Source organism: Numida meleagris, chromosome 3 (genome assembly GCF_002078875.1).
Source record: "Numida meleagris isolate 19003 breed g44 Domestic line chromosome 3, NumMel1.0, whole genome shotgun sequence".
Taxonomy (NCBI): domain Eukaryota; kingdom Metazoa; phylum Chordata; class Aves; order Galliformes; family Numididae; genus Numida; species Numida meleagris.
Window position 1 is genome coordinate 82,827,283 of NC_034411.1, and position 108,821 is coordinate 82,936,103.

General features: G+C 39.5%; 3 protein-coding genes across 5 annotated transcripts in view; all 3 read right to left on the reverse strand.

Annotated features, from left to right (window-relative positions):
• The window catches only part of SMAP1 (small ArfGAP 1), a 97,648-nt gene extending 97,370 nt beyond the window's left edge, over positions 1-278 (reverse strand). For both annotated transcript variants that reach the window (XR_002436458.1, XM_021390152.1), the window contains exon 1: positions 25-278. Coding sequence is in view for 1 of the 2 variants with exons in the window: in XM_021390152.1 (XP_021245827.1) it covers positions 25-142 (118 nt within the window). In the remaining variant the exon portion in view is untranslated. The remainder of the gene's footprint in view (positions 1-24) is intronic.
• SDHAF4 (succinate dehydrogenase complex assembly factor 4) lies at positions 17,168-25,947 on the reverse strand. The gene is made up of 3 exons (XM_021393272.1): positions 25,839-25,947; positions 23,274-23,426; positions 17,168-20,742 (listed from the first exon to the last, which is right to left on the reverse strand). Exons 1-3 carry the CDS (start codon positions 25,867-25,869, stop codon positions 20,633-20,635), a joined length of 294 nt encoding a protein of 97 aa, XP_021248947.1. The 5' UTR covers positions 25,870-25,947; the 3' UTR covers positions 17,168-20,632.
• Positions 28,923-98,666, reverse strand: FAM135A (family with sequence similarity 135 member A). Of its 2 annotated transcripts, XM_021393269.1 has the most exons (22): positions 98,556-98,666; positions 96,611-96,696; positions 91,681-91,801; positions 73,075-73,154; positions 68,493-68,632; positions 68,308-68,378; positions 67,805-67,978; positions 64,773-64,899; positions 64,248-64,401; positions 62,657-62,734; positions 60,385-60,434; positions 58,459-58,614; positions 53,255-53,328; positions 52,794-52,948; positions 50,239-52,549; positions 48,142-48,302; positions 45,983-46,074; positions 43,915-44,012; positions 38,708-38,859; positions 37,212-37,322; positions 31,270-31,383; positions 29,053-30,509 (listed from the first exon to the last, which is right to left on the reverse strand). In XM_021393269.1, exons 3-22 carry the CDS (start codon positions 91,755-91,757, stop codon positions 30,304-30,306), a joined length of 4,581 nt encoding a protein of 1,526 aa, XP_021248944.1. In that variant the 5' UTR covers positions 91,758-91,801; positions 96,611-96,696; positions 98,556-98,666; the 3' UTR covers positions 29,053-30,303. The 2 variants fall into 2 exon arrangements, with proteins under 2 accessions (XP_021248945.1, XP_021248944.1); XM_021393270.1 differs by lacking the exons at positions 62,657-62,734; positions 98,556-98,666 and having other exon boundaries at positions 28,923-30,509; positions 96,611-97,480.

Genomic DNA, 108,821 nt, shown 5'->3' on the forward strand with positions numbered 1-108,821 from the left:
CCCCGCGCCCGCCCGCCGGCGTACCCTTGGCCTCGCAGTCGGCGCAGTACTTGTTGTCCTCCTCGCGCAGCAGCTTGGCCAGGATGGCCTGGTGCTGCTCGTTCTGTTTCTGCGCCTTCTCGCGGCACGAGCGGGTGGCCATGGCGGCGGGCTACTCCCCGCGGGCGAGGCGGCGGCGGCTCGAGGCTGGGCCGGGCACCGCCGGAGTCGCGGCGCTGCTGCCCTGGCGCGGAACCGGCTGCCGCCAGCACCCACTTCCTCGACCGGAACTACTTGCGGACGCGTCCGCCCGCGCAGCCCGCCTCAGCGCCGCGACAAATAGTCCGCCGGGTCCTAGCGCCGCCCCAAGCAGGGGAGAGGGCGCCCCGGGGCTGCGGCGGGGCGCGGGAAGGGCGCGGGGCTCAGCCCACGAGCCACGGCTGCTCGGCGGTCTTCACCCGCCGCGTGGCACCCGGGCCGGGGCCCCTCCCGGATTCCCTGAGGGCCGCGCGGTGCCGGCGGGGCGCGGGCAGCGAGGGTCTGTGAGGGCTGAGCTGTCCCCGCAGCCGGGTGGCCGCGCCTGGACGGGGCTCCCGCAGAACAGAGCCTGGGCCCGCCCTCAGCGTCCTAGTTGGATCTGCTGCTCAGGAAGATTTTCTCCGTCCGTTTATTCCAAGCATTTTTAAATTTTTTTTTCATGTAACCCTTCTGGAAAGAGCCTATATATAGTCTATAAAATACTGGAGTGAGGCAGATGGAAATTCAGGTCTCTTCTGCTGCCATTAAATTACTGAATCGTGCTGTATTTCTTTCTTTTGCTCATATCCAATGGTTAACTAATTATCCCTTAAATTTGGAAGAGTTACAAGAGAAAGAAATGAGAAAACTACATATTAGAATAATCAGTAAAGTTTTCCCTAACATAGGAGAATGCACTTAGATCTTCTTCAGGTAAAGATGGAGTTCAGGTCTACCCATGTGCTGTGCAGGTGCCCTGGCTGAGGGGCATAACTTCAAAACAGGGATGTGGTATTGAGGCATGATCCCGAGAGGTGGGTCAGCAGCCTATAGCTGCCTTTCTGTGGTGCCAAAATCTGAAGATAACTGCACCAGAGAAAGTGTAAAAACAAACAAAAAAACCACATGCTTTGCTAGGGACTTGTTTATTGGGGTTCAATAGTGCTGGCTATTTAAACATGACATTAAGCAGGGATGAATGTCCAGGGATGAACGTCCACGTCCAGGCTGGACGTGGCTGTGGGCAGCCTGGTCTAGTGGTTGGCGACCCTGCACTCAGCGGGGGGGTTGAAACTCTATGATCTTTGAGGTCCTTTTCAACCCAGGCCATTCTATGATTCTATAATTCTATGATTCTATGAATGCTTCCAGCTGAATATTTTACCTACTAGCATACAGTTCTTTTCCTTTTCTAGTCCAAAGTATCTTTAATTATTGTGTCTTTTGTAGAGAAAAACCACTTCAGCCAAAAGGGTAGAGAGTATCTCTGCCCCTCACCTCATCCCAGGGCTCAGAGGAACACAACGATTTCAGAAAGGCAAGGACTGTGGGCATGAATTCCCTGAGGGAGAAGAGGAAATGAGCTTGTGTCTTAGATGCTGGGTAAGTTCCTCTTGGGTTCTTATACCAAAGGACTGTGGCAGCAGCACTGAAGGAGAAGATAATTCTTGCTTTCATATCTTGTGTCAAACTCAACCTCCACATTATATACACTATGAAAGCATCTCCTGCAATGCCAGAAGGTATTGAGTTAAGCAGTCAGCTTAAACTAATGTGCATCAGTTTCTCTGATCCTAAAATGAATGTAGTGACACTTAACCGTGAAAAGTGGCTATTGATTCAGTGTCTGTGTTTGAAAACCCTACAGAAGTAAAGAGTAAGTGTATTTGTTTGCTGTGTGCTTTGGCCCCAGTGCCTTAAAACATGTCCTGATTGTTTGTTTCCTGGGTCTAACTCACAGAATCACAGAATCGCAGGGACTGAAAGGGACCTCAAGAGATCATGGAGTCCAACCCTCCTGCTAAAGCAGGTGCCCTACCCTACAGTAGGTCACACAGGTAGACATACAGGCGGGTCTTCAGTACCTCCGTAGAAGGAGACTTCACAGTATGTCTGGGCAACCTGTTCCAGTGCTCTGTCACCCTTCCCATAAAGATGTTCTTCTGCATGTTTGTATGGAACTTCCTATGTTCAAGTCTCAGGCCATTGCTCCTTGTCCTGTTGCTACACACCAAGAAGAGCCTGGCCTCATCCACTTGCCTCCCACCTCTCTGCAGATATTTATAAATATTTATCGGATCCCCCCTCAGTCTTCTTTTCCCCAGGCTGAACAGTCCCAGGTCTCTCAAAACTCCCACTCTTCGTGCATGTTTGGGTGGATGGGTGTGAAGTATCCTCTTCAACTGTCGAGCATTAAGGTCTGCCTCTTATGTTCAACTCCTAAAATTATTCTTTCCTTCAGAGTACTTATCCATGCTTCTATAAAGCAGTGGAAATACGAAATTACCTGCTTCACTAAGGGACTGAGAGGAATAAGTTATTAATATTTTAATAGATAGTGCATTGAAAACAGTGTGCTGTAAATGCATTAATAGGTATTTCCCGGAGAGCTTAAATGAATGTAAAGATAACAAAAGTATATCCCCTCTGTGCCTTTGCTGCTTTTTCTAGACCCTAAGCGAAGCAGAGTATTTTATATATGCTGTTATAGGCAGAAGCATTTTTCGGAGGGAAAATAAAAGGAAGGAAATGATGTCTTTAGGATATGGTGTGCTTTTTAGAAAAATTTAAGTTCTGCCCACACCAGGCAGTGAAATGCAGTGCACAGAGGCCAGAGATGTCACCACCTAATGCTCCTTCAGAAGGAGGAGATACACGATTGACTTGCTGAGCCTGTCAGCTTGGTGCCCTTTGCTTCACCTTACCTAAAGCCCTGCCGAGCCCAGCCTATACAGTCCAGTCTGGGAATCGTTTCAGTACATACCTGTGTGTTTCAAGGCCCATATCTCCAGAATTGAGTGAGTTTGACGTGGCTGAGTTTTCCATGAAGTAACAAACACTGGAGTTCTGCAGTGCCCAATGCTAGAGACTGTGATGTGTTCAGTAGAAGCACAGATTTACCTTGCACTGAAAAGCCTTCTCCCTTCTTGTCATCCTGAAGGCAGCTCCACTGTTCTGTAGAGATACTTATTAATAACTTTTGAAGCTTATGTTGTCCTATCATCTGAGAGCTGAAGTTCACTGAGTATAATCTTCCTGGCTAAAATTCACTAAATCTACATACATACCTACCTCATTCTGAAATCTCCCTAAAAACCAACTTGAAATAGTATTTGCTAATCAGGACAGTATTAGCATAAATTTGATTTAATGGGGGGAGCATGCATCAGATGCAAAGTTATTAACTGAAATGAAACCAGGTGTTAAAATAGCTGTGTTTTCCTAATGCCTCATCCTCAAACATCAGAGTCCAGAAGTAAACAGGGTTCCAGTTACAGAGTTTTTGAATTTGGGAATTTCTGATTAATAAGAAACCTTACCGCTTCAGACATTTTCCTGCTCTGATGGGGAAGAAAAATATGTACATATAACTTCCTGGGAAATGGACACTTCAATAATGTTTCTGAAACTCAGCTCTCTGAAGAGAGCTCCTCAGGCTGCAGAGCTTGGGATGCTCGCAGACACAGATGATGTAGTAGCTACAGCCCTTGGCTGTCAGAGAAAGGCACGACCTGGAAAGTGAATCTTAAGCACTCTGTTTCAGAAGGCACTTTAGATAGAATTTGTATCACAAACTTGAGATACTTAAGAAAATGCTTGGCTTATGAGGTAGCCATCTTTTATCTCCATTGGAGGGTAACAGATATTCCAGAAGGTGACTTGTGTTGTTCTGAGACAGGTGTGTATCTTCAGTGAAGCTGCATTACCGTCTGGAGAAGCCTGTCTTAGGAGGAGGTAAATCACTTTCTGTATCATTTGTGTCTCCACGTTGACTGTAAAAAGCAGGGAGAGCGATCGTCTTCATCACCAAGTTCCAACCTCCCTGCCACAGGCAGGGTTGCCAGCCACCAGATCATGAACTAGATCAGAGAGTAACTTCATGTTAAATGAAATAACTGCTGTACCCTGGATTCTACAGCTATACCAGGGGATTTTATTGCTTTTCTTCTTTGCTTATAAAGAAGAACACAACCCACAAAAAATTCAGCCAAGTGTTAAAAGTTACAGTCTTGTTACAAAACTAACAAACAAACAAACAAACAGAAAAACAACCAACCAACCAAAAAAGCTTTTGATAATCAGGAAGTTTAGATTTTATTTTTGAATCAAAATGTTAATTCTGCTTCAGTACACCTTTCTGATATTAATATTAGAATTTTAACTCTATTTATGTTTCAACTTAATACTTGCATTAAGTTATGGTTTACAAAATTTTAACAGTACAGATGTATTGATATAGAAATAAATTAGTTACGCAATGCAAAAATTACTATAGCTAAACTATAGCTGAACATACTAAGTACATAGGAGCAACCAGTTGCTCTCTCTTCTTCCCCCAAATGGGTATGAAATATTTGTCAGCCTTGCATGGGCACTGTAGTTGGAAGTCAGATCCACAGCCTTTATACGCTTGCCCCAGAAGTGGCATGAGTGCCATATTCCCTCAGTTTCAGCACTTAACATCTGCCCCGTGAAGCAAATGGTAATGGTGTCACACCTAAGTTGGTTAAAAAACATGAAAGAAGCAGGATTTCTAGGCGGGGCAGTGTTTTCAATGGCCTCTTGTTTCTGTACGGCTTCTTGACTGGACAGATGAGATAGTAGAGGTAATACATTTTTCTTCCAGTTTCTTGGCTCTTCATTTACTTCTACACACAGAGACTGAGCTCTTGGTGCTAAATGGACATTGTGGTATCGCACGCGGTGCAGTCTAAATTCTGTAGGTGTTGAGCATTTGAAATACACTGAAATATAAAGGCTGTGGGTTGTTTGCACTTCTGGAGATTAAGACAACAATTCTTAAAGCTAGAAAGGGATCTCCATCTTTTATTAAGTGGCATCGTTTAGTGGCATCCCAGCACACGGTGACGCATCGCAGTGTTGTGTTCTTGGGAGTTATTAGTAAATTTGCATTGTAATTGCAAATACAAATGAGTACCTGGCAGGTAACTATAAATTAAATAGATGGATGCAAATGACCGAACACATTTTAATGAGCTTAGCTGTCAATCATAAGTTGTGTAAGCACAGAAAAAAAAATCATGCTGTGCAGCTAATAGGCACAGATGCAATTATGATTTAAACCACTGCATATATTTGGCCATGGTATTCTAATGTGGAATGTAGTGCAGAAAAGCGTAGGTGTTGAATAGAAGGAAACGGAAGCTCCATTCGGTTCCAGTACAAGCGCAGAAGAGATCTTAAAAATGAAATGCTTTGTGCTTCCCAAGCTCTCTGTGTATTTTCAGCTATTCAAAGTTATATGTATGTTTCAGCCTGAGTCTTTTCATTTCGATTTATCTCATTCTAAGATGAGGATTTTTGAACGGAAACTCAAAAAGAGAGACTACTCGAAGCTGTGTGAGTCATGCATTTGGCTCACTCAGGCTTTGAGGATAAGAATACCAGCCTTAGGTAGCAGCCGTTCTTGATATCTAGCCAAGAAGAGCAATAATCAGACGTAAAATCTGTTGCAAAATCCTAAATGTGAAAGATTAGGGAGAACGATGAAAAGCAAATATGAAATGGGATGGCTGAGCTCTGTTGTCCCTGCTGCACGCGCTACTGTGCAAAGGTATCTCAGCGCTTAAAATCATTGGGCTGACTGAGGAAACTACAGACCCTGAAGCTACGAACGTTTTGGATTTGGCGTCACGTGGAACAAAGCTCAGTTTTAGCTCTTTAGCAAGAGGAGCTATGGTTCACGCAGCCTTTTTTTTCAGCCCTTTGAGGTCTTGAACTTGCGAGGAGCGCAGAATGAAGAACTGCTGAGGAACAGTGAGCTTTGGAGTGCTGCAAACAAAGGGATCTGTGCCTGGTTTTTGAGATGGATTCCCCTTTGTAGAGAAGTTTTCTCTGCTCTTTTCCACAGCACCATTTAAATATTAGCGTAAATATATGTGTTTATCTTTTCAGTGCCCTTTTTAAGGAGAAGCAATTAGTAATTGCATGTTACCTGCTTGAAAGTCTGCAGTGCACCTGCCAATGCTACCTGTTTTATCTTAGTGTAAGAGTATAATTCTCCTCAAAGAAGTGGAAATGCTAGGGAGAAACATTTTAAGTACGTTCACTTCACTTTCTCCTTCAAAATAATTTCTTGCTGGGAGAGACTGAAGTGGTGGGGTCACAGCCTTGGCTAAGCAAATTATATGGGCTTCTGGGTTTCTCTGAAGTCCCGAGATGCTGAAGAAGTATCATTCCTACTTCAAAAGTTGGTTATTTTTAGTGAGCAGTGAGTCTTTTATCAACAAAAGAATGTCCGTAGCACTCACAGGCTGAGCTCCTATCTGCAGGAAAACATGTTTTTCTTCAGTCATTGGATACTCAAGAAATGAGAAAAGTGATTTGCTGTAAGAAAAACAGTCTCTTCCTCCAGCCCTCTGTGATGGATCACTTGAGAACCACACTTGGATGAGTTCACAGTGTTGTGTCTGTATCTGGCAGCTAAAAAAATCAGCTGGGTGACAGCCTCTCAAAGCATGCACAAGTCAGTGGCAGTTGCTGCATTGTTTCGTATACAGTGTAACACCGAGTTATGCTGTACAGAGAGTCAGGAGAAAGTCTGAGTCCAAGAATGTGCAACTGTTGAAGGAGTGCGTGGCCCTCAGAGATGTGCAAGAGAACAGGATCTCTCTGGAACCAGCTGGGATTCCTCCCACCTCGCTCAGTTTGCATCAGAGTTTGTGCTGCCCCAAAACGCGGTGATTCTGGAACTCCCTCGAGATCACGTTTCCACCGAATAGGGACATTTTTGTGGAAAGCCCCCTTCTAATGGCTTTTCAGCAGCAGTTTTTCTCTCCATACAGAACCTATGCTACTCTTTGCCTCGCGGTGCTTTGGTGCCTGGCACTGGTTACCTGGCTCCTTCATCTTTACTGATGCGGGGCCACATAGATATGTCATATAATAAGACAGTAAAATTACCATCGCAATGTCTGTATTTTTATTACAGCACTCTTGACATCAAAGTCCTGCTCAAAATATTAATACAGTAAAGCAACAAGGATTTTCTAAAACCAATATTACTTTGATTTTTTAAAGATAGACTTCTAGCTCTATAAAGTATATTGGATTTTCTCCTTTATGGGTTAATGATTTGCTGTTATGACAGACTTAATCAATCCGATGAGTCCATGTTCAATGTTCTGGCAAACATAATCAGCTCTGGGGTGTTTTCTTACTCCCCAGAGGCACATTGCTTCTGTGTTTATTTCATTCTGATGTTTTATCTGGAACACATACTTCTTTTTCTTGAAGAAAAGTGCACAGTTCTGAGGCATGCAGGGAAAGCCATGTGTTTAATTTACCGAGTATGAAATGATTTACTTAGGAACCAAATGGAAAAGGTTATAGAACAAAAGGTTCAGCCAGCAATTGGGTGCACAAGTTAAAGGGAGGAAGAGAGAAACACTGATCATATAAAAGTCACGGGGCAGATTTAAAGGCAGTTTGTAGCAATAAGAGAGACTGTTACAGATTCCGAGACAAGTCCTATGTCTCATTTCTAAAAATGCTCTACACAGTGTCCATTTGTTTGAGTCCAAGATTAAGATCTACTTTCCATAACTCATTTCGTGCTTCTGAATCTTCATTTTGTGTTCTTTAATGTCACTTTCCTGCCAGATTATTGTGGAGCCTTTGAAGTTCAGGAATATGGTCTATTTCAAGCATTACTCCCATGCAGAGTTCCAGGATGCACTGCAGGTCTTTGGGGGAGGCAGCTTTTGATACTGTGAAAACAGAAGTAAGCACATGGAGCAGTAGAATTGCTGCTTCTGTTCCTCAGGAAGTGCAGTTTAGAGCCTGTTGTATGGAGTGGTGTGGCAGCAAGAAAACCTTGAAGTGATGCTGTAACAACTGCTGCTTTGTGCCAATAGCTTCGCTACATTGCCAGCCCCTGCTCATGCATGCTGTGCAAAAGGGACTGGTCTTAAATGGACCAGCTGCAGCAACGACCTGGAACGTTCAGGTTATTGAAATAAGGTATCCAGTGTAACACTGAATACTTTCTGCATCAGCATAGTTTAGACTGAGAGCTCCGTTTAAATGTTTTGCTTTTACAGCACACTTTAGTGCTAGGTGGGACATAATTATTTGTTCTGTAAAGGATTAAGTGATGTTAATTAAGTTAAAATATATGGTTTTAACAAACCTTATATCTTACCTAACTACAACAGGTCTTAAATTCTGATAATCTTGCAAGTATGCAAATAGGGACATGGCTTATTTGCATCCTTTTGACAGACTGCTCAGCAGAAATCTGAAGTGGAGTGGTTAGGATGTCCTTCTGGAGTTCTGTAGCCTTTCATCTCAGTTGGTGCAGACTGGTTAGGATTGTATGACTTTTATTTTACATCCTTCCATTGGTTAAAAATGGAGTAAACTGTAGCTGGTGGAAATGTGTTGCTGGACATGGGAGAGGGTGTTTCTTAGTTTAGACTTGGATGTTAGTTCTCTGTTTCATTTCTTGTATTGGGCAGTTTTCTGTGAAATCTCTCAAGATTAGCAGTGGGTTTTTCTGTCTCCCTGATGATTCTGAAGTCCCCTGTGAGGAGACAGTGCGAGCAATCCACAGCTTCCTCTGCTGACAGATGAATCTCCCTGGGTGTGCCCCATATAACCAAGGAGGAAATTTCTTCGGATGCCACATTAGTATTGAAATCAATCATGTCCGTGTTATACAGGTTCCTTGTATTTTTTGTGACTTTCTCACCTTGCATAAAGACTAAGCTTCACGTCCTTTGTGCTGTAGCTTTCAGAGACATGACACATTAACTGAGCTCTGTAACTGGTTCTCCACTTTCAGGGTGGTTTGCATGACATTGATGGTGTAATTTTAAACTACAATACCTACCTTGTTCATCTTTGTTGCAGCACACATTTCCATTACTTATTTGTATTGGATAAAAGAAAAGAAAAATTAATTTCCCGTTGCTTTGTTTTTTTTTGTACTGGGGATTTAACTTACTGGTACCAATTGCATCGTCCTTGTTTCTGCACCACGTAATGTTGTAAACAGGGAAATTCCTAAACACATGTAGTGTGGGTTTTGTACTTTCCTTTGCCATATCTAGCGGCTGTAGTCATGGATAGCATTTTTGCCTGGATGAAATGTGTCTGATCCAACACAGACAGACCCAGGTCTCATTTTGGCCAAGTTACTCCACCTTCAATGGCTTTGTTTCTCTGTCTGTAAGATGAGGATAATGTACTGGCCTGCTTCTAAAAGTTATTTCATATTTATAGAAGTGAACAATATGTTCTTTACTAGTAGCATTTATTAAGTCTTGCATCTCTGGAGCTTGGATTAAGGTGAAAGTGTTTTCCCTGTGCTCATTTGTTCTTCTAAAGTATCTATCTGCTTTGTATTTATTTTTAGAAAGGGCATGGATTTTGAGGTTCAACAAAGCACTTCTGCACTTGAGAACAGCTGTCTGATTTCAATGACCCTTTCAGGCACTAACTTGTCCCAAATATCAGAGAGTTTCTTGCATGACTCATACTGGAATCACAGCTCCCAGGAATATGCACAGGGGAGAGAACTGTAAGGTAAGAACGTTTTTCCACTTCTGACCTCATTTCTGGCTGGGACTGAAGACACATCTTAGATTCTACCTCTCTCATGCTGAAGGCCAGTACTCTTCATGTGCCTCATTCACAGACCAGTTTGGGAGAATTAGAAAGCGGCCTGCTGCACATGCCTAGATTACTTTGTGAGAAATACCTGTGTCCAGCTGAGTGAAGCAGTTAGGCTTGAAAATAGGTGCATTGGGTGCTATGTGCCTTGCCTTAGCTGTGGGGAGGCACAGCCTTCTGGTTTAGCCCTAAAGCTGACCTCTTTCAGTTGTGGTCAGAATGAAAAGGGCAAGTTTTCTGACGTGGAAAAGCCCTTTCTTAGTAAAATAAAAGTAGAGAAAAAAAATTGTTAAGTATATTAATACAAATGTGGATGAAGGAAAATATTTAAAAATATATCAGAGGAAATCAATGTAGTTGGTAGAATCTGAAAACTTATTATTGCTGTGAGGGGTCTTTTCCTGTAAATTTTCAAAGACAAACAACTTTTACAGAGGCAATTTGTTTGAATAAAAACATTTTTTAGAATAAATGCTATGACAAATATTGGCTATTACTACAGAAACAAAGAACTTGGTAGTAAACTGAAATTAAGAAGAAATTGAGTTTCTCCTCCATCGAGTAACCTGACTTTAACGTTAATGAAACCCTGACACAAAAAGCAATCTACAGGAAGGATAAAAACTTAGAAAAAAATATTGAGTGTTCAAGAAAATAAATGACTGAAGTGGCTAAAAGAGCCCAAGCAAAAGCACTGTTGAGGTTGTTCCTTCTGAGACTAAGCTGTGTTCCAGTCGAACGCAGAGATGCTTGGCCTGAGAAGAACACGTAAGGACTGGCAAAGCACCTCCACTCTGTGGACAGTCTGAATGTGACATACGTGATTTGGAGTGGCTTTATCTGATGTTTCCAGGAGGTCAATTGCTGGAGGACAGCACGTGCTTGTTTTCACCACAGTGTAACTGATGCAGAGATGCAGCTTATCGATGTCCACCCAAGTTTCTCTCTGTGTGGCCTCTGGTGTAGCCCAGTTACACAGCAGCCGCGTGCCCTGGTGCTGTATTGAAGTAGCCAGCGGGTGCTGACTGCTCGGGAGGCTGTGAAACAGACTTCCACAGGCTCCTTCACAAAGGGCTGACCTTCACCTGGCTGAACGACACTATCTCAGGTTTTGTTTGGATGTCTCCAGCAGTTGTGGAAACTGTTGTTGACTTTGTGTGTCATCACAGCCAGGATGTTTGCTTTCATCATTGATTCTCTTCATGTATTTCAGCATGCATTGTCTTGTACACACAATGGAAACTATCCTTTCTTCTTACTGTAACAACAATTTCTCCAAAATTCTGCTGGTACCTATTTTATCCTTGAGGAAGAGGGCAGACTCACGTTAGTGTAACAACAGACAAACAGCAAAAGAAGAATGGGACTTCATCACTTAGTGTTTGCTCTGATACTCTTTCAGTCTACCTCACAGAATACATGTGTATTTGACTTTAAAGATATCTCACATCGGTGTCTGAGAGTATCAACACCCGTACAGCCCTTTGGAGATGTAAATATGTGAATAGGTTGCATTTGAGTTGTGACTCTTCAACAGACTATTAACTAGAGAGCATCTGTAGGAAGAAGTGGTATGCGTACAAACATATTTCCAAAGAATTTCTTCCATTTACACATACATTATTCATTCTTGTGAACTCTTCTTTGCTCTTCTTGTTCTTAACTGCCCCTCAGCCACAACTGGCACGCAGTTTTGTTCACAGGACAGAGTGCACAGAGCCACTGTTGTCATTTGGTTCTACACGTTTTCCAAATTCTTCCCGCTGTTTAGTGATGATGCAAAGGGAGCGTTCTGTGCCAATTCTGTGACGACTGCAGAACAGTAACAGCCTACAAGTAGATGAGCAAACAACACGAGGTGCAGGAGCTGTACAAGCCTCAGCTGGATAAGAGGATAAGTATGAGTTATATTTGGCCAGGAATTGGTTTTTAATGTCAGGGGATACAGAGAACTTTGCGTACCCGAGGAGAAATCAAGAACAACTTCTTGTTTTGGCACACACGATTGGAGGGCGGGATCCAGGTCATGGAAATCAGATGCTGTTTGTGTTAGAATTTCAGGTAGAAAGAGAAGCTGGAAAAATTACATATAAACAGGACTGAACATATTTTGCTGTAAGACCAAAAGGGAAAAGCATTCCAACTGTGAGTGTGAATTTTGAAAGCAAAACTAAGCAATAGACTGATACACCCAGAGAGGTTTCTCCACTGAGAAATATAACCGCATCTGACAGGTTTCAGATTTTGTTCTCATTACTCTGGAAGCATAATGACAATACTGTTACAAATGAGAAATTCCAACGTGCCTTCTCACAGCTTCATTTGAGTATCTGCAGAGAAAAAGTATATCTTTATTCACAATGAATTCAGTCTCACATCCACTAAAGTCGGTATGAACGTGACAGTCAGTCAGGTCTCTAGTATCTTAAATGTATTCTCAATATTTCTTTTATGATCTTTATCTTTTTATGGGACATTTTACTTATGAAACACTGGAAGTCTTCTTCACTGATCAGAACATTACAAGATAAGCAGTAAGAAACAATCCCAAAGAAGCTGATCAAATGGCTCCTTAAATTTTGATTCATTGTGGTTTCATGAAGTGACAACCTCCCATACAGGCATGAAATCTGGAAGCATGTCTGTATTATGCTATGGGAATGTATGTAGATCACAGTCTAGAAATGGTTATAGCCTTCAATTGCAGCTCCGTGTGGGAAGCTGTTATTAAAAGAATTTCCTTCCACAGAGAGGAACAACATATGTATTTTGTCTTGCCAAGAAGACCAGACAGGAGAACTGCACATCGGCCGCTGAGCATGAAATGACAAGAGCCCAGATTGCTACCTGCACCATGTCTGAGAGCACTCAGGTAGCTCAGAGAACAACCGGAGCTTCACAGCCCACAGGTCACGTCTGCTGCGTTGGGATGCTACGCACTGTAGGTTAAACTGCATCTGCGTGGGGTAGTGGGGAAGCACAGTGACTCACTCCTCCTGCAGCTGATACACTTGGGTTTGCTTATTCCTCTGCTCAGGGATAAAAAAGCCCTCAACTTCATGTTTTCCAGGGCCAGTCAAATAATGCAAGCACCATCACCAGTGCTCCTCTGCTATCAGTGCCCTGCTTCATTCAGCATGCTCTGAAATGACAGAAGCCTTTTTTTGTTTCCATAAATGGAGAGAAAAAAGCATACACACTGTTGTGACAGTGAAAATCCTGGCATTGTGTCAAAGTAAAGACAGAAGAGCATAAAAAGGTAAGTATTGCATTTTTTTTTTTATGATATAAAATAATAAGTTATCTGGGGACTCAACATGATGGGTCCCTAGCACTGTATTTTAAGGCCATAATTAGTGAGGCCAAGCACTCCCTCCCACATGCTGCCAGTTTGAGGACTCAACATTTCAGGCTAAAGGAAATGAGAAGGGATCTGCTGACAGGTATGCTCAGAGACTTCCTTGGGCAGCCTGAGCTTTCTCTGAGGTATAGGGGTCCCTGCCCAACCAGGAGCATATGACTTGCTGCAACAAGAAAAAGGCTCAGAGAAAAGGTCACTTTGACTTTACAGGGACCTTGGCATTCAGGAATGGAGAGAAGGACCCTGGAAACACAAATGCTGGTCTGGGCGGTACGTTCCCTTGCATCCTTGTAGTGCTGTGCTTTTTGGCTTCCCATACAGCACCACAATCACTGTGCAAATCCAGCTTAGAGTACTCCACTCTCTCCTTACACACAGTCTGGGGAGCACAGCAGGCCTCCGTGATGCTGGTGGTATTATCCACACTTTACTACAAATGGTTTTATAGGAAGGACCATCTGGTCTTCAGCTGTCCAAATGCGTGTTTGCCTGCCCTGCACCTGTTCAGTAATTCAGCCTCTCCCTGCCAGGTGGTCTCACACCAGAACTCTTCCTAAGCAAAGGTACCACAGGACAGAGCACATCTCTCAGAGCAACACTGGGTACAAGCATGTCTTATGAATGTATAAATCCCAGTTTATCTTCAAAACAGAAACTATGTCTAAGACCAGAAGCGAACTGCCTGGCTCAGAGATCAGCCTTGTGGTATTCCAAGTAAACGCATCAGTGCTCAGATGGAAAGGTCAGGTCCAGCATATGAGCTGACATCATGCCCAGCAGGCACGCACGTCACTGGGAAAACCATTCTTGGCCATTTCAAGGGATGTTTCTATCCCTAACCATTCTCAGGTCACCTGCCAGTTAAATCTGTATTACCTTAGCATTGGATTTCTCTACACAAACTAAGCCATCAACCTGCAAAAATCACTTAAATGAGTTATTTCTGGACTGCCTTGACATACTTGAACTGGACAGACTGGACCAGAACCACGTGATCTAAAAAAAAGTTCAGTAACATTAAATAGAACGGCTTAGTCAGCTTCATCGATGCCCTATTAAGGAAGGAGGCTTTAAAAATGGATTTAGTTTTATCTTTAGAACTTCTAGAGAGATCAGTCTTCCTTGTTTATAGAATTACAAAATCAAAGAATGGTTTGGGCTGGAAGGGCCCTTTACAAATCCAGTCCAACACCCAGCCATGGGCAGGGCACCTCCCACTAGACCAAGATGCCCAAAGCCCCATCCAACCTGGCCTCGAACGATTCCAAGGATGGATTTTTTTAATCTCTCTGCATCCCCCTCTTCACACAAGAGCTACATTTTGCTAGAAGAATGAACCTGAGTATTATAGTCAACACAACTCGGTGATGGTGGAGTCCACAGGGTTTATCTTTTCTATTTGGTCTGTCAACAACATATTCACATACCAAATACAAATGATAAAGATTTCCTTCAGAGAAAGAAGAGGGAGAAATAGCTGCAATTTGTGATCATGTTTGGTGAAGTATACTGCTACCATGACTCTAAAATGAACTAAAGGCAACTATCAAAAAAATGACCTCAATGGCAAAAATTAAAAGCAAGGTTAAACAACATGTAATTACCAATAAAAGCATTGAAGCTGACATTACTAAGCAGAAAAAAAATGACATCACCATATATAGGGAGGATGAGGCAATAACGCCTGCCAGACCAAGCAGTTACCTGTTATTACACTGCATTCCTGTCTCAAGAGTAACAAAGGAAAAAAATCTGTGTAACTATCACACAGATATACTGTAGAATTTGAAAGTGAAAGCCCTGGGAGAAAAAAAGTAGGCTGAAGGCACGATGTTCCCTGAGCTATGCAACATTTGCTCATGTATGTTCTAGGAGATGGTGACATTTTCCCTGGCTTTCAAGTGGAACCTGGAAACACACAGTCCTTTGTTCTTTACCATCTCATGTGGAAGCCATGCAGATGAATGTTTTGCTAAGCAAATACATTCATTCTTTCTAGTCTGAGTTTCATCTCCAATGGAGTTCCCCCACTTTTAACAGCACATCTGATAAAAACATTGTAGTTGTTAGCTGTTAGAATATTTCACCCTTGCCTTGTTGGGGAATAAAATCACAGGTCCCTAGGTCTGAGATATGGGCTGTAATCCAGATATGAATACATCCTGTTACCCTCTTGGCTGTATGATGCAGTAGGTATTTGGGAGGTAAAGGGGCATAGGGAATTTAAAAAAAAAAAAAAAAAAAGTAAGTCTCAGCACCGGACTTCTTGCTCTCATTTTAAGGAAGCAAATTCCTGTTCACAAGGTGCCTAAGAGTTGGTTCTCCATGTCCCTCCTCAATGGAAGCATTCCTGCAGGTCCTATTGCCTCCTTGCAGAGGTCACACCTCATACGGTCAGTGGCCCTCTGGCTTCTCACCACCAAGCTGACACATTCAGTTCTATTCATCTCATGGTCGATAAGCTCTTGCTATCTTAAGATAAGTGAGAGCTTAAGACAGCTATTTTGTCAGCCTTTGAAGCTAATGGAGAAGACATGCTTAAGACCCCCTCCCATTCATCATCTGTAAAGAATTAATCTCCTGATACTAAGATGGACTTCTGTTTGGAGGCTTCTCCCTCCATTGCAACTAATTAGGAAGTGAGCACAGATGGCTACATAAGTCACTTTGCTTTTAAACAGCTGATTAGGTGAGAGTCCCCGTGTTAACAATAGTACAATATCTGCCCTCTAGAACTAACCTGACTAGTTCACTTCACAGCACACTTGATTTTGACAGTGACTCACATTTGAAAATAACAGCCGTGTTTTGACGGGAGGTATATCAACTTTATTATAAATGAATTTGTTAAGTAGGTACCTTAAAGAGCTGTGAACACTCTCATCCTAAAAAATATACAATTAAAATGCGTGATTTTTTTTTAAAGGATCCAGACTATAGTTAATTGGGAGAGTTAATGTCTGGAAAATGCCTGTCAAAGTCCTACTGCCATAAGCTTTAATTGGCACTTTTAATGTTCAGGGAAAAACAAAATAATCATCCTTTCACAGAGTAGAAAAATGGAGAGATGAAGAATATTTACAAAGAAAATATGTATGGTAAAAGTTATTAATTAGCTCGCCTTCAAAAGGATGGGAGGCTAATGGCTGTGCTGCCCTGTGGCTGAACATGCCAGCAAGCAACTCCAACCTGTTCTGAAACGGCGTCAAAGACAGAAAAGTTTCCAAGGTAATTAAGTTCCTAAAAGCTCTGGGAAAGTCAGCGCAAGGGAGGGGGAAACAGAAGAAAGAGTCCAAATACGGTCCCCAGGGAGATGAGCAGAAAGATGTCCTGTCTCTTGCCTGGTGGAGATATCGTCAATCACAAGGAATATGGGGGAGGAAACTGGATTTATAGGCGGCTTCAGAACTGTGTAAGAAATTAGACTTCCTTTACTTGTTTTAAATACAGCTCTCTTCTCAGAATTTGCCAAAACCGAGTTTTATAATTATGTTTCTATTTCTACTGTGCCACCCTTTCCGCAACAAAAATCCTTCAGAAGATTACACAAGCCTATGCCCTGCCAGCCCTTTACCAAGATGTAAGAGGGAGCACTCGCATAGCGATATTCGAATGCAGACTGCACAGCCCAGCTGGTGTGACACGAAGCACCACCAGCCAAGCAAAGGAGTTCTCATATCACACATTATGAAAGCTATCACCAACTGAAACATTCTTCTGATCAGTGTCAGCGCACTGAAATACATCTCAAACTATTTACTTAGCTTTGACAATACGCTTCATGCTTTTCGTGACTGATGAACAATCACAACTACCACAGAATTTCCAAATGCTCCTCTTGCAAATTATTGCGTTGCTTTTTGTCTGTTTTCCTGATACTTCAGAACAATGTGTTGTGGTCGTTTTTAAACTACAAAACCAAAAGAGGTATGATAAAAAGACAGGCAACGTATCTGCCACCACAGGCTGCTGGAATCATTTATTGCAGTCAACTGAAAAAGCAGTCCAGTTTTACAATGATACTCCACAGTTCTTCAAAAACATCTGCTATGACACAGGGTAATTTCACTCTGATTCAACAATACGACAAAACCGTGCATTTTAACTTAGTAAAATCAGCACTGAAATAGATATTTTGCAAACATGGCAATATATAGCAAATGTTTTCACTGTAGCGTGCAACTTTATATATTTTGCAATAAAGTAATTACAGAGCAAGTCCTTCAAACAATGAGGCTTCGTAATTTTAGTGTACTGAATGTAAACAACTAGCAAAAACAAGTTTAATATGAAAACCTCCTGCAGAGAAGCAACATACAGCTTTTTAGTAAAGACAAAGCCGAGCAACAAGCATCCTCCAGAATTACAAGATTTTGCTTACATGGGCAGAACAATTCTGTCTCACGGAAATGCAAGACAACAGAAAATGAATAGAGCTCCCTGATGCTTTCCACCCTGTTATACTAACAGAAAGAGCTACAAAAATAGATGAATCAGTATTTATGATAAAAGCATACCTATGTGGCTAATTCAGTGGCTAGTCATAGCTCTACTCTAATGCTCCATCAGTGAATCACTAATATTCATCATTTGGAAAGAGCAGGAAGACACCACTGAAAAAGTGCTGAAGTGCTTCTTTTGTGACTGCAGACACTGCGAGAAAACAAAACAGGAACGATCACCTGCACCTTACACTGTCATTGTGTTGGTTACCGCATTGAAACCATGACTGGTTTTGACAAACACCACCAGCGATCCTGCAGCACCACAAAAAAAGGTATTTTGGACTTGTCAGTATTTCTCTTCTTGCTAAATGCCACATTGCCAGGCCAGACAGAAATGCTCCTTGGCGTTTTTTTTTTTTTTTTTTTTTTGCCCCCAAGCATTCAGTCTCTCCTCTCTTATTGACACATTCCCTACTCAAATTACGTAAAACACTTGGCGGTTACTGGCACTGACCTGGGAGGTGGGGACAAAGGCCTGCTTCCTAAGATGGAAGAGGTATCCTCTATTTCCTGAGCGCCTACCTGCTGACAACCAGTATTTACAGTACGGGTTAGCAGGAGACTGTTTAGTTTGCAGAAGAAAGAACAATCCCTGCCTTTGTGAGGCACTCCCTTGTTGGTAGGACAGCACTCGCAGAGGCAGCTCTCAAACGGGAGCTCAGTGGGTGCAGCAGAGAGGGCCTGGGACCTGCTGGGCTCCATGGACAGCAGCCTCCATCAGAGGGCAAGGAGGTGCCTGCAGAGCGCTCGGCTCAGAAAGGAAACAGCGCTTTTATTCTCTCTGAGGACAGCAACAGAAGGGATGGGTCACAAGTTCTCACACGGGGATTTTCATTTTTCAGAAAACATAGGTAGATTTAGCTCTTAATTGCAAAGGTAACAACTGAAAAAAACCAAAGAAAACCACAGGTAAATGCAAACAGTTCTTTATATGGTTGCCAAAAGGTGCAGTTCTGTAACCAGGGAGAACTGCAGCCACAGCTAGAAGGCAGTCTGTGATGAATGCAGCAATTAGGACTGAGCACCAAGAATGCCAAGTGGAACTAGACAAACATTCATGGAGCTTGTGCTGGGAAAGGCAAAATCTGGCAAAAGAAGATAACAAAATCATGCAACAACCTGTGGATAAGGTTAAGGTTTATAATGCAAAAATAACTGCAGTGGCATTACTGCCTCTTCATTAATTAAGATGGGAAGCCTAATAATAATGATGCAGGAAAGACAGAAGTTTTCAATTAACATTTCTGCTTTGAACTTGAAAAGTAGTTGTACTGTATGACACAGTATTTTCCCCTCTGCTGGGGACTGAAGAGGCAAAGCAGCACTAGAAATAGACGTTTTAAGAAACAGCACATATTACAGACCCAGAGCATTTTTATGTAACTAAGCAATTCAACAGATCTTGGGAAAAACTGTTAAACTAGAATCAATCAGGTAAACGCAGACTCATTTTCCAATATCCAGAATTTATAGAAGATTAAGGGTTCAAAATCTAATTAACAGTTATAATTACTAGTTAATAACTTTTAAGAAAATAGGCTTTAACACATCTGATTTTGTTCTTTGGTGAGGTATGTGCTGATAAACCTAAGTGAACAGACTTAATACTTATTTAGGGCATCACGGCAGTGAGATGAATCTCCTCATTCACAAGTGGCCCAATACTACACCAATCAAACATACACAAGGTATGCAAAGGGCAGACTGCAAGAAGAGCTTCCCTGCTGGCCACAAGTCAGGTGGGTTTGGGGGAGGTTTTTAAGATCTGTAACAGGGCTCAGATGCTTTGCAGCTTTAATAAAATCAGGCAAAAGTGGACCAAGTGGTACATCCTCACAGAGCCACAGTAATGCAGAACAACAGAAATTGTGATTAAAGCTGACTTCCATTCAAGCAAAACTTGCTTTGGCAGAGCAAACAGCAAACAAATACATACAGGAAAAAGAAATGTAGGCCATAAAACGGAAGACCGCACAGTACTGGGCTCTCCAAACGCCCTTCATTCAGTTTGAATGCCCACTGTGATGCTACAGCAGAAGCAGCTAATGGGAATTGTGAATATATAAGACAGCATAGAGGAAAAGCAAAGAGGTTGGAAAACCAGCAAAACACCAGGCAAGAAGCACAAATGAATGGTGGGGAAAAAAAACCCCAAACATTTACAGTTGAAGATAGAGAAGATCAGTTTTTTCCATCTATCAAAAAGAAGTTGCACAGCAAATACCTAGAGCATTAATATGCTAGAGGTTTTAATAATGTCAGCTTATTCTCCTATTAAGTACCCACAGAAGCGGTGGGCTTGTGCTCTACTGCAGTATTTCCAGCTAGGCAAATTCTTGAACGATGAACTGAGCTGGTCTGACAGAAAGGTCTTCAGCTCAAAGACCTGCAATATTAAGCTCATCTCATCCAACCGTCACTTTTGACCATAAGTTATCAGAAAATAATGTTACTTTTTCTCAAGCAGCATTTAGCCAGTTTTCAAGCAGACGCAGAATGCTTGGGATGGAAGGGCCCTTAACCATCCAGTTCCAGCCCCCCTGCCATTAGCGGGGCTGCCACCCACCCACTAGATCAGGCTGCCTAGGGCGCCAGCCAACCTGGCCTTTATGGATAGATAGATAAAAATGTTCACTTACATAACGAAATACAAGCCATTTATACGTCTCAGCAAGATCCTGCTACGAACTCCACACTCACTGTACTTGCATTTGTTTAGTATAAATACCACTGATGACCAGGTGCACATAAAGTAACAGCTTCAAAAACTGAGTTGTAGTATCGTGTTTATTTACATAAAGTATCCCAGCATGATAGAAACAAGAACATCCGCAACAAATCTAGCTGAGATTATTCTATACATACTCTTCAACAACTAGAAATATATCATCAGCAATATGGATTCATTTACACATTAGAAGTCTATACAACGTCCCTTCCTCTCCCAGTCTCCGAAACGTGTCGGTTCAGGGCCTTTCGGTCCACCTCTCTCTTTTGTAGCAGGATTGATTCCATCAGGGAATTCTACAACGACAGGGAAAATTCATTAACACGCCTACAATGCTGACAAATACAGACAAATTGAACCAGATCCATCAACATCAGGAATGTATATCCTTTTCTACAAGTCAGAGATACTCTGGGGTCTCCTCCTTGGAGATCTTCAGAAGCCGCCTGGACGTGGTCCTGGGCCACTGCTCAGGGTGTCCCTGCTGGAGCAGGGGTTGGGCCAGATGGACACAGAGGACCCTGCCAGCCCCAACCATTCTGTGACTGCCAAGTATAAAGGTCTGACCATTTATGATGTTCGTCTCTCAATCCCTACTTCAATATAAAATCAACCGTCTTTTGGGAGGCAACCCAGAGGAGTATTTCCCAGAGCAGTAAGACAACAATTTCAGAGAGTTTCGTGACAAGTCAGGAATATATTACCATATTTAGTAATGCAAATGAAAAAACAACTCAGTGTCCCAAGGCACTAAAGCACCAGAGTTTCCAGTGAATTCACAGTAAGAACTTTCATCATGAAGGTAAACTGCATGTTCACTTTGTCTAAAGTACCATGTCACTGTCTGTGTTTGTTTAGGTTTTTAATTTCAGACACTCAGGTATAAGAATTTTAGTTTTGATTTCATAATTATTACCATTTTTTCACGGGTGCTATTTTTTCAACAAATGTCATGTTGATTTTTATCAACATCACACTAAATACCACTATCACAGGAGGCACTATAAAGCCTAATCAGACTTACCACCTTTTAAAATGAAGCATAAGCCTGCTGAGTCATGCTGATACCCTTCCAGGAGAGGGATACTCTTCCTTAGAGGGGTATGAACGGGACTCCCAAATCTCCCCAGTGAGCCACATGAGCAGAGCTCATCAGCAGAGCTTCTTCCAGTCCCAACGCTCTATCTAGTTATGCCACCTGCTCTTAACACCATGTAGCTTTGCTCCTTTCCTCTGTCCAAATCTTCATGCTGCTCAGTGCTCCCTCAGCAGGGCCCTCTGCATGGGCATCCCTGAGCCGCAGTGTGCTCACTTTCTGGCACAGCACCATCCTAGGCTGAGTATTTTTTCATCCTGCCCTGGCCCCCAGAGCTCCCTGAAGCTCAGGGTACACCATGCACCTCTGCCACGCTGATTCCAGAGCCTCCCTTAAGTCCACGTGACTAGGGGCTCCCTCAGCTCTATGCACTGGTGGGAAATACATGTAATACGAAGCAGGACTGAACATGAGAAAAGAGAACTGAAATTCTGGGGAGCAGTGAAAGCAAAGGACAATGATGGAGGAAGACTCATATAGCTACATGCCATACAGAATGACATATTGGGACACCTGCTGAAAAATTCATGCAGATCACAATAGGAAATATCAGCACTTCAGCACCTCCGACAGTACATGGAGCACAAATGCATCCAGCATCACTCTTATATCTAAGCACCACTGATGTGCTGACGGTGGATACAGAAGCTCAAAAGCTTTTTCTATGATAGCTACGCTGCAGTGGGAATTTCCAATGGCCACCTAAACCCCTACATTTTTCCTAATGAACATCAAGGATACGGGGAGCAGTCAGCACTCCAGCAAACTACTGCCAGCGTTGTATGTAAAAACACGCAAGTACAACTAAATCTAAATACAAAAGAAACCTTGAATTTTGCTCGAAAAACCTAAGCAAAAAGCAAAATAACTTTGTTTTAAATGAAGCACTGATGGTATTTCTTGGGAATAAAAGGAATTTAGAATTAACTGCTTACATGGTAACCCCAACTCTGAGTCAGTGCTCAAGTGAGTCACAATCTGAAACTGCCAGCAGCCGTTCTGGAGATGATACTGTAATTTTTCAGTCATTCTGTCATCTAGAAATTCATAGTGATCTATTGATATGCTGAAAAAGTTTGTCCTAGACAGCTCAAGATGGATAAACACAGGTTATTGCCACTGGTAAACAAGCAGTAACAGAACAGCACAGTGGTGAATGAGGTTAAATCTGACTGGTTAAAGAAAGACAACTAAACAAAGAGAAGGAAAACTCAATCCTTTCATTCTCCTGTCTGATAAAAGCATACGTTTCCAGTGACTTGCAACAGCGATATATTTGGTACCTCAGGCTCTGTGCATCCCCACCAAGTCACTGGAACGCAACACGAACAGCAGACAGAGCTCTTCAGGACTCCCTGACCCCGCTGAGTGGCTCAGGAAGCTCTGCACATGGTGCTGCTTTTCAAAACACAACACACAAAGCTAAGAGCGACCACGAAATACAGCATGGATCGGAAACCTTTTGTGGACTAAAAATGGAACAGGATTTTTGCATCATAAAAAGTAGCTGAGACCAACATTTATAGCTGCACTATAGCAGACCAATATTGCTGTATCAGTTCCATTTAGCAGAAGCGTGGAATAGTTGATGCTGGAAGGCACCTTTGCCAGGCAGCAGGCCCCACAGGAAGACTGACACTAGGTTACGACGTTCAGGCTAATTTGAGTGTCTCCAAGAAGAGACATCTTGCCTTTAAAATACAGCTTTCAATTTCATAAAGCATGACTTACTTTCCAGAGGTTCCCTCTCTATACTGGACTCCTCCGGTTCATCAAATCGGCCTACTGGTAACTTCGGTTTCTTAAGTGTCTGCTTAGCAGGCTCAGGTCTTCCCTCTGATTTACAGCTGGTGCTCCTCAGCGAGCTGCAGGGCAGTGATGACCCTACAAACAAATGGACACGCATCATCTACACGTCACGCCTTGATAGTGAACAGCTCTACCGCTGTTTTGAAAACTTCTGAGAACAAACCAAACCGCCTCACTTCCTAAACCAGGGAGTGGAGGGGGGGAAAAAAACCTCCCAATATTACAGAATCATGGGGGTTGGAAAGGACCTCAAGAGATCATCGAGTCCAACCCCCCTGCTAAAGCAGGTACCCCACAGTAGGTCACACAGGTAGGCATCCTCACAGGCCTTGAATATCTCCATAGTAGGAGAAGACTCCACAACCTCTCTGGGCAACCTGTTCCAGTGCTCTGTCACCCTTACTATGAATTAGTTCTTCCGCAAGTTAGTACAGAACTTCCTACGTTCAAGTTCAAAACTCAACTCACAAAAACCTAAGAAATTAGCACAGATTCTTATTTTTGGTCCTAGAAACCAAAACTGTGTTAGTTGTATAACTCTGTTCACATCAACAGCGTATTTTAAACTGTTTGAAATTATCTTCACTGTTACTGTCTTGCATTTTAGGCTCTAAATAGTAATTATGCTAGCACAGAGGAATACGTTCTGTTTCCCTGGAAAAGTCTGAACCTCCCCCAGGAAGCCTGGATATTTCCAGGGCTTGGCTCATTTCCAGCAGCTTTTTAGTCAGAAAGAGCCTCTACTTTCCCAAAGGAAAGTACCCCAAAAACTAAAAAAAAAAAATCATTGTTCCCTTGGTAACATCTTCTAGGATGCTGGTAGAGAACAGAGGGGTTTCACTTATGACAGTAAAATAATTAAGCTGGTAGTCGAAAGCAGGACAAACTTTAAGCACATTTAAGTTCAATTATATAACCCTATACATATGCTTTAATTAGAAGAAAATGTTTTCCTCTCATAAAGCCTTACTAATAGCTTTTAAACACAAATTAGGAGAGAACTTATTACCATCCCCACCTCAATGTTCTGCTAAGTATTCTAACGACACCAAGGTGCACAGATATTCTAAGTAATTGAATAGTCATTACCAAATCAGAAATCACTCAGAAAAGCCTCTCAAAAAGACAGATACTTCTGCATTTAATTAAAAAGCCAAATGCTCACCATGAACAACACTGAAAAAAATTTAGCTATGGACATGGCCCGGACTTTTCCTTAGGAGATTCAAACTTAAACCCTGCCTGCACCACGCTGAGCTCCAAGCAGTTCAGAGAGCTATGGCTTCAGCTTAGCCTCCTCCAGCAGCACAGCTGTCACTCACTCATACTAAAGAGCAACCTGCTGCATGCCCCAAATCAGCGTATCCAGTCATCTTAAAATACCATGGCCTGAGCAAGCTTACACCCTATAGTCACATAATCCACGCCATGCCTGCCAAATGCAGCCAATGCCCCAAAGGAACACTTTTTTTTTTTTTTTTTCCATTTTAGCTATGACAAAGGGGTTTAAGAACAGCAAGGAATCTAACTCTTCTGCATCCGTTAGATCCTTCTCCTACCAAGCACCCTGCTTTTCTGCAGGCTGGAACAGATGCTAGCTAGGAAATTAAATGATAGCTGATGTTCTAGACCAAGTTCAAATACAAGTCAGGTTGAAGTACCAGTGTGAAATTTTCTGATCCTGAGGAGGGAAGAACCAAAAACCATTTTTCCTAACTGTAGTATGTGAAGTTGCTGACCAAAACATGCTCTTCTTGACACAAGGCTGACAGCAGCTCAACGCTAAGTACCTCAGAGAAGGACAAGATGAAAACCCAACTCCATCAGCAGGGTATGTTCTGCAAGCTGGTCTCAGACCGCTCATTCTTTACGGGCAGTCTCAAAGCCATGCAGTGTATTAATCACAGAGCTGAGCTTGGAAAGAAGTTGAAAATCCCAAGTCTTCACAGCTGGTGCATAGCTCAAGTGCTCACCATCACCCACCCCAGCAGGGCCGCTCAGGCTGCGGGCTCGGGGCATCACCGAAACCTCGCCATGAGTCCAGCCGAGCCCAGAAGGGCCCACGAGCATCCACCGACACCGGTCCTCCTGCTCGCACAGCGTCCCTGCCCGCCGTCATCCCGCAGCACGCAGCTATGTGCCCACCGCTCAGCCGCTGCGCGGGCTTGCTTCCCGCCCGGCGCTGCCCGCAGCCCACAGCCACCTCGTCAGCTGCACACACACAGGTGAGCTCCCAGGGCCGGGTGCCCTCCAGCTGCTCCGCGAGCACTAACGCACAGCGCACTGTCTCACTATCGTTCCAACCCACGCGGCGCTAACAAAACTCCCAGAACGGGTACTGAGGCCTGGCAGCTGCAGGCCCGCGCTGGGCGGGCGCGCATACACACACATACAGCCTGGCAGGAGCTTCGGCACCCTCCCATCCCCTCCCCTCCCTTCCCTTCCCTTCCCCGTGCCCCCTCGCCCTGCTCCCCACCCGCCCCTTACTCGCCGCGGCCCGCAGCAGCCGCAGGGCCATGGCCGCACCCGCCCCGGCTCAGGACGCGCTGCCGCGCATGCGCCTCGCGCGTGCGCAAGGGCCACGGGCGCGCGGGGCGAGCGGCGGGAAGGGCGGCCGGAGGCAGGCGGGAGCGGCAGGGCCTCGTCCCGGCTCTCCAGCTGCCGCCGTGGACTCTTGACGACGCGCGCAGGCGGCTGGTTTGTGCCGTGCGATGAACGCTTAACCGCTCAAAAGACCCGTTCCTACCCCTCCACCGTTTTCAAAAACAAATTAACATAAAAGCAATTGAAGTACATTGTTGAAATAACACCCAAAGTAAGACATGAGTTACGGACAAAGGATGTGAAATGATTCAGGCTGACGTCACAGCGCTGATTTACAGACCCAGCGTTCATAAAGGCTGCAGAACTTTAACCTCAGTTACCATTTTTTTTAACCTTGCATAATTGTTTTATTAACGAAACAGCAAACTCTCTTGCCCTGCGGGTGCCCTTCCCGCACTCGAGAAGGGGCTCCTGCTCCTCCTCCTCCTCCTCCTCCCAGGAAGAAGGCAGCCAGGCAACGTGCAGCACAACCCACTGCTGGCCCCCACCTCAACGCTCTTCCCATCTGCCCGCTGCGGGAGCGCAGGGAACACACTGTGCACTCAGCAGGAACCCTGGGACAGGTGGGGCAGTTAGTCTCTGGGCCCCATAACCTTGCTGTTCCACAAAGCAATTCTAAACCATACCCATGGATACTAAGCCACAGAAAGTAACTCACTCTGCTTCACGGCGACTGGAGTCTAAAATAGCATTTTATGCTCGTCTAAAGAGTTTAAGAAAGTAAAACTACTTGCTACATTAAAAGCAGCGCTCTACTGAGTTTATTGCGCGGCATCTGGCCGTGCCTACACACTGAAAGCGATTACATTTAACCGACTGCCTTCTGTGTGACATTTTCTCAATCAGCTTTTTATAACGTGGTTAATTGGGCATAAGAGACTGAAAATAATGGGAAAGCCTTTCCGTTATTTTAACAGACTAGAGAAAACAGTGCAATATTGGTGGATCCTGCGGGAAAAATGTTCTTTAGCCCAAAAACAGCAAGAAAAAAAAACACGGATGTATGCCAAGTTCAGCAGCTCGTTGTGCTTCCATGAAATCCTCACCTTGACAACATTCATACTGAGCTGCCTGCCAGCACCGTGTAGGGGGAAGCTCTGTTCCCTGAGAGATTAAAGTAAACCCATGAAAAACCAGGCTTGCACGCATTCCCAAATGGTAAGGGTGAAACAACTACATTAGAATAATTAGGTATTATTCTCCCACCCACAAATAAGGATGTCTTCAGAGCATTTTTTCCTCTATTCTTCATTTCCAACATATTCCTGTAAAAATGCAAACCCCACTTTTTGCTCCTGAATTATGTATCTCTAGATCTTGTCGTTGAAGAGGTTGTGAACCTGAACATACGTAAGAAAATACATTAGCACGTGCCAGAGGAACTTGCCACTTTGTGATTAAAATCAATGTTTGTTGTTTTTTGGTTTTGTTTTCCTTCCTGTGCTTGCCAATCATTTATTTTTTACTCTCCAGCTTGCCCTGCAAGGAGTTGAAAGATTTGTATTATTCTTTATTTTGCTGTTCTGAAAAGCAGGGAGTAGAAGACCTAGAGCCAACACGTACTACGCAGCAGGTCAGTTCAGATGAGCCAGAACATAAGCTGCAAGGCGCCTAGTGATTTCCAAAACAATCTTTTTTTTTTTCCAAGTAGTTTCCATATCTCTAGGATCAGAAAGTTTAATTTTGACAGAAGACTCTAATACAAACCAAGATATTAATTTATACACATTATATGGGAACAAAACCTCAGATTTAGTCTTCTGATTTCATGCAGCTATCTCCTGAGGATACCACTGGGAGCTTTGTGAAATAACAGGAGCAGCATAATGCCTTCAGGGAGCAAGAGACTGGCAGCTTTCTAAAGGAATGTCAGACCTTCATGGTTAAATCCCTTTCTATAAGCAGCACCTGATGCAGCCTCATCTTCTTCCAAGTGGTTGCAAGATACCCACGCAAAGGAGAGGCTGCTGACACTGCAGAGAGATGAAGCCCTGCCTCAAACAGAAGAGGAGAGATGTAGCACTTCATGGCTGTTCTAGATCACATGGCGCTGAATTACGTATGTGAGTCCATATTTCTATCTAAAAAATAGAAAGAAATACGCAGGAGCAGCAGGAGTATGCTGTGCACAGATGTTCCAAACATGGACAAGTGCATGTGTTGTTCAACTACAAGTTGATAACACAGTTAATGAGTGCAAATATGAACTTCACGCGCTTCAGGAGCACACTGGGGTCATCACAGCACTCAGCACAGCAAACAAGTACTGGCCTCTCCTTTGGGTTTCGAGGTGTCAAACGGCCCCCACAACATCTACAACACTGAAAGGGCCACCGGACCATGGATGGATTGCACTGAGGAATATACAGGAGAGGAGAGAAGTTCTCTTCATTTACCCTGTTCCATGGGAAATTTACATGCAAACATCAGATCATTTCCTACACCATCCGTTATCCTCAAAGAACAAACTGGATTCAAGTCTGCTTAAGTGGATGGGCTCAAGTATTTTCAAAAGTGGCTATAGTGTAGGATATTTCTGCTTTGCTAATCACAAAGGCACACTTTTCTTTTTCAGTTCCAGAAAGGCACAGCAAGACAAACATTTTTCAACAGTGACAGAGAAGTCCAAACACTTATGTATTCTAGCTCTCTAAACTGATATTAACAGCTTACCTACTAGTCAGCTACTAGAACACTGTTAAACAAAAGACAGTTGAGATGTCAGAATGTATTTTAAATATTTACAGCATAGCAGCACCACCATAATATAAAAAATCTTAGTAAAAGTAGATATTGTTAGAATGGGAATGTATTTAAGATATCTTTCTGCAATAAGCACTTGCCTAAACAAGTCTGTAAGAAAGCACTCTGAAGCGTACACATTGCCAAACTGCAGGTGCTCATCTGAAATTTGTAAGCTGCAGAGAGGAAAGTGTGTTGTTACAAAGACTGCATTAACAAACCATATAAAATGTAAAATTACTTCATTACAAACTATTATTGCTACATTCATTTCAAATAATACAAAATTATTAATTATATATAAAGTTGCCTCTGCAGGATTTTGGTAATTAGCAGAAGATTTCAGTTCCTTTAATTGCTTCCATTAGAGTCATTTGTTCATTTTATTAACACCAGATGCAATAACACAATGCTAAAAATAAACATGCATTATACAACAAATTTATGTTTCTCAAAAAAAGTTCATTACAGTTAGTGAATGCACGTGTAACCCTTCCCCCCCCCGCCTTTAGTGAATTCTTGTTTGAAATGGAGAAAAGGGAAGGAAGGAGAAACCGAACTTAATGCTATTCAGCACCAGTAGAAAGTCAATAGACCTTGAACATTCCTGTATATCAAAAACATTTTATCTGCATCACTGAACAGGTAAAGTTTACAATATCGTCCCATGTGAAGATGTATCGATTTATATTTACAATACTTTGTAGTCAATAAAACATCTGAACAATATTTAAAAATTGAATAAATTCATAAAAGTATTGCAGAAATTTATAACATTTACTTCTTTCACGTACATACAAGGAAGTCCATGTAAAACAGTCCGCGTTCATCTGAGGAACTGACAGAGTAAGGAGCAACTTTAATACAGTTTGCAAAACCCCAATTATTTGAAGGCAGCTATCAATAAACATTCAAAAACCCTTAGTTGCCATTTGCTTCTGAAAACTAAAGTTCCAGTAATAAAATTTAATATGTAAACTAACGTGTTTTTGAGATCAGTAGAAAATATATTCCCACAGGCGTAACGTATTTACTAATGCTGATAATGACTTTGTAGAAAGTTGTTAAGATGTTGTGACGTCAGAACAGACAACTCAGTAATGGTCTTTGTGAGACTCACAGATAGAGTTTTTTCCAAATATCCAGTATTTTAGCAGCTTGCTTTGCTTCCAGTTCAACTTCCTACAGTGCTAAAATACAACAATTGCATGTGTGAAACCTTATCAGAATTTTAAAATCCAATTAATTCTGGCATCTAAAGCCTCTTGTAGGTGTAGCCAAGTAACATTGACTTCTGTAGTCTAAGAGCCAATAAGAAACCACACAGAGTACACACTGCGCTTTAATCTCCAAATAATTAGGTACCCCAAATTAAGAAAAAGTAATAGAAAAGTAAAAAGAACAAAATAAAAAAATATTGCACAGCCACATTACCTAGAAAGTAAAGTTGATGTTAAAAAGCCCTAAGTGTGGATGATATAAATTATCTTCCATATAAAAAGTATAAATATCTCTTAAAATACAGCTGCAGCTATACTTTAATATCACACATTATTTGATTCATCTGTTAATGAGGTAATAGCCAAGTCTCTTACAATGCTCTTCTCTACTGAAAGTACTTCAGGGCAGCAACAAGAAAGAATTTTTCTAAAAATATTTCTGAATCAAGAACAGCAATGTGTGCAGCTCTCCCTATGAGAGAATCCGCTGTATTGGGCAATGCGTTAATTACATTGTAACGAACCAAATTACATTCCTTATTTTGAAGAACAGGCAGAAGCAGGTTCTGGATCATTTCAGCATAAATTGGTCCTGTGGAGGAAAATAAAAATTGTTCTGTATGAATCACCAGGAATACAGTTCTATGACCTTGAACTGAAAATGAATGTGTTCCAGCACAAAAACACTGAGTGTATAATGCTGTTTTTCTGTTAAGGCTGAATACAGGAAGTTTAATGCCCTCAGATACCATGGAAAAAAGTAACTTTACTCACAATGTATTTATTCATTATACACTGATAGTGAAAAAGCGCTCATCAGTATTAGTTTATTATGCTGGCTGTGTAAATGGTATTTATTTGTTAATATATAATGTTAGAATATGACTGTGCTAGGATATCCCAACAGTAAATACAACAACGGATCAGCACTCAAAATGGAAAAGAGCATTTTCATTCATTGCTACTATTAAGCCTCAACTAAATAAAGTCCATGTGCTTGAAGCTACAACTTGGCTCCCTCAAAAAAAAAAAAAAAAAAAAAAAAAAAAAATCAAAGATATTTGCCCTCCCCATTCACAGATTACCACATCAGGGGCTGTGTTCATCCCACCTAACTTTCAGCCAAGTTCATAAGCTGTAAATTGAGTCTCAGTCTCATCTACTGCAAAGAGAACAGGATGGAATCAGAAAGCAATTCAGCTCTTCATTTTCCCTCTCTGTTACTACAGAGTGAGCCCAAGGTGTCTAAGGACATAGCTGAGGTGTCTCAGTTAAGCACCCAAAATCATATAGGATGAATCTGAGATCTATAAGCTTGCATTTCAGTAATCTGTTTATTTTACATTTATTACCTGATTGTTTATCCTTTAAAGCTGTTTTACACATCTCAATGCGAGCAGAGTGATAAGGAACATAACGATCCTGCAGAGATCCAACTAATATAATGTTTTTGAAGTAATGAAGACCTACAAGAAAAGCAAAAAAGGAAATAATGAATCACCTGACAATTACTAAAGAATGATTAAATATTTTTGCAGCTGAAATTTGGCACGATTTTTTCATAAGAGCTTGCACAAAAATGCCGAAAAATTAAATTATAATAGAGCCACAGAATGACTGTTGGCTACTGACCTTTTCTCTGCATGTATTCTAATACATACAGGTGAGCCCCACGTGTAATCTTTCTAAACTAAAACCAGTATGCTTTACAACTTCAGCTTCTTAGGATGGAAGGGATGTATGAATCAAGTGCTCAGTTTCTGGCTGACAGAAGGGAGAAAAGCCTCTGCATTGCTTAAAAAAACTAAAGATGAATGGTGCCTTTTCTTCGCTGATATTCCGATCAATAGTGTAGTTGGGCCAGGCCTAATGCCTAACATAAACATGGATGCAATACAGCCCACCTAATGTAAGTGGCTCTTTTAGCCACCTCCTCACTCTATGGTTTGGCCAGCTTGGGTCCAGCTGTGAAGTCCATCCAACACAAGATCCTTCCTTTCTAGCAGAGGTTGTCCCCCAGGTTTCTAGTATTTTATAGACTGTATGATAAAGGCTACATTTCCAAACCAAGTCAATTAAAAAAAAAACCACCAATGCTGAGCAACTTCAGCATATGAGAAAGTATTGGAGATTCCCAGATTTCAAAGAAAATTGATAAATAAAAATTATGCTAATCTATAAAAACATAAAAAATGCATCAAAACTAAATCCTTGTTCTTATCCTCTTCAAATAGGAAATCTGTGTTGTTGGTTTTTTTGTGTTTGTGTGTGTGTTTTTCATTGGTTTTATTTTTTGGTCTGGGCCCACTGAAAAACAATGTTGTCTCAGCAGATCAGCTAAATCACTGGAATCTTTCATGTGACATCTGATTAAAAATGACTGCAGCAAATCCTACACAGAGATTCAGCTGCCAGTTCCAAAACTTTTAACTGAGATGAAAATAATGCATTTGGAAGAAATCAAGGATAGGAATTCTATGCAGGCTAATCTGTAATAGTTTTGTAAATTCTTTGGAAATCTACATTTATCTTGTATTAAGTATGTTTTTATATAAGTTTTCCCTAGAGAAATATCCAGTAGCATTTATGAAAGAGGTATAAAGAAATCACAGAATCACAGGGGTTGGAAGGGACCTCAAGAGGTCATCGAGTCCAACCCTCCTGCTAAAACAGGTACACTACTGGTCACACAGGTAGATGTGCAGATGAGTCTTGAATATCTCCATAGAAGAAGATTTCACAACATCTCTGGGCAACCTGTTCCACTGCTCTGCCACCCTTACCGTAAAGAAGTTCTTCCACATGTCAGTACGGAATTTCCTATGTTCAAGTTTTAGACCATTACACCTTGTCCTACAGACCACTGAGAAAAGCCTGCCCTCATTCATTTGCCCCCCGCTTCCTCGTAGATATTTATAAACATTTATCAGATTCCCCCTCAGTCTTCTTTTCTGTAGGCTGAACAGACCGAGGTTCCTCAGCCTTTCCTCATATGGGAAAAGCTCCAGGCCCTTTATCCTCTTTGTGACCCTCCGATGGACTCCTTCTAGGAGATCCCTGTCTTTTTTGAACTGGACACAGTCCTGTACATGTGGCCTCAACAGGGCAGAGTAGAGGGGGAGGATCACCTCCCTTGACCTGCTGGCCATGCTCTTTTTAATGCACCCCAGAATGCCACTGGCCTTCCTGGCTACAGGGGCACAGTGCTGGCTCAGGCCTAGATCTTTTAATCAACCTGAGGAGAGAAGAAACATCCTGCGGAATCTTTAGAAGAACAACAGTCTGCATCGAGCAGCATTTAAGCAGACTGTCTTCAGTATCACATGTAATGGAATACAAATAAAAGCAACATTAAAAAAGCGGGCTTAGAACATGATGATTTAAGAAATTAGGCATTCCCCTTTTAGTCACAGTGACTCATTTTTACGCTTTATTCTTCCTCATAAAAATATCTTGGGCTTGCTTTTACTTCTGGTATGACAAACATCAGGATTCTTTCATTATGAGAAAGTGCTTGAAGGAATTCTTCATTGGGAACAAAAAAAGGCACATAGGCTATTTTATACACACTAATTTTATTGTTTTAACTATTCAAGGATGCTTTTTCTTTGGATGTCTCTGTGCTTATTTTGAAGAAAAATGTCTAAGTCTTATGTTTTGAAGTTATTTATTCTGACATGGTTCATGTGACACCACATGACTACAGATGGGCATTCCAAGAAAGAGTCAAAATGGTGTATACAATCATACAGAGCCTGGCAATCCCTTGGATTCCTACAGTGTGAGGTAACTCAAACCATTTGTCAATGAGAAGAATCAATTCAGGTGCATGACAGCTAAAACTCTGCCTTGAATATTTTACTTTATAGAACTTTTCTAAAGCCTTCACCTTTAGAACCTTCCAGATTCTTCCATCATCACTGAGACAGTGACACTGAGGGTGAGGAAGTCCCTCCTCTTAGCAGAAGTGATTAAGTTACTCGCCGTGCCTCACTACCACCTGCCATGCTATTGCAGTTCTAGTCTCATTATAAACAGGTGCTTCCTCAAGCTTTTTCCCTCCACAAAGCCAAAGAGCACCAAGTATGCTAAGCTGACATCCTCTACATAATAAACATCTCAAAGCAGAAGACATGTCAACCGTGCTTACTCATGGTTTATCTCATACAATCACAGAATATCCCAAGTTGGAAGGAACCCACAAGGATCACTGAGTTCAACTCCTGGCTCTACACAGGACCACTCAAGATTCAAACTGTATTTCTGAGTGTTGTCCAAAGGCTTCTTGAACTCTGGCAAGCTTGCACTCTACCTGTGCTGACATGGACATAAACTGAAACCCAAACAAGCTTCCTTTCCTCCTTTCAGAGATTAGGAAAATGCATTATTTTTAAAGAGGGGAGATTATGCGATAAACAAGCACATAAGAATTCTACTAATCAAGTCCTGTGGAAGAGCTAGGACATATGAATCTGAGCCTCGCTACGTAAATACAAAAATATCCTGGAAGAGACCACAGCTATGCAATTCACATTTCTGAATCCTGTGGCATAAAAAGAACAGAACTGTTGAAAAACCCTGTCAGTATTAGGAATCTCTCATCCATCATAACACCCATTTCCAGGAGAGTTTACTTTGGACCAGCTCTGTCTGATCCCGTGGATGAAATATGCATTGACTGCTGAAGCTCACTCATTGTGTTCAGAAGTAAACAGGGATGATGAAGAGATTTGCTTCCAAATGAGTTTCTCAGCCAAAACAAAGTGCAAATGTGAGCATATTTTATGACTAACAAAGTGAATTAGAGAACATCAAGAAGTGCCTGCCTCACATCACACCTGAAAGCATCTCTCTTTTACTGGAGCTACTGCCTTTCCACTTCCTCACACCAAAATTACAATGTGCTCCAACTGGAAACAACTATGTATTTGAATACTGGGATCAAACGCACATCCTTCTTCGATCTTTTTTTTTTTTTTTTTAAAAAAGCAACCGACCATCCCAAACCCTTCTCATTATTACTCTAGTGATATAGCAGTAAACATCTACAATTACCTAAGCTAGATAATGTTACCATTTCATATTAGAAAGTAAAAATGAAAACGCAATTATCCCTTGTGGAAAATAGTTGAGCATAATCCACAGATTAAGTGGAAGCAAAAATCAGAAGCTGTGTAAATTCCTGAAGTTCGCACTGAATCACAACATGGTGCTATACTAAGCAAGTCATTAATGCACTGGTTTCAAGTAATATTAATACTAATTGCCAGTTATCCTTTTGAGGACAGGTCTACATTCCTACAATTTTGTAACTTTTACAGAAAATGTCAACTGTTCAGCTATGAGAGGTATTCATTTTCACCAACGTACTCATGTCTAAAAGCCATGCAATTAGAAAGTAGATGACCATATCTATTTTGTTTTTGTGTCTAAAAATCTTATCAAGTTCATTTCAAATAATTCAATTCTATTTTTTTGGTCGAATAATCAATACTGCAACATGAAATTCTGTTTACAGAGAACAGACGTTTTGTGTGGTTTTTTGTCTGTGCTGCTGCAAATGTTTCTGTATTAAACAGCTTGCATGTCATTAAAGCTGGCAACCTGCTGCAATTTCTTGTCACAGTATGAAATTAACAATCATTTGCAAGACCCCAGAAACTTCCGGACAGATTGTGGCTGCTGAAGACATGACGTGCAAACTTCAAGAAAATTTTTGTCAAAGAACATACTTCTAAAAAATACTGTTATGTAGAAGTAACATCAGAAAACTAAATTTTCCTCTGGTTAAAGCTGGTAGAAATTGTCCTCCAACATAAAGTGACCAGTGCTTAAGGCAACTTTATATTCAGGAATTAGCATAAACTCAGACACTCTTCATTTAGAATTATCCTACCACTTCTTGGTTTTTATGAGCAGATAAGGTTACATTTTGCACCTTATTAGCAATTACCAGTTATGGTAATAGTAAAATAGCTTTAACTTAATAGAATTTTGAATGGTCACAGCCAGAAGGGAAATCTGTTACACATTCCTGTGTGTATTAGATGTGTAAACCTGTTACACAAGTTTTCAGAATTCTCAAAGATAATCTCAAAGTAGGCTTTTTAAGGTTGTTAGAGGCTGTTAACAAGTTAACATTTTAAGGTCATTCTTTCTTTTCTAACAAAAAGAATGAATTACAAAGCACCAATATCAGGCACTGTAACAACTGCAACTGTTAGGAAAACTTGTTAGTTTTTTACTAGTTGCTTTAAAAAACTCCTACCAAAAGATTTTTACATTGAAGGAAAATGGAGGTAGAAAACCCAAAGAACTAGAGAGGAGTAAGTTCTGTGTGACTATTCATTTAGCAAATAATGTCAGACAGACTGATGCTGTACAAAGGAACAGTTACATGATACAGATGGGGGGAATTTATTCATAATATATTTATCATTTTATTCTTTTCTGTCTCTTGTCATACAAGTTGTGGATTCAAACATCACAGGAACGAGATGTCAGTCTTTTCCTGCCCAAAGCTCTCAAGCAGATTTCAGCTGCGACAACCTACAAACCTTTTGACAGAGAAATGTGCCCAGATTTCCCCAAAACATGAGCATCTTGGGCTCCACAACCGCTTGGCTGATACACGTTTAAAAATACCTCTCAAATGAATACTCAGTAAACCTTATAATGTTTAATGGAAACTAACCCCAAATTGGAACATTATTCACAGCCAAAGCTGACTCTCAGCCAACATCTGACATAAGAATACTCAAACCAGAGAAAATGGTATTAATGATATATTATGAATAAGCTAATTTTGGGGTGGAGGTTAGCTTTTATACTAAGAACAACTTGTCCTTCCTTTATCAAAAGAAGGTTTTATTTTCTCTGTCCACCCTAACGAGGAAAGAAAAGATCAGTCATCAGAAACTTTAAAGCAGAATTTTATATTTATAGAATAGATAAGCAAAGAGATACATAAACAGGTAATCTTAAATAAGCGTGGCTGTACTTGACTCATCGCACTGCAGTAACTAACTTCAGTAACTCAAGAGGGAGCTGACATATATAGCATAGTGGTTGCACTTAGAACTTAGGCTCATTAGTGAGGAAGGAAAGTCTCAATCTGACGGTCCACCTCTAAAAAAAAAAAAGGACGATTTACTGTTTACTTGAAAAATATGAAACTAAACCCAATATAACTTAAACTAAAAAAATGAACTTGGTGGAAACATGTTTTCTAGGTTTCCTATTCACATTTATGCATAATTGTCTTTAAAATATAACAAACATTAACAAAGCTTACCTGCTTTTTTACTAAGCTTGTATAAGAATGTTTGTCGCGGATCCGAATGGTCTCGACACGTCAGCTGCAACAGAGACCCAGACTTCTTCCATTTCTGCATAAACCACAGTCCTATATTGTAAGGCAAAACATGAATATAATCCATAATAATATATTAAAAGTAATTAGACATATATAAAATATGTAGCATCTATGTATTTAGCCCCTCATATGTTGCTATTTTATTTTTCATGTCAGCACTGCCACACCCAAAGACGTTTTAAATTTTTCTTCATTAGATTTATTGTCTATGCATATAATAAAGCATGAAGACCATTACTTCTAGTAAAGTAAATACCCTCTTACAAAAATGAGTATACTTTTAAAAAGTGAAAATTTATCAATGTTAGCCATAAGGCGATATTCAAACTCTATTTTAATAATTTACAGATTATATTATGTTATGTTTATTAGAACATTCTGATGTTGAAATACGTAAACTGATCAACAAGCACTCTCAGCTTTCTGAAAACAACTTTTTAAAATAATTGAAATAATAAAAAATAATTAGGAGATATAAAAAAGAAAGCAGAATTTTCTGGGGCAAAAATAATAATATTACATTTTCTATGATTTTGTACCCTCTTTATTAGACAATGAGGAAAGCCCACTGGCTACCTGGCTTTTATGTGCTGATTCAACTCTTAGGGAAATAGTTATTTTTCAGTAGTGATTCCCTGAAGACCAGTACTATATACATTTGATATAGTACTTTAGATTAGTATACCATTACTTGTTATTATCTTGGTATTTTCCAAAATCCTTAAGGGTATGCTCTGATAGTCTCCAACACGCACTCCAATTGGCCAACAATTCCTGTCAACTTTTTTTAACCTCAACGTATGTGAGCCGAAAGTTATTTCTCATAATTTTTGTATGAAACAATAAAACAATAAATGAGCTGCCATTAAATAAGTACATTTTCTTCATGATTTAGAGTGTACTCTTAACAGTTTAACGAATATATTTATGCTTAGTGAAAATAAGGGCTACTCAGCTTGGTTTCGTGCCCTTCAAGGCAAGTGGTAAACTCAGAAACAAGTTTTCATCCTTAATTTATTTACAAAATGTGCACTATCTAAAAAGACTTTCTAGAATTTATTTGCAAAGCAGTTTCTGCTAGAGTTCTGCTAGAGCTACAGTTAAGTCTTCAGAAAAAACATACATAGTTTTAGTGCATTTACCTGGTTGTTTTGCAGATTAAAGATATTAAAATTCAGTTTATAATAAATTGAATTCAGTACGTTAAAGCAAGAGTTTCTGTAAGGTGTAGCAAAAAACAAACAAACAAAAAAAAAACCTGAATCAAAACATACTGGAAAACTCACACCAACCATCTTAGGCACATCCTTCTATCGATACTTTATTTTTATAACCCTACTCCCCACTTGTAAACTCTAAACGCATTTGAAGACAAAACTTCCCCTGAATTTATACTATCAATAATAATATTTTACCTGTATTAACAAGAGCACTGCTGTTGTAGAGAGTACCAAGATGTGGTCCAGACAGTGACAAGAAGGTATGAAGTTTGTTGAGGTAATATTTAAATCGAGGTCTTGTGAGCACTGAACGAATTATTAAATTGCCCAGTGAATGGCCAATAAAGCTGTTCAAAAATAAAAACAGAATTTGATGGTAATCTCTTTTTTTTTTTCTTTTACAGAGAAAAAAATAAAACTGCTGTCATAAAATGCTGAAGGAGCACAGGAAAAAAAAATAATGAAAAGCTTCCATTGAAAAGCCTTTATTTTAGGCAATTATAGAAACACAGCTTGCCTGTATCTCCCAGGCTACACAAATTCATTAAAAACATGTTCTCTACAGTCATTTTACAAATTGTTTTTGAAGGCTGCTGAAAACAAACTATCCTCCCACTCAAACCCGGGATTATTGCTGGGTGTATTTCCCCTAGCACTAAGTATTCAGAAAATATTTTGAGTTGTGCGTAATTGAATAAATCACAACTTAAACATCTGATGGCATTCAGTATAATATATACATACTGAATGAACTTGTTGGAGGATTTCAAAACTGGATCCCTATAAATGGGAAAAACATTACTTAACTAAATCCGAACATTTTAAAATAGAAGGAACATCTCACATCTGCTTAGCTGACCAAAAGAAATGATTATCAGGTTGAGGTAGACAACTGAAGACACCCGTCTACCAGGAGAACATTATATTTAGTTGTCTGCCTGGTTAATCAAGTTAGAGTGAAGACTGATGGGACTCTCTAACTTGACGTAGCTCTAAGAATAATTATTACTCGATCTGAGTTGCCTCCTGTCATACCTGGAAAACAGTACAAAGCATTTCTTTAGCAGGAACATTATAAAATAAAGCAATTCTAGTTATTATGCAGTTATGATTGCAGACCCCTGCAGAGGTAAGGACCACCCTATCTTAGGTACCAAGTTACAGAGGATATGGTACAGATGAGATCGACAAAATTAGATGAAAAAAAAGCTGTCTTTCTGTCTTACAAAGGTAATCTCAGGACTTGGAGAAAACAGGCAACCATCCAAAAATATCTGGGAAATCTATGGTAGAACTACCATGGCTAGGTCACTTCATTGCCCCAACATTATACTCATACTATCACTATTCCAATGTTCCTTTTATCACTTCATTCAAAATAGCTAAAGTTACAAATATGTATAAAATATATTGCTAAAAAGTTACTTGACTATCCTTTTTTTTTCTGACCAAGAATTATTAACTATGAAAATTCCAATTTAAAGCGAAGTGAAAAAATTCAAACATTAGGCTACAGAATGGCTGGGTCACTCCTATACTCTGACAGAACTGTACATTTCTATGACAGAATGGGCTATTTGTTCCTTACTAAGACACAGTTTAACAGTATGTGTATATTCTTTCTGGCCACTTTCACAACTAGATTTTTGAAATTGCTGCAATATCAGAAACTCTTTGCCACAGCTTGCTGTGTTTATCTAGCTGACTGAAAATACTGAGTTGCTGATTCCCTTGAATGCTAAAATTTGAAACTATTCTCTTGTAAATCTATGTAAATGTAAATCTCTTGTAAATTCTATGTAAATCATGGCATCCATGCAAGAAAACCAAAACCACAGATATTTTGGGGGGAACAAATGGTGTCTGCAGAAATTGACTAAGTTCATTTTGTAGATGATCTGCATCACAGTTACTGCTCTTGTAAAGAAGTTATTTTCTAAAGAAGATCGGAACCTCAGCAGAGATATTCTCTTGACAGTTTGCTGACAGTTCAGCCACTATTTACTAAATGGCATAAAGGGATGAAAAACTCTTGTACTGTACCATAAGAAAGGTCAATTTCATAACGGGAGAAAAAAGCGGTACACCACTCAATCCTATGATCCTCAAGAATATAGGCATATCTGAATCAAAATTTTAGAAACATGAAACACTCATCTGAGAAGAAAACACATGCTTGCAATTAGCTACGGGAACAAATCTCAAAGACTGAACTCTTCTTAATTTGTACAGATTTAGAAAGTTACTGTAACACACTGTACTGAAATCACAAGTTATAGGTGAACATACAATAAACCTTTAATATTATTTTCTAACAGAGAAAGGCTTAAGGATTTCTTCAAATCTAGTGTGAGGAAAAAAGCTTTGGAAAGTGTAAGATGAAAATGTAAGCCATCCTACTCGTTGTTTCAGATACCTGCAACTGTGGGATGCCCTGCAATACCAATGCATTTCTGAACAGCAGGTGGCAACATTACTGTCTTTTGAAGACAAGATAACGCTAAAGTAATACAATTACACTGCAGTATTTATATTTGCTTTATGTCCCAAGTTTCCAAATTCAGATAGTACTGAAAAACTACACAGAGTAAAACCTCTTTATGCTGTATTAATAAATGAAAGATCGTGTTTAAGTATGAAAATTTACAAAAAGAAAAAAATGTCCATCAAAAGCCAAAACTAAAAATATACTGAAACAATCTCAAGCTTAGGAACTTTCTAAAGTGCCAAATGGTATAACCACAATAGGGTACATCTGTTGTATGTCCTCTGCTTGTACTCTTTCCCTAAACAGCACCACGAGAGATAGTTGACTGGGCTAGACAAAGCCCAGAGTCTGACTAGAGAGTAGGTGTTCTAATGCATGCATAGCATGAAAAATTATGTGGGTTTTTTTTTTTTTGGTCATTCTTTATTCACTAGATTTTTTATGAAATAAATTGCTGCTAGTTTGAATGGAAGTTCTAGTTCATGCTTCCTAGTCACAGTCTGAGTACAATTTTGTTCAAAGAAAACTAATGCATATATTGGATGGTGTACTGGTGTAGTAACAAGTATTAGCTTTAGCAGTACCAAATATTCATTAAGTTGACAATACAGTATGGCTCTGGGTTCCGATGGCACAAGGAGTACCTTTTCTTATCTCAGTACAAAGATGTAGAGCACTGAGAACGATTTTGCTATTACTTGAAGCCATGATGCTTTGCATTGACTGGTTTCTCTTGACTTGTCTTGGCCTGAGCTAATCTGAGTTTATTTTAGCTGAGACAACCATTGTCTAGCAGCACGGGAACAAGTCAGGCCTAAAGCAGCTTATTTGCACTACAGTTTCTAACAACAACATGTAGTTGTTCTGGGGGGATTGAAATGTGCATCACCAGAATAAAATGTGGCGTGATGGAGTGCAGACAGATATATATGCCTGAAGTCCCCAGCAGTCAATTAATGTGCACTGCAGAAGCATAAGTCAGGAAATAAAAACAGTGTTTAGGGTAACAGAAAAATTAAGTAACTGGGAAACAATGAAAAGAAAGAACATGTGGGCAAAAATACAGACAAAAAATAGGATAAAATAAACCCAGGCAGACTCAATGGATGCTGATGTCCCACAGTAACCCTTTCTTCTCCATTCTGCTGAAGGAAGAAGTAAATCACCAATCTTAGGACTCAGATGTGCTGGAAGGAGAGCCTAACACACAGATACTAGGAATGTTTTGTTATACAAAACATTTTACACATAGAAGGAGTATTTCCTTTCGCCCATAACAAGATCTTGAATTTAGAAGAGGGACCTTCTAAAGAAGGCGGCGGCCCAGTCCTTGTTGCCTTATGAAATCATTATAAGTCTGGAGACTAATTTCTAATTTAACTCAGCACGTCTTGTACAGAGAACATATTTTATTACACAGATTGATTTCAGGAAGAGATCTAGCACCATTCAGGAGAGCATGACCAGCTAGAACTAAGCTCACTTTCTCTACAGTGGGACAGTCAAAATGAGGTAGGAAAGTGTTGGCTATTCAAACAGAGGCTTTCTTAAGTGTTTTTCTGGGCATTCTGGATCATCTCTTCAAGAGCGTGCATACAGGCACAACCTTCTGAAAGATCTCTCATACAGCTATGAGGAAACAGCTGCAGGATTTGCTGATAGGCTTAACTTCCTCCTAAGAAAAGCAAAAGTTGATAGATGGAGACTTCTGCTTTGTGACAGCCAAAGACAAGTGGAAATCTTGAAAAGGAAACTAAAATAAAAAATGTAATTCTTTTTCTCATTCAGGTGACAGGCGATAAATAAAACTGAAAAAATATTTACAAACCAAAAGAGACTTCAATTCTCAGATACGCATAATGGGAAGATAACTGGGTACCTCCATTACAGCCTTCTGACCACAGGATAAGAGAGGTATCAGCAAGTACAAAACTCTGCAATGCTGAAGGAGCTCACATGCAGTATGTGTCACACACACACAATTGCATCATGTTTTGATTGCTTCTAATCACGTTAAACAAAATTCGCCATGTCAAATCTCAAAATAGAAGTACTTCTTTAAAATGTGAGATTACATTTAAACATGTTAGATATTTTCTGTAGCTGGACAAGGCTTACCAAACACATGACTACACAGAAACCTGTAGGATAAGTAACAGCGACTGATGAATTAAAAAATACTACAGATGCATTATAAGAGAATGTCTAAACAAATGGGTGATGTCAAACTTTAACTTGTTCCTTCCATCTATCAAAAAACTAACACAGCTTAGTAATGAAGTCTGCCAGCAGTGCACTCTACAGTGAGATATGAACGGAACAGGTATTCCCTGAGAATAATTGAAAAAGGGAAGAGGAATGCATATACTACACTCTACGTTAAGATGTAAAACATGCTTTCTAGCAGATGGAACAATAGAAAACAATCAAAAAAATGAAATATTTTCCTCATGCAGTTGCCCTTTAATGCCACAGGTTAGGCTGAACTTTCCTATAGGAATGACAATCTAAACAATATGCCATACCTACTTGGTGAAGAGACTAAAATCAGTAACAAAGCTAACTTTGTCTAGAAATAGCATTCTTGTGGTTGCCTTCTACATTCTCAAAATATTATCTGTTTCACTACAGAATGCTACCACCACACAGGATCTCTAAGGCAGTACAGGGCAGCAGTTCCTGAAATGTAACGCATGACCCACTCTGCCCTACAACCACTACCGGGACCAAGTGAGCTTGCTTACTGTGGTTTCATTTCCCCCCTCTCCTCTGTCCTCCTTTGCCTTATTCCTCCCGCTCCATGAATTTCTCTTTCCTTTCTCTCTTGTGGCCTGCTTCTGAGCATCACAGTTCAGAACAACACAGGACTCTACTTTGGAGTTTATTTCTATAAATAGTACAGAACAGATATTACCTGATTTTTGAAAGGGTTAGATTATAAATCTGTATATACTGTATAATTTCATCTAAAAGGCGATCTGTCATGGAATCAAAATCAGCAAAGGTATCATTCTGTAAAATAAAAGAAATAAAAAAAAATAACTGTGTTTTCTAGTGCAGCAATATACATTCTGCAGTCTGAATTCTTATTCCGCAGTGTTTTGATCAACAGAACACAAATTCATGTTAACTTTGAATACAAACACTACAGCTAGGTATTCTCATTTTTTCAGTTTTTTTCCTGTAACATGGAATAAAGTGATAAACATTTCATTACGACACTACTTTCTTCTAACACACCAAAACAAATCTTATCAACATGACACAGTCAGCTTTACTTCTAAGGCTTCCCTCTATGTATAATCTTATCTGCAGCAAAACTGAAAACCAAACTTTCAAAACTAAATCACACTGCCCATGACATAGAAATATGAGACAAGCAGTGCAACAGCAGAAAGTCTACATAAGTGCTGCCTATTCAAAACAACAACAAAACCTTTAATTCCCAATTCCTTGCCAATTCTCTGCAGTGATTAACAGTACGAAATTTAAAAGAGGTAGGCAAAGGACGTCTAAAACTTCCAAAGGATCTGTGCTAAAGTCTGCAGTATTCAACATACTGATAAGTGGTCTGAAAAAGGGAAGAAAGAGAATAATGAGATGTCAGAGTTTGTAGACAAAACCAAACATCCAGGATAATCAATTCTAGAACTGACCAGAATTTCAGAAGAACGTTATATTACTGCATGACTGGGTGATAAAAAGGCAAGAAATGCAAAACAATGTTACATAGGGAAAAACAGCTCTAAGTATACATGCAAACAATAAACTCTATATCCATGTTCTATATAATAATTTACTTTACAAACATCAGGAGAGAACAGAAAATATCGATATTGCATTTTGTAATTTCATGGTGCACAAGCATCATCAACGCCCTATGAAGTTCTGACCAACCTATTTTAAAAGACAGGAAGTTAGAAAACGGGCAGAGACAGATAACATGAATGTCCAGAAGTTGTTTCACATGTACCTGAGAAATACTGCATGAACTAGGCCTTCAGCTGCCTCCTGAAGAGGGAGAAATTCTACTTGTTTATAAAATATTTGATTAAATGAAGCAAAAAATGGGGAATGCTTATTGACTAGTTTTTGTTTTTTGTCTTTTCCCCCCAAAAAAACAAGAAGTAGGGGGATTGGTTTAAATGTCACCATTTGCAACTGAATTATTCATATATGTGACCTTTAGAAAGAATCTCAACTGTTCAGTATGGAAACTCAAAGTAAAAACACTAAAAAAAGAATCAGCCAACAGAAAGGAGAAAAATCCATCAGTAGCTATTAGTCTCAGTGGTCTCAGTGGAATTCCTAAATCCCAGAACTAAAGACTGTCAAAAATTCTGAGACTAGAGAAGAGAAGGCATGGTTCAGGGCCTGCCCAGCCTGTTCTCAAAGCACCCGAGCAGCTATCTGCAGAAACACGCCACTGCACTGACTGAACCTGTCCTCTGAGTCACTGTAGAGACTTTGTTCTAATGCTTCCCTGAAGTACATCTAATAAAATATCTAACAAACCAAAAACCATGTCAAAAGCGGTCTTCCATGCTTTTCCAAGTTTACTTTATCTGAAAGTAATAAAGTTCACAAAAATTTAAGACAAAGCTAATTCAATGTTAATTCAGTGTCACTTGTAAAATAACACATCTCCCTTCTTGCCATGCAAGTTTCTACCATTACTATTTCTACCACTTAAAGGTATTTTATCTACAGTCCTAACTGATAATGCTGAAAACTTAGCAGATATCGGTACACACAACAAAATGGCAGCAACAAATATTACTCCTTCTATATTTGCTTTGTTATCTTACTAAGTTTTGTAACCACTTGAATGTAAGCCACAGAGCAAATCACGGATTCTATGAGAAAACAATAAAATACATAGAACATGGTAAACTGTAACACAATAATGCTATTAAATAAACATGTCTGAAAGTGTACAGCGTTTACTGCTTTACAAAAATTCTTTTGTTGTTGGCAAATACCTGATTTCTTTCGGACATAAGGAAGTCTATTCTCCCTCCAGGCAGACCCAGCTCAATGTAAGTCTTCACTAACCTTAAATCTGCGCTGTTACCTAAAGAGGAAAAACAATCAACAGTTAGACACTGCAAAGCGAACTCGCAATAAAAAGCATTTAGAGCTCCGAAATGAACGTATGGCACAACTTTATATTTAAACACAGCTAATAATATTCTCAGACCTAATTAAAATTCAGTGAGACTCGGGAAGATAAACTCCAATGTCAAATGCAATGACAAAATGGTCTATAAAAATGACATTCAATTACAGATATCATTTTAAAACAGCAAGGAAGTCATGTTTGATTTTGTCTTAGCATCCAGCACTTACATAGCACTGTGAACATTAAATTCCTGAAAACCTAATTAACTTTGATAAGAGTCAATTAAAGAACTCAAAGCTAGCTTAAAAGATTTCAGTGAAGCAGCAAGGGATAAGGGCAAGTTGTAAAGTTTTTCATAGGGTAAAAAGGCAAACTAGGCCATCAGCGGATAAACATACCTTTAGACGGGCACACAAGACAACTAAAGCTAGTTTAACCAGAGTCCTGAAGATTTCTCTATATCAGTGATCATGCATATCTTTGGAAAAAGGATAATCTTTCTGCCATAAAGGAAAACAACAAACAACAAACCCCACCCCTCATTAAGAGGAAATAATTTGTACAAACTTCAAGTTTGGGAAGACAAATCTATCTATGTGGATTGTTCAAAGGCTTCAAATAAATGTTTTTTTAACAGCAGTTTTTATGCCCAAGTTATCTTTTGTGTCAACTCTAGGGACACTATAGCACACAAACATTTACACAAGGAAGAAGAAACATTTCTGAGTTCAGTTTTAGAACCATGGCTACTTTCTGTCCAATGGCAGAAGGAAAAGTCATTTTATTATTTTGATTTTTTTTAATTAGGAATTTGAAAAACTAGTAAGACAGCTGTGCAACTTCAGCCCAGCCCAACAGTCTATCTATTGCTCTCTTAGGTCTTCCTGCATTGTTACTGAAGAAGCTTCTCAATATGAGACAAAAAGGTTGATGGCAGAATGACGTGAAATAACCTAACTAGAGCAGACATTATTTCTCGGTGTGCCCATATATTTTGAACTAAAAGCAGGTGAACATATTCAAGCTTGAATGCAACCAGAGGAAGGCAGCAAAGCTGGTGAAAGGGCTTGAAGGCATGTCCTAATGAAGAGAGGCTGAGGACACCTGGGTAGTCTACTTTGGAAAAAAGGAGTCTAAGAGTGTGTGTGACACCTCACAGCTCTCTAAAACTTTCTGAGGAGAGAAAATGGAGAATGGGGTGCCAACCTCTTCTCCCTGGTAATGAATGATAGGATGACTGGGAATAGCACAAATCTGTGTCAGGGGAGGCTCAGACTGAACGTTAGGAAAAATTTCTTTACCATGAGGGTGATCAAACACTGGTACGGGCTTCCTGGAGACGTGACTGATGCCCCATGCCTGTCAGTGTTCAATTCTATGCTGCTCTATTCTACACTATTTAAATTTTCCTATATTCTTTCATTTATCAAGGGATATTCTCATTTTTATTACAGTACCGTCTCCGTCCTTGAGATACTCAGGAATCTCACTGGGCAACCTGTGCTGAGCAGGGGAATTCTTCTAGATAGTCTCCAGAGGTCCCTTCCAGCCTCAACCATTTTGTGATTCTGTGATCTAACGTTTTAAAACTTAATACACACTTGACTGCATTTTATATGTAATTTTTTTTCCTAACAATACGCATACTTCTTATTTTCCTTGACAATGTAGCATTACAAATTCTAAACAAAATCGTTTTGTCACTAACTCTGTTCTCTTTCCACAGTACGGACAAATACTTAGATGACATAAAAACTGAAAGATATACCTAGTGTGAATTATAGCATAAACTGGGTTAATGCAGAAGAAACATTTACTCAAAACAAATGTTATATAAAATTCTCAATTCAAGTGATCTTCTGGAACACACTGTTAAATGTAACTGTACAACGTCAGATTCCCATCTCCCTCAAGTGAACCTGTTCCAGAAGCACTCAGTTCAGAGTTCAAATAACAAAAGCTAAACCTGACTGGTAATCTGACCTGCTATCTCACTCAGTGTCATATTCCCCAGCATACCATCTAGGCCATGGACGCAGACTATAAGATGTATTCCTTCTTCTGAACAGTCATCCTCTTCCATACTGAAGTAAGGTATTGAAGAGGCCAGTTTGAAAACATCACTGTACATAAATCCTGGAAGTTTAAGTTGCTTCAGTTCTTCCTTAGCTTGAAGGAAGCTGAAATGGAACAATATTTATGATAAAGAAACATTTACTACTGCCAGACAAATTTAAGATCTCCTAGGATAGAGTTTTTACTGACTTTTTGCTTTTGTCTTTACACGACTGATACGAACAAAAAAAAATTATCAAATGACTCTTCACAAAATAAACCAGTTCCTCAAAATATTTTTTCATTTCAAGCTTTCTACAGTCCCTTGTCCTCTATAACAAAATCCATAACCCAAGCTTGACTCTTCTCTCCTTTGAAAATCTCTAACTGGAATATTTCTGAAAACACGGAATTTCAGGTTTTGTTCTGGTCTTAAGTAAGCAACAGGTTTGTTTAAATGCAATATCAATATTACTGGAATTATAACCTGATCTAAAGTCGACGTAAAGATTTCCAATGAGTTTTTGTAATTCTTGCCAAACTTAAAAACTATTTGCTAGATCAGCAGAGGGCTGGAGTCAGTACCGTCTTTGCTCACCATAAAATCTCTCTTGTAGGCTGAGTAATTGGTGTTTTCTTCAGAAGGAAACTACATCTAGAGCTCTGATCTCTTACCTATTACAGGCTCGCATCACAGTTTCTAATAGCTGAGTCTCCCACATGCCAGGAGCTCCTTGTGCTCTTCCTTTCTATCCCTTCCCACGGTTTCTTTGTACATGAACTTCCTACACAGTTAACTGTCTATCAGTTTTGCCTGAAATATTTCAAGCAGTCTTGCTTTGTGCCAAAAGCTTTATGCTTTTTTCCCTCCTTATGTTGTTTGTTCGGCATGATCCCTCACAGTGTCACTCTGCAACCTGCCCTCTTTCACTGGCTTCTTGTTTTCCTCCCATTCTACTTTCCATTCTCTGGTTGCCCAACTTTTTCTTTAGCTCGTTGCTCGCTAACTGGCAAGATGCCACTGTGGTCAGTTTATCTCACCCTCCGCAGCAGAGTTTACTTAGTTTGTACTGCAGGAATGCTTAATGACTGAGATGGACCAAAGTTAATTCTCTAAGATGCAGCTCTTGACCTCTGGAATCAGTGATCCAACAATCCATAAGACTGCTCTCCCCAAGGCCAAGCACCAGATTTACTCTCCATTGCCCCTTTCTTTCAGAATGCCATAAACAGTCTTTGCTTTTCATCCTTCTTATACCACAGCAATAACTCACTGTTATTTCAAAGGTGCTTTTCTGTCCTCTCACTTCTAATCTTGGTTCCTCCACAATCGCTAGCACCTTCCTTCTGTACTCAACTGCTAACCTCAAACTATCTGGTCTTTATCTACCTTCCAACCTTGCTTCATTGTGACAGCAACATTTTACTTCCACTACAACACATTATGCTGCTGCTTGCCATGTTCTGGTAGCAGGAGGAGTTATCAGGGAAACTGTTATGCTTGCATCTGGGATTCCTGACATTGCTCTAAATTTGGCCTTCCTGGTATCCCAACCTTAGTGTAATTATAGCACTGTAGTCTCTGAGATGTTACGTTGTTAAGATCAAAAAACAGGGCTATATTGTCAAACAGCTTTATAATGAGTTAGAATGGACAGTAAGTTACAGATTTTTTTTTGCTTTCATGTTTTTAAACTTAAAGCATATTTTCCTATGCTTGCTATTTTAACAGCTTCCATTTCATTAAACACCATTACAATATCACTTTTCAGTTGAATGCTTATTTTTTAAAAAAGGAATGTAATCAAAGGAACAAAATATGTGTATTTTGCTTGAAGTTTGTCAAACCACGTGAAATTACAATGTAACTGATTTAAGGAATTCTGTGCTAACACATTTTTTATCTGAATATCTAAAATGCGATGCTACTTGAATGTGCAGAATCCACAAGCCACAGTCTTGGGGGCTCTCTGAAGCCTAACCACGCTTCTTTTCCCCCTTTGTACTATATTAACATCATTTCCAGAAGCAAATAAACTTTGTTTTAAAACAATCACTTACGCTAGCATTTGAGGCTTTGGGGAGCTTTCATACCAGGAAACAGGCGAAGCTGAGCTGTAAGATGTGCTGCCTGGCTGCTGTGTAATTGCATCAGATTTATTCCTTGAAGAACAGATAACATTGCAAGGAGAGTCTCTCAGAGAAGAAGGAAAAGACAGACAACCAGGAGTACAGACGGGAGGCACGGTCATTCCATCACGCAGATGCCCACTATCAATCCTTTCAGACCTCAGGGCTCTTTCTTCTGCTAAGTCAGGATCTTGGCCAGCACCAGAAGCTCCATCTAATATACCATAATCTGCTTCTTCGTAATACCCATTTTCAATCATTTCTTGATCCTCCTCTTCTTCATCGTCTTGCTGGGAAGAGCAAATAATTTGTTTTTCATATGCTTCTTTTTGAGGGCTAACGGGATTGCTGTTGTCCATAGGCCAAATATCTGAAATATCTGTGCTGCTTCGAGAGCCAAAATAGTTTTCTACGAGCCCCTGCTTTACTATATCAGTGCTACTGGTTGGAGAAGGATTATCTGTACCAGTGTCACTTTTAGCTGTTGACAGTTCTTCCGTTGCCTCCTTGAGTTCTAAAGGCTCATTGTATTTTCCTTCATTTGGTTTTTCAACCTCATACCCTGCATTTACAGATGAAGAACCTGAAAGAACAGATGGCTCACCCATGCAAGTAATTTCTAAATGCAATTTACCTGTGTCTTCTGTAGTGTTACAATACCTTTCAAGGACCTGAGAGTCCATACAGGTTGTGCCAAGGTCTGCCTGTGGGCTGTTACTTTTCACATCAGAAGATGTAACCTCCTCTGAAACATCTAAGTGTAAAAGTTCTTTTGTTCCTGAGAGCGAGGAATGTATAGACAGAGTTTTGTTATCTGAATGCCCTGAAAATACAACACAATGTTGCTGCAAATTGGTATTTGATTTTTTACTGTCATCACATTTTGACAAGTCAGTTGCTCCGAGATCCAGTACAGTTTTACTGTCACTTAGCTGGCATTCAGGAACTACAGTTATCTTTGAATTTTCATCAGGTGACAGTTCATCATCATCTGAAGGCAGAGAATTTATGGATGTCAAGGATGATTGTATTTCACTTACAGCACTGGTACTCTCAGTACAATGGCTTTCCAATGCATTTTTTACAGCATAGTCTGGTTTCAGTAAAAGTTGAGGAAATAATCTCTCAGCATTGTATGCATTTTGCCCTTGAACATTTTCAAAAACCTGGTCAGGGTTGGGGAGAGTTGCAAAAGAGCTTGGTTCACTTTCTATGCCAGAATCTGAAAACCTGGAAGAGGCGTATGTCACATTTACGTCTGGTAATTTAGTGACATCCCCGCTTACAGAAAGTTGCTTTTCTTTTGTAGATAAACTAGGTTGATTATTTTTTATTTTTATCAAGACATCACTGGTGTGCTGGAAGCTTTTTTCATGGACATCTTCCTTTTCAAGCACTGGTTCTCCTGAATGCAATTTATTTCCAGATTCTGAAGCTTGAATATTGGGTGTCTGCAGATTCTCTCCTTGCACTCCATCTTGTGGAAACTCAGCCCACGATCCAATATGAACAGTTACTTTCTCACCTTCATAGGGATTCTTACTACTTGGCTTGACCTCAATTGTCCTAACTCCCAAGGAAGCCGGCTGACCTCCGTGACAACCTTCAAGTGTATCTCTGGGTTGTAGAGCACTATCTACTTGTACAATTCCAGGGCCTGCCTGGGAGATAGTAAGTCTACCAAAAATAGCCACATTTTCACAGTGCACAGGGCTACCCTGACTTGGTTGAACACCTTCAGTCTTGGCAGTCTTTTCCTCAGTTCCAGATGACAAACACACAAATTCTCTTTGACTTGCTTGCCTGGTGCAGGTCTTTGTATCACAAGGAAATCCACTTACTGTAGGGTCCAGCCCTTCATTAGTATTGCATGAAGGCCTGCCTTCTGGGCTTTTAGAGGCATCTTCCAGTGCTGCGCTTTTCAAACATTTGTAGCCTACTAAAACCACAGAGTCCTTAGAGTTCTGCTTTACGACTTTTTTTGTATTTTCAGGTTTCATTGTTTTCATGAGCTTAGTAACCTTAACTTTGGGTTTATTTGCATCTTCACTTTTCCCTTTCAAAGTCTTTGTTAGCATCTTTTCATTTTCTGAATGCCAAAGGCTGGAGGCACCTGCAGGTCTTATTTTCAATTCTGGGCTAGTAAATCCAGCAACAAAACCTTCTTCAGCTTCAAATTTATCCAGTTTATTGGACTCTGACCTTGGAAGATTCTGAACTACCAACCAGGGTACATCCATATCTTTTACCAAAAAAAGGGAAAAAAAAAAAGGGATTGTTTACAATGAGATTATGCAAATAACTGAAGCTATAAAACACAAGTAATTATACAATTTTACACATCCTCACAACTTCAATCTAAAGATTACCTAGAAAGCAAATGTATTCCTTCAAAGCCAACAAGAAATGTCAAGAGAAATACTTAGTTATTATATAATTCTTACCCTTTTCTTCAAAAATAAAACTGCATTGTGGGGTGTGTTTACCTTCAGTAACTGAATCTAAATACCGATCTTCAAAGATTATAGGCAAGGAGTTCGTATCTCCATCTAGTTCACTGCATTCAATAGGGAGGGGTGGAAGAGAACTGCAGAAGGAGGTGCTTTTGATTGCTGCACACATTTGTAGGTGACTCTGAGCACTGAAAAAAAAGGGGTAGTCCTACATTAAAAAATAGAACTATTTATTTTTATGTTAAAAGAAATTAGCGGTAATTTAACTCCCTTTAGTAGATGCTTTTCCACTAATTACTTATTTAATAGAAAAATCATTCCATTACTCGTTTGAATTACACTATGTTCTTCATTTTCAAACTTCAAATCTCTACAACATTAGGTTTCTCTTGAAGTTATGTAAGTATTTTTGCAAGAGAGTATTTCTATACAACATAACATACCGAATAATAGTACTATGTTCTACGTATTCTGTACTTCAAAAGGCTACTCACTGTAGTTCTTGATAGGCAAGGGCAGCTTGCCTAGGATGCTCAAGACAGAAGAATGCTTCTGCAAATCTACGCACCTGCAAGATCCAAATACAGTTAGAGCTAATTTTGTATTACATAAAGTTCTGAAAATCCACCAACAGTCCTACACTACAATGTTATTAACTTGTATGATTAATATATGTTAAAGTTTTTGTGGGTTTTTTTTTGCTTTTTTTTTTTAATGTTCAGTCTGGGTAGGTGAGGGAAGAGGATGTCATAGACAAGATTTGCAAGTGAAATGAGAATTTTAACTTGCGCAGTGGATGACTGAAGGGAAATGTATTAGACTCAATGCCTGCTGAAAACTTGATAACCAAAAAATGAATCATTTAAATCAGGCCCACCTGAAATAATAACACACAAAAATTCCAGGAGAAATTTCAGTGAAAGGAAATGACTGTTTGATGGATGCTTCTGAATGTGCTTGAAGATCACCTTCGGAATCAGAAACGCATTCTCAAGAAGCGTTCCAAACACTTAATGAATACTCTCAACCCTACAACATAACTATTGTGTGAAAATCTATTGTGTGTAAAGATTTCAGCTGTAATTGATAAATAACAGTATGTGTCCTAATTATAAGTGCTGTATTCAAGACATAATTGTATGTCTGAAGTTAGTAAACCATGAAATATTAAAACGGTATTTTATAACATATGGAAGTTATTTTTATCATTAAGTATGCAGAGATAAAACAGCATGAATTCTATAACAATTTACTACAAGTGAAATATAATCAACGTATTGAAAACACAGTATCTAGAAAATCCAGCATAAGGTTTTGCAAATCAGATGTCACCCATTCCCAGTTTTACATTAAAATATTACTTCAGTCTGAATATGTTTGTTTAGAATGTTTGTTTTTGCAACTGCCAATGACCTGCATCAAAACATGCAATTCAATGCAGTGTGACAGTATGCTTTGCCTGTTTTAGCATGACAGACAAAAAGCAAAAGAAAAACTGAACAGTAAAATTGCCACAGAATATATACTGAGCACCCACACACTGATGGGTAGCACTCCTAAGACCTTGGTTCTCGGTTCTCCTTTTTTAGGACTAAACAAACTGAAAGAAATTATTTTGGAATAACGTGTTCAGACCTACCAGAAGATGTCACTATGAAACAAAGATCTAAAGTGAACTACTCCTGTGCAAACTCTGTGTAATATAAAATAACTTACCCTAAGCAGCTTTTTCAATAGAACACAGGTGAAAGCCTTACCAGCAGGATTATTGTAGTTGACGAACATTCTAGCACAACTCCATTTATCCTGATATTTTATGGAACGTTTAAAATCTGGTATAGCATTTTACAGAGATGTACTCAAAGTGGTCGCTAAGTATTTTAAATATTTAATTTCCTTATGACCGTATGTTCTAAGAATACTTCAGCAGAACTATCTATTTTGTAAGCACCTATGCACAGAGGATGAAAACGATTCGACCAGATGCAAATGACATGCATTTTGGGGGGCCATTTCAATATGAACATCTAAACCAGTCAGAGGAATGAGTCCCTGAAAGTGTTCATTTCTCTTGGATTAATATAAAACCTTCCCAGGGAGAACCTGCCTGTGCAGAGTATCGTCTATAAATACTGCAAGAAGAAAAGGTAAATTTAAAAGAGCTTTAGCACCCAGTAGAGACCAGAAGAGAGCATCTGTTTCCAAAATAAGAGAGATTATTTGGAAGGAAAGAATGTTGTGTAGTAAAGAAATCTTATTTTAGAAACGGCAGATATTCTCTCATGAGGAGAATTAGTAGAACACCTGTCAAATCCCACCTAAAATCACTAATCAGAAAGTCCGCATCTTTTGTCTTGTGGATAATGCCTCTACTGAAACACAATCATTGCAGGTTTCCCACAAGTTTATATCTATGCCCTCAGAACAGAAATTCTCGAGACTATTAAAGCAAATCGCAAAATATTATAGTAAGCCCTGCAAAACTGTATCCAAAATCAAAAATCAACCATGCTCTTAAGAAGACCAAGGCTCAAATTTACCATCACTTTTTAATTTAAAGCTTTACTGAAGTTGTGGATTGCTGACTCCTGCTCTACTGCCATGTGGGAAGTCCAGTGGGACTCGGCCTTCTTACATACATTTTAACTCCACATATGTGCAAAGTATTTGCACAAGCTCTTCTCAACTTGGAGAACAGGAAACTATTGTGGTATCTGCAAATTAGTCCTTGTAAAATTAAGTACCATCACTTTGCTAGTTCTCTGAAAGCTGGCTCAGGTAAGATTTCCTTCTCAATGCTGTATTATTCAGCTCGTGCCAGACAGCAAGCTTAGAGACAGCCTGCTTGCTCTTTGCTATCAAGCCTTAAATAAAAAGGTAAGTTTAAGATTACCCGTGTCCTGCTTTTTAAGTCTTTAATGTTTGGATAGATACCGTGGTATCCAGTAACTGCAGAACTCAGGAAGAAATGGCAATTAGTGACATCTTTCAAAAATAAAATAAGCTTTATATTTATACATATTTGTATTTTTTTATTAAAAAATATTTTTTTGGTTGTTATAACAAGGGTGAGCTCTGAGCTCAAGCCAGAAAACTCAGAAAATTTATACTTGATGTTGCTCAGTAGCAAGCTATATTGATGACTACTCATGAACCTTCAGCACCTCAACACTATGCTGCAAATGCAGATTCACACCCCCAGAATATTCCCACAGCTTTTATTAAAAAAACATTTTTTTCATATTTAAAAAGAAAAAAATTGTATGTAACACTGAAGAATAGTGACAGATACCAGAAAGTGGGCATAAAAGCATTCTGTCATGCCTTTGTCTTTAAAGAAGGGAGGAAGGGAACTCCTATTCAAATTTTGTGAGAACTGGAAAACATCCCCAAAATACTCTTAATACAAACAGTAAGTCAGTCCCTATAACACTATTAATTACTTTGATGAAAAGCTGGTCATAAGCCAGCAGTGAGAACTTGCAGCCTGGAAGGCCAACTGCACTCTGGGCTGCATCAAAAGAGGAGTGGCCAGCAGGGACAGGGAGGGGAGGAGGCGACTGTCCCCCTCTACTTTGCTCTCATGAGGCCCCATCTGGAGTACCGCGTCCAGGCCTGGGGTGCCCAGCACAGGAAGGATGAGGAGCTGTTGGAGTGGGTCCAGAGGGGAGCCAGAAAGATGATCAAAGGGCTGGAGCGTCTCTCTTATGAAGAAAGGGAGAGGGACTTGGACATGTTTAGGCTGGAGAAGGGAAGGCTCAGGGGAGACCCCACTGTGGCCTTCCAGTACTTGAAGGGAGCATATGAACAAAGGGGGACTGACTTTTTACATGGTTTGACAGTGAGTGATAGGACAAGGGGAAACGTCTTTAAATTAAAAGACAGAAAATTTAGGTTTGATGTCAAAAAGAAATTTTTTACTCAGAGGGTGGTGAGGCCCTGGCAAAGCTGCCCAGAGGGCTGCAGGTGCCCCATCCCTGGAGGCGCTCAAGGCCAGGTTGGATGGGGCCCTGGGCAGCCTGAGCTGGTGGGGGAAAGCCCTGCCCATTGCAGGGGGCTGGAACTAGATCAACTTTAAGGTCCCTTCCAGCCTAAACCCTTTTATAATTGTACGATGTGATTCTGTGATAGTCCCTAAAATAAATGCAGTAACATTGAATTCATAAGGTATTTGAGGGCTAGAGAGAATGACATACCAGAGATTTAAAAAACCACATTTAAGAAGCTAAGTACATATCGTTACTAGCATATAAAACATTGGACCAGTTAGAATAAAAATGTTCATCCTTCTTTTGGCTTTATTCGTTGTATGAATGTACAAATGCTAACTCAGCAGCAATTAAATGCAGGTGCAGGTTAAGTGAAACAGTATTCTCATTTCATAGCTTCCACTGCAGTTGAAAGATTCCAGAATTAATATGAAAAGTAAGATTCAGAGATGTCCAGTAAATTGATCATACCTTCCTACTGCTAACATTTCCATTCCAACAGACAAGTCTTACACTCTTTCTGAAAAATACCACTTAATCTTCAGAATAGATTACTTGCACAGTGACAATTCCCTCATTAAACAATGCGATTTTTCAATCCTTTACTAACATCACAATCCAAATATTCTTCAGAATCAAAAGGTTTTTGAAGGTTTTTTGATGTGAGAAGTGTTAGTTAGGTAAATCAATCCTCTGCAAACTAAAACCTTAAAATGGACTTTATTTTGGACTGTGATTATCACAAAGTATTGTTAGCACGTACTCTCATTAAACAGATCTACTAACAATCTCTCTGGAAATTACTTTACAAGGAGAACCTCCAGATAAACTTTGAAATGACCTTTTAGATGCATGCGAAAAATGCATGGATTATGATGTCAGATGGTAAAGATGTAAAGCTGGCTGAAGATCAAGTTGTGTGTTTGGGTGGTGTGTAGTGTTGTTTATTTGTTTTAATGAATCTTACTCTCTGAAAATTTTTAACTGTTATGTTTCTTCAAATCTGTGACCACAAAAGAGGGGAGGGAAAGATTTATTTATTAGAAGATAAGTGGAAAGGTTTAGTTGATATGAGAAAATATTTCACTATGCGCGGTAGACAGCCTGCAGCAAGTGTACATACGCATATACACATCAACAGATGCACTGTGTGTATAGTTACTCACTATGATGTATCTATTTTTATACATACGCACACATACATGCCGGATCATTTCCAATTTGTCTCTTCTTTTTTGAGATCCCAATTCACAACCCTTTCAAAGCTTAAAAATGTTATAAATTCTCAATTCAGAAGAAAAATATACCTCATTTTATGATGTAAACAAGCAGTCTAACTGCAGTAGGGAAGGAAAAGAGGTGGGCACTAGGCATATCTCCTGCAGAAAAATACATAATTCTACAAAAATACATTTCCCACAGACTGCAATTTGCCTTCTGAGCCATGTTTCATATTCAGAAGATCAATTGATTGGTTTGTAAACAAAAACAATGTACTTTATGTATTATGTTCCAAGAATAAGCACTAACAAGACAATACACAAACTAACAAATGGAACACAGCAGCTCCCTTTATGATTACAACTGATCTTCCCAAACAAAACTAGCAAAATTAGAATTTGTATTTGCATTTTGATACACATTTCCATTACAAGGTGTCCTACCAAGAGCACGAATGAGCCCTTTGTAACACCAGAGTTAATACTTACCCTTAATGTGTGATGTTCTTGTGCTAGCAATGCCGTGACCTCCTCTTGTAAGGTAATGACCTCCAGAAATTGCCCCCAGAGAGCCATAAGAAGTGAGCAAAGCTGAGCAAGATTCATATTTATAAGTTCTGCCAGTTCATCAGGATTTTCCATTTTCTGAAGTTTGGAAAAAAGATTTACGTTATTACTAGATCATGAGGAACAAACAAAAATAAAAAAAGTATATCATCTTAATAAGAATTTTAATTCAAAAAGTAACTTCCAAGTAAGAACTGTTTTGTCTAAGTATTAGAAATGAATTAAGTGACATTACAACAAAAACACATTGTTTTACGTTGCTTTAAATGTTATCCAGATGTCTTTTAGAATTGGGACCCCTGATCTTAAAACTGAAACAATAATTCCATTAATAACAATGAGTTGCTACTGTTGTATTTTCCAACATGCAAAAGCAGAGTGTGCTAGGAAGGAAAGGAATCTGAATTAGAAAGCAGAGAATTAGAAAGAATTAAATGAAGACATTTCCATTTTAGAATATTAACAACTTGCAATAACGTTTTTGCGTCACTGTATACCTACGTACTCTTTAAGCATGCTCAGGAATCAATGTTACAGTATAGGCTTCCAAGAACCAAGCCACACAAACTCAGTACAAAGCAAGTTTTTCTTTCTTAACAGTGTACTGTAATCCCACAATACAGTTCCGTACCAATCAACCGTACATTTTAAGGCTTCTGTTCCCTACCATTTTAGGAAAATGTTTTTCAGAAACTCATTGGAGACACTTAAGGCATCGAGGCAAAGGGTTAAAAAGTACAGACAGTAAAGACCCAAACTTCAGCACTCTTAAAGAGGAAGCAGAGAACAGGATTACGAATACTGAAACAACAATTTAGTAGGCAACAATAGAAATTAAGAGGAAGAACTTTTGAAGAGAACTGCATAAAAGAAAGAAAGGAGAAAAAGGAAAAAATATAAACATAGTTTAGCAAGCTAAGGGAAAAACTAATGAAAAAATAATCTTAAGTACTGGAATATTTCATAGAAGCTTTATAAGTGTAAAAAAACCCAAACCAAAACAAAAAAACACCCAAACCAAAAAAAGAAAAACAGAAAAAACTCAACAAAAAACCCCATGATCTTCCAGCTTATAAAGGAAGATTACCAGCTGCTCACAGAGAGCCAACTGTGCTGGCTTCGTCTCCAGTACAAATGACTTCTTTTCAACAGCAGTATTACATTTCCTTGCAATTGTACTACTATTATAGAAATGAAAAGTAACTCTGCTACAAAAGCTGTGTAGTTGACACGCTCAGCAACAAAGCATGGACAATCTTAAAAAAAGTTCTCAAACTTCTGCTTTAAACTCATCTGTGATAAGGAAATGGGCTGTTCAGCTGAGGCTAATTCTGACTGCTGCATGTGAAAGAGTTGAAGAAACAAATCTAAGAAATCTAAGTGGACAGTATTTCCTTGAGAATGTATGGAAGAGAGAAGGAGACAGCATCAGGACAGCTCCCTCCAGAAGAGGGACAAGCTGGAGAATCTGCTTTTGTATAACTTTCTACTACTGCTCGAACTTCTAACTTTTGTTATTTGACAGGTTCAAAAATAAAAGATTCAACTAATGAATGCAGAAAATTCAAAATGTGATTTTAAAACAAGTAATCCGTGTTTCCATAATCCTCGCTTTCATGATCTACAAAAGTTACATGGCTGCATGACTTGCCACACCACCAGATCAGCAGGGAAGTTTGTGTGCCAGCTGAGCCATTTCTCTGTGGAAGAGGAACAGCTGAAAGAAATGTTGGCAAAAAACCATATAGGTTGTTATCACTGAAACAGTTTATTCCCAAATAGTTTATGAGATTAGCACATTCTTACTTTTACAGTTACTTCACTTATTTAATAAATGAAAAGTAGTACCTTTACTTCTTCACACAATTCTGAAAGACGAACTTCTACATCTATGTTTTCTGGAAAGATGAGAGTATATATTTATGAGAAATGTACTTTCCAAGTTGCAGAGCAAAGACAATTATCTCACAATAAAAACCATTAAAAAGAAAAGAGGCTACCAAATAAAACTTCATACCATATTAATTACTACAATGAGCTTCAAATCAAGTATATTATAAACTCTTATTAAAATAATTTCGTACTAATAACTGATATTGAGGACAGAACATGATTAATAAAAAATGGTTCGCAACTGTGTATCATGAACGTTTCTCATGAGACCTTGGCAAGGATACCAATTTTTCATTCAAAGTAGCTCTTGCAAACACTGTAATTTAGATTATACAGTTTGCATATCACCCACTTAGAACCGCTCAGCTATTCTGCAGCAGTGTCATCATTCACAACTGAGGTAACACAACTGATGTTCCACCTCACATTTTCCAGGCCTTCTTTACACTAGCACCACTTTTCTATGGGTATATTATTTACCTTCTTTATAAGCCACACGAATAAAAATAGATTCTTTAGTTGTCTGAGGATTTATAGGTTGGTCAAACAATTTAATTATTTTTTTCTCTCAATGGCTCAACGTTAAGAGGAACGTAGTCTTGTGTGGTATGGCAGCTTAAATTAGATCAGAACCTCAAATGACTTATAAATGAGGAATACAGATACATTCCTTTATGTACAATATTTTTCCTTATTAATCATTCCTATTCTAGCCAACCAAACCTAATCAATTAAATACTAACTTTGTGCTATTATTTGATTTCTTTCTACATCTGAGGTATCAGTAACAAGGGAATGATTTATAAATCTTCTATTATTTGTAACAAATATTTAAATCAATTTCTGAAAAACAGTATTAAGGAAAAACCACTTGAAAATGTACACCAACAAAACACACTTGCAAACTCACATTAATAAATCTAGGATATGGATAGTGAATGTAAGTTTACCAACAGCAACATCGTGTCGACTCATCTTCAATTGATACCTCCTAGATTTGTAAGTATTTACTGATTCTCACATCACTGCTATACATTGTACATACTTAGGTTTAAACACAATGACAAATTAACTCACAAAACTCCAAGTTCTGAGAAAATATGCATCTTACAGAAATGCAGGAAGTTCTCAGAGCAAGTTTAGAGACAGTTTGGAAAGAAACTATTTCTACCTATTAACCAGACATCACTTGATAATTATTCTGAAAATACATGAAAACAGTTTATATACAAGTTATATATTTATTTTGAGGTGTTTGTGGTCACAGAAATTTTGTTACTAGTGGAAAAAAAAAAACCTGATTCACTGTGAAACACAATACTGAATATTCATCCTGTTTGTCACACAGAGATTGAACACAGGTTTGAAACAACATATAAAGCTAAGGTCTAAAATCATTACTGAAAATCCCAGATTACAATGCTATCAAGAAATGCCACAAACCCAAAAACAAACAAAAAACCGCTGATGTAAATGAAATTAACTGTTAATATTTGACAGCAGTGTTATTTATCCAGTAAATATCTGAAGAAATTTTGCTGGCTCAGCTAAAATTGTTTTGTTTTGTTCTCTTTTGTAAACAAAACCAAACTGCAGCTATATATGATTAATGCTGATGTCTTTCTATGAGACTGTACAGCTATTTTATTCTTTCCCCATTGCAAAGTGCCTTGTGCTTCAACAGTACGGTACTTTGCACAACATCAAACCAACACTGACACTCTCCAGAGGGAGGGCTGTCCATTTCGATGTGGACAAATGCACCCTAAGCTTTGAGAATGCCTTGTGTAGCATTTAGAAGAATCAAATCTCAAGAAGCCAGAAGCAATCCGAAAGATATCTCACAAAGAAATGCTATTAGTTTTTAATTATTTAAAAAACCAAAACAAACCAACCAAACAAAAAAATCAACAAAACCCTGAGTCTGTAACAAATTAAATAAAAAATATCATTTTTAGCTGTTTTATTTAAATTTGTGACACCTGTCTGAACTCTTCAATTACTTTTTAAAATTAAAATAGAATAACACTAAACCAAGTAAGTGTAAGATTTTATTTTCTATATTCGGTCTAGAAATTAGTAGTTCAATTCTACAGACTTCACCGGAGTTTAACATACTCTTATTATGGCTGAATAGTGAAATAGTGTTCCTGTTTAGAGAAGAATATAGTATTTTATATTATTAATACAAATCTGAGGGATTAAATCACCTGCTTTGAAAACATACCTAGGTAGGCGTCTCTCTGGGTTCGTGGAAATTTTCTTCTGAGAAGGCGTTCATAAAGCACCTGCATGCTGGCCTTGGCTAGTTACAGGGATTGCACACACATGACTAGTTACTACACTCCTTTTTTCACCTGAGATTTATTATTTGCCTTAAAGTTAGTAAAAAAGCTTACTGCCAGCCTAACAATTAGTGCAGTTAGATAAATACATGAAAGTACATGATTTTGGTGTAGTTTATAGATTAGATACCACTCATGATATACATTACACTTTTATTTCCTGAAACCAATAATACTTAAAAGCTCAATTACAGTAACTGAGTCCAACAGATGATTGTGCATGCTTCTGCAAAATCAGTGGTTTTTTAAAACTGTATGGGAAAGCAACAGCAAAGCAAGCAGACGAAACAAAATTAAGGAGGTTATAATTTAATTTCAAACAAAAAAGAGACAATTTGAGATTTAAACAGTATTTGAGATTGTCTTCCATCTCACATCACCAAATCACCAAAAGGCAGTTCATTTACTTCAAAAATTAAGAAGTCTAAGTGATGGTTTTGTACTTTATGATAAAGTCCAGGGAGTCAATTATTTTTAGAAGATTTCACAGAAATACGGCTTTCTTTTCCTTTCTTTTTTCATTTTATTTTTATTTGTAACTGTTGATAGAGTTTAGAGAAATTAGTGTTAATGATAAGCACTGGTTATTTTGCATGAGCAAAGGGCGAGTAATAACAGCATAATTAGTATCCACATTATTAGTTCTTTCTGTTATATCAATATTCCCAATCAATGTATATACAAAATAACTGGAATAAATGAAAAAAAATTCAGAAAGAGGAAAGTAATTGTGGCAGAAACTTAAAAAAAAAAAAACAACAGAACAGCATAGGAAACAAACCATCAGCAGAATAAGTTTAATGCATATTAAATGCATATACTATTTTTCTCTATATGTATTTATTTAGAGTATTTCTTTTCAAGCTTGCATTTCCCTAAGCCAAGTTACATGTAGAAATGAGCAAAGGTCTGAGCCAAGTAGTGCTGAAGCTTATGTGACGCTTTGTTCTGACTACAGTGAGGAGTGAAAGATACCTCCTGACAATGCAATTCAATTGCCAGCTTCTTTCTATCACGTCTATTTTGTGAGAGTGTTTTTGGGGAATTTAAGGTTCTATCTGAACCATTTCAATATCATGACACAGTCTAAGACTATTCTTACAGTAACAATAATGCCAACAGATTCTACTTGGCCAAACGTGCATTTTGTCCTTTCAAGTTAGACTAAGAGTTGAGTCATTCATATAATAGGGCGTTCCCCTCTATATCAAGATTAAGATAACCAACACAGAACTACTCTATGCAGTGTTTTTGCTTCTATAAAGAAAACGCCTCAGTTTCTGGTATTTTTCTATGCATAAATTTGTAATGCACTTGTCCCTTTTTTCCTTCTTTAATTATTAAATTCCAGCTCAGTTTGAGCAAAAAGGGATTTTAGATATATATGATGTACGAAATTAACACTAGTTTAGTCTAGGAGAGGAGATATTTTCAGGAAACAGCAGAAGTAATGTTTTATTAAATTCAACATACCCAGTTCAATTCGGTGAGAAGAGGGGAGCTCCTTTGTAATCATGAGGAAGTAGCTATGTAAGCCTTTGAAAGCAAGCAGCAAACTGGCACAAAGTGTATAGTGGAAATTATAGGCATGGCTGAGGAAAGACTCTGAAACAACAAAACTGGAACCCTTAAAAAAAAAAAAAAAGAGAGAAAAAAGATTTAGCCATACTAATTTCATACAATAAATGAAGCGTTAACAGAATAAGACATGCAAATTGCCTCTTTTCATGAACCTCATCCATCTTTTTGCAATTCTCAGTGGTTTCTGGGATCTTAAAAAAGGCTAAACACTAAATATTGTAAGCTTTCCATCTGCATAATCCTGAAATATGTAACAGCCTTCTGCAACAATTCTTCTATTTTCCCATATTACATGACACAACAACTTTTAACAAAGTTCATTCTTTATCGAGTAATATTCCTGCAGAAGACTTATTAAGATAAAATTCACATCACCCTACAAAATACAAATAAAATTTTCAGTTGAGGTATTCTTACATCAGCTGATAACTGCTTTGTGTAGTTATTGCCAAATACCACGCTTTCCAGAGAAGGAATCACAGAGTCCCTGTTTTGTGCTGGTGCATTCCTGTTTAACCACGTATTCTTCACTGGGCGAGGAAAACTGCAAGAAGCACAAATGAACTGGTAACTTGGACAAGCTACGTGTCACAAATTTATCACTGTTAAAAAAAAAAAAAGTTGTTTCTCAGTAATATCCTGGATGTCTTTAGCATGGTGGGCTGCCCTTTTAGAACTCCTCACTCAGGGATTGCCCAGGAACCTCAGTTAGTACCAAGTGCTGCACCTAGGGAGCAGTCCTCTTCCAAGAGCATCTCCAGCTTGTCGGAGCAATTGAAGAAATTATTACCCTCAACTGTTCTGCTGTTGACTGTGTAAGATCTTCCTCATACTTTCCAATGCAGCTAAATTAAACACGTTCCTGAAAGTTTAAGCCCTACAGATCCTTTCTGAACTGTGACAGGTGAGAAGCATTCATTTTCTGGCAGCTTTGATGGGGGGACTTTACCTCCTAAAAGTGAAGCAGTAGCAAGCAGTTGGAAAGCTGTCACACAAACTGCCATTGCTGTTTTCATAACAAAAGCCTGACCTCAACTACTGAAGAGGAGAGCCCATCCAGGGCCGCTGGGAGAACAGAGCATCCTACAACAGTAGCTTTGTGAGGACAGAGCTGGGGAAAAGGCAGTGAAAGATGAATGAATGCAAAGAGTGGGAGCTTTCAGACAATGGGCAGGAATCATCAGTGACAAGTTACTAAAAAAATAGAATGCATAGGGCACCAAGGCTGTAACAAAGTAGAATCATCTCCTCTCTCTTGTGTAAAATATTAACTGAGTGTTCCTTGGAGAAGGAGATCCTAGATGCTAGTCTGAAAAGGAAGACGCTCAGAAAGTGACCCCCTAGCAAACTTTCACCTAAGAAAGTCCAAAGGAAGGAGGAAAGAAAAGAAGTCTGCAATCACAGAATCATAAAATGGCTTTGGTTGGAAGGCTCCCCAAGGATCATCAAGTCCCAAATCCCTGCCACAGACAAGGGCCACCAACCTCCAGATCCAGTGCTAAACCAGGGTGCCCCCTGGCCTTGAACACCTACAGGGACCGAACATCCACAGCCTGTTCCAGCACCTCACCACTCACTCTGTGAAGAACTTCCCCCTGACATCCAATCCAAACCTTCTCTCCTTGAGCTTAAAACCATTCCCGCTTGTCTTATCACTGTCTACCTTTGTAAAAAGTTGATTCCCTTCATGTTTATAATCCCATTTTAAATACTGGAAGGCTGCAATACGGTCTCCTTGCAGCGTTCTCTTCCCCAGGCTGAACAAGCCCAGCTACCTCAGCCTGTCTGCGTAGAGGAGGTGCTCCAGCACTCTGAACATCTTCTGTTCATCTTCTTCTTCATGCTCAGGTTTTTCAGAAAGCCAGAGATGTGAGCCAGGCATGGAGATGGAAACCATAAAGTATTTGCTAAATATTACAATATAGTGTAGCCCAGCTCAAATTAAACACTGTAGATTTGAAAGTTCTTTCCCCTCCCCATACAAAATTGATGAAAAGCCCAACTTGGATCCTTAAAATAATTTCATCAACACCAGTAGCAGTCTACTTTAAACATAAATGAAGCAGCAATGAAGTTATTTTGTTTTAGTATCTCCCCACATACGCTTAGGAAGCCAGAAACTGGGGAAACATTTATACAAGAATATACAAATTTTCTGCAACCTTTTAAAAAGTCAGAAGAGACAAATGCATATCCCAGTGAAAATTATTAATAAAGCCCGTTTTTCATTTTCTCTCAGTGAAATGAAGTTTGACCCTATAGCTAAGGGATGACTACAGGTGAAACACTTGAATTTCTCTTGTGCTATATTTTGACAACTGACATTTCATATAAGTGCTGCTACTTTAAGTGTATGATTTTATTATGTGAGGTCCTCAAAACAGTACTAGCTTGAGATATTCCCACCTCCTCACTAACTGCTCCTCCCTTAAATAACGCAGTGCCATCCCTTCAGAGACACTTCAGTTCATTCAATTAGACAGCCAAGCCTGAAACTCATCACCAAAGCCATTCAGCTTGGAGGGAAGAAAAAAGAAAAAAAAGAAATCACTTGAATTCTTCGAACTAGCACAGTTCTACTGCACAGAATGGCATTTAACATATGTGAAGATACGTGTTGGCCAGGAGGTGAAGCCAGGCGCAAGCAGCAGAAATTCCTTAAGCTAAAGACTTTAGCATTTATATCTCCATCTGATTTTCAATATGAAAAAACTTAAGGCGTATCAGTTCTTGAAGACCCTGAAAGAAGACAAAGACAGATATGCCAAAGGAAAAGCTTTGTCTGTGTGGCTGCAGTATAGTTCTTTATTCATGCTTACTTTTGAGATAGAGGAGCAAGAAGATTGCAATGGATGACATGAGATAATGAAAGAAAAAGGCTTCAGTAAAAGCTAGGTAAAAACTTATTTAAAGAAAAAATGAAATCCCCAGGTTTCATTTACTTTAGAAACGGAAAATGCATCATTTGCAGACATTACTGCCATTGTAGTAGTAAGTAAAAACTGAGAAGACAGCCAGCAAGAGATGCTCTATTTGTATTAGACTCAATGATCCTTGTGGGTGGTTTAAAACTCAGGATATTCTATTAAAAGCATCCACTTCAGTCACTAACTACAGTCAGCAGAAGATCTTAGAGATTAAGAACATGAATAAATATTGACACATATAAATATACATCTACACATAGAGATATTTATACGTACCTTCTCTGTTCTCTGGTTGTATTATCTCTACACTACGTTACACACGCTTATTTCCAACAAAAACAAATTCAGCATTTGTTCCATATAACTTAAAAGACGTTTCTCCTCCCTCTGGACCTTGGACACCAAAATCATAAAGAAAACCACACTGCATGTAGACTTAACTCCTTCCTTATTATACCATTTCTACAACATTTCCATTTGGGTACCTGATACTTTATTTACATTTTATTAACAAGAGATTACCTTATCAAGGGCTGATGCAGAGCAACCAGAGAAGCATGGACTATAACCGATATGACAGAAAGGTGAAAGTAATCAAACATAACATTGACGTAATGATGAAGGCCCCGGTGTAAGTTAAAGTGCAACTTTAAAGTTCGGCTACTAATTGGCTGCAGTGTGCTCAGGTCATCTGGTCTAAGAGTGAAAAAAAACAACCAAACACATACAATTACAGTGACCACATTTAAAGTGCAATGTGCAAGCAAGTTATTAACAATCGATGCAGATAACAGTTTAGCACTAGAGTAAAATTTGGAATGCAGTAACATCTTCCCAAGGGAAAAAACAATCAAAATGAATCAAGTTGGTTATGAAATCTTAATAGGCCTCAGCGTTGGATTTATCTTGTAATCTCATATATGCCTAATATGAACACAGTATATCTATATATAACACAGATTTAATTAGTTTAAAAAGTTAACATATGCTGTTGCTGTAATAAAATCTTCCAAATTTAAACTTACGAATAGTCGGTATCCGTGAAGTGTAGGTCTAATGTTAGCAGAAAATTCATTTCATTAAGAGACTCTTCAATCTAAAAAGAAATTGTGGAAGCATGAAATCTTTTCAGGTCCCTTATTTAGTAATTCAAACTGTACATAACAAAGACTTAAGCATCTAAATACAGTTAAGACGATTGGCAGATTACCTTCCTCTCGTCTAACAGCATTTTTATTTTGAAAATCATCACATCATTCACAGAAACTTCCTCATTTTTGTAGAGAATCTGAAATGTTTTACTGTAAACTATATTGTCATGTATTGAAGCAGGAAAGGCAAGATCTGCACCTGGAAAGAGAAACAAGTATTAATATAATAGTTCTAGCATCTGGAAACTCCAGAGCAGCTAATAAGGTATCCTACCATTCCTATCAGTTCCATGACCACATTTAAAACCATTACAGCAACAACAGCAGTTTCCATTTCAGTCAGCAACTACTGGAGTTTGTAGGAATGTGCTTTGTTTCTAAGAAATACTTTATCAATATATTTGAATGTAATTTACTTTTAATACAATTTCTAGATTGAAGAACCTATAGTAAGACACTTGAGGCATCAAAAATTAAAATGAAAACCCTTAAATCTGTGTTATTTCATTAATCATTCCTTTTGCTTGGCAATGTTTAACCATACTGAGAACTCAGAATTAACTACAAATGAGGCAAAGATGTTAAATGACATGTACCACCACTCCACTGAATTAATGAAGAACAGAGGTGGTTCCTCCTTTCCTTCTGGATTTTTGCATACTACTCTGGCCAGATCAGTTCCAAGTGTATCACCTGAATCTTACATTTTTTGATCAGTACGAAGCTTCTGCTTTCAGCTCAGAAGCTGCTCATCAAAAAGAGTTCAGAAAAAATACGATAAATGGTTCGGGAATCCTTTCCCAATAAAGCTCGAAAGAATTTTGGAAGAAAAGAGAATCGTTTTTAAAAGTTCCCAAGGAAGTATTCAGCAATAATTAATAGAAAAGGATTATCACACAGGAAATATGATAACAGCCACAACCCTGTGAAACAAGGCATAGAAGAAAGTGGAACTTGGAAGAAGTGAGGCAACAGAAAGGCCAACAGTTTCTTATCAGTCCGCAACAAACAGCCTCAATCACATTAACCTCCTCCAGAACACAAAGTCTTAGAGGTTGTATAAATGGGAGTGTGAAACATTGATTAAAAAAAAAAAATCAAAATGTTTTTAAAAAATCACTTCAAAGGAATACACAAAAAACCAAAGAAAACCGAATACTTTGCACTGTACGGCTCTGGAGTCTACAGACCACCAATAGAAAATCACTGCTCAAGTCTGTGCATGGCAAACATTCGCACTCTGTTACCTTTGTAACATTTTAGTTTAACCTTCCATCAGAAACTAGAAACCTGTAAAAAAGCATCTTTCTTTCCTGAAGTGCTTTCATATGCATCATCAATTTAGGTCTTCTGGACAAAATAAAAAGGATAAATCATTGAAAGATAATTACCCTATGCAATGCCACGTTCACCTTGTATCAATCCATGTCATATGCTAGAGGTGAAGGGCAGAGAGGGGATGGTTTCACATTACACATAATCTGACAGAACCGCGCACCATCAGCAAAAGGGATTCTGCCAGTGCAGTCCGATAGAAAAGCAGTAATGGAGACACACGGCCAAGGTCCTGCTTCCTCTGCACCGCGAACTCCTTGAGTTACAGCCCTCAGTTCCGCTGACCTGAGCATAACATGAAACTGCATCCTCGGAAGTGAGAGAGGAGAGGAAAAGAAGAACTAGTGCCAGGAATAGGCAGAGCCACATCTACCTGGGGTCAAGGTCTCACAATATGAAATCAACAAGGCAGAACTATATTTTTTTAATAATTATTATTTTTTTAGTTAACTGTGTACAGAGTGGATTAGACTATTACTAGGTTTTTATCCTCACAAAAAGCCACCTCTGCCACAAAAAAAAATAGTGGGGAATGAATTAATTCTTGTGCAGTAAACACAAGTCATCTCATTCCTAACGTGCTTTTTTTCCCCTAAAAACGATTGTTGAGCTTCTTATAGAAGAAATTCAGAAGAGCCTCAAAACTGATTTAACTCCATACAAATTACAGTTACCAAAGTTTTTCTTTAACTTCCTCAAGTGTGACTACATGTCGCTTCAAATTACAAGAATGCCAGGAGACCTTTGCAAGGTTGGAGCTAAAGCAAATGGTTTGCCATGTCACCACTAACACACTTGTCCTAGGTCCTGAGTATTTCAAGTGAACTACTAAAAGACACAGGAAATAGGAATGGAAGAATCATGGATTTAAAAATGCAAAGGAGGGAAGGGCTTGGCAAAAGATAAAAAGAGAAGCAGAGGAAGAAGCTGATTTAGATTTAGGTTGGATATAAGGAAGAAGTCTTTTACAGTGAGGGTGGTGAGGTACCGGAACAGGCTGCCCAGAGAGGCAGTTGGTGCCCCATCCCTGGAGACTTTCAAGGTGAGGCTGGGTCAGGCCCTGGACAACCTGATCTAGCTGTGGTGTCCCAGTTCATTGCAGGGGAGTTAGATTAGATGACCTTTAAAGATCCCTTCCAACTCTGAGGATTCTATGATTCTAAGCAATAGGAAGAAGGGAAAAACCAAGCATGTATAGTTTACCTGGGGAAATAAAAGGAAGAACTAGATCAGACAGCCTGTGGGAGAGGAGAGAACACATAGCTAGGGTAAGGAAATGGTTGGTGACTTTTGAAGAGATTAAAGAGAACTAGAAGTAACTAGGTGAGATGATTTGGAGTACAGTGGGAAAACCATGACTCTGTTGAAGAGAATGGGATTTAGAAGAGAAATAAGTATTAGGAAAACAGAAGAACAAAAATACCTGGCCAACACAACTCATCCTTCTCAAGGAGAGCCATGGACTCCTGTACAGCCTCCTCTATTGCCAACAAACAACAAACACCTAAAGACAACGGGTCAAACTTCTTATGGTGTTCTACAGACAGCATAATGGCAGCTATTTTCTAAAAATCATGGCAGTCTCACTCACTGGTATCAGCTATTCACCAGCCTCCAATAGCAGAGCTGCGAGCGAAATCTACAGTTCTGCTAAATTCCGCAAGCAACCAAAACAAATGGAAGGCAGAGGTCCTCAACAAAATAAAACACAACCAAATCCACTAGGACAAACTAGTACGTCAGTGGCATTTTTACAACAACAACAAAAAAAATCAACCAAAAAACCAAAGCTGTAGCTTGACACGCATTTAACCACCCACAAAAAGAGCAGCTCAACTCATCCTTTCGTTGGACACAAGCTACAGTGGTACTAACATTACTAATAACAATGTGAAATGCCGAACTGAGAGACGACCCTAGTTTTGGGGTTGGAGGGTTTTAATTTTTGTGAAACAGCTGCTTATCTGAACGGAACAAGTTCCCCAATTGGATTCCTAAGTCAAATCAGACACTTGTGTTAACACTGCACACAGAGCAATATAAAGGCAGAGACTAGTAGGCAGGTGGAATCAAGGGCTGATGTATTTTGACAGCACTGCTGATCTTAACTCACATCAAATTGCAGCCTTAACATTTATGCCTAGTAATGAGAGACAAAAGAGCTAACACATGTCACTGAATTTATTAACAAGATTGCAGCTTTCTGAAAATTAACTAGAGACTGTTCTAAAATATATCACAAAATGAAAGAAACACTTTTTTAGCAACATTAAACATATAATTAAGTTAAATGATAAAAAAATATTTTTTTACTAGAGCAAAAGGATCAGTCTAGCACAGCTACATTTCCTAAGCCACACTACACTTTGAGTTTGAAATGGAATAGCTTTGGTTAGTAGGAATTATTTCTTTACTTCACATAAATCCAGAAAATCCAAGAAATATTCAAGAAGCTTGACTAAAATTCAGTGTCTAAATTGTATTATTCAACATTAATTTTAAAATAGCCTCAAAAATTCAGGGTTCAGTAAATCTACATCCCTTTTTTTCAGGCTGTAGTAGGTTCTTCTCGGCAATTCTAAGAATTTCACCTGTCACTTGAAAACTATGAGGTGTGGGCTTGACAGAACTTGGAGCCCACTAAGAGGTTTCTCCTCTTCAATTTGCCTCAACAAAGAAACCGAAAGTGAGTTTTGGCTTCCAGGTTACAAAACAAACAAACAAAACAGAAATAGAAAAAAGATAAAAACGAAAAAGAAAGAAGAGATGAAGGAGTAGGTAATTCTGTGCAGGAGCAGGAAGTTAAATGAATTTTCAAGTTCATTCCTGGACAGTAAGAGAGCAAGTCTGAAAACAGTAAGTTTTGATCCTTTTTGAGTCTTTCTGGAAGAATGAAAAGGGGGCTGGGGAATGAGAGGGTTAAAAGTCTAAATAACAGTCTGTATCTAACATTCTCCATGACTTCAAGGGTATCAACTTAAATGAAATATTTCCTTGAAAATCTTAGTCCAAAACATGAAGAACATTGAGCATATCAATGGAAGAAAACAGAAAATATTAATAAGTTTTGCTACCAGCAAAGAGAAATAACAGAGGAAAACCAGGCAAATTCTGCAATTACCTTTTGAGTCTCATTGCTATGATAAAACTAATTTTTCAGCAGGATATAATGAAATACTTTAAATTATGTTAATAACAAAATAAAAACACTTTTATATTACTTATAATAACATAAGACAAAAATGACATGTCCTTAATTAACAAGGGAAGATAATGTCTTCACTTACTACAAGGTTTTGCACTTACCAGTGGCATGTAACAAACTAGCTTCTAATTTGTGTGGAATTCTTGGAGGAATTTTCATAGATGCACGAATCTGGTAAAAGCTAAAGAAAAAGACAGCACATCTCAATGACCATACTCAGGTACACAAAATGAAGGAGTAGAGAACAGGAATGGGGAACAGGGCAAGGAAGAATAAAAAGATTAAGACTGTGCTCTTGCGACTCTTCATCAAGCAGAAAGATGGACACGTGAACAGAAGGAGGAATCTGATCACAGAGCTAATCTTTCCAAACTCTACAGTGTTGAGGCAAATTTTTATATAGATATATGGTAGATTTATGCTAGTAAGGGTAGAAACTGCAGGCTTACAGCCTAAAAAAAGAACCAACAAAAAAGCACAACCAAAGCCCTTTGTCTTTTGTTTTCTTGGTCTGTGTCTGCATCTTTAAAGAGTTTTTAATCCTCTTCCATTCCACATTGTCTCCAGCCTTGATGGTGATCTATGAAATCCCTAATTGTCTCATATACTGACTTTATGGGACTCTTCACACAATACAAGCACCCACAAACGCATACTTAAGATGATGTGTTCTCTCCATCTCATCTCATTTCAGATAATTTGTTTATATTTGAGCTGGTTAGCTGCAGCCACCTCCATGAGTGAGCTCTGTGAGCTGCTACACAGCTGCACAAACACCAGCACCACCAGAGGGAGGGAACGAGAGCGTTCACAAGTAGATAGTGGGCAGAAGCTTTTGTATTCCACTCAATCTAACAACTCATTTTCATCATCCACACTAATCAAATCCAAAGTATCCCAACCTACTGGGTTGCTCTGATTTTGGTTTCTAGCAACTCAGCCTAAATTGACAATCCAGTTCATTAGCAAATGTTCTTTTTATTTGCCTAAGAATACATAAATAAAAATAATTCTTAAATTAATATTTCCACAAAATTAATAAGCAAATTGTAGTCTGGTCAAAATCAGGTATAACAGAAGCTATTTAAACCAGTGGTGTGGTTAGAGATAAGAGTGGACAGCAAAATCCTTCCTACTGTTTGAAAATCGAATAAAGCAACCTACTGCAAACTAATAACTATACCTTTTGATTTAGACACCCGGAGGTCAAAGAAGATTTCAAGCACATTTCCTAAGTCATTCATAAAGTATGAATTAATTCAGCACTTGATAAAAAAAATTAACATTAAGCGGGGGGTATGGTTTGTATTAAATATTACACCTCAGTAAACTACACGGCATGTCTCTGAACAACTAACCTTCTACCAAGCTGGGTCCCTTTATCAGACTTTTAAATAGCTCACATCCACATCATTCTCAGTCCATGTTTAGAATCATGTTGCAGTTACACAGCGGGTAGCTTTAAGTTTAACATCTTTACCAAACATGGACTAATGAATTAGGACTGCAACAATGTAACATGCAAGGCAACCAAATAACAAAAATTGAACATTGAACAGAGAAAGAGGTTCAATTCCACAGTATTTAATATAGTAAGACTCATTTGCCCTAATGATGCTATTAGATATTAGATGACTGTTTACAATCTAGGCCCCAATGAAAACTGTAATCAATAGAACTGTTCATGCTTAGAATGTTATTTGTGAAACAAAAGCCTGTTTTGACAACCTTACTCTTCCTATTATTAATTCATCAAAAGCAGAGTATTCTTCGCTTTATCCAGTAAACCCTTTGCCTGCCTGATGGATTTTAATTTGGGTTAATGGGGAGACGAAGGTGTATTGTTTGCTTGTTTGAGACAGGTGGCTCTGATATTCAGCAATGATTTATACTTTAAGCAGTTTATTGCAAAACATTTTCCTGTTAATCTGAATATTCAAATCCTGTAGGAGTTCAGCTTAGGACAAATACAGAAACATTAGTTTCAAATCTTGCGCCCAGGTCTTTGAAACAATTATTTTACTGCATCAAGATATTTCAATAAAAAAACCCCAACATCCTACACAGTAGTAATCCAAATTACTCACTGCCACTCATCTTTAATACCCTATAGATTAAGAATCTATCTGCAAATGAAGTGCTGTGATACTGATACAGAGTGTTTTATTTACAACAGAATTGCACTTGTAATGCACAAAATAATGAAGTGTTTTCTAAAGCTAAGATACACTCTGGAGTACTCAAAGAGCTGACTGATGTCATCATGAGACCTCCCTCAACTATTTTTTAACAGTCTTGGTAATCTGGTGAGGTTCCACTACACTGGAAGCTGGCAAACACTGCAATTTTCAAGAAGGCCAAGAAAGAAAACCCTGGTCGTTACAGGCCTGTCAGTCTCACTTCAGTGTCTGTTAAAATTATGGAGAAAATTATTCTGGCAGTTCTTGAAAAACACTTGAAAGACAATGCAGTCATTGGTCATAGCCAACGTGGGTTCACAAGGGGAAAAGTCCTGATTTACAAACGATTTCCCTGTGTGACAAGGCTACCTACGTAGCTGACCAAGGGAAGCCAGCTGATGTAAACTTTTTGTATTTCAGCAAAGCTTTCAATATTGTCTCTCACAGTCTCGTTCTAGACAAAATGTCCAGCATACAGCAATCCAAATACATAATACAACGGTTGAACAGCTGGCTGATAGGTTGGCCTCAAACAATTACAGTAAGTGGGGTTACATCAGGCTGGTGGCCAGCCACTAATGGGGTTCTGCAGGGCTCCATTTTAGAGTCAGTTCTCTTTAATGATTTTATAAATGACATGGAAACAGGACTTGAACGCATAGTAAGTAAGTTTGCAGATGATATTAAATTGCGAAGAGCTGTTGACTCCTCTGAATGTGGAGAGCTCTGTCTTGCAGAGAGATCCTGAGAAATCTGAGGGCTGGGCAATCACCAACCGCATAAAGTTGAACAAGAGCAATGACCAGATTCTGCACCTGGGATGTGGCAACTCTGGCTCTGTATGCAGATTAGGGGACGAGAGGCTGGAGAGCAGCCCCAAAGAAAAGGATCTGTGGATTCTGGTTGATGTCAAGTTGAATATGAGCCAGCAATATGCCCCGGCAGCCAAAAGGGCCAGCTGTACCCTGGAGTGCATCAGGCCCAGCACTACTAGCTAGTCAAGGGAAGAGACTGTCCTGCTGTGTGCTGTTTTGGGTGCCACAATATAAGAAGGACATCAAACCCCACTACAGTCTACAGCTTCTTCACGAGGGGAGCACTGAGCTCTGGTGACATCAACAGAACCCGAGGGATCAGCATAGAGCTGCATCAGAGGAGGGTCAGGTTGGGTGTGAGGAAAACGTTCTTCACCAGAGGGCAGTGGGCACGGAACAGAATCCCAAGGGCAGTGGTCACAGCCCCAAGCTGCCAGAGTTCAAGGAGCATTTGGACAACACTCTCAGGCATTGGGTCTCAATTTTGGGTGATGCTGTGTGGAGCTAGGAGTTGGACTCAATAATCCTTCCAACACTGGTCTCTTCCAATACAGAAAATATTTCTATGTTTCTATGATACTTCATCATTTGACAGCAAGTTTTTAAAAGAAATTTCAGAAAATGTATCAAGACTGGTCACTCTCTTTTCCCTCAGCCCTGCATTGCTTGTCTTTCTGTCTCTGGACATTAATCTACTTGTAACACAATCCTCCCCCTTCTATCAAAAAAAAAAAAACAAACCCACAAACTGACCACTCCCAACTACATCTCAGCTGTACCATAAGCATTGTCCTGTTGTGATGTATCTTGAACTGACCCATAATTCTCATCTATCCAACTGCATCTCCTTGGGAGTCCAGACAACAACTCAGTATCAAAGACTTGTTTCATTCAATTATCCTAGATATCCTTAAAATACTCTGCAAATAAGGCCTGAATACAATTACCTCTCCATTACCTTACGTAATGGTAGAATGAAGGTATCCTTGATAATGGAAAATTCCAGATGATAATGGTGTTACAGTTCATGCCATGGATTGTACTGCAAACGTACTCAGATAGATGAAGTAGCCTGGGTATAACTAAGCTTTAAAACCCCTTGTCCAGCATCTTCCAAGAGGCAGAACGTGCAGACCTTATCAGGCAATTGCAGGCTTAGTGTTACAACCTTTCAGAGACTCTAACAGTTTGGGTCCATCAGTGTTTCTACACCTGAACACCTACCCAACACCCACACAGAAAACATGGTATAAACACTGCAGTAGCATGGTCAGTTCTAAAGCAAACTTCAGTGAGATTCACTGAATAAGCCTAACTTCTGCTCAGCCCAAGTTTTCTGACATGCACATGTAGTCTCAAGAACATCAAACAGGAATACTTGAACAGGCTCTGTGTCAGTCTGGATCTTTCTCAAGGCTTGACTGCAACAATGACCAGAAAAATGACTTACTGACAATTCAGACAAAGGCTTTATGTTTTATTCAATATTTATGTGAAACTGTTTTCCATAGCAGAAATATTAGCAGAAACTTTAAAAAATTAACACAGATCAAACATTGCAATTAGCCTTAAGTCAACCCAAAAGTGCCGGGGTTCTTAAAACACAGACAACTAGTCTTTTTTTGAAGGAGGATTCTTGAACAATAATAATTTGAAAAAATCTGTGTTGTAACCTATCCTTCAGACACTCTTTTGATTGCATTAAATGGGGGGCAAATATTATTTTCAGATTACCGAGGGTTGCAATTTTCAGATAACAAACAAGACAGTTTGAAAAAGTTGCTCTAAAGCTACTCTCCCCATTTTCAGAAAGTCAAATGGCATAAACAGTAAGAACACACATTAATCACATATGAGAACAACAGCATACATACGCATTGGGATCCTTTGCTACTTTTTATTCCATTGGATGAACTAGGATAATATTTAACTATTTTAGTAGTATTTTAGTATTTAACTAAACAGAGAATAAAACAGAAATATCACCAAGAACTGTAATTTGCAATGTGATGAAAAATGCACAGAAAAATAGACCAGAATTAGCATGTGATGGTTGCTAGTTTACTTTGATAGATTATGTGCTGATGCTTGTAACAACCACGTGGTAATTCAGCAAGATGCATCTTGACCATTTCTGATGTTGTAACTATGGATTGGCATCTACAAGCCTAGTCTACAACAGCAGCTACTGAAGCAGAATCCAAATGTGAGCCACTGCAGCATGAGCAGTGCCCCGATGAGAACTGGGAAGAAAAGCAGACTGAATTTTGGATGAAGGTATGACACTGCACAAAGAAAAGATTTTGAGCAAGTCTTTAGCACCATTTTGACAAGACAGTGCAACATAAGCAGGTTACTGATGCTCGTCTTGCTGACATGAGTGATTTGAAATAAAGTCTCCAAAGGGAGAATGAGTAAACAGATTCAAAAAAGCCTTCCTGAGCCTCATGAAGCACTTAAGAAGTGCTGTAAAAACAGCCCTCCTGATATGCAGCAGATCTCTATTTTATCTCAGATTTTACTAGGTAAGAACACCAAGGAGAAGTGCACAGATGAATGCCATCATAAGAATAAAATAATACAGTAAATTTCTTGTACCAAGGCCTTTTAGACCATGAATACTTGGCAAAAATTCTTTGTTTGAACGAATGAAGTAGATGCTTTCTTATGGAAGATTTTCATTCCTGTAAGAGGAATTCCCATCCAATGCTTTGTAAAAGCCTCACCTAGTTGGAAGAAGACTGACCAATTCTGAAACTCCGTACAGACATGACTGCATTCAGAATTACAAAGGATTTGTTCACTGGAGACACGCTTCACTACAGGGTCCACCACCTCTTCCTGAAGGCCCATAGTAAGTTTTCTCACAGATAACGTAACTCGGTAGCTACGGAAATGCATTCTCCTCATTTCCCAAACATCATCAGGCCACCTGCTCCTCAGTAAAGGAAACCATGACTACTACTACTATGGCTCTACAATGGCAGACCATCCCAGCACTAGTGTTGTTAAGACTAGGTAAGCCAGTGCCACTTCTGAAACATCTAAAAACATAATTATTATGTCAATAAAGTAGCCTTAAGGCTACTTTTAATTATCTTCCTGATTCAGAACACAGGCATCTCTGCTTATTGCTGTTAAGAAAGAATTTTCTATGTATAGTGATAAGAATTTATTGTCTTAAAAAAGCATTACCAACAGATGATACGGATTCCATTCTAGTAATAGCCCTGACCCTGCAATAGTCCAGGCTAGAGACTTCCTGCCTTGAAAACCTAGGCTGAGAAAGACCTGGGAGTCTTGGCAGACACCAAGCTGAACACAAACCACTGGTGGGGCCTGGCAGCAGAAGTTCAACAGCATCCCATCCTGGGCAGTATCAATAGAAGCACAGCCAGTTGGTTGACAACAATCATCATCTCTTTTTACTCAGCACTCATTAGACCACATGTGGAATTCTGCATCAGGGTCTGGGACTCCCAACTTGAGTAAGTTCAACAGAAGGCCATTGAGCTGGACAGGCATTGGACAACAAGCTTTTTGGAGAAGCTGAGGAAATGAGGCATGTTCAGCCTAAACATGTGCCAATAACTACAAGAAAGTTACTGATAAAACTGAGCAACACTCATTACTGAGGTTAGTGATTGGAGAAAGAGGGGCAGTGGTCATAAACTAAAACACGTGAGGTTCTGATCAGCTGCAAGGAGACATAGAGGATAATTAAACATTGGAGCAGATTGTCCAGAGAAGTCACAGAATCATCACCCATGGAAACTCTCAAGACTCTATGGTACAGAACTGTAAGCAACATGGTCTGAAATCAGTGCCAACCCTGCTTTTAGTATGAGAGTGAGCTATATGACATGAACCTATCCCTTCCACTCTGAATGAATCCAAAGGAAACCTATAAAACAGACTTTAGCAACTTACAACACGGTGACTGAAATGCAGCAAGAGGTGCAACAAAAAATGCAACAAGAGGTGCATCTGACCGGGAGCTGGTACCCAGAACAACTTGGAGACACATCTGTGAATAAAACATATTCCACCTCCTACGTATCCTAAATCTAAAGTCAGGAAGGCTTTCTGCATGTAGAGAGGCAAGACATTTCTCAACAGTTGATATGCCTGCTTCTCTGAAAGGTAGCATCTTCTAGTTCCTATTACATCATAGACTTCAGGGGGAAAAAAGACACAATATGCTATACTATCTCTTAAAATTTGCCAACCTCTCCTTTTCTAAATGATTCCAGCATTTACCCTTTCTTTCTTAGCTCACAGACAGCAGGTCAAAGATGAATGCCAGATCTCTTACTATTTCACTGCATAAAACCGTTATTCTGAAACAACTTCACACCCACATCCCAAAAGGTACCTTTGCAAGTGCTTTATATTTGAGATGCTTACTAAGTTAGCACACACAGTCAAAGCTGAAGTCACTAATGGAATGCTTCTAAATATCCAAGGCATTTCTGCCAACTCGAGCCTATGCAGTGCGCTAAATGTATGCGCTTGCTGATGTCCATTTATCTCATTTGGTCCTGAATATAATCATATGCACATCCATAATTCCATAATAATGCTATTTAAAAGTTCAAGTATCTACAACTTAGTATCCTTACAACAGACATGGTAGAAAAAGGATTTCGAAAAGAAATAATCAGAATTACTGCTCTCCAGTGGGCAGGGGAGAACTTCATTGGTCATCCTGAATAGAGGAATAAATCTTTTCCAAACAAGTTGCATTAAAATCTTGTAGACTCAAAATCTGACATGAGTCAGAAAATACTTTCCAATACAGAAACACAGACAGGCTTCTTTTTTCACTGGAATCATCATTTAGATGGGTATAAATAATACCTTTTCCATCACATTTGTTGAAAAACTTCATTTATCATCTGAGCAAGAAGTTGGTTTAACAATATTCAGAATGAATCTTGCTACCAACAAAAAAGGAAAGATAAGAAGTAATGACTGTCTGACTTTTTAATGCTCTTACATGGAACCACAGGCGGTAACGTGTGCAAGTGCAGTCATAAAGGACAAGTATTATTAAAAAAAAAGTCTCATGCGTAAAAAAAAGCGTATGTGCTTTTACAGAGACAGCTGCATGAGCATTTACTTCGAAAACCACTTACTCCACTAGCTAAAGCAAATTCCAAGGGAAATGCATGTCCTGAAAAAGTTTTATAATTCAACTCAGTGAGGTAGAACTTTTCTGCGGTTCCTCTTGCTAAGTAGAGGAAAGGCAAATTCTGACCTTGTCCCCGAGTCCCCATGCACTCAGCGCACACTTAAATGGATTCAGTCACACTAACAAGAGCAAACACTGAGCATCTTGGTCTGCAGTATCCACAGGCACACTGGGTCACCTGCAGGGCAGCTTCTAAATTTATCAGTTCAAAAAACGAGGGAACAGCTGTGACCTTGCAGATGCAAAACCTCAGGAGAGCCCTTGGGATCTACTGAACGTGTGGCCCTGTTGAAAACCACCTGCTCAGGTGCAGAATGCTACTGACACTCCTCTCCTTTCCTTTGTCCAAGCTGACATCAAACAGACAGGTGTGGCAGAGCAAGCTTCATTTGATGCACAAGCAAATGGAGAACAGAAAATCCCACTGCAGTAAGGGTTTAAGGCAGCTATATATTAAAAGAAATCCAACACTGAGAGAACATTTTTAACACGCTTTTCTGTTCAGCATCTCCCTGTCCTACAAGATAAGCCTCTTGCTACTGCAGAGACCCTAACACCACTAATTCTTTCAAGAATGTAGAAAAACCCATCTTAAGAGCTGTAAAGGCATTTAGTACTTCACATAGCCAGTCACAAACCTGTACTGTTTGGAAGTTTGCTGGGAAATGACTTACTTTTCTAAAAAAATACATCTCGTGTCTACGGAACACCTTGTTTTCTAACAATTAAAGATATACTTGAACAAAGCAGTCACTAGGCCAAAAGTTGGACAGCAATTATTTGGAAGACTAGTACCTGAATACATCAGACTGGGGAGACAGGAAAGTAAATGCAGTTAAGGATTTTGCCTTATTATTACAAAAGGCTTTTCTCCATGTTCTTACCAGCAGCACAATCGGATGCAATTCCTGCAGTGGTACTTAAAAACTTGAAAGGGAAATACTGCTCTCAAATAAATCTTGTTGTTTCTTTTTTTAAAGAGCCTAATACACATATAATAATAGATTAGCTCTTATTTAATCAAATAAATCTAACTTGTATCAGTCTATGTTTATAATTTTAGTTCACCTTTTATATCCTGTTATTACTGAAGGGAACAAAATAAATCATGCTAAATTTTCTTGCATCTTTAAATTATAACAACTCCACAAAGCTCATCTTAATGTTTCCCTGATATAAAAACTTTCTAACTGTATTTACTTTGCTTAAAATTATTATTATTATTTTTATTTGATTTACTTGATTCAAGACACTCGCATCACAAATAACATATTACAAGTGTTTATCTTCTGACTGTCTTGAATGTTTTGGTTTTCTGAGGACAAAGGTACAGGATGTAGAGTTTTCCCGGCAAGGAGGGACACAGCTTTTCCAAAGCTCCACCTTCTGCAAACAGACAGCAGTTCTTCTTCAGAAACATCATAACATGGTAATTTTGAAATCAAGGTTTAGCAAACACAACAGATGGGAGACCAGAAGACAAGTCTGACAACTCGTTTTCTGGTATTTGCACCAGTGGTCTTTCAATTTTTTCCCCGTGTTTTGCAGCTGTGCAATTCTGTTTCACCTGTCCAATCAAACATAGAAGCTTTACCATTCACTTGGTAGCCTACTTTAATAAAATTCAATCTCTATTCTGTGGGCAAACATATCATGCATTTAACCAATAAATGGAAATTCAAAGAAAATATTTGACAAATATGTGACAAAAATTATGACAAAAAAACCCACAAAAACGCCACCACCAAATGCACACGAACTACCATGTTTTATGCAAGATGCATTATATAAAAGTCAGTACTCTCTTAACCCTTACCAACAGCTTCATCTTTTCCCCTGCAGAAAGTTACACCATTCAAAGAAGTTGTATCAGCTCGAGTTCTTTTTTCTTCTTTTCTTGTTTATATCGATATAGCTTCTAATACAAGATGTTAGATGTTATTTGGACATTATGAAAAAAAAAAAAAGAGTCCTTCCGTGTCGGAAGCTTCCATCTTTCACCTTCAAGCAAGGTCAAGTTTCATGATTGATTTAAGCCAGCTTAAGACAACATTGCCAGGAGCAAGATAGGAGCAAAGTCACACTCCAAACACTCTTGTGTTCCCTGGTTTAAGGCCGACTTTCTGCCACTGCTCCCAGTAAGCGGGGATCTGCCAAAGTCACTGAAGAAGTATCCCAGGTTCACCTCGGAGAGGTGGGGGTCTCTGCTATTCTGGATGTCAGAATACTTGCTTTCTGTCATCTCCTTCCTCCTTTTCAATGGGAAACGTCCTGGTGCTGTAGGGATGATTAGGGTCCTTTCCCTCAGAAATATCAGGGCTTGGGTACCTCAGTGTGCTACGGCTGTCTGAGTCCTTCTCTTTGTCCCTCATGCTAGCTGGCATCCAGGAAATCTTGGCTCTCTTCATATTAAGGAAATACCAACGTCTTGAATATTAGACTATGCTTTTACAACAAAAAGATTTTTGCCAAAAAATCAGGTTTGAAGGGCTCTGTTTTCACCTCTCCCTCTGCCTTGTCCTCCCAGATACTCACTCTTGCCCCTGCACTACAGTGTATTTCCCTTCACTCAATCCTACCAGCGTGCTACTTGCAGAGCAGTGCTGCAAACTGGACCAATTCAGCAGCTCAAACAGCACAACTGGGAGGCTGTCCACTGTGGTGACAAGGAAAAAATCAGGAGCAAGGAAAGCAGAAACTGCAAACCGGCACTGCCAACCAGGCTCTGTATGCACAAATGATAGCTAGGGAAATTAGAAATGATGTACCTGATGTCTGTCACAATTCCCTATCCTAAAGGCAGGGATGCCAACTGAGAGGAAGGTAGAAGTTCAGACAGAGGGTTCCTTTCAAAACATGCTCATCTCTGGACTGCTCTCAGCAACAGATCATGCTGACGAAGCAGACCCTACTGTTTAAGAGACGGCCTCCTAGCAAGGAGGACAGAACTTCCTCGGACACTTCTCTCACAATGAGGTCCAGCATTACAGTTAAATAAGCCCAGAAGCCAGCTGGTGACAGCAGTAGGGATCCTGTTCCTCTATTTTATCCTCTGCTCCTGCACTGGCACTGATTAGCACCGGTCTTGTGGAAGGTGGGCCCAGGAGTGGAATTATACAGCTATGGAATTATATATATTAATTGTTCTGCTGGCTTACCATTTTGACTCTGCCCATGAAAAGGCAGAAGAGCATTACTGCAGGCACAAAAGAAGCACCAGAAGTGGGATGACTCTTTTCAGACCGCTGCTACCCAACAGCACTAACATCTACACCTTGAGCCTAATGTCCCAGCCCATTTAATCCACTCCTAAACTACACCGCTGCCAAAAACATGCCCATCTGATTGACCACAGAATGGAATGACTGCAAATACAAAGAAAACAAGAGATGACCATGCACATCATACCCTTTGGCAGATACATGCCATTGTGCTGGCTTAAGCCAACTACAAATCCACAGATGAGAATGCTGTTTCACAATGGATTTGAGTCCAAACACTAACGCTGAGCCATGCAGGGTCACTCTCTGCCTCTACCAGCACCACTGCTCAGGCAATCATACAATCGTCCTCATCAAAGAAACTGGTAGAGCTGAAAAATGTACCCTAGCCTGATCATATCCAGTAGTTTGGAAATTAAAAAAAAAAAAATACACAACAAATATAAGCAGAGGTTTTGATCACTTAATGTATGGTATTCACCTTTTTTTTTTTTTTGAGAAACAAGAAGCATTTTTTAAAGGAATTTTAAAACTTTCTGGAGAAACAAAGTTGTGTAGATAGACATGAATGTCTTGAATTGGGCAAAGTTCTTTGTATTTTTTTAACAGACAAAAAATGAAGAGCTCAGATGTGTAAGCCTTACTGTAAGCCTCTAACCCTCCAGAAACGTCTCCAGTTTCTTACCCGTCAACTCAAGAATCTGGCAAAGAGAGAACAAGTGGAGGGGGATGAAAGACAGCAAGAAATCCCAAAGTGTGAAAAGTTACTTTGTATGACACACAGTAATTGGAAAAGGTATCAGGAGGTTTAAGGAGTGAAAGAGGAAGATTTTAAGAAGAGATGTGAAGCAACGTGAGTTGTGAGTAGGCACCTGATTGAAGCAGAAGCAGCAAGTCTGAGTTTGGTGGTGTGACAGGGGTGTGACAGGCCCCCACATTTCTAAAATCATCCAGTAAACCACTGTCTGTGATTGCAGACACAGAAATCCATAAATACCTAAGAATGGATGTATGCACAGCAGAAGGGGCACAAGAATACTCTATGCTAGGATCTTCTTTTGTACCACAAGGCAGACATGACTCTGGAATACTCAGTGAACAATTCTCTCTATTCCTGCCGATAGCTATGGATCTCAAGCTAATGTAAAGGACTAGCATAAATCATCTTTCTGCTATAACCAAGTACACGTAATTAGGGAAGAACACTTAGAAACAAGGGATTTTTCTCTCATTCTCATTACCCTCAGATAGAAACTGGTCAGAACTGTAAGCCAATGCAGAATCTACATGCTACAAAAGAGTGCTACACTTGTGAAAAAGAATCTTAAAATTAGCAATGCTAATGACTAAGCACGTATTTAATGCAAAGTTAAAACTGCTTCTGCTGTCATATGCCATTCCAGAATACTGAACTCAGTAACAGATTTAGAAAGAGAAGTTACCTACTCAAGAAACCATTATTCTAATGTCTTCAACTAACACCTCATTGAACACCTACTCTCATACTACACACAGCACTTAAGTATATTGTTCTAAAGGTTAAAAAAAAAAAAAAAGCGAGCTTTATCTGGAGAAAATCATTATATATTCAGCACCATCTTGCACTGTCACTTACTCCTTAAACTGAACTCACTGATCACGTTTCTGCTAACAATCTTCATTCAACCTGCTGACAACTCTGCACAAGGCTGATCCATAATCCTTACCCTCCAACATGAAATGGTACCTGGTCTTACATACGCAAGGCACGCTTTCTTTGATAATGTAAAGAAAGAAGCAATTACACAGACCTCCAAGTGCAGTCCTTAAAGGAAAACATATGACATAAGCCATATCACAATTACATTTAATGTTCTTCTCACACAAAATAGCTATACCTACGGCAGTGCTCCAGAAGGCTTCAGCAAGACATCAGGATGGCAAAAGCACACATCTAAGCAGTTTTTATTTTATTTCTTGAAAAGTAAATTTTGCCACATTCAATGTTTGGAAAGTACATCTGACTCATTCAAAATAATGAACTTCGAATTTTATGATGTCTTGTTTCCTCCCAGAAGGACTACATAGGTGTAGGAGCTGAAGTCTGAATAAAATCCAGGTTATTTGAAATCTGTAGCCAATACCTGAGAAGTCTAGAATATGCACTGAATACCCAGGAACATAACCAAAAGCTGAAGCATATTTTTGAATGCGTATTGGCTGAGGGAGTGTTGGAGGACAAAAAAATAAATATTAAGTTTTTGTAAAGAAACCCTTCAGTACAGCTACAATTACCAACTATTTGTTATGTACCTAGGAGTAATGACTGAAGAAGCAAGCACCCGTACCATTACATATAGATATGTCAGAAGATGTATCTAAAACCAAGAGCTTCAGTCATCTGATTTAGTTTCTTAAGGGCGAGGCTAGTCTTCTAGGAATTAATGCATGAGAGTGGAAGAAAAAGACAGGATCCTCCAGGTGTGAGTAGAAACCCAATTTACAGTGGCTTTAAGCAATCACTCAGCTAGCTTCCTGTGCGGCCAGAGGTGTCCTAGCAGATGTTTTACTCAGGTATCTAAAGACAAGTGGTACAACCTCTCAATGTCTTCAATTCCATTCATATAGCTAAGGCAGAGCAGAGTTCAAAAGCTTTAATTTCTCAGCTAACTCAAAGGAAGCAGCGCTCAATTTTACACTTACGTTCCCACCTTGTATTCTCAACAACCGTAGGGCTTTTTCTTTTGAAAAAACAAGATTCTGAGGTACCATCGTTTGGCACTTCAAACAGCCATTGCTCTTTTGACCACACCATGCCTCTGTTCTCTCAGGCATCTTGCATCAGAAGACCTGCTGAGGTATTTGATCATACTAACTTCTAACATCTGAAGCAATACCAACTTAAAATAGGATTTTTTATTGCTCATTCCCAGTTTTACCTGTTCTTGCCTCAGAGCAAGAAGGACCTGTGTGTGCAACCACCACTGAACTAGAATCAGAAATTGATCCACTTAAAAAAAAAAAAAAAAAAAAAAAAAAAAAAAAAAAAAAAAAAAAAAAAAAAAAAAAAAAAAAAGAGAAGAGCAAGAAGTAAGAAAGAAAAGTATTTGCACTCTTTTTTCCTAGACAGAAAATTCCCTGCTTTTACAGCCTGACTCTCTGAATCTTGAATCTGTATTACTGCTATTTGTATTACTGGAAAATCGTAAGCTGTAGAACAGTGCTCACCTTGCAACTACTAGACTAACTTGACAGTTTTCTTCTCCCTTTGAAAAGATTGTATTACATTAAGTAAAGATCACAGTACAATGCTTCAGAAGATCTGCTGCTACATGTCAGAAAAGGACTCAGAACATTTATTTCCAGAGATCTGTGTCATATGGGAATGCAGTTTGAAAGTAAAAGTTTGACTGGGCTTTATGAATTCCAAACAAAACCAAACAGGTCTGCCTGAGCGTGCCGTGTACCCTAACAGTTTGCTATTTGATCATACGCCAATGACACAAACCATTCTCAGAGGCTGCTGCTTTATTTAGGAACAGAAACTGTCCGTCTCCCGATTCAGCCAGGGCTAAAAATGTTAACGTTAACAAATTATAGAACTAATGTAGATTACTCACTGGATCCAGAGAAAGCAAAACAGAATAAGCTTTCATTTGTTGCCTGATTTCTCATTAAATTACCATGTAATCATAGTAAGATTCATTAAAATTCATACTCTGATTCACTGTATTTTCTTTTACACTACATTACACAACAAGACAGATGGAAGCATAAAATGTCAATGCTGCCGAGATACATTTGTAACTCTCTGCACAGGGACAAAACATGCATCTATGGCATAGAACAATAACATAAGGTTAATTTCCCAATGGCCTCCAAGAAGTATTTTCACATTTCTGTGATACTGCGCTTCACAAAAGAAACTGTTACCTTAAAAAAAAAAAAAGAGAGACAAATTCAACACATAGAGACTTTACTACTGGAAAGTCTAAATGATGTCTAGCTTGCTGTGTGCACTGGCTATTACAGACAAAATACAAAAATGATAAGAGACAAAATTTGGGATTTTAAGAATGCCCACAGGTAGAGGTAATCTTGACTAAAGCTGTTTTCAAAGTAGATCTCATAGCAATGCCCGTGCTGTGCTAAACTACAAACTATCATCTAAGTTCCTTCAGCCCATTAAATTTGCCAACTCATAATTGAAAAAGCAATTATTAATTATTATTAAAAATAGGCAGAATAGGCCTTTCTGTAATAAGCCTAATGAATTAACTAGCTGTTGGGCAAATGGAGAGTCCTTATGCTAAAGGGCTTACAGAAAAAGAGACAATATGGAAATATAAATAGGGATGCGCAATGACACAGACACAGAAACTGTCAGTGTTTCAAAAATGATTTGAGGAAACAGCTTTTGTGTGAAGATAACACCCAGACAGAAAAAAATGACTTCTTTCAGTAAAACCCTGTATGTTTAATATTCTAAAGAGTACGAGACTTTTCATTTTTCAACAATGCAAATTTATTGAGCATCTCTTCTGCAGATTTTCTGAAGTGGAAGATCAGTATGGAAAAATTAATATCCTGGTTCGAAAACTGAGAAGTGGGAAATACAGCCTGGCACCAAGGCTAAGCTGCTGATAGGAGTCAGGCAGCATAACACAGGAAAGATGGAGACCTTGCTTTCCCAGAGTGCTTGATGCTGTGATGAGAGAGGAGTCAGAAGGCTGACAAGGTCAAAACGACAGCCTTCATAGAAGGAGAATATAACATATGCCAAGGTCAAATGAAAACTCAATGAAATAATTAAGGGAAGTTGCCAGTTCGTATTATATGCCAAACTAGGAAGGATGTTGTATTACGGATCTTCATCTCAAAAGAATTCACGATTGAAATAAAGGCGGGATGCAAGCAGCCGGGCAGGTACAAACAGGATAAACTAAAAGACTGATCGATCTGTCCAAAGTGAGCCCATAATCCCTATTTCTTCCTCAGGCAGCCACACCTCTAGTTCAGGGCAAAGCCAGTGTTCAGGCAGGATAACTGTTGCAGAAAATGGGCACCAGATTTGTCACTCATGAAGTCTCACAATACTGAAGATAGTTTTGTGTCATGTAGGTTTTTTCTCCATGTTTAAAATATCATGCATCACTTGTGACTGGCTGCCACTCTCAAGTGTCACATAATAAGGGGACTTTAAATCACAATAAATATGACCATGGAATCATAGACTCACAGAATATCCCAAGCTGGAAGGGACCCGTAAGAGTATTCTTTTGGCTCATGTTCAATTCACTGCCCAGCAGGCCCTAGGTGTACTTTTCTGCAACGCTGTCTTTTAGCCAGTTGGCCTCCAGCCTGCACTGCTACACGGGGTTATCTGACCTCATCTGTAGGACTCTGCATTTGCCTTTAACACGATGAGGTTCTTGTCAGCTCAAATCCTCTTGTTTGTCTGCACCCTTTCAAAGAGAAGTTCTGTTCTCTACTGTACCTTACCATTCCCTGCAGGTTGTTATCATTCAAAAACTTTCTGAGAAGGCATGATGCCTCATCATCCAGGCTGTTAATCAAACCCTACACAGTGCTGATCCAGTCTCAACCTGCAAGGGATGCTATTAGCCATTAACTGCAAGTTGGACTACGAAGCGCTTGACCATGACACTTGTGGTCCAGTCACCCGAACAGTTTTCCACCCAACTCATTCTACTGTTCTCCAGTCCACACCTCACTCAAACCGCATTATATTTCCCGTTTTATTTATAAAAGGCCAGCACTACAAAACCCTCATTTAACTGGAGCCTTTACAAAATAAGATGACAAAAGAGCCTGAAGCCTTGCTATCTCAGATCTTCAATCTCACAGCTCTCAGCCAATTAAATTTCTTCTATTCACTTTTGTCACATATCAAACGCTGGGCAAAAATTCCCATGATCACATCACACTAATTTAAAAAGGAAAATTACGTGAAGCCTTATCTGAATGTAGCAACAGATTAAAATAAACCAAAAGAGCAAACTGGAGCAAGCTTGCTTTTAAGTGAGTAGTGCAGAGCTATACGAAAACATTATATAATGAGATAGCTGTATTAGATAAGAAGCACTTAAACTGTTCTCTAACTACATTACATACCTCTACTACTTACAACTGCAGTGCAACTTTTAGGAAAAGCTAACCACCAAAATATCCCCACAGACACAGGACTTACACTGCCAGTGCAGCTCCGTCTCCTTTTTAACACTGCTTTCTAATAAAACATGCCCAGAGTTAAAGGTTGAAACCAGAGACTCAGTATCTACTTGTCATGTTTCTCATATCAGCATTCCTTCTCACAACTTGCTCTGTTAATGTACTGCGTTAAAAAGAGTAAGCTAAAAAGAAACATGCCAAGCTGAGCACCATAATTACAATGCAGTGCTTTGCTTCCAAACTACCTTGCTGAGGGATCATTTGGATCAGAGAGTGAAGACAACCTAAAGACTTCCTTCAGGCTCTTCTCTATTAGAATTAACACGTTGCCATATTCTAACCTCTCCTTCTCTAATTTCAGAGAGAAAAAAAAAGGACACAGTTCAAGCAACTGTACTTTTTTTGTCAAAGTAATTAGAATATTCTCCGTATTTTCTCAGACCTCTTAAGCCTTCCTTAATCCTCCTCCTCCAATGAAGAGTGAAATTACAATTTCCCCTAAAAGACGGACGCAGCCAGTTTGCTGCATATAGTATGATTGCAAATGATAATGAACATAACAGTTTATCACTTGTCAGCACCAACTTCAGGTTGAATTTAGAGAAGAGCAAGCTTTATTTATGACAGCATCTCATTCCTCCTCCTCTAGATCTCCTTCCCAGTTCTGTGGAGGCACAGCACTGCAAAGACGACAGAAGCTAGCAAAGTTCTCTAATGCCAAATTGATAAACTAAAAGGTTAATCGGGGCAGCAACATTTTTATAAGATTTTAAAAGACTGAAGAGAAAAGCCTATCATATTTCAAGGAAAAGGGATTACAGCAATTAAGATATGAAAGGGTAAAAGCCTGGGTAAGAATGTAATCTTACTCTCTAACAGAATGACAGAACTTCCTTCTTCTCCAATCAGACAGTAAATACTTCTTTACAGCTTAAGTTTTCAGTCAGATTACTCAAACATTTCAATTCCTGGCAAGCATATACCTTTCCAGTAAAAAATAAATAACTTCCAAATCACTGCAAAACAGTCAATAACAAGTGAAGCAACTCTACACGACACTATGCATTATGGACTTTCCAACATCAGCCATACACCACAGTAAAGTTTGAAAGAATGCACTACCTACCCTCTTTGAAACAAATCCACATTGAAGAATTTGTGGAGCTCCACGGAGAACTCTACCATAGCCTGAACTTCACTCATGTTTATGAGGATGAAGATGTCAAAACTTGTCAGCACCTTAGTTACTGAAAACAAACAGAAAACAATTTTTTAAAAACATAAGCTTAGGAAAATACCTAGCTGGCCCTTACAAAAGGAAAATGCTATTATACACAGTTTTGGAGAGTTTTCTTAAATATACATTTCCTGGGGTAAACATGAACATTGGATATGCTAAATCCCGCCCAAAATAACTTGTATCTTTGCTGTGACAGAATCAAGTATTATCAGAGAAGTATCACAGTGTGATCAGCATAACACAAACCTGGAACTTACTGACAGCTATGTACTGCAGCTCTGCTCTACTACTTCGCTGGAGAGAGGAAAAAATACTGCCACGAAGGAGACAAAGAGCATGATTTGCTTCCAGCCCTTGCTGAAGGAGAACGACCGAGCAAGGAGCACTACATCAAGTCGTACATGAGGACAGGGATAGCTGAATTATAATGTGGTCAAATTGAACTGAGTAAGGCCTGACAGGAGCCGTAGGAGTTATAAGGGGAAGACGGGAGAGGAAAGGCAGGAGTTAAGGTGGGCAACATGCCCATTCTCAGTCAATCTTTCTTAGTAGTAAAGCATTAATTCTCATTGTCCTTTTTGCAGCCACAGACTGATACCATACTGCTAATTTACAACTGCCTGCTGATACTTAAATTAAAATCCTACAGACTTTGATGAGTTCTGCTGTTTTTCCTTCAACAATATCAAGTGGATTAATAAAACAAACTACCTTTTCTGCAAACAGCTGTCTTCAGTCTCCCTAGCTCCTGCAAGCACTGCCAGGTTCAAGAAATAAACAAACTAAAACTAAAATGGGCAATCCTTCACGCACATTAGTCCTCCTTCTGGCTCAAATGCAGAAGCAGTAAACCTAATACCTGACCTGGTCTGAGCTTGAATAGGTTATGGCATTTTTCTGTTTCTACTATACAAGCTTAAACAAGCGTGTGGGAGTTTGTGAAGCAGCAGGTGGTACTACTGAGACTGAAAACAGAGTAGCTGGCAAATAAAAGCCACAGCAGAAACCAGTCACTTGAAAGCAAGTTACCTTAGGGGGCTACCTACCAACCAAATTATCTTGGCCTATGACTCACGATAAGATTGACCTTGCTCTACTTGTTCTGGAGGAGCTGGAAGGTTTCAAGCACCATAGCACAGGTTTAGATTTTTAACAATAAACAAGTGAATTCTAACCTTGGTTTAACAACCTACTCAGGGACTCTGCATACACTTTACTAAGAACACAGAAACAGTAACTTAGTACTACTGACATAGCAGGGAATAGGGAAAGAGGAATTTTGCTTCTGAAGCTGAGTTGTAACAGTATGAAGAACTCAGATGAAGAACCCTTCATGCCAGACCAAAACCACAGCGTGTAGATCAGGGATGCCCAGCCTGTGGGCTGCATGCGGCCTGACCCAGCTAGCAATGCGGCTGGGCTCCTGCCCTGAGTATATCTGCAACTCCATTTTCAGTCCACATAAATACATTACCTGGGAATTTTCAAATGGAGCGTATAGAGCTTCAATCAGACATTCTACTCAAAATTCTGACCATTTCTCTTTACTTTTATAAGCCCCATCTAACCAGAGAAAAACATTTCTCCCTTCACAATCATCTCTTATTCATGTCATCGCTTTTTGGCAGTACGTACAATTGTGAACAGCTATTGTCGAGGATGAAGTACAGCAGGAGTAAAACTTCATCAAAAATCTCAAGCCCTGAGAGCTCACTAAGAATTACAACCACTGCCATTGAACCAGCCTGATGCGTTAGTTTCACAAAAATAGGGTCACATTTCCCACTAGCTCTATGTTTTTGTTGCTCTCATTTTAACAAAAAAGTTAAAATTAAAATACGTTTTGTTACTTATATACATGAACTATATTATATGTCTTATGAGGGCTCCTCTGAAAGTAACGCCTCCTGTTTTATGATGTTGGCCCATGATGCCAGAGGCAGATGTTGGTGCTATGGCAGTAGAGGCTGAACCTTCCCACCAATATTCCATTCCATGTTGCTGCTGTGTGACAGATGGCAGCAGAGGGGCAGTCCGACACAATGGTGTTTGACATGCAAGTACATATGAAGCAAAAATGTGTCTTTGCATTCCTCCATGTGCAAAAACTGGCACCCACTGACATTTATTGATGCTTGCTGAATGTTGATGGAGACCAAACAGTGGATGTGAGCACAGTAGTGGTGTATTTCAGCAGTGGCAACAGTCGGTCACCTCCACTGCTACAGATTTTTACAAGCACAGCATGAACGTTCTTGTTCATCGCTGGTGAAAATGCATAGCTAATGGTGGTGACTATGTTGAAAAATAGCATTTTGTAGCCGAGCTTTTGCTCTATCAAGCAGTGTTATTGTGCTCTTTGTTTCTGTTGTAGTTTCTGTGGAAATAAATAAGAGGTATTACTTTCAGAGCATGCTTTGTGTACGTGGCCCAAGACAATGCCTGTTCACACAGTGCAGCCCAGGCAAGCCAAAAGGTTGGACACCCATGGTCTAGATGACACAATTAAGACAGCTTGTCTAAAAATCCTGTGTGGTAATGCACATTTAGATCAAGGGATAGACTTGAATGATGCCTCAAGTTTGTCTGCACTGCAAGGATTATAACTGACAATCCAGACTACTTTGAAACAATTTCTTCTTCCACTGCTTTGGCTACAGAATTGAGACGTCCTCAATGGCCTTCAAAGCCAGAATCAAGAAGCTGTGCTTTTTTTCAGACACACTAACGCTCTGGGGTTGCCATACGACGTCACCACACGTGCCTCACCTATCACAGTCTTCTAAATGGACAGTAAATGGACCCTGACCTGCCACTGAGCTGATCCTGGAACTGCTGTGACCCTAGGCAACAATCCCAGTGGGCAGTGTATGTAACACATGATGAAACTGTATGACAGCTCAGAAGGGACCCCACTTAAAAATCCTCAGAAAAAAAGAGAAATGGCTCAAGAGGACAAAGGATGCCACAGAGCTGTCTGAGCCAGCCTGCATTTTGATGAAAAAGACTACATTTCCATGGGATGAAGACATCATGTCATCACATGCCTCAAATTCCCCAGCACTAATGGCACTGTCCTTAGCACCTGAACAGCTTGGCTCTTCTAAGAGGAGGGAAAACTGCTCCTGAAGGAGTTGCTAGCCAAGTAGTCACTCCCAAATGCTTCAGGGTCCGTCACCAGGCAGGAAACGGAACAACCCAGAACAAGCCCAGTTAGACAAATTCAAAGGTCTACTTTATGAATGAGTTACTCAAAACCAAAAAGCTCTCACTAGCTTTATCATTACTGTCAAAAGGACTGTCCAGCAAACCTGTAACACTTCTGCTCTGTCTAATATGGCTCTGGCTGGGGCCACTCTCTCCCTACAGTGAGCCAACTCAGCATCCCCAACCAGCTCACTAAAGATTGCTTGGGCGGGCTCCATTCTAGACTGAACACAGGGCCAAGCAACCACACAGCACCACACATTTCAAAGCAATAACAAAGTTCTTGCTCAGCTACCACTTGTATTTGGGAAAGTGGCATCCTTGCCTTGTTCCAGTATCAACTGCTAAACGAACAAGAACTACTGAGCCACAGTTCAGAAAATCATGCACCAGAAAGCAATACTGCATGTCACTACAAGCATCGGGGACTGCAGACTACCAACTGACCTCTGAGGACTGTTTTTCCTTTGCTGAGCATCAGCTTGTTCCATGTGCTTTTTAATCAGGGTGGAGGGAAGCATTCACTGTTCCAGCTTGACAGAAACCCCATCACAACCTTCTGTCAGTCTTTCATAACAGTGCAAAGGAAAACAGAGTTCTTTGCACTGTAACCCCTGCATAACATTTTCTGTTACAAATATTTTAAAGAGGAAACTCAAACTTGGAGAAGCTGTCTTTAACTTTTGTTTGCTAATCACAAAAAATCCAACTTACTTAATCAGTTAAACTTACATAGAGGTATTTCTTTGTATATTCTATTTAAATTTACAGCTAACTTTGCACTAATGTCAATAACGTTAAATGTCCACAACTCATTTCAATACTTAATGAGTAAACTGTTGTATTTTAAAACATATAATTAGCATTCGAAAACAGAGGTATTGAACTGAATGCTATCCTGCCTGCTTGTAAGAAACAAGAATCCTTCATTAAGAACAAGCACATTAGGAACCATCGAGGTTAATGCAGAATATAAACAGTATCAGAGGAAGTGGTAACAAACAGGAACACTCTAATACACAGGGTTACAACAAACCAAGGGTTTCACAATTCTAGGCGGCTACTTAGAACCTAGGAACAATCAAAACAGCATAGTAAAACCCAATACTATTAAAGCTTTGAGACTGAAAATCTTCAGTAGTCACTTGATCCAATACTGAGGACCAAAACTTTACAGTCCTGAGGGTTTAACTCTATGAACCTTTTCTTAAGGAGAAAATTTCCTACATACCCTTGCCAGTCCATGCAGCCCCCACACTAGCTCATCGCTTCTTCAGTTATTCAAACTCATCTTCTCTGGGGCAACAATACAAAATGGATCAAAGAAATATCAGACTGTAAAAGTCCACCAAAAAGAAAAAAAATGTTTCTTCATTCATTCTGTTTTTTTTTTTCTTTAATTAATCATTTTAGTGAAACTTCATAGCAGCTACATCTGAGTACCTACGAGAGCAATGAAAAGACAGATGGAGGTATGCAGAAACCTCCTAAAGCAGCTTTGTTCTCAGTGAAATGCTTGTCTAACAGTGCCATTAATCCGCTTCTTGGATTGGGAATTGCAAGACAAAGCTAAGAAATAAAACTATAATACATCCAAAAAATAACTTACCTCTACTAGTAAATACTCCATTTTAGTACAGTAATTAACCAGTCTTCCAGTTCTTCACTATTGCTGTCAAAAGCATACTGCTTGAACTGGAAAACAAAAAAAAAATCAAAACAAGAATGATTTACTAAGTGCAACTTCTCGGGAGCTTTTCAGTACTTATGTTCTTTATTCTCTTTTCCTGTGTCCCCATATAGCGAATTCTCTCCAACAAACACACACATGTACCTTCCACCACCACTCTTCCATTTGCCCTCACCTCCTACAGCACAATTTTCAGCTTTCTGCAAGTGCAGCAGTCTGACACCTACTTTTCCAAAATGAAGCCAAGAAATAAAATGCTTCTTGAAGCTGGTGCCCTGGCAAAGCCGATGTTGCCACATTTAGTCAAACCACCTCTGGTGTTTGCTGAGGAAATTCACTATCAAGCACCTGAAGGGCTCTGCGCACCCCAGGTGCCCCGCAGCCCACCTGGTCTCCAGAGACAATCGCAGATCACCACCGGCAACACAGCAAGGAGGCAGGAGGAGATTCTGGCCCGAGTCACCAAACACATCCCATGTTCCCACACAGCCCCACATGGATACTGAGAGGAGGCAACCTTCACTAATAGGTCAGATTAAATGTTCCTGCTAAACCCTGTGTCTCTCCTGCTCAGGAGACAAATATAATCTGGCTAAAATTCAGGAGACAAACCCTAAGAACATACTTCCCTAGAGAAAATCCCCCCCTCTATCTGATATCCTTTAGATTTTAGACACAAAGAGAAGAGAATGCTTATTTATGCTTTCTTAGAGGAACTTTGTGTCCCTTCTGTATGAATTTCAGAGAAACACAAAACCCACTGCAGCTTGTGCAGGCAAGCTGTGAAACTAAACTGTTTTTGCTTTAGCTTCAGAGAAAACAGAGAAACTGGAGCATAAAAAATAAATTACCCAGATTTTTTTAAAATAGAAAATGCTTGTGCTTGTCCTGTGTAATATTACATCTTTGACACCACAAATTATCTTTAATGCCCTGGTAAAATTCCAGTACCGTAACACCACATCAAAATGACACTGACTTTCATTACATTTATTTAACTGCACAATACAGACTGTGCCATACTTTGTTGTTTGGGTTTTTTTTTAAAGAATGACGCTCTTTTTTTTAAAAGAAGAGAGTGAGCACCAAATCCTCAAAGTAGTTAAGATTATTCTAGCCTTAAATTTAGTATTTCATGCTCAACAGAAGTCAAAACCAAAAGTACAGAATCCTACAAATGAAAGCACAAGAAAATGCTTATTTTCCTCTAGTTTTCTCCAAGCCTTTATCAGTTTTCAGGTAATGTTCTCTTCCAAGCTCCTGCAGGAGCTCCACACATCTCTCTGCCTGACCTTTTTTCTTGTCCTCTCCTCCCTCTATACTCAGAGATCCAGTATCTGCCAACACAAACTCAAGCACCATCTATCTCTGGGCTGATGACTCACAGATTTGTCCTCCCCACCTGAGAAGTGTCTTCAGTTCCAATTTTAGCTGTTTCTTGGACGCAGCCTTCAGCTAAAACTCACTGTGGCTGAAACAGAGATCATACCCTGACCTGAACAGCTATTCCCAGTGCTTACTTTCAGAGCGTGCACAGTAGCACAAGCTCATTGTAAACCTAAAGAGTACTTTTTCATTTACTTTTCATTTGGTTCTCATAGACTTGGCAATACAACACACACGAGCTGTCAAATGTTACTGCATGCGATTGGGAATGTGTTTTATCTATCTAGATGGCCAAAACATATCTAAGCTATTATCCACGATTGTTTTAATTACTGTTAAGCTGAAAAGTGTAACTGACTGCATGTATTAGTTCAGCGCAGTGCTGCAAAGAGGCAGCCTTTTATTTTGATCATTTCACCTCTCCTGCATTTCAGGCTCCCTACGGAGAGCCCAGACCTCTGCATAAAGCAGAACTCACTTGTCTTCTTTTAAAATCCTTTTGGACCTGAGCAGCACCCAGCATCGCAGTATCCTTCCTGGCTGATGACCTGAGCACCTCAGCACTACTACCAGAGCCTGGTCCTCCATAATTAAAAAGGTGAGAAAGGTACATAAGAAAGGCTAATCGAGTTTTGGGTTGCACACGCATCACATTCTAAAACAAGGAAAAAAAACCCAACATAATGTTAAGTAGAGGTATCTAGGATACCTTATTCAAATTAACTCAATATTAAGAAGACAGCACAACTACCACTCAGAAAGAACCAACAGAACAGACTGCTTTATATAAGGATTTGTTATTTGAATGAAGATTATATTGTTTTTAAATCCGCACGGTTCTCCATATCTGAATATAAATATCCCCTCTTACTCAAATATAGTTAAATGATGACCAAATTTTATAGGCTCAGGGCAAAACCCAACCATGACAGTTTTCTTCCTGTTGGCTGAGGCTGTATTACTTCGCAGACAGCCATTACATGGCTTGATTCACCTCTTCTAACAAAGCTGGTGCAGGATACCTATGACACTTCCACAGATAAAAACAACACACACACTACCTTGAGCTAACTCGATTATTCCCACTGAGCACAGAAGACACTAAAACGTTGCACTTACTTCTTTTCTTCTGCCTTATTAATAGATCATGTATGTGATGTAATAACTCATCTTGCTTATTCCCTTTTACCTTAGCATTGCATTTTGTCTGCTTGAGAAATGACATGGTATTTCTAAGCTTCCTCATTAAAAAATTTCACATGAAAACTTCTGTGAGCAGCAGAGTTACAAGCTGCTTTCCTGCAGAGGCATTTCTCTCTCTCCACTACGATAAGCCAGTATCTGGCCACAACACCTTGACTAAGCAGAAGATCACACATCCTGCAGGTACTATGGACCTATCTGTATCCAGTGCGAGGGACCAGCTGTTGCTAAATGGGCAATGTACAGCAGCTGACTTCTGCATTTCTTCTCCCAGATAAGGCATTCATTGCAGTGTCTCCCCTCTTCGGCTGCCAGTGTACACTACATATCATCCTTGAGAGCCCTTCTCCTCTTTCACATTTGGTGGAATTGAGCAATGGTTTCCAACTGTAATTCATAAAGAAAGAGGAAACAGAACATGAACAAACCAAACTGAATGCTTTGTTTGCCTTTTACAATAACTTCCCCTAAAAATATAAAACACATTATAAAAATTATGATTAAAAGGGTAAGAAATAACTGGCAGAAATTCGTCTGCCATCAAGACCCAGTGAAACACAGCATTTCCATGGAAAGTGCTGGCAGTTCAGGATGGGTGCTGCCATGTAAATCAGCCCTTTGGTCCCAACCAGAGGCCGAGTGAGAAAAATGATGCAACTATTACCACATTCATGCACTAAGAGCCAAGGAGAGTGGACTTTTTTTGCTTATAATTTTCACTTAATACAATCAACCTATTTTTTCCTAACAAGCTAGTCAGAAGAGCAAGGTGGGGCAAAAAGAAAAATTAAGTGCTTACTCCAAATAGTTCATTACAAGTCTTCTTGAACTTTACATCAGAAGCACATAATGATATTACAATGAACTAAAAAAAAAACAACAATAAATTTGCAAGCTGTACTATTTTGGGTTAAAGAACAAACTGCATAGCAACATATTCACCTTATCATAATCTCAAGAATTTTGGAAAGATGTGCTATGTAGGAATTAACAAACTAGGAGAGGGAAGCTTGCTAAAATAATTCAATTCTGTTCAACTGAAGAAGTTGGTCATGAAGGGTCTAATAAGGATTTATTTCAGTGTACTTAAAAGATACTTCCTTTTCCTACTCATAAAGCAAGAAAAACAACACTTCTTTGAATTCCATGTGCCAGGCAATGCAATGAAATGAAAAATAACTCTCATGCATACAAATGAATTTGGCATTAAAATGTCTGCAATGACTGTTGCTGTCATTACTCTGCCATATTTTATGAATCAGAATAATGCTCAAGTCACTTATTGCAACTTCCTTCCCAGCACAAGCAAATTTATTGTTAAAAAAATAGACCTTTGATTTTAAAAGAAATAAAAAAGAAATCTAATGGTACATGCTTGATAAATTATTTCTTAAGTAGCGATTCTGTAAATAAAACAGCACAATTTACTGAGTTAAGTCATTGTTCCAATACCTGCTCCGAGGTCATGGTTTGACAAGACAGTAAATACAGTTTAGATTTGACAGGTTGATTTTTACTGGAAGGCTTCATGCCAAACAGTTACTGTCTTTCCTCCCACAGTAGGCATTAAGTCAGCACAAATGATATATTGTGTACTCTTATTAACTTGAGAAACGTGATAGTTTGCCTGCCTGATCAAAGTTACAGTACGTAATCTGACAGTAAATCTGATCCAGGATCAGTGGTCACAAAGCCACATCCGTGGTAGCTCCTACACGAATACCATCTGTGGTGACAGGCTGGATGTGCCAAGATGGAAGAACAGGCGCTCCGCTCGGACCTTTCAGCAGACAGAAATTATTTCATTGACAGATGGGGGTACTGCATCAGAGCCTCGTTTATTTTTTAACACATAATGTTAATAACCTAACACAAAGTCAGCTGACTTGGAGCTGACTTCACAGGAATATGTCTATAAAAATGTAAACTCCTGATATTAATTTTTCTGTTACAGTTTGGCTTCCAGTTTCCCACCATTTTAGCAAAACATATCAAGACAAGCATTATTACACATAAATTTAAGTTAAAAGATTGTCTCTTTGATATTAAATGCAAAAAAACAACCCTTATAATTCTGAAAATATAAAGCATTGTTCTCATCTCCTTGAAATCTACCCACTGCCTTTACTCAATACTGATTAGAGAAATGTCATAGCTTCTTATTTTGTTCTTTGTTCATGATTTTTAACCATAGATGCTTCAAACATCCTCCCTGCAATTGTTTTGGTACACAAAGCATGCATTAGCCTTACATTCAAATCTGTTTTGTTTTAGTATAATGCAATTTAGTTCTGGTTATATGATACAAACATAAAGTTGAAGGACAATTACACAGACTGCCATTGGGAGCACTGACCTCACAAAGCTAACGTGGTCATGGGAAAAGTATCCCAGAACACGTATTAAAACTATTTACACATCCAGTTTTCAGGCATTCATTGCAGCAAACTCCATGCCAGTTTAGTGTAATACCTTATTCCTGCTTGTTTATCTTCATAGTGACCCAGTAAGGAAGAACCCTACTGATCCCTGTAACCAGATGGCATCTCTGGCAATTTATCTCCTGCTCCATACCAAATCTAAGAGCACCAACTCGGAGCACATCTAACCTTTGTAAGTCTACATTATCACTCTCTTTTCTACCACTGCAGCCTGGAATAAACCAGATCAGATCCAATAGGAATAGCAGTCAGAAAAGAAAAAAAGAACCAAATTAAATAAAATCACTCCTGCATTCCTTTATTTGCTTTAAAAGAGAACATCTGCCCATAGTTAGTCCAATATTAACACCTAACCCCGAAGAAATAAGCAAGAACTCAGCAAGAATTTAAGCCATCTCTTCCCATGAAATTACACCAGAACACCAGCAGCAGCTTGACAAGCTCCCGTCCCAGGTGCTCATTTCTATCTTCACAGCATCTCACTCCCACAACACATTGCTCGTGGGACAGCATTTTAAAATGAATTAGTTACCATTTTAGAATCATCTATTTTTGCAGAGCTCGATCAGATCACTTCCTTATCCTGTTTCATAGCACAGCTCCACAAATAGCTCTCACCACTCCTGATGGGGAAGGGACAGCGAGCTGCAGCAAGGAGACAGCAGCCCCTCAGAGCTCCCTTCTCTTCACATCAAAAGGAGCCCAGCAAAGAGGCTTAAACGGCACCAATTGTAGAACAATTTGCCCTTCTCACAGTCACTTTAGAGGTAAAAAGCCCTGCACTCCTTCCTTACAGTAATTAAGCAAGACAGAAGCAGAAAAGAGCCAATGTACATACTCCTGCCCAGGAAGGATACAGCCTCAAGAGGCCAATCATGAGCCCAAACCTGACTTATCCTTGGATGTCCCAATCCCTCCTCCAAGGCCCTGTGCTTCAGGGAAGGAAACAACACCCTGTGAATCCTCCTGGGGGGCAGATGGGGGATATTCCTCCCCTGAAGGAAGCACAAGGAGCTGGGAAGCATGAGGAGCTTCAAGCGCACCCCTCTTTGGGCAGACTCAGATCCACACTCTGCTTGCAGGATTACTGACTCGTGGCACTGAGAGCACACCTTTAGCTGAAGCAGGGCTTTTCCCCTTCCTGTCACGGAAGCAGAGCGCCAGGCCTGCCCCGGCCTCCGCAGCGCTCAGGCCTCACTCCGTGCCCCACACAGCACCGGCACTGCCCTGCCAGCATGATGCCAAAGAAAGCTACATGCAGAGTCCCTGTTAAACACACAAATACAGCAACCTTATCAAGTTTTGTTTTTGTTTATTCTACAGCTTAATAGCTTGAAGCCCCTTTTCGCTCCCCACATGCCACCTCCCTGACAGAATAACGCTGACTCTGATGAGCTGTGAGGAGAACTGACACAAACGCAAAATGGCATTGCTGTGCTCAGGAGCAATGTGCTCAAAATAAAACCAACTTAATGATCACCTTCAGCACCTTCAATGGGTAGACTTGAACAGTTACATCAAAACAAAGCAGTAAACTGATTTTGGAATCAGCCTGAACCATAATGGCAATTACAAGGCATTGCCTTGTAAACCATTTTTGGTAATGTTGAGCAGATTTTGTTCATCATTTTTTTTCCTACAATTTACTTGTCATATTCAGTCAGAAATTTACACACTAGCACTTTTTATTCATTGAATTCCTTATATGCCCCTTTCAAATACACTACAGCTAGAATAAGGAAAAACAGCTATTAAATACAACATGACACGGTCAGAGGAAAGAAGCCCAACTACCAGGAGCCAAGTTATCAGAGGTTTTCCCTACTCTGTGGATGTGCAGCTTATTAGTTTTCCAGCAGATCCTCATCACTTCCTTTCCTAGCTGAGAGGGACAAACTCAAACCTGATCACACTAACTGCAAATTTATCTTCCCATCTAAACTCCACCAGCTTTCATAGATTTCACAAGTCAAAAGGCTGGTACATACCTGTCCGAACTTCTTGTCACCAACCAACAGTCAAACCAAGTATTTGTAGCCTCAGCTGACGTTCAAATTACTATCAGAGTATCACAGTGTCCTTTTCACAGAAGGGATCATATCTGAAGAGCATGCAATGTAAAATTAGTGCTAGCTTAAATCCAATGGCACGGAGCTTCTGCCCGAGTGACAAGGGCTTTCAGTAGGAAAAGCCCAGCCAGGCATGATAGCATAAGGCTGGAGGTGCAGGTCTCAGCTTCCACCTTTAAGTCTAGTATTGACCTCAGCTGTTATAAGCCTTTCTCTCTTTGCCATTCTACATGAAAAGTAGTAAATGCAAATTTTCTATTACCTGTGTCCCTTTGTTCTGGCACCTCAAATATCCTCATGACCACGGCATATTTTGAGCCAACTTATTTCACTGAGCCGAGGGATTTACGGTCAGAGGTACATAAAATCCCAGGCTCTGGAATTATCTGATCATTGATTTAATCTCAGGTTGCCCAGAAAATTTAAAAAAAAAAAAAAAAGCATATATGAACAGCTAGATGGGCCACACATAAATAGGCAAGCTAGATTTAAATGGCTAGATATACAAACACCTTCACTAATAAAAGACACAGTTCTAATCTACACTACTTAGCTGGATTTTTTTTACAAGGAAATTATGCAGAAAAATCAAGTGGCAACTGAACTGACAGCCTAGGAAGGAGGCATTTTCTCCAAAAAGTACTTCTTAAACCTGCAGGAGAGCAAGTGGTACTACATTTCTTACATGAGTTTTAACAGAAAGAAAATAAAAGATATACTGAGTCATTCTGATAACAAAACTTCAAATCCTTAAAGGGATACTTGCTTTACTAACTTCAGAAAATCATCTAAAGCACGAAGAGAGTTCAATTTACTTTATAGCCAGAAAGCATGATTAATTGATCTAGTTTGACATCCTGTATACAATAAGTAACAAATGACCGATGCCAGGATCAGTAACATGTAAGAATGATATATTTGTGAAGTTAAAACAAGTGAACAGGCTGTGATTGTAAGTAAGAAGAGATGGATCAGAAAAACAAGAAGTTAAAGGTAAGGCTTCCTGCACAACTGACAAATGTTGTGGATTTTTTCTTAACTCTCAGAATTTGTGAGAGGAGAGGGTGTTGGTAATTTATAAATGAGATTCAGCAAACTAGAGGTTTTACATATATGTTTGAATATATGTATATACAATTATATAACATTAAAGTTAACAAATGCATAACTTTTCATTTAAAAAATATAAATGGGAAGAAGATTGTTTTTCATTTTCCTGATATAAGTCATGCAACTTAGAAAGGAAGAAATTCTGAATTTGTTTTTAGTAAGAAATATTGATAAGGGAGACTTCATGTTTTGCTTCCAACAAAACTGCTGGCTAAATATCAGGGTCAAGATTCTCAGCACAGAAAATGCTCCCAAATCCAAAAACTCTAAAGAAAATCCATGAATAGAACCGAAGCCATTTCAGTCCGTTTTCACACTATCAACCTTTGTTCTGCTTATAAATCGAACTCTTGGAGGCTTCGCTCTGTTCCTTATTCTTCCGCCTGTTCTTTCCAAGAATAGTGCTGTCACAGATTTCCTGCCTGAAGTAAACACAGTTTGCTCACCTAACTTTTCCCTGACCTCAAACTACAGCAAACTATTTCCTCCCTTTCAGATTTTCTTCTCGTATACCCTTTGTTGTGTACTCACGTTACCACAAATGTTCCATGTATTGTTCTCTGAGGAAGACAATTTGCAAGACAGACTTCTACAAATATCATCTACACCGCATTACCAACATACCACCCGCTTTCACTAGAAATGAATGCATAAATATTTAACTGCTGGGCTCATACTTCTACAGTGACAGAGCTTTCCATGCACAATACTTTCTGAGATGTCATTCCATGAATGAGCGTCATCAAAATGTGCTTAGTAAAATGCTACAGTAAGCCAAAATCAACAAATACTTAAACTTCAAAGCATGTGCCTTGTCACACAGAAAACACAAAGCACACGAATGTTAGCAGAACACTGTTCTGCCCAGCTGTGCTGCAGAAATGCAGAAATGGCACCTACTCAGAAGCAATACGGTTGTAGTAAGTTCACAGGGAGAAGAAAAAGCAGCTTTTGAGTGTACTCGACCAATCAGATGCAGTCTGTTGCTCCTCCTGATTTAAACCAGCAAGATGCAAAGTCTTGAAGGTTCCAATATTCCGCATATAAAGCATTCCAACATATCTTTCACTTAAAAAAATCACATTTTCACAGTTTTTCCACTAGCAGGGAAAAATGAATTTAAGACTAATTCATAATTAAATAAGTGTTATGCTCATAGTTTAACAAGAAATGGAACGTGCTTGTATTCCACAGGAATACCTTGGCTACATGCTTTCTGAGCCAACAGCCTGTCAGAGGTACCTGACATACAGCAGCAGGCTCGCAGAACAAATACCCATCGTGAACAATTACTGGTCAATACACAGATGCTGCTTCTCTCCCCTGTCATGAAAGCAACAGAAAGTGCTAGTGAGACTGTATTTTTCCATAAGGAGGAAAGTGGGAGGGAGGAAATCCCACACAATACAAATGCAACACTTCAACCCTGGGTAACTAGAGAGCGTATCCCACCAAGACTGCCCTTCAGTAGCTGGGGACCAGGGGGTGCAAAATAAGACAAAAAAAAAAATCAGGACAGAATACACAAAGGAGAGGATGAATCATTTACCAAGCAATGATGAGAAGCACCAGCTTCTATCAGTAACAACTTCAAATACTGAAACAGGGTCAACAGTGGTAAGAATCCCCAACAATTTATTATAATTCTCACATTAAGGTCCATCTTTGTAAACAGCTTAACTTTCACATTTGCTCAGGATGGCACCCACTCACCCCCCCCCGAACAGACAGAAAGGCACCAGCACTCAGTGTAACAACTATAAACATTTAGGTACCTGTCTCCCAGCCTGGCACATTTAGCTTCTCTTCAAAAACATGAAATAGTAGTTTGAGAATGAGAGCTGGGACAGGGCTCCCACATCTCTCTACCTGCAGCAGTTCAAGACCTTGCCACTCACAGCAACCAGCTTCGCCACCCTGGCAGCATTTGCTTTCCTGGCCACTTCCATGCATAGCCAACACTGTCAAAGAGGAGCTTGCACCAAACACAGAAACATCCTGTTACAGTGCATTAACAACATCTTAAACCTCAACAATCTAGTGCAGCAGAGGCTCGGTCTTCCTTGATGGACTAGCAACATCAACAGTAAATCCAGCAGCATGAATTTTTATTTTCACCCCTCTTTTCTGCTTGGGAACCATATTCACTGTTCTGCGTGGTATAAAATGCAAGAGACAGCCTGGAGACAAGATCTAGAACAAAACGATTGTGTTTATCTGCATGGGGGCTTTGGTGGGTTCAGAACAGACACTGAGGCTTATTTCTTCTGCAGCCTGAACAGAATACAAGATGTTATTGTTGGGCTTTTGCTGAACTCAGAACTAAATTCTACAGCAATGGAATTAGATTCAAACAACAAAGGTACTGGGTTGTCTGGCACATTTCTTAGAATCACAGTTTGGAGATTCAGGTTGCTGCATTCACTTGACTATTACTGATTACACGCCAAACCTTACCCAGGCCACTCATACTTACTGCAATTTAAAGTGAAGATAATAAGTCAATTTTACTGATAAAGTATTTTCACATATTGCTGTGAATTAGCAGTTTTATAGGACTGTATGTGTCACGTAAAGCAAATTTAAACCATACCAGAGAATGAGTTCTAATATCATCTTTACTGATTACTGAAGGAAAGCTGATGAACCGATTTATGCTACTTATATAGGGGGAAAATTGAGAGGCACCTATGAAGGCATGGGCTCAGAGCTACATCTGATCCCTGACTCACACTGCAACTGCCACAGTCACACAAAGAAACAGAGCAAAATGATGATTCTGTTTCATTCATTTTGAGTATATATAAAGATTCAACTACAGCCTGGTTTATTGCTCGCTACCTGCAAATCAGCATTTTTAGTGTCAACGGGCAAAGAATTGTTGAATGGAACAATAGAAACTACGCTGAAATACTTAATTTGTTCTTCCACAAACCAACATTTTTTCATCCTGAAAAAGCCGTAATGTTCCAGCGGAGCCCAGCTTGCCTTTAGCAAGGGCCAAGCACTTCTTCTCCGCAATCAAAGTGCTCCGTAAGACATTCAGGGGATTGAAATGCAATGCAGAGCAGTACGGAGCAGTGTGGATCACGCCAGCAGCGTTTCGTACTGATCAGCCCAACAAACAAAAAGCAGTGCGTGAATTTGTGCTCCCCTTGCCCACACGTAACACAGCACTAAGGTGGCTGAGCTACTAAAAGCAAACCCTAGTAAAACATAAAGGCCATTTACACCCAGTCACCTGATAAAACGATAAGACTTAAAACAGAAAGTTTGCTTACTTTTCAAATAGAAAAGTCCACTGCAAGTAGCAAAGGCCCTGAACACCTCCGTAGTTACAGCATTCATGTGACTGTAAATCCCACAAATTCTATCTTAAAACCGGTTATGTTATGCAACTTCCAAGCGGCACGTTTGTAACCTATAAGCGTGCAGTAAGGCGTTCACGCAAGTTCTACCGAGAACGTTAAAAACCTTCCGGAATCGAGCAGAGCTCCACCGGAGCCCTCGCTTCTCGAGCAGGTTCTGCCGCCAGCGCTGTGCTGTGCTTTCGGCGGGGTAACTGCCGGCGGGTGACGCTGGGGTTATTCCCCCTCCCGGCCCGGCTGCTCCGAGGGCCGCTGAGCAGCCCGGACTAACGGGGCCGCACCAGGAAACACCCGGCAGCCGTTCCCAGCGCTCGGCCGCCAACTTTTCGCACCGCACGAAAACATTAAAAAATAAAAACTATCGTTTCAGCTCCCGGCAGACAGACAGCAGCGTTTCTCAGCGCGGGCGCAGCGAGCCCGGCCGGGCGGCCGCCGCTCGGGCACTCCACCGAGAGAACGAGGTGGAAATTATTCCTGACCTATTTTCGGAGCGATAAACAATCGGCGGCGGCGGAGCGCTGCCCGGGCACCGAAACTTCCCGGCCGCGGGCCG

What these genes read in the sequence shown, in the direction of transcription:
- SDHAF4 (XM_021393272.1), bottom strand. Translation starts at nt 25,869, where the DNA reads ATGGCCCTGCGGCTGCTGCGGGCCGCGGCGA. An exon ending in GCTGCTGCGGGCCGCGGCGA is followed by an intron (nt 23,427 to 25,838) that starts GTAAGGGGCGGG and finishes ATTTGTTTGTAG; the next exon opens with GGTCATCACTGCCCTGCAGC. An exon ending in AGAGAGGGAACCTCTGGAAA is followed by an intron (nt 20,743 to 23,273) that starts GTAAGTCATGCT and finishes CTGTCGTTGTAG; the next exon opens with AATTCCCTGATGGAATCAAT.
- FAM135A (XM_021393269.1), bottom strand. Translation starts at nt 91,757, where the DNA reads ATGAGTGAAGTTCAGGCTATGGTAGAGTTCTCCGTGGAGCTCCACAAA. An exon ending in TAGTTTGTTACATGCCACTG is followed by an intron (nt 68,633 to 73,074) that starts GTAAGTGCAAAA and finishes TTCTCTTTCCAG; the next exon opens with GTGCAGATCTTGCCTTTCCT. An exon ending in CTGCATCAGCCCTTGATAAG is followed by an intron (nt 64,900 to 67,804) that starts GTAATCTCTTGT and finishes TGCTTCTTGCAG; the next exon opens with TTTTCCTCGCCCAGTGAAGA.